Source organism: Onychostoma macrolepis, chromosome 03, assembly GCF_012432095.1.
Source record: "Onychostoma macrolepis isolate SWU-2019 chromosome 03, ASM1243209v1, whole genome shotgun sequence".
Taxonomy (NCBI): Eukaryota; Metazoa; Chordata; class Actinopteri; order Cypriniformes; family Cyprinidae; genus Onychostoma; species Onychostoma macrolepis.
The window spans coordinates 28974170-29118348 of record NC_081157.1 but is presented as its reverse complement, the minus strand read 5'-3'; the positions used below and the strand labels follow the sequence as shown (position 1 = coordinate 29118348).

Here is a 144179-nt window from a genome sequence, read left to right as displayed (position 1 = left end):
CAGGATCTGGGCACCGGTCCAGGATTTTTTTGAGTGGAAAAGCACAGCCCAGTTCCCAATTGGGCTCCGCCTCCAGCACCAGCCCTGGTGGAAAAGCGGTATATGGCACACTTGGAATTCTGGCTTGTTGTAGTTATTTATCAATGATGATCAAATTATGGAGAAGAGCGATAAGCAGCTATATATCCAGACATGCTGTGCAGACAAGTGCACTTTCTGCATGTTAAAGAAGAGCCGATTTAGGTGCTCAATGGATCGCAGTGGTGGAGTGATGCTGTAAAGTCCCAGTGAAGTATGTCAGATCGATAGTTTGCATCTTCCACAACCTACTCAGAACCAGCCCACAAGATTGGGCATCATGCAAATTGCAGCCAGCACAGATTTTGTGGATGTGTTTACATTGTTACCTCATTTACATAATTCCTTTAGTGAATAGGGAGCTAAAACAACCCAGACAGCACGTGTGCAGAGATGGCACCATCAGTAGGCACAATTCACTCATATTATTGAATTCCCTCCTTCGTCTCGCACTTTGTGAAATAAGGGCTGCTTTCACACAGATCATTAATACGTGAGACTCAAGCGGCAGAAGGCCAGCAGTTATGCATATGCCCATAATGACTTTATCAGGTTCCTTCATCTGCATACAATCATACGGTGTAGCCAGCCATTAAGAGGTGCAGGGATTAGGACAACCTGCAAGACTGATGAGGAGTCGGCACCCATCGGGACATCCAGACGGGAAATTATCCGTCAATCAGTAGAACTGAGAATGTGACACCACTGTCTACTTATCAAAGACAACCTCTCAAAGCAGATGAAATCAACTCACTACCATAATGGTTCTGTGATTTATTACAGCCAATATTTTGCCGTTTTGCATAACTTGAGCACACTCTGCTGGGATTGAATGAATGAATATCAGCCTCTGAACGTTTTGCACAAAAATGCCAACACAATAGTTCTCATTATTCAATCTGGAAACAGATGGTGTGGGGCCAATTAGTTAGTGAATTTACATTATTAGTATTTGGGATTTTGCTGCTGGCCTCAGTGCAGTTTGTACTTATGCTTCTTGTTTTGCTACTCGGCAAATGATGTTCTTACCAAGCAGGACGTCCATACATGCATCATAAGCCCTCATGTGGGGGAGGATGATATTCTCCCTGCAGCTTGTTTTTCAAAAGCCCTCATACCTTATTTTTCAAAAAGTAGAGTTGTTTTATGCAAATGACTTTAAAAACAGAAATATGACTTGCTTTTGTGGCAGAAGGTGAATCCTGTGAATTCTTGTAATTTGTAACAGTTGCTTTTGGTCGTTTGTGGTCAAGAATGTAAAAAAAAAGATTATTGTTATTATTATTTTTAAATTCAAAACAGCTGGCTTAGTGGCAGTGTCATTATTGTTGGGGGGGGGGGGGGGGTATGAATGTTGTTAGACATTTCTGGGGAAAAAAACAACATAGTGAAGACTGAAATCAAAACTGAAAAGGGAAATTAAAAGCAATGCAAAACTCATTATCATAGTGCTAGGGTAGTTGCCAATGCATTGCTATACATTGCTAAAATGTTCTGAATTCTTTGTATTGTATTGTGTTGTTATGTGATTGCTTAGGTGTTCTGGATGCTTGCTGGGTGGTTGTTAACTGGCCCAAGTCAAAAGAGCCCATTCCAAAGCATCTATATGGTCCCTGTATACCCCATATCCTTATAGGTCCACTCTATCCTGCATTTTTTTTTTTTCTTTGCCTGTTTTATCATTCATCAGGTCAAAATTGCAAGTCAGATTGCTTAGAAATGTAATAGCCACTTGATTTGCGGTATCATTCATGTCTGCAGCATAAACGGTGCAGGATAAGTGACACAGCAGTTTAATACTAAATGCTAGGAGATAGTTCAAATCTCTACCTTATGAGCAATACTTACAGTGATTCATGCTTTAGCCACTAGATCCAAAACACCTATTCTTCTTCTGAGATCCCTGGGTCACAGTAATTTGTAATATATCAGGTGGGGATTGACGTCCATGTCTGTCACATTTTACCGTCCACACTAATCCAGTGACTGAGGATTCAGAAGTAAAACCCTGCTCCTTCCTGCCCATTAAACCAGATGAGTAGACTGGACAGAAAGCTTTGATTTAATGAAAAATGACACAACCAGCAACCTGGAACATGCTCTTCCTCTGCTGCTACACATTTGTTGTGCGACAGACAATATCCCTTCAAAAATAGCTAAATAATTAGATACTCCCCAGCTCTCTTGCTATAATTGCAAAATTAAAATTCTCTGAGTGTTGGCACCTGACCTGTAGAACTGACTGGCTGCTGTTTGTCAGCTTGCCTGTCCTTGAATAAAGCCACAGAGTTGTGAAAGAAAGTTAGTGATAAAAGATTAAACTGGTTTATTGTAGTCCTCCTAAACAGAAGTATGTGTTTCAGCAGGATTAGAGGGAAACTTGGAAAGATTTGATTTTGTTTTATAGGTCTAACAAAGCAAACATTAACTGTCAAAAGATGAAAGCATATCTAGCAACATTTGGAATCAATGAAGGCATACTGGAGTCATAAGACAAAGTCTGGCAAAAACTGTTCTTTTAGTTTGACTCACAGGGGATCTTAAACACAATAAAATAAAAATATTGAAACTAACTCTATTCAGATTTCTTGATAATTTACTAACCCCCATGTCATCCAAGATGTTTGTCTTTCTTTCTTTAGTCACAAAGAAATTAATTTTTAAGTATATAAAATGTATATACTTTTTGATTATCAATTAATAAAGATTTATTTTCACCCAGTTCTTTGAAAAATATATTATGTTATGAACCTAAAATACTTTTACCACAGTGCATGATTTGAAAGCTAATACATTTTGATGTTGGCATCACATAACCAGCTATATATCTATGACTTTTCTGATGTAGTAAACTTGCTCTGTAGCTCACCCAGTACAACACTTCATTTGTGTAGCACTCAAGTTCTGTGAAACACAAGTCACAATAAAAGATCTTAAGGACTTGTAAAATCAAGCTAAGCATTGGATTGGTCCTCTTGACCAGTCAGAAGCCAGAATTAGTCAACATGTCTCCAAGATGCCTGTTAAAGAGCACTTCATCTGAAAAAATAAATAAATAAATAAAATAAATGTGCTGTGAACAAGCATCTGAAGAGCTTCTTTTTAAAAGCAGTTTTTTTCTATATCATAAACATGTTAAAGACATTATATGACAGTTAATGTCTTACAGACAAATTGCAGATAAGCAAACACTCTAAAGATAGATATTCCAGATATTAAATGTTAAATGTTTCCATGATGTACATCTGCTATCAGGGAACTGGATCTGTTTTAAAAAACTAAACAAACAGGCTACCATCTTAAAGTATATAGTCATTATGACAAATTTGAAAGTTGAATCTTTAAACACAGTGATTTCTAGAGACTAAACATAATGAATTGTTGTTGCTCAAAGCTTACAAAACAATTTTTCAGCAAGTCAGCTTCATTGTGGTTGTAATAAAATCGTTATTGCACCAACACATTTTAAAAGGACAATGTGAGGGTGTCTCAATTTGCATGCATCAAAACAATGTTACAAAAGAAAAAGGAAAGTTGCAAATAAAAAGTTCATCATTCTGTAAAAATTTCTAAGGAAGTTAAGAGTGAGAAATTAATTCAAGCTAGCATAACAATATCACTGAAGCCATTGCTGTTTACCAGTCAATACATCAAAAGTTAAAAACGTTTCCCTACAAAGATAGCGAGCTGAAGATCAATTTGATATACAAGTCTCATTATTGTGTCATTTTAGCTGAATCATCTCTTTTATCTATGACTTTGGGGTCAAATAATGTTTCATAGCTGTGGGTGAACACGTCTAGATTCTTCATCTAAGATTCATACTCAAGAGCTTCAATGAATTCAACTCTGTATTCATCTAGCAACTGACATCACCACAGATGCAGACTTATGAAATCTCCAAAAGTAAATAAATTGTGACGTTGGCTATTTTTAAGGCTGTGTTATGTGAAAGTCTAAAATGTGTTACTCAACTGGACCACACAAAAAAAAGATCAATGAAAAGAACAGTAGTTTGCTTCTTCTGATTGCTGAGGATGAAAATGAAACAGATTCTCCACAGTCAGTCATTTTCAAACAATGAACAAGCCCTTCTGGAAATACAAAAGATAAGAATTGATTCCAAAATCATTCACAAGTGTTCATGTGTCGCAAGATATTTCTCATGTGCTTTCATCAATATTATATAAATATCATCAAAATACATTTTTAATAGATTCCTGAGATGAATGATTCAGAAGTCATGAAAAGGATCATACATCTTTCATTACTAATTAATATTATTTCTAAATAAGAGCTCATGGAAGAAAACCTTGTCAATCTTGGAAGCTGACTCATGGGTTTGGGCACATTTCTCATATAAATCCCATTTGTACTTTGATTATATGTCACCATAAAGTGAGATAGCTGTATCATGACGGACCAGCAATTGATTGCTGCCATAATGGTTAAATTAAGAAAAGGACCTTCTAACCTCGCCACAAAAAGATCTTATTACTGCCACTTTAAAATTCCATGGACATTTAAGCTCTTTGAGAGGGTCATAAGGTGAATGTGTCGGTGAATATGAAGCATTCTGAATTTAAATTTTATGAGCAAAATATGGACTTGAATAAATGAAGATGATAAGCTTGTGTGCTTTTCGCATAACCAGGAAAAGTACTCAGAGTAAGTAAATTTTCCCTCCAGAAAATCATTAAAATTACCCTCAAAGAGCATATCATGAATCACCAAACAGCAAGAGGCGGATTTATAGTCATATTTATACAGTATGTCCCCACAAGTCAATTCCTTGACCGCACTGTGGCACGGCCTCAGAAAATGAACACGTAAACGGTTTGACCAATATACTTCTGAACAAGTAATGCATTTGACAAGCTCTTTTCAATGTTCCTGTCTGAAGCGAATATAAAAGGGATGAACTTAAATGAAATGCGCAAAGTCTTAGTTAGTTTTTCCCTCCACTCACACTCACACACATGAAACACATCACAGACATAATAGTGTACATTTGAAAATTAAAGACATGCAAGAGCCATTTTGGGGCTTTGATTTGGGCTTGAACACAAGTTAATTTAATTTCAACCGGTAAACATTAAATCCTCACTTTGAACCATATGCTGCTTTGAGATTAGAGCCATGCTTTCGTATTTCATGAGCAAGAGGCTGCCATAAAATAAGCTTTGAACTTTCACCTCAGATTATGTTCAATGACCATCCTTTGAAGAGTTCAGCTCGTAGTGTAGCCATTCTGAAAATTGGATTTGTGACACAACATTGTTACCACTCACGGTTCATAAACAGCAAAAATGCCCTATAAACTGATAATGCTTGAAACTTCCAATGCTGTTGCTTTGCATGCTCTTGCTTTCCGCTGCACGATTCGGTGAACCGCTCATCTGTGTAAAAGAAATCTACTGAGGAAATGCAAGATTGCCTCTCAGTAAATCTTGTCATCTCTAGTTCTTTGGCAGATCTATAATGTTCCCCTTGATTTGGTGGAGAATCAATCCCAATTAAGGGGAGACTGAGGAACATAGCACGGCTTGTAAACCGTATACATCAGTGGCAGCATCTACTGCTACGGGATCCTTCAGCGTTCTTAAGATGCATTAAGCTTTCACTTCTGTTCTTGAGAGTGTCCCATATAATGGATTCAGACTGTTCAAACTGTCAATATTTACTCAGTCGTAATGAATGAAATATTTGTTTGAGATGTAATGCATTTTCTTACAGATGCTAATTGGCGGTAATGTACAATCCTCTAGTCGAGCGGGATGTTTTACTGTTTCGGCTGTTTGTGATCATTTAAAACGTAGAGGATTTAATGTTAAATTTCATTGGAGTTACTCTCAGGCCAATTTGTGCGCTTTAAATAATTAACCAAAAACAATAGCACAAAAAAATCTTGTAGATCATTATTTAAAAGCTCACTCAATTATGGCACAATAGTAATCGAAAAGTTGGACACAGACAAAATGGTTCAGTTATATATATGATGTTTTGAGAGGCATTTTTAAGACTCATGTTCACTGTCTTGTAAAGGCAACTGCTTTAGGGCTCTATGAATTAAACTACTCATTGGCAGATGAAAAGAGCAGTGAAATGGTGGAATGATGCTGTGTACAATTAGATTCTGCTCCAGTGTAGCACAGAGAAAACAAAATGTCATCATTGTCCAAATCTGTAATTATTTGCTTACAGGCCTGTGATTAAGATCTGACTGCAAGCAATGATTATGGAATTTACAGAAGATACTATATAAGTTGATGTCCAAGTTATAAATCCTATTATACAACAGTAAGTTCCGCTGCTCGAGTTTGCCTGGCTGAGCAATACTCTAAAGAGTGCATATAAAGTATAACAGCATTGGGATATTTTCTTGTTTGTTATCTTCCAGGGCAGAATACAGTGTGTGAGATACAAGTGTGCAGAAAAGCCTTTTCCATGTATGTATCTGTTGAAATTGCAAAATGATCTCTTTATATATTCGGATGCAACTTGACATGGGTGGGGTTTAAAAAGGTTTTAAAATATACACTACCATTCAAGAGTATGTAGATTTTTTTATTTTATTTTCCCCTTCAGAAAGGATGCATCAAAATTATCAAATGTGACAGTTACATTTACATTTATACAAAAGATTTCAGTTTCACATAAATGCTGTTTATTTATTTATTTATTGAACATTCCATTCATTAATTCTGAAAAAAATAATCACGGTTTTCAACATAATAATAAAAAAATGTTGACTATATTAAAACAGTAAAAAAGTTGCTTCAAACTTTATTTTTAAACTAAAGTATATTTCACAATTTTACTGATTTTGCTTGTTTTCTGATCAAATAAATGCATGAGACTTATTTCAAAAACACTTGAAACAAACCTAAACTTTTGAACAGTATTGTAACTATTCCATTCCATGCTTTTTTTATTACAACCCAAAAATGAAAACTGAGTTCTCATTTACACAAAACACTGAACCCAGTTGACCCTTCGCAGGGAGTTTGATTAGCAGGAGATCTGACCAATCATAATGCCGAATCTGCCATTTTCGTTCGACAAACAAACCAGACAAGAAAGTAGATTAACGTCAATGGACTTGAAAACCGATGTGTTTTGACGTCTTTCCACGGTTGAAACAAGATACGTTCTGATGCTTGTTAATGTTTATTTCATGCTGTAAAGAGATGATTGGTTCAACATGCCGCTTGAACTGCGGTGCTACGTGATCTGTCATGACACATTAAAGAGCCACAAAATGGTATTTATTGTTTGAATTTCTTTTTTTTTAAAAAGACAAGTGGCATGTTAACTGATCATCTCTTCCTTTTTACTAGTTTTAGCAAGAAATAAACATGAATGAACATCAGAAGGTTTCTTATTTCAACCGCGGAAAGACATCAATACACACCATTTTTCAAGTTCAAGTCCACCGACGTTAATCTATTTGTCTGGTTTGTTTGTCGGACAAAATGGCAGATTAGGCATTATGATTGGACAGATCGCCTGTCAAAAAACTGCCTATGAATGGTCAATTGCCTTTCATTGTTTAGACAAACAAACACACAAAATTGTTTTTTTTTTCAAAATATCTCTATTTATGTTCCATGAAAGAAAGTAAGTCATACAGGTTTGAAACAACGTGAGGGTGAGTGAATGATGGCAGACTCTTCATTTTTGACTTTCAATGCTCCATACCCATTCTTGATTTATCTTCACTAACCTTACCAATCACGTAAGGTTAGAGTAGCAGAGAACAGTTTGCAAGAACGATCAAGAGCTTGGAGGATTAGTTGTTTGGTTGGTACTTCACTGAAGATGTCCAGCTCTGACATGTCCAGTTCCTCTGGGGGTACTTTCATGTTTTTTAAGTAGCCATTCTACCCGGGATCTCCCTCATGAGTACGGCCAGCTCATCTCATTCTCACAGCTAAACCAAAGAGCTGCACTTGTGACACTTTGAGTTTAGATCAGCTTGTCCTACAAGGACAATTTTCCTTAGCATCCCTCACTACCAGCGGCTGGATCACCAGGGAACCGCCTGCCGCTTCCTCAGTCACTTCAAAGGCAGAGATGCCTCAATCCAACACTGATTTGTTGAAAAGAATGTGCAGTGCATTTGCATAGATGCTGCGTTACTAGCAGGTGCGTGGGAGAAAATAATAATCATGAGGGGAGTGGGGGGAGGGGATCTATTAAAGGAAACCTCCACCACATGCCTCCTTTCAACATGAGTTTTCAACTTTTCAGCCCAGCATTTTGATAGAAAGAAATTTTGAGCAAGCCTGGATCATGAACGACAAATAACCGAAAAACAGCTCCAGTGCCAGACTTATTCTCAGGTGATGGGCAAGTTATTGTCAATGATTTAATATGTTTTGTATTTTTCACAAAAAAGCAATAAAAGATATTGAAAAGAATGTAAACCAAACACAAAAATGTGGTCTACAGGCTTCAAGGGACAAGGTCAGTTTTATGTTGGCTAAACACAGAACCAAACACTGAAAGGCATCCCGCAAAGCAATTCCCTCATTCATTGTGACATATGAAATAATAGTAAAAAATTTATTTAAAAAATAAATAGACACAATAAAAATATATTTGTTTGAAATGGAAAAGTTGAACCTTTAGACTAATATTATTTAAAAAAAAAAAAATAAATGAAATTAAGATAACTTGTAATGCTATAACAGTATAGCAAACTACTTGCATATTCAAATCACATGTATATATCATGCTACAGTGTCTTTGAAGGATATTTAAATATGTAGTTTTATGATCAAAGCTCTGTAGTTGTAATTGTGGGGCACGAAACATGTAAAGCAATACAATAATAATTGTTCGTTCTTCAACAGCCTGATGTATCACATTCGATACTCTCATATTACCTTTTTTTTTTAAATGATGTATGGAAAATCAAGTAAACCTCCTTTCAGTGTTTCAAAATGTTCATTACATTTACATTATAAAAATCATTTAATATTTGGAACAAAATGACACATGCCGCAACCTGAAGGAGGCAGAATGATCATGTTGATACTGTACATTGGTACAGCTTTATGATTAATATTACTAATTAAAATTAAGTAAATACTACTAAAATGCTTATTATTATATGCATTTATCATTTAGCAGCATTTGTATGCTAATTTTCCATTCTAAATAAAGTATATTATACATTATACTGTAGGTATGTGTTCTTGTATTGTTTCTCAGGACTCCTTTTACATTTTCAACATATCTTGTCCTCTGGGTTTTGTCAGCATTCAACTTGTATATAAAATCTATAAAATATTATTTTAAAATATATTTTATATAAAATAAAATAAGCTGAAAAAGATCAATCTAATGCCATAAATGTTTTATTAAATATCCAAAGCACGCACACATGGGTTTCAATTCTTTGGCACTGATGTTTGGAATGTGCTCTCATGTCTCAATGCGTTTTGTGTCGCTCATTATCTTGAGTACAGGAATGGGATCATTACCAAGATGCAAAAGAATGATGCTGTGAATGTTAATTTGGAATCTCTTTTTATTGTTATCAGCCATGAGGGTCAATACTGCCATTCCTAGAGCATTTTATTATGTTACAGCAGGTTTAGATAGCCTACTCATCATTTCATAACTTACTGGGTGTCAGCACAATGAGTCTACATGTCACCAACATTTTTAAAACCATCAGCACGGGGCAAAAACGAACACAGTGAAAAGATTTTTTCAAGCTCACATAAGAAATGGACACCAATAGAAAAGGTAATGACAGTTCTTTTGTGTCTTATCACTTCATGCTACACACAGGAAAGGCACTGATTGTCTGCTCATTTTAATAACACGTTGCTTCAGCTTTTCACGGAGTGAACAGTGATGTTGACAACTTAATGTGCTTCCCATAATTCTCCTAAATTGTTCTTTTGGATTACGGCCCAAGAAACTCGCCGAGACTCATTAATGTACGTATTACATTAAAACTGGGCTTTAACCCTTTGGCACTGTTAAAGGTTATGCAACAGCTAATCATTCTAAGTGCTGGGGGTGGAGGTTATGTTGGATGTTTTCTCTCCTGAAATAACCAAAGAACAAAGAACTGTCCACTAAGGGTCATGAGACAATGGAGAGGTCTAAGATGTTTCTTCTGGTGCTTTTGAAAGGAAAAGGTCAGCCAAAAATGAAAATTTGTTGAAAATATTCACCCTCGGGCCATCCAAGATGAATTTGTTTCTTCATAGAAATGGGAGCTGTCAGAATGAGAGTCCAAACAGCCGATAAAAACATCACAATAGTGAAAAAGCTGTGTGTTTGTTAGAAACAAATCCATCATTAAATTGTTTTAACTTCAAACTGTTGCTTCTGGCTATAACACAAGTCCTCTAACCATTACATTGCTTTCTCCAGTGAAAAAAAACAACAACTCATCTGAACCAGGAGATAAATATGCAAACGAAAAGAGTCCAAAACCGTTCAAATCAAATATATCTGTGCATTTTCAGCAAATATAAATTTTTAGGTGCACTCTAAAAAATCCTGGGTTATTTTTTTTTTTACCCAAATGCTGGGTTGAGCCTTTTGGGTCATTTTTTGGGGTTATTATTATTATTATTTTTTTTCAGTTTTTGGGGAGTTTTTGTGTTACCCAGCTCCTGGGTCAAATATAACAACCCAATGTTTGGGTAGTTTTTGTATTACTCAGATCCTGGGTCAGACGTAACCCAGTGGTTGAGTTATTTATCGCCGGGAATTTGCATTGTCTTCTGGAGAGAGCAGTTCTAAGCGCCATCGAATTGATGCATTTCTTCGGTAAATACAGGTTTGTGTAAATTTTATTTTATATATAAAGTCGTTAGTGTGCTGTATATTGTTCAATTTCATGCAGAATAACATACAGGCACATGGTGTGAATCACAAACGTCGGTCTTATCGCATGATGGAAAAACCTGATAAAATAAACAATTTTATTCATAAAGATACAGAATACAAATACTTTGGATGTTAAAATATTTCCTCAGAGCTGTTTACTCTTTGTTTTTGGGCAGGTCATGGAGGCAGTCGCAGTATATTTCGGCTATGAGTTAAACGCAGGGCGGCGGTCTTAGCAGTTCCCCACCGAACACGACTCCAGCTTGGGCACGGAAGCCATGCCGTTACGGTGGAAACGGAATAACAGAGACTGGTCAGCATGTGAATTACTTCTGTTTAATGTTTAATTTTTACTTTTAATGTTTGTTAAAGGAGTTTAAGTAAGCAATATGTATACAGTATACATAAAAATGATAAACAATGCTGTAATAAATAAAGGAAAATAAAGAAAGTTATCATGAAAACCAGTGGTTGTGTGAAGTATTTTACAAAAGTTAAGAGGTTTTAAGTTAATCTGTAAACATTATTTCATGTATAAAGTAAAAAAATAAGCTATATTATAATAAAAATGAATCAACCCATTATGATGGGTTAAATAAACAACCCAAGTTGCTGGGTAAAATTAACCCTAAATGTGTTACCCAGATGTGTTACCCAAATTGGGTTGTTTTTAACCCATTTTTTTTCTAGAGTGTGAACTATTGCTTTAGACTCACCACGTGTGAACATATGTCACTCATAGGTGGCCCTGGTTACTCTTGTTATCTGAAATACAAATGTCACCGAGCAAGACTGCAAAAGCATCTTAACAACATCCACAGACAATAACAATCCCATTCAATCTGTCAAACCCGGCACCCAGAAACTGACACCTCCTGTCAAAACGCACATTGATTAATGTTGTATACAGATTATAGCCCTGAATAATGCATGTTGTCTTTAGATATGTTACAAGTGCCATAGAGAGTGTTAAACAGCAGGCCTCCATTTGTGTGGGCTGATAAATCTCTGTACATATCAGAAATCTCCCTCTCCCTATGTCGCATAATTCTCTGTTTTCGACTCCATCCACATGGTTTGTGAATAAATATGCGGTTATTATAAAAATACTAATAATAATTTACAGAATAAATCATAAAGAGATGCTTTAACAGATGTCTGAAACAACAAAAACCCACCCTGCATGAGTCAGCTGTTGAGCAAAACTCCATATAACATGCTTTTCCGACACTGTATGAAATTTATTCATGAAATGGTATCTGGAAAATGTTTCCGTGGTCATAATTATCACCTTTTTGACATACAAATTAATCAAGTGATTAATAAAGCATCAAGGTAGGTTCAACCTTATGCATAATTCCCACAAAGAATCATAAATAATGCAATAAATATTTCAGATGTTTGATATCAGTTTCGTCTGAGCTGCATGACTGAAGTCTTTTCAAATAAAGCTTCAGATGATTATTGCATAACCAAAGCTCATCAGGGGAATAATTCATTCAGAAATATGCTAGTTGAAGGCGAAACGTCTGGTTTAATGCTGACTCTAAGACAGGTACCATGAGAAACCATCTTTGTTTGATTAGTAAATGGAGCTCGAGGTGCTTCCACACAGCACAATGATCATATCATGAGAGGAATTGCAATCCCTGAAAGATGTTTACATGCCTAGGCTTTTAGTGCTGCAGCACTAGGCAATTGGCTAATGGAAATGCGTTAAGTCAATCCTGACAAGTTATAAATGCAGCTATTTATTTGCCTTGCTCCTTTCAACCTGGCATTACATTTTGCATCTCATCTGATTTTGATTTACAGGATTGTGACTGTAACATGAAATCCTCTCCACAAACGAATGAAAACATTGATTTATATGATGCTTTCGGATTTGTACCCCCATGTCCCAGCATTTGGAATCTGCCATTCAGAATACAAACAGAAAAACGGAAAGATTATGGCATGCTATGATTTCTAAAAAAGCGAGGGAGGGAGCGAGATGCTTCAATGCACAGGCTCCAACTTGTCTCCTTTATTTGTAGTGACAAGTTACCTCATGCTAACACATCAGTCTCCTGAGCCCTCAGAAAGAAAGAAAGAAATTAATCCATTACCAGTGGGCAAGTTTTATTAGAAGGTGGAGAGCAGTAGGTGATGTGCAGACGTTGGGAAATATAATAAACATTACTGAGGGATTCCTCTCAGCTATGTTGTCTTTTCAGTTACAGATGAGGACTGCAGCTGAAGAATTATTCATGACGACAGCATGCTTGCTCACTAGCATTAAAAGTTACTATAGAAGAAGTTCAGACAGTGATCACAATATCAGACATTCTTTAATGAAGTGCTGAGAAAATGCTAAATGTTATCTTTAAGAGAATGCAAATTGCAAATTCTGCAATCATTTACATGTAATCATTTACGTGTATGATTTTGTTTTTCTTTTGCAGAATGTTTACACACCATTTCTCTCAAGTATGTCTCATAACCGGTCATGATGCTCCTATGGGTTTGGAAAAACATCATTTTCCATGTGGAGTGAACGATTCCTTTAATTACTCACTCAAAAAAATAATCTGTTATTTAAAATTAATTAAATTGAGGATTTAAAAAAAACAGACATCTACTAGTTAGAAATAGCATGCTAATAATAATAATAATAATAATACATATTCTTATTATATGATGATGATGATAAATGCATTTATTTATGTTTCTTTATTTATTATTATTATATGTGATTATAAAAACAACATTTATTTAGTAATAATAATAATAATAAAACATATTCATTCATTTATTATTATTATTATTATTACTACTGGCATACTAGCTGCTATTTCTAGCTAGTAGTTAACTGTTCGAATAAAATGGCTGTTACCATATTAACGTATTGCACTTTACTAACTGTCATGATATTCGAATGCATTGGATAAATACTGTAAATTAAATCTGAAAGTATTTGCTCTGAGCAGTGGCGGATCCTGGCATAGGCTGTATGTGTGCTGCCTCCGCACACATCAGAAACAAGCTCCATAATCGGGACAGTTTCACAGGATTGCGCCCGCTCTCGGTTTCACTCAGCCCTCTCATAGAAAATGAATTGTGACCTATCAAACAACTTTCTCCGAGCAGCTCCCTGTGCTTTACTTTTCCGCCCCCTCTCACTTCGGCTGCTATCTGTCTGCACCATAGAAATAGGATAAACGGTCTGCTCATGAAAAACAGTCTCTTTACCTGCTAGAAGCCAAAAATGTGGGAGGGATGATATTAGTGCTGTACAGATCAGATCAAATTTTTCAAATCCCAAAATAAAATGCGCCTCGACTTCTAATATACATCCACTAGCATGCAGCGCAAACACACATTTTCTATCTACTATATAGGTCTGTACATAAAATCTTGCATGAATAGTCAGGTTGTTTATGGGCACAATGGTGATAATGGCAGGATTTGGAGATGTTACATCTATGGGTCAAATGCAATTTTCTTGCCATATTAGTGAATTGGAATTCCATAATTATGACAATACAATTACTGGCTGAGTTTGAGGGCTCATATGAACAATGATGAACAAAACATGAGAGATGCGAGTCTGCACTATGTCATCCAATAATTTATCTTATACACACACACACACGCAAAATGAACATCAGGGATTTGTAGTTGAGGTTTACTAGATAAATGCAGAGTTAGTCATACAACAATATGTGGGAGTTTCTTCAACTGCAGGCACTTTAATGTCCCAGGGGTTGATTTTTATTCAAACTAACAGATTTCATTTTTCTCTCTCTGTTATATGAGTGTCACATTAAAAATAATCTTGGAAAGTTTAAAACCTAACTTTTTTTTCTTCTTTTTTTTCTGAAAATGTTTTATGAATAGATAGTTTTGTATAGATTGCCCTGTGCCACAAACTTAGACTTGAAATCTGGGTGTGTATATATACAAAAAAAAATAAAAAATAAAAAAATATATATATACATATATACACACACACACACACATATATAAATACATATATTTTTTAATTAATAAAAAAATATATATATATCAATACATATTTTGTGAAATTTATTTATATATGTTTTAACACAAATTCTGACTACCCTGCAGTGTGACAACATCGCTAATGGTCAACAATTTTTACAACTTCTACCAAAAGTTAGCGTGCTTCCATAAAAGATGCGTGAATTTTTTTTAAATCAACATGAATATGAACAGAATATTTGTGTATTTTCCAGTTAAGCTTTAATTTTGTCAAATTGTGCAAAAAGCGTGTAAAATGCATTTATGACACAAAATACTAGCAGTGAATTTATCACAAATTGCTATTAAACACAATTGATGCTGTCAAACGGTTAATCGCATCCAAAATAAAAGTGTTTGTTTACACACTATATGTGTGTGTACTGTGTATATTTATTTTGTATATATAAAGACACACACATACAGTATATACTTTTTAAATATTTACATTTATATTTATATTCACATAATTTATAACATATAAAAATATATTTAATATATAAATATAATTTTTTTCTTAAATATATACATGCATGTGTTTGTATTTATACATAATAAATATACACAGTACACACACATTTAATATGTTAACAAAAACTTATTTTGGATGCGATTAATCATGATTAATCATTTGACAGCACTAAACACAATGTCGTGAAAATGTAACTTGAATAATTCTTCTAGAAATATAAATGGGACAAAAACAGTTCTTAAGTCATGTATATACGTCCACTGTTGCATGCATATAAATCCACATGCTAAAAGTGCCGCTTAGTTCAAGAATCATCCATGTACATGTGCACACTGCGGGAATTATAATGCATATTATTCTTCTCTGAGAAGAAAAAAGGTAAATGCTACTAATTCTTGATAAAGATAAGGACATACTTGTCCACAGGCTAGCAAAACAAAACAAAAAAAAGACAGAGATTGAGACAGCAAGTCATACAACAGCAACACACTGACAGAATTTCAAGCTGGAAAACAACAGTCTTGCCTTTCAGTGGGTGTTGTCTGGAGCCAAACTTGATTCTTTAGCCAGAGGCCACAGGGGTTCCCAGCAGTGAGAGAATCCAGTAAACAGAAATAATGGAAGACTGATAGTGGAGGTGGAACATTTATAGTGAAACCTCTGTGGCCCGCTGAAAGGATTTATTGCATTTTAAAAAATGGCATAAAGGACACACTCGAAATTCATTCACTTTTTACATGTCTGTCTAAAGTGGCACGTAATGCTAAACTGCCGTTTGCGGGTTTCTTCATTCGAGCAACGTGACTACATTCAAGCCACCTTTGAGAGGAAGTAAATTAGAGCCTGAAAAATCGTGATGGCTCTGTGGGCCAGATAAGAACAGGTGAAGTCAAACATAATGTTCCTGCTCAGTGGGCACATTAAATTGACAGATTTATCCTCCTTCTGTCAGACATGCCTTGGACACTAAGTACACTTGAGAAAACCACAGCTCGCTGTGTTCAGCTTAGCAGAGAATCTTTCCAAAACAGACCCCTGACTAAAGCAAACACGGCACAGGTCTGCTGCACGGACCCCGGCGGCCCATCAAACACGCTCACGTACAGATGTCCCGATCCTTTTGTGCTCCACGACAAGCCTTTTCATTCCCGCTCTGAACTGATGTTGTGTTGTTAATTTACTCCAGCTGCCGGGTGGAGAGAGGCTGATTTGCTGAGTAACACAAATTTACACCGTCCCAAAGGAAAGATTGTGCTCTTTCAATGAGTTCATATATGGAAATGATGCACGGCTACATCTGGAATATGGGATTTCAGGGCACTCGGCTGTAAATAATTTACCGTTAGATAAACATGGGCCAAGCAAATCCAAAACACTGTTTAACATCCAAAAACCTGTCTCCTACATCTTCATAGATGTCGTCTGAACATGTGTGATTAGACTGTGGTGCTCAACCAGGCTTTTGGTAGAGCATGACATCTGTGAAATGTCTTTATGGAGGATGATAAATAGCGAGCCTTTACTCCGACACTCACTCTTAAGATTTCATGGATATATGTATATATGGAAGTTACTGAATCAGCAGTTGACTGAGTCAATTTGGATGAAGGAATAAATGAGAATGGAGTTGAGGCGTTCCATTAGCAGGTTCATCAACGGCGTGCGGCGTGGTCGGTGAAATTAATTTCTGTCAAGTCATTAAGGCTCACACAGAGTCGGATTTAAAGTTAGTCACAGTCTTTTGTCAGATGGTGCCCGAGGCGAAATCCCACAGTTTCCGACATCTCCAACGTTTCCGAATATTTCTCTGTAATGGTCACTAAGAACTTAGATGCACTATAGATCTTGATCTCTGGGAGCAAATGAGGACAGGTCATTCATCTCTGAAATTACATGTCCTGGGAAAACATTCCCTGCACTTTATTTCAATCAGGACCCAAGGATTGTAAACAATGGACATAAAAGCCAGCAGTGATAAATCGCTCTGTTCGGTTACATATGACTCCAGGCCCTTTTAGGGACTTACTCTATCAAATTTTCAATTGATTCTGTCATCTCTCTCCATTCTGTTGTATGAGGGTATTTCAGGTGATAGAATTTGGGAATGTATCCAGATGGGTTTTAATTAGGGCTGTTAATTGATACAAAATGATAATCAAATGATATGCAAATTCATTAACAAAATTAATTACATAAATCAATCTTTACTAAGAAAAGCCACAAAATTAATATTACATAAGGATAATAAAAGACATTATATTGTTTTATATTAAATACAACAATAAAATGAAAACACATATTTTATAAATAAAATAATCAACATTTTTAATTTTAGATAATTTAACTCTTTAATTTAATTTTAATTAATAGAATTGCATATATTTCAATTTTTCAAAAATCGAATTAAGATGACATCACATTATTTTAGAAACACAACTATAAAAATCTAAATATTTTATGAATGAATAAGAAATAATATATTGAATTTCAAAGAGAGTTTCATTTGAATTATGGTCCCACTTTACATTAGGTGTTCTTAACTACTATGTACTTACATTTAAATTAATCATTTGGTACAATGCACTTATTATGTACATACATGTTTTTACATTGTACTTATATTTTTAAAAATACCTATATGTAATTACATCTGTAATTAATTTCCGTAATTACATTTATAATTACATTGTTGACCCATCCCTTACACCTTAACCCACCCTTAAACCTACCCATACCACCAAACCTGTCCCTAACCTTACCTGTATCCCACCTCAATAGCAGCAGAAGTGTTTTGCAATACAATATGAACACAATAAATACATTGTACTTATTCTTTGATGCAAGTACATAGTAATTAAGGCCACCTAATATAAAGTGTGACCGAATTCATTTATTTTATGAATGAATAAGAAATAATATTGAATTTCAAAGAGAATTTCATTAGAATTAATTAATAGATTGTATATCAATATTTGCTTAGAAAACCAAATTAAGATGAAAGGACATGATAAATTAAATAATACAGACTTTAAAGACACTCTTTAATATTTATCAGTTAATAAAATTGCAAATATCAAAATCTGTGAAGCAAAAAAAAAAAAAAGATAATTTAAGACATTACATTATTGTAACAGATGAGCATTAAACAGACTTAAATGACTAGACATTTATATACAGACTGTCTATAAACAGGCAAATATTGATAAATCGGATTAATTATCTTAATTCAAATTAAAAAGGTGGGATTATAAGATTTTATTAATTTTATAATGAATAACACAAGCCCTAGTTTTAACATGCAAAACCAGCATTCATTCAATCCAAATTTGTTTAACAGAAAGAAACACAGGAACTAGAGAAATACTGGAGCGAATAATCTCAGATAAATCAGCTCCCATGAAGTCTCATCTCTTGCTATTAGGCTTTCGGATTTCAGGTATCAGACATTCAGGCTAATGTTACCAGTGTACAGAATAACCAGTCAGGTCAGGGCCCTCCGTGTGCCAGCATGACTGACTTGGCAATATGAAAGCCCAATAATGTGATGGAGAGGCAATTTACCGCGGCTCTCCATCTTTCTCTATGACCTTTCCTCAGATGTCTGTAATGTATGTGTGTGTGTGTCTCCCACCACGGTAAATAATGCCGTGCTGGAATCTGGGACCTTTCAGCTAACCTGTGCTCAGCATCCGCCTTGCACCTCCCATCATCAGCAGGGAGAGGGAAAGATTGATGCCCAAATTCAGCTCAGTTCGCCCACAAAAACATCACTGTTGCTGCAAAATGCAGAACCCATTATTTTTTTCCCAAAATAAACAGATATTGCAACGAATTCATCAGGTGGTATGATGAATGACAGAAGCGTTAATGCGAATGCGTTACACTGTGAGCATACGGATGAACGGCCACAGGATGGTTTAGGAAAGAAACTTTACAAGCAAATGAGCCACATTTCAAGATATGCATAAATCAATTATCATTTTAAAGGGTTTGACCCGTGTCGCACTTTGAGACTTGATCTTTTTTCTGAGCGCCATGAATTCTCCAAGAAGATGAATTTGCTTATAGAACAAATCCATCTTTTGACTCATCCCTCGGTAAAGACCAAAATCTGATGAATATTTGATGCGACCTCTGCGTGGGAACTCAAAACTCTGGAATCATAAGATGTGCTCTCAGGTGTTGAAATGATCAAATGGAATGCGCTATATTTCTGCGTTTGGACGTTTCCTCGAATTCATCTCAAATTTCTCTGTCCTTGTTCTCCAGTCACCCACTTCCTCACAATGTGCAAAAAATAAAAAAATAACCACTGAATCACACCACTTAACATGCGGAAAGGTCCATTATCTGAGGACATTTCGAAACCGTTAATTTCTTTGGCTCGTTCGGCAAGTGCCCATCCGGCCTGCTCTTTATCTTCTAAGAATAGCCGGCACAGGAGATGAGGAGCTGCAGCTGTTCTTCCTGAATCTCATTTACCTGCTGTCATGTCCCTGCTCTGAGACCATATCAGTAATTAATAGGGGCCTTTTTTCCACCGGCATCATCAGGAGAAGCTCCTCCAGCCACTTTCTCGACGGGCGGCGGGACGAGCGAGACAACAGCAGCGACTCTCTGGAGACACACTGGCGAAGCGGCAACTTTGAGGGATCACTGAAAAATTGAAAAGAGCATAGAGGCTGGTTTGGGCTAGAAATTAAAAGCAGCCAGCCACCGAGAAGCCAGCAGTGTTGTTTTAATCATTGATTGATTTAGAGCTTCACATTTATTGGCTGAGCTTACCCTGCCATTAAAATCTCTGTGCGAACTGTAGCTTCCATAATGGGATCCTGAAGAAATGCAATCCAAATGCTCATCTCCTCTTAATAGCAGCAGATTTTGGAAGGATACGCCCTATGAAGTATGCATGATGCGGTCCATACGTGTTTTGATCTCTGGTCTCGCATGAGCTGGCTGATGTGCCGCATTTGCATTAGAGAGGAAGTCAGTAACAACTTCTGTGGAATTAGGGAACCCATCCTAATTATCGTGAGAGGGGGAATGAAGGCATTTGCATAGCGCTACGTATTCCCGCTCACCTCGACCGTGGATTCTCCTGGGCCTTGTGAATGTCTCGGCATGTTCAATTAAAAATCAGAAGTCATTCAAAGTGTAGTCACCTTGAGACTGCCGAACAGCGAGTTACATTGGATTCCTCCTGCGTTTTGGATTGGTCTTCTTGGAGACAAAGATAAAGCTTTAATTGTCTCCTTGTGAAATTATCAGTCAAAAAAGTCAGCCCAGACTCAGTGGAAAAACGTGCCTGTGGTGACATTTCTGCAAAATGATATTGCAATGATTCTTGACCACATGAGTGGTGCTAAAAGCACATTTGGCTTTATCGGAAACAGATGAACATGCATCTGGCACGTTTATTGTGTTGGTTATTGTACGTATCACAGCAGTTTGGATAAAATGTTCATGAGTAGTGCTAAAAGGTTAATTGCCATACAACCAACACTTAACCCTACCTTAAACCTAACCAAAATTGTTAACAAAAGCAAATGTGAGGTAAAAGCATATTTGCTGAAGCAACGACACCAATATAGCTTGCTTTTACAAGTCTTTGATCTCTTGACTCGCGCTTCACAGGACTTGTATCTAAGCACTTTTCAGGTGAGCTCACAAGCCAGTTTATTATGTCAGAAAAGCCATACACACCATTATGTGTTGTAAGCATCACAGCGTAGTCATTAAAGGCTACTAAAGAGGTAGGGCATTTTCACATTTGGCTCCTAAACTCAGGAATAGCCTTCTCTCTGTTTAAATAGGTCTCTTCAGCCAAGCATTCACATGATGCATCTCATAACCTTGTACTTTAGTTACACCTGCACATGATTGTTCTTGGTTTGAAATGTTATGAACTGCTGCTACGCTAACTATTTTCTATTTGCTTTTCTGTTTCTAGAGATTGCACAATCACCGGTTTGTGTTCAGCCTCTTGCGAAGACTTCAGATGACACCTGTGAAGAGATGACGCCAACTCCTGCAAAGTCCTCAAATGACGCCAACTCTGAATAAATACACAAAACTGCCAAAATGTCCACACATTGTTATCATTATGATCACAACATGAACATGTAATCAGTGCCTTAATCATTTTCTTCGTTTCTGTTTGAATACATGTCATTAACTAACAGAGCTGGGTAGTAACTGACTACATGTAATCTGTATTACGTAATCAGATTCCGAAAACGGAGTACTTGAAATTAGATTAAATTACATTTTAAAATACTTGTAATGAGACTACAGTTACTTTTTTGATTACATTATTACATACTATTCACACAATAGTAATATTTTATTCACAATTTATTAATTCTCCCAAATTCCTCTTTTTCATCTTTTAAATGTTCCTTTCTAAAATAGCCTATTGCTTATACACTCAGAAAGTCTTCCAGTTTTGTGTTAAGAAAATCATTTCAGATTTAAGAACTGCTTCAACATTGCATCAACTACTGATGAACACATAAATGTTTATTTGAGTTATCACTCAGTAGGTTATGTAACCAAGGCTTTTATCTTTCAAACGCATTAAAATGCACAAATTCACATTATTTCTTATTTAGATGTAATGCAGGCATTCCCAAACTTTTTTGTCATCTGAACCTTTCACCTAATATATTTACTTGAAGTATACTGAGATTTGAATTATTAAGTATCACATTTGCATGTTTATAGTGGCAAACTCATGAACCCCCTGCAGTTTCTTTATGAAACGGGGAAAACCTTGACGTAATGTTTAATGCACTTCATGTTGTTAATAACTATGAATGGAATATATTTAATTTTTTAAATATATTTAATTTTTTATATGAATATGGTACAAGATTATCCTCTTTAAATCAATGTGATAAACGAGTTAGGTCAAAAGTAATCTAAAAGTAATCTAAAAGTAGTCTGATTATATGTGACCCTAGACCATTTTTTACATTTTTTTATTTTATTTTTTTTGTAATTGAGATTTATACATCATGTGAAAGCTGAATAAATAAGCTTTCCATTTATGTATGGTTTGTAAGGACGATATTTGGCTGAGATTTGAAAATCTGGAATCTGAGGGTTCAAAATATTGAGAAAATCACCTTTAAAGTTGTCCAAATGAAGTTCTTAGCAATTCATATTACAAATATCAAAACTGAATTTTTCATATTTATGGTAGGAAATTTACAAAATTTCTTTATTTAATATCTTAATGATTTTTGGCACAAAAGAAAAATCAATATTTTTGCCCTGTACAGTGTATTGTTGGCTATTGCTACAAATATACCCCAGCGACTTAAGACTGCTTTTGTGCTCCAGGGTCACATATTATCTAAAATATGTAATGTAATGGATTAAATTACTAACTATATTTTTTTCATGTGTTTCATTTCTCATATTTCATTTGGAATCAGTAACGGACTATAATTTGTAAGTAACCTACTCAGCACCTGCATGATTTGTATTGGAACTGTACATTTCTGTAATATGGCCTCTACTTTGTCATCTCCGATAACAAATTACTCTAAATTGTAATGTACAAACATACATCTCCTATAAAGCTGCTTTGAATTGTTTTTTTTTTTTGGAAAAACACACTGTAAAAATCAAGGTGAATTGAACTGAATATTAGTTTACAAATTATATGGTTAAAGTGTTTTGAGATCATAACATATTGCATAGACTATAACATAGTATAGTCTATGCAATCAAGCAAGGCTTAATCAATAATATGCCTTTGTAATCATAATTTGTATGAAAAGGAATCAAATTTGTAGATGTTTTACTGCTACAGGTGTTCATTTCAACTGGAAACTAAAGTTGAGGTAATTTTTTATAATGAGCCTAGGTTGAAAAAAATAGCTGCACAAGCTACACAGTGGAGAAACAAATGTAGTGGGTTAAATACTTCATGAGGTTGCTTTCTCACAACAACTGAGCACGAATAAAACAAGAAGCCCTTATCAAATAGGCATAGGCATGGCTAAACAAACTGTCCCACAATTTACTCATCATCCCACTGTCATTGTTGGAAGGCACAGCTCCAAACATTATAGCCTAATCTGCGCTCAAGTTCTCATATTCCCCAAAGCTCATCAGCACAACTCGTTTCATTTATAGCTGCTCATTTATATATGGCTAACACATAGGCGTCAGATGACAGCAGGGGTTTGATGGAGGTACGATAGACCGCATATGAAGGTTTTGTTTGAAAGAGGGGTTCACTCCACGGCTCCTGATATTTTCTCTTACACTTGATCGATTTTAATGATGTCATTTTCTGTACGAATACACCGCGTGACACCCCGTCAGCTTATAGTGTGCAGAATGTCGTCACGCTTTAGTTCCTCACTGGAAATATGCTCATAATGGTAAAGTCCCCTAACGGCACAGGTAATAATAATGAAATTAAATTGAAAAGTCTCATGTCTCTATTTTAAATTAGAGCAAAGCACTGGTCATAATGGATATGAAACGGTTCTATTAAATCATGCCACTTTCTCAGCGTCTTACAAAGCACCTGGATAAATCTTCCCATTATAAACATAAATAAATAAACGTCCTGATTAAATTACTGTCTAATTGATCAATAATAGGACAAAGCCATGGCAGGTTACTTCGGGGTCCATACGAATGGCATTAAATGTTTAATGATATTTCAATTTCATTGAAGGGATCATTTGAATTTAACGAGATGGGCAAACTGACAGCGGCTGTCACAAGTCAATCAAACTAACTCCATTCTGAACGGCGGAGAAATGATGTGACCAAATGGGATCTCTCTTTCAGTTCTCCAAACCCGTCAAAACATTATGTAACAGCTCCATCTCTGAAGTTACATCATTGTTCATAATGGAGAGTGTGTGCAAGAGTGCAAATCACTGCCTTTAGAAATAAGTCATTTTGATTTGAGTCATTATGATCTCATAATGAATCATTGGTTCCGTCCAATCGTAGAATTCTATTGATTCTGAATTCCATTACGCTTCTGAGCAATGATAGTATCTCCAAGTTATTTTCAGTCTTGCATAAGTAATGATTGTACAAATGTGCTTGATTGCGTACTCGCCTGGAAACCAAGGCTGCATAAAACACACACGCACACAAAGACGGCATTAAGTAAACAAAGAGGATGTCTAATAATAGCTTAGAGTAACCATGTAATTAGTGCCATGAGAGAAAGAGAACAGGAAAGAACATTGCAGGACAGTACACAGAATATGCCAGCAAACTCATACATGTGAAAGGGATGGAAGAAACAAGCTGTTGTTGTTATACAAAGCATCTCTCTCTATCATACAAGTGTTTTGCGATGCCATCCCCCCCATGACACTCAAAGGACCCGGGCCTCGGAGGACTAGAAAATAGTGTCACCGTTGGTGTAGCTGATTGTCAACATCCCAGTAATGAGGGGTCTATTGGCAGACAGCACACAGGGACGCAGGCTTTGATTATTCAGACCTCCACTGGTTTCCTCTCGTACTCTGACCAACAAACTAATCAGCCAAGTTATTGTGTCTGCTGTTACCATCCACACTAATACACCCGCATGCACAAATCAATATATCTATTTATATTCACCCTGAGCATTCATGCTGCGAGGACAGACTTTCCAAAAAAGAAAAAAAACCTTTTTTTGTCTAAAAGGAATAATGTATTCAAAAAACGACAATTCTGGCACGGATTACAATGAGCTGCATCTCAGGAACTGGATATGTCTGATTTGTGAACAAAATGTTCAGTATGAGTTTTGAATAGGATCAACATTACAATATGGTTTAATTTGTTAGTTAGTTAGGTGTCATGAACTAACAATGGGAAATACTTTTACAGCATTTAGTAGGCTAATCTTAATGTTCATTTTTATGTACGTATATTGATGCATGTCAACATTTCAATTTGGATTTACAAATGTATAAATTAATAAACAATATCATCCAAGTATAAACATTAAAATGGATTAATAAGTACTGTAAAAGTTGTTTTCTAGCTCATTATAGCTAATGCATCAAATAATGTTAAATGACTTAAACCTTAATTAACACTTTAAAATATGGTCTCATTTGTTAATATTAGATAATGCATTAGCTCAAGAATGTGAAAAACAGTGTTAGATAATAAAATTGCAATTGTTCATTATTAATTTGTGTTGTTTCAACAGTGCATTAAAGCAACTATGTAAGTTTTCCCTTTTTACCTTGAAAGATCAGTTTTTAAAACCATTCTGATGGTTCACTCAAGGCAAAAGGCTTTTGTTTCTTTCTCATGCCCTCCTCATCTGATTTGAGATTTGGTAAGTTTTGTGAGCGAGTACAAAATTCTGCGAAAAGGGTGGATTGCTTTGCGGTAGCAACAAATCCACTGTAATGACAGTAAAAAAAGTAGGGGGCTACAAAGTCACAAAAACACACAAATCTTCATACAGTTGCTTTAATGTTAATAGATACAACTGTACTACTTCTAATCTACAGCATTTCTTAATCTTAAGTGTTACCAAATCCAAATCTTTAAGAGCAAAACGTTTTGTTCACAAAATCAAATTGATCAAGAGTAGTTCTGGATATTATCTGTGAATAACAACTTAAATGTGGGCCTATTCCTCTAAGCTATGGGAAAAAAACTGCGTGAAGACTTTCAAAAAATAACTTTTAGAGATCTTCTAAAAAAAACAGCATATGGGTTTGTAGCAACATGAAGGTTTCTTTTTCCTTGAGGCTATAGAATCCAAACAAAAATCCGGTAATAATGATGTCACTTACAGTTCGCCCTATGGCTCAGAACATTTATGGGCTCGTGCATTAAATGCTGTGTGTGCATTTTTGTAGGTGGGGGCACTTTGTATGACAGGAAGGAAAACAGTGCTTTTAGGCATGACCCATATGGTCAGCAAGCTTTTCTTGCAGAGCGATGGCTGTGACTTGGCTTCATGGAGCTGAATTGTGCAAGGTCAGCCAGTATCATGGGAGTAGGCTGCCCTGCTCTCTCACTGCGGAGGTTCTTAATCAGCCTCTCCCCTCAGCGTGTCTACAACCACCTCCACTAGTCCTGGCCTGCGTGCCACTGAACCAGAGTTACAGTCACCTCACACCACTGAACACACTCACTGCATTAGATCTGAGGGTTAAAGAAGGAGCAGTGATGCAGTGTTTCTCCCACACTGCATTTACTGCCATGACAACAAAGTAATATAAAAAGTGATATATATAAAAAAACAAAACATATTTACATATACTGCATACAGTTTTTATATATACTGTTTTTTAAATTGCACATGCTCACCAAGGCTGCATTTATTTGATCAAAAACAAACAAACAAAAAAAAAAGCTAAAAACGGTAATATTGTGAAATATTACCATTTAAAACAAGAATACAGATGGATGGATGGATGGATGGTTATTTATGTTCTTTTTGAGTGTCAGCATACATTTTGTGATGGTCTTTGATATTTTACATTGATTTTTTTCTGTTTCTATAATTTACAGATTATTTCTAATAATACTAATTCATAAAGTGATATATAAAAAAAACTTATTTACAATACTGCATGCAGTTTTTACATTTACTGTTTTAAGTTGCACATGCTCACCAAGGCTGCATTTACTTGATCAAAATACTGTAAAAAAATATTGTGAAATATTACCATTTAAAACAAGAATATAGATTGATGGATGGATAGATGGATGGATTGGTATTTTTGTTGTTTTGGAGTACCAACATATATTATTTTGTGTCTTTCCCAAGGATTGTTTTTTTTTCTTGTTTCTGTATAATTTACAGATTATTTCTAAGAATATTAATTCAAAGCTGAACTGGCATGCTTTTAGGCAAATCTGAGGCTACTCTTTGTTTTAAATATGTTCGTTTAACACCCTAGGCTATGCTGTGACTTGCATTTTAAAAGATGGTCTGGCAGCAGTTCATCTGAACTGGTTCTCTGCTGTCTTTAATTATGAATTAAGCCATGAAGCTTATATAACAAATACAAGTTTCCTGCTTTTATGTTGATATGAATCTTAATTAGTTAATGTTTCTAGGACTGTTGGTTTGCCTACGCCATTTTTTCTATAAAGAAAACATGAGTCCTTTAAATGTTTTCAAAAATTGATTATAAAACTGATTCTTTTTAAAAATTGATTTAAAAAAAAAAATTCTGGAACAATTATTTAAAGCATGTTCATGTTTCTTTACATTATGTATCATAAAATATCACAGGAAAATCAGCTGGGGGAAAAAAAACTTCTTTAAATGTCAGGCATTATTATAAGATTGATTCACTACTTACAGGACACTATAAGCATAATGGGAAATCCATAATGTGAAGCCTGCTTTTAAAAGGCCACATTACTAATATAGTGTGTTTAAGTCTCCAAATGTTATGGGAATGCTATCTGTAATGCTGCACAGCACTCTAGTGGTCACTTGGGGAACGTATGCATTTCTTTCTAGAATGCGTGTATGTGTGTGTGTGCCTTTGTTGGTACACTTATTTCATGAATGAGCCCCTGACATAAGGCTCCAGATGGTAGAAGAGCAATTTTCATTACATGTATTGTTGACTTCCACTCACATCATGAATCTAGCCTTACAGATCAACATGAATCAGATGCTAGGCGACTGAGACGCCGATGCCGTGGATGAACTGGTGCATTCAGCCTCTCTCAAAGAGTGCTGATGATGAATTTCATGTGACGTAGATGCCCATGAATATGCATAAGGCCATTCACGATAACACTGAAAGGAAGAGGAAGGAAGTAACTCTGATAATTGTTGGATATTTAAAGTCAACACAACATCAAAATCAACTCTATTTACTTTATTAATGCTCATTCCTGGTCTCATTGTGAAAAATTTGGTGCATGTTATTCCAAAGAATATTATCATTTGTCTTTGCAATCAAAATCACTCAGTCTCTGAAAAAAACAAACAACAAAAAAAAAAAAAACATGGCTAATGGCTAACTGGCTAATGTCAGGGATGGGAATCGTATGGAATAAGAAGTGTGGCATCAAGTCTGTTTCAACTAAATGTTTCCAGTTCCTTAACAATTCTATTAACAATTTGCTTAGTACTTTTAAGGAAGCAAATATCATGCATTGGAAACAGAGTATTTTATGGCATTCCACATTCAATTTACAAAGGCGGATGAATTCAGATGTTCATGAAAAATCATGGAATAATTTGGTTTGAGTATTTTGTAAAAACTGAATAAGATTCCCGATCACTAGTCACCATCCACTCAATTCCCAGTGGATACAATCAAGCCCAACCCTACATTTTTCTTATTGTACATGCTCTCTTTAACTTAAAACAACAACAAATAACAGAAAGTATAACTGACTGTAAATGTGTTAGTTTCAACCTAATATATAGCTATATATTCGCAGTCGCACTACTGCATGTTCTATGTGTTTTTGTGGGTGTGCAGGACAGACAGAGCTGACTGTTGCCAGGGGTGGGTTGTCATATCAATGGAGCAGAAAGTATTATGTGAGGTAACCGACCCATGGCAGCTCTCATTAACCCCTGGTGAGTGCACTCTTTCAGGGCTACAGTATGTGGGTCTGCACAGTGCCCCGAGCCCTAGCCCAGACCCTTTGAATCTGACAACACTGTTCTGACAGGAAACTGTAGTCCACACATATGAAAAACAAATCAAGATGTCCAGAACATACAGATGTTCCTTCTTCATCCACATCAGTTTTCTATGATCAAATTAAAAGAACAGTTAAAAAAAAAAAAAAAAAATCTGTCATTATTTACTCTATTTACTAGTTGTTTTGAGAATAAGAACTACTTGTATGGTCCATTTATGGTTGTTTTGGTTGAAACGTGTGTCAATGTACATATGCACAACACGCACACAGTAAACAATAAAAAGTTGAGTCAACTTAAAAAATTGAGGTAACCAGCTGCAAAGCATTTTTGAGTTTACTCAACTTTAGTAGATGAAGTTGTGCAAATTCATATATAAAAGATCACTAAAACTACTGGTTTAAATTGAGTGAACTACCAGTCAAACTTTTAAAAATGAGTTGGCACAACTTAGTTCTTGAAGTTCAGTAAACTCAAAAAGCTTTGCAGCCAGTTGATTTAATATTTTAAGTTGACACAACCACTTTTTTTCAACTATTTAAATGTATAACTTTAAATCTTACATCCAGATTCTCAGCCACAATGTACGCTCCCCTCACATCATTTAAGAACACAAATGCACACAATGCAAACAATACTGTAAATACAACTTTTGAAAATTTTGTCATCATTACAGAAAGTGTTTATTGGCATTCTTCAAAATGACACCTTCAAAAGGAACACAATTTGGTATGCAGTTTTACTCCACTCAAACTAGGATAAAAAAAATAAAAAATAAAAAATTCAACTAAATTAATTATAATTGTCATGCAACAAAATTTACAACAAAAATGCTCTTAAATTATTTTTTAAGTGCCAGAAAAAAATTTAAAAAATAAAAAATAAAATTCTGCAGCAATAAGCAAAGTCTTATATCAAAAGTCACAACAAACCTTGTATATAATTTAAAGGAAGCTAAACTTTACAATCACCTTAAACTTTCCTAATTTTGGCACATGCATAATGCAACAAACATGCTGGATCAATAAGCAAAATATTTCAACTATTAACACAGCACTTAAAGGAATAATTCAACCAAAATTATTCTGAAAATTCTGTCATCATTTACTCACTCCCATGTCGTGCGTCGGAAATGTAATGCTCCTTACCATAATCACAAGCTTCAGCTTTTAAGTTTGATCAGTTCAAGTCCGAGAGGGGAACAGAGTCGTGTTGATGCTCGTATGTATTTGCACACAATACGATTTCTGACGGGCTGTACACTCCGCTATGATATGACCCTGTTCTCCTCACACACACACACACGACGCGTTATGCGCAAAACTCCGTATTTGAACAGTCAATAGTAGGGGTGGGACAATAAATCTATATGGCGATATATCGCGATCCTTCTCCATGCGATATGAGAATCGATATCTGGCGCCAAATATCGATATTTTAATTAATACAATAAGGTGCTCTAAATAGATTTCCCTGTTCACAGTGTTTAAAAATGCGTGGAAATTGTGGCCGCGCCATTTCCAGCTTTCCAAAAGCTCTCTGACTCTGAGCAAGTTCCATGAACCGCGCTCTCTATATGAAGATGGGGAACCACGAGGAACTGAAGGATAAACAGATTTCCAGCCACTGCATTAGCTTTACTGCTATATATGTTTATGGAGATGAAAACTAAAAAACTGCCCCGGGACAGCTATCAGCATGGACCATAAGCACCGATCATGTTATTATTGCAGAGCGCATATTCAGTTCATGAGTAGCCTAACCTCTCCGCTCGGATCGCTGGTGGATTTTCCTCAATATATGAGTGAGAGAGCGCCGCCGGTGCGTCCAGTTTTATGTGAACAAATGCGCTCCCTCTCTCTCAGATATTACAAGTGCGCGTTATGCTGTGTGAACAGTGGGCACCGACCGACCGGCAGAAACATAAATCTGCACATGGCATGAAGGACGAAACAAAACCTTGTCAGAGTCACAATGGAGCGCAGAAGTGTGCAGTGTGTGTGCTTGCCGCGCATCTACATTTGAAATAACGAACCTGAGCGTGCAAAAGGTGTGGGGCTCCGTTTTTATGATGAGAGGAGTAGAAAGTTTGAGAAAGCACTCCAGGTAGATTTTGAAATGTACCAGGTTTATATCTATCTATCTATCTATCTATCTATCTATCTATCTATCTCTCTCTCTCTATCTATCTATTTTTTCCCCTGTCTGATAAGCAGTTAAATGTGTTTACACACAGAGAAAACGAAAAGTGTAAGCTTTTAGTAAGTCCAAGAAAAAAATGATTAATTTAGCCTACTCAACATGTTAAATTTGATTTATAGTACTTTTTTGCCGTTTTCTAACAGTTTGGACTTGAATAAAGAAAGAAAACTTGCACTTAACCTTTTCACAGGCACTTTGTTTAGATATCGTGATGTATCATTATAGGATTTTCTAGAAATATATAGATTAATCACAGAATCGTTGTATCGTGATATTATCGTTATTGTGAGCCATGTATCATGATTATATCATATCGTGAGGTATCCTGCGATTCCCACCCCTAGTCAATAGCAAATATTTGAACTAATAACAAAACATACTTGCAGTCACTGATTCAGAAGCGCCAGATTGTCATAGCAAAGTCAGAATTGACCCTTTTTTTTTTTTTTTAAATAGCCTTCATGCACAGCCAGCCTTGTACTCTCCTAGGTTCACGAAACTGTCGTCCATAAAATGCGTTGCACAAATTCGAACATTTGGGTTGTGCTGTTGTGTTCTCTTAACCCTTAATCTTAACCAATGATTTTTAATTGCATCTACTTTGGGAAGGCCAAATAAAGTGCTTTTGCTTTCGCATAAAAATACACAGCGTCTCCCTGATATGGCTGCATCAACACTACTGTGGTAACTGAAACCACGCCTTCTTTCCTCGCGAGAACATTTAGGCGGCATTATGCAAATATTTCCACATCGTGACGTAGACATGTGGGGGTGTGTTTGAATGAGCCGTTTTAAGGGGATGTGGACGAGTCTTAACTTTTATAAAGAATATCTCTTTGGGTTTGAGACTTTAGTCTTTGCAACTTCTCATCTATGCACAAACAGCTTGTAACACTCCAAAGAGAAAAGAAAACTTGAAATCGCATCATATGACCCCTTTAAGATATTTTAATGAAATTTGAGAGATTTCTATCCCTGTACTGAAAGGCTGTTCACCCAAAACTTTGACACTTCAAAACGTTCATAAAGAGATCATAAATAATAAAATAAATATATAATAAATTAATATGAATTGAGCAGTTTAAGTCTTCTGAAGAGACGCAATTGTAGGGATGCGTGAATTAGGGTTTGGAAAATGTAATAGTTTATTCTCATTATTATTAGTATATTTATACCATTAATATTAGTATTATTTATTAATATTATTTCTATATATTATCTATTAATTTTTTTTTCTTATGTCTTATAGCCTGTATTAGGGTTGACACACTCACACAAAAAGAAAACAAAACAGCATGTAGTTTCAATTAGATACTTATATTTGTTTAATTGATGTGAACTTGTAGCAAAAAAATGATAATGCTCTAACAACAGTTATTATCTGAATACAAATAATAAATGACAGTTGACAATGAACATGAAAAAAGATGTAATGAAGACCAAGCTCCAGTGAAATACTGTATCGTCAGGATCCTCTGTGATGCCTTTAAGTCCATCATTTTGGTGTAATTGGGTGGCGGTTTCTCTGCAGATGATGAGGTTGTGAATCTGAAATACACAGTTGAGTTTAGAGTTAAAGAGTGTCCATGTGTTTATGTAAAAATAATTATGCTTATGAAGGCCATAAGCAAAAATGGACATATAAGCACTTATAAACAGTATGCCCTTCATAATATTAAAAAAGAAAAAGAGATTTAAAGTCAAAAGATAGCTTAAGTATAGCTTTAACATTTATTCATAAACCCAAGTAATAATTTTATTATAAATATCTAAAAGAAATCTAACAATGGATCATAAACTCAATATCTCTGTCACTTACTTAGTGGAGAAGAAGAGAGTATCCTTAACTGAACAGAGCTGGTCACACTAAAAAGAAACTAAAAAAGAAAAATACATTATTGATACTGAGAAACCAGTTACAATATGAAAGTTATCATTTATTGACATTGTAAGAAATAATTTTACCTGTTGACACTGTTGACAGTCTAGCTGGATGGCTGAACTCCAGAAAATCAGTAATGAGGAGCTTTGACAGTTACAGATTTTAAAAACAAAAAGGCAGGAATAAAGAACCCTAAACTCGGTTCTAAATAGAAGTGTTACTACATGTAACAAACCTTTAATGAACCATCTTTTTTAGAGTGTACTTATTATGCAATGCTAATTGACAGTTTTTAAGCTGTATAGAATACTAAAAATTAATATAATTTCTGTGTTGTTTTTTTATGAATACACGTTATATAAGACTCAAACTCATGGCACTTGCAGAGATGGAGCAGCATTTATTGTGAAATGCGTAATGTGTAATGTGATGATCACGTCTCTTCAGAAGACTTTGATTAAACTGTTTGATTCATATGGAGTCATTTTACAATCTCTTTATAAACATTTTGAAGCATCGAAATTTTAGGTGAATAGTTTTTCAGTGGATGGACAGAAATATCTCAGGTTTCATTAAAAATATCTTCATTTGTGTACTGAAGATGAACAAATGTCTTATCGACATGACGGTGAGTAAATGATGACCGAATTTTCATTTTTTGGGTGAACTAAATTAAGCCAAAAGGACAGCAACAGCAGTGGTAAGGTCATGTATATATTCCAGCACAATCTGCGTCTCTAGGACTACAGCTAGGCACCTCTGGGTTTGAGTGGATGGTGACAACATCATCTTCCAGTGATACATAAGATGCTCATCTTCATCCCCTTGGATGGACATCCTCTGGCTCAGTGTCCTGCAGTTAAAAACCAAAACAAAAAACAGCATCAATTTTAGATTTCTACTAAATATTGACATTAATGTTTAAAACATATCAAATAATAATAATGCAATTCTGTATAACTACTAATTCTACAATCTGTGTTAGTATTTTCAGCAGTGAGTGTTGTCTTAGCCTTTTATTTTTATCAGCAGGTTTAAGAGGCTAATGCACAGATCAAATTTAGTGATACACAGGCCATTTTTTTCTCAACTGTTGACTCTCACTTCAGACCTGACACAACTGACTGTTTACGTGAATTCTGACCATTATGGACATTTTGATATAACTTTGTGTGTATCTGACAACTTAAGCGAACTAAGCTGCTAAAAAGTGCTGAATTTGTGATCGCATATTTTCTGTGAGTGTGTGCGAATAAGAACTTTTATCATCTTACACATCCTGCACTTTATTTTCTCATTCATGTATGTTTCTTCGTGGCGACGTTGTTGGCCACTGAATAAATAGTCTACAACAATTGTTTTATTACCAGTATCACAGTATTAATAAAAAATAAAAACTGTACAATTTACTAGATTAACTAGCATATCGCCCAGCACTACCAACACATAATTAACCTCTATACGGTTCATTCTATACTCATTTAATCGACATAAACATTTGAACTGTACCTCTAAGCATATCTGATACATAACGTTACCTTTCAAATGCGAACTGCTCGTGCTTGAAAATAAAGCTCGCTAACTAGTTAGCCGCCAGACTTCTTTCAACACAATTAGTTCACTCCTTCTTTTAGGGACATTTACAAACCTAACTGTGTAGTTTATTTGGCTTACTTGTATTAAATCTAGGCCGAAAAGAACTTACCTTGTCAAGGAGACTCCCTTTTCCCCTTTTCTTCGTTGTTGATGTTTGAAAACCCCGTGTATAATCCAGAGACGGCGCTTTGCTCATGCGCAGTGATGTGAAGTTAACCGCTCAAACGAAGTCGTCAAAATATTGAGTTTACTCAACTTTCTTATTTATGTTCATTGAGCGAAATATAGTAAACATTCAGTTAACTTGTTTTGATGTGTAAGCTCAACATTTTGCTAAAATATATATATATATATGTTCCCCTGACTTAAATTTTTTAATTGAGTTAACAATTTGCAAGATGGAGTTTTTACAGTGCAGACAGAGGCCGGTCCCAAAAAAATTTCGGGTTTTACTATCCTTGTGGGGACATTTGGTCCCCACAATGTAGCATAAACAAGCACACACACACACACACACACACACATGCATTTTTTATGTATGTTGTGCATATTGCAATTCATTATATACTGTACATATAATACATACTTACATATACACACACATATACGTATAAATGAAAATAAAGAAAATGAACAATGAAAAAAATATGTAAATATTTAAAATGATATGCATGTTGTATGTATGTGTACAGATAGACAGATATAGATCTATTATTATTATTATTATAACTAATGAAGGTGAATATATATATATATATATATATATATAGTGAATAAATATTGACAGAATTTTTTTTTATATATGTTCGGCTGATCCATTCCTTTTAATTCTATAACTGTAGGAGTACATATTTGTGCTTAACATTTCCCATGGACTCGTTTGTGTCAAATCAATATGAATAATTACTCACGACATGAATGAAACAAAAACCTTAATTATCTGTTTTTAAGTCACGTCTCCCAACCTGAATAATGGATGTCCATCACGTCTGTATAATCCTGTCCTCATTATAAACCAGAACTAAAATGAATGGGAGTCTGAACAAAAGAGTGTAGGTATGTGGCAAACTGTGGGACTTACACCGAGGATAAAATGTACCACTAATTAAATCCTGCCAGCCAATCAGACTTATCTTCCTGCTGCGGGAACATAAAGAACCCAAACGACATGCATAATTCCAGCAGAACATTAAAGAGATATTAAAACGATAGTCCTCTTCTGTGGGAGGTGTTCATGAACAATGAATGTGCTTGTTCCTTCCTTTTATCGGCCATGATAGGCATTTCGCTTGCTCCTTCCTCTTTTCTCTCTCTGCCTCCGGAGCTCACAAAACCCATAAAGCTTCTGATTGGCGCCTCTTTATAGCACTTTGAAGAGCAAATCACTTCACAGCATGTTTATAGCATGCGTGCCCATTTTACCTAATGCTAACAGCTGAAATGATTACTTAATGGTGCTTTAGAGGAAAAATGCCACATTTGAAATTTGTTTTGGCAATGAGTTTCACTTTATATGATCGCTCAAGATCGCTTTTGTGTTATGACAGAACAACTGATGATCAACTACTTATATCCATTAGGTAAGACCATGCTGGGAAAGTCAAGTAAAATTTTGAAGGTTGTTAAAGGCCTTCTGATCGGCTTTTTGGATTGTATTTATGGCATGTTCAGTGATGGCTTATTAATTGCCTTCACATTATACTGGCCTAAGATGATGTTTGCTTTGCAATCGTGCAACAAGTTGTAAATGGGATGATAGAGATCAAAGTCTATAGGCTACAGTGTGTATTGTAGATTCTGACATAAAAGAACATTAATGTCACACAGTCTGGCTTTTACCCAAGATCTTATCGGATTTTTATTGTAGCCTACAATCTGACGAGCAACAATCGCAAACGATCACAAAATCTGTACTGTCTTACGGTCTGTTCACACCATGATTGATAAATAAGTTAATTATTACGTTGTTAGTGTCCACACCAGAGCGCAATAACATTCTGTTTATCATAGGATTGCGCTACAATTGTCATCTGCCACTTCAATTCCTTGAACTCTTTAAAGCAGGATTCTGATTGGCTTTCTATGTTTTTAGAATTATTTTTATGGAAAAATAGTTTTGAAAGTGATTCCAATGATATTGTTTCTCTGTGACGTTATTGTTAAAGTTGTGGTGTGGACTCTGCTATTCTTTACATTGTAGAATGATTTTTAAAACTATATGTTTATCATTTTCATGATCGCTATTGTCCTTGGTGTAAACGGACCTGTACTCTTAGTTCTGGTTTCAATAACAGACCTAGAACTACAATAAAAACAACTATAACTAAGGGGAAGTCGTGGCCTAATGGTTAGAGAGTCGGACTCGTAACCTAAAGGTTGCGTGTTTGAGTCTCAGGTCCTGCAGGAATTGTAGGTGGGGGGAGTGAATAACCAGCGCTCTCTCCATCTTCAATACCATGACTGAGGTGCCCTTGAGAAAGGCAATGAACCCCCAACTGCTCCCTGGGCGCCGCAGCATTAGCTGCCCACTGTGTGTGTGCACTTAGGATGGGTTAAATGCAGAGCACTAATTCCGAGTATCATGTAAACGTGTCACGTCAATTTCACTTTCACTTTAAAAATTAAACATAGGCTACCTGACACTGAAATGTACTTATAATACTAAAACAAGCAAGTGTGTGGATGTGAATCGGTGACACTTTAAATTACATTTCACAGAACAAATATTCCATTCACTTGAGAGAGAGAGAGAGAGAGAGAGAGAGAGAGCGAGCCATGGCACTTCTAGTCAACCTTATGACGAAAGTGCAAAGATGGCAACTTCTTTCAGGCAGATGTAAAGCTCAAAGGCTTCAGGATAAGTCTGCCAGAGCAGCTACAGTCTGGAACACAAAGAGCAGCCTCAGTGAACATGGCACACGCTGTCAAATGGACTAGACTCAGCAAAAGTATGACACATCCATACTAGATCCACTGACAGGGGCGAGGCAGCCAGAGGATAAAGTTATCCAGACAAACCACACGCAATCAGGCTGTTCCAGGTGGATAGAAAGGATAAAACATTTTGAAACAGATTTACTTGTCTGTTTGTTTGTTCTATAAAATTCCCTGGGCACCATTTCTTAATCAAAATATTCAGACTTATAGTCAGCAACAAGCCTGACTCCTTTGCATATTGTTTTAGTGTATAAAGATCAACTCACTTATAAATACATTGCTGTTCATTCCAATATGATAATGGAACATTACACGAACATAAACAGGATTTTTGTTTATGAAAAGTAGGCCTATCTTATGCGCACCATGACTGCATTTATTACAATGAAGTGGACAACAATAAAAACAGCAATACTGTGAAATATATTAAAACAACTAAAAACTTTTATATTTGAGTATATTTAAAATGTAATCTATTCCTGGAAGTCAAAGCTGAATTTTCAGCATCATTACGCCCGTCTTCAGTGTCACATGATCCTTCAGAAATCATTCTAATGCTGATTAGCTGCTCAAGAAATGATCATCTCACGATCAGCCTTAAAACAGTTGTGCTGCTTAATATTTTTGTGGAAACCGTGATGCATTTTTTTTCATCATTCTTTGATGGAAAGGAAAAGAAAATATTTTTAACATTATAAATGGTTTTACAGACACTTCTAAACAACTTATTGCGCCATTGCTGAGTAAAGGTAGGCTACTAATTTTCTTTAAGAAAAAAAGAAGTGTAGCCTACATTCTCCTATTTTGTCCTGACAATAATAAAAGTACAAGTTATGTCATATAACTACTATGCAATGTTTTTTTTTTTTTTTTTTAAATCTTAAATACATACAATCTTAAATAAAAGTTACATAAAATGTTATCCAAATGACTGGTGTAAACAGACCGTCTGCGCTACAGCTCGCATCTGCTAGTCGTTGCGTAACGTTAGGTGAAGCTCATCTACTGTTCGTCTCCGCTGAGGGATGTTTGCAAACGGATTCACATTCGACCTAACAGGATAATTTACGACTTTAAACTAGCGGTGAGAAATGCTTATTACTTCTATGCTATTTGTTTCAACCCTTTATAGTTGCATAGCATAAATCTGCAGCGTATAGCACGGTTGTTTTATCTGCTGCTCCGCGTGAGTCTCTGAAGCCTCGGTGTTTCCTGCGTCGATTGTCCGCTTTTGACAAGCTAGTCCTCAGCGATCTCATGCGGCCTACTGTCGCTGTAGCTTCCTGCTTCTGCCATACAACACAGCGGAATGAATGAGCTTCCTTATCGTCTTCATTGGCCTTGTACTTAAAGTGATTAATTCAATACTTCTAGCTTTTAACGGTTGCAATTGTGAGACTTTTATCACTGGCTATTATTACGCTGCATGTTTATAACTTTTATTTATTTTTCAGGTGGAAGTAAATAATGGCTCCTCAGCTCATCATCCGATCAAGACAGACGGAAAAAACAATAAACGGAAACCCAACTCAAGTTGTCTGCACGGAGTTCAGCAACTACATTTTTATAGTTTTGACACAGTATGGTAAAATTGGGACACTTGTATCCATAAATCCTGACACAAGGTCTGGTGATATCAGCCTACCCATGTTCAGTACCAGAGTACTGCTGGGAAAGGATGAGGTAATGAAGTTAGTTTTTGTTGGATAATCCATAAGGCAGATAAAATCATGTTTGTATTTCACCTTGTCCTTTTTGTCTCCTTTGCAGCCTCTTACACATGTCTACGCCAAGAATGTTGCAACGTTTGTCTCACAAGAATCAGGCAACCGACCGGTCCTGCTGGGCCTTTCACTTAAAGACAACAGCGCTGAAACTATGAAAAGTGTTAAAGATATGATCAAAGCCTGCCAGGTTTGGTAAACAGGAGGTCAAATGGCACTGTTTCTGCACGAGGACAAATGACGTATCTGCACAGTTTTTACAATGTAAATCTTGACTTGTCAGAATGATCTCAAGTGCTGTTGCTATCGCACAGTGTTTGAAAAGTTTTTCATTTCAATGTTAAAATTAAGAGTACTGTTCAAGATCACTTCTGTTTGCCTCTGTATAACAGATGTCTTTCAGATGCCCTGAGATTAAAATTATATTTTCTTTAATATTTGGTGCTTATTTAAATGTCTCACACCAATCCCAAAGTCTTTGAAGAGGCACCTGGTTCAATACATACACTGTCTGCCACACCACTGCAACAGTGTCTGCCCACTTTTTCAGCAGCCATGGTTCTGGAATTATTTTTCTGTTTATTTTTCCCGTAGGGAATTTAAAAAAGTCTTTGTTGAGGAGTTATAAGCTACGAACCAAACCATACAGTCATCTGTATTTATACTTAAAGTGATAGTTCACCCAAAAATGAAAATTCTGTCATTAATTACTCGTTCCAAACCTGTAAGACCTTTGTTCATTTTCAGAACACAAATTAAGCTTTATGACCCTCCATAGACAGCTACACAACTGAAACATTCAAGGCCCAGAAAGGGCATCGTTAAAAATAGTCAATGTGACATCAGCGGTTCAACCTTAATGTTATGAAGCTCTGAGAATACTTTTTGTGGGCAAAGAAAGCAAAAACAACAACTTCAACAATTTCTTCTCTTCCGTGTCAGTCTTCGCTGTGCGTTCAGGAGACGGCGTAATTAATGACAGTATTTTCAGTTCTTTTTCCTCTCTATTATATTTATCTTTCATTTATTCTATCTTTGTTTTATCCACATCCTACTTCTTGATATCTATATTATTTTTAGTTTTCTTAAATTATTATTTTATTGTGTGTGTGTGTATTTCTTTAATGTCGCTTCATTGGTTCTGTCTGTGGTTGAACTATGGGACAAGGAACTAAGGGAAAACAGAATAACCCTAAAAGAACCCTAAAGAAACTTTGACAAATAAAAAATCCTGAAGCAAAGACATATTTGAAAATCAGACAAAACCCCGGTTAAAAAAAAAAAAAAAGTCTACTTAACTTTAATCACATGAAGAATTGCGGGCATAACTTGTTTTAAAACAAGTGTTTTAAAAATTATTTTAAAGATATAGGGAAAATGTAATTAAAGTTTATTGTAATATGCCAAGAGCATATGGAGGCTGCTCTTTGCATATTTATTGGAAGAGTTCTTTTGGCGAACTTTGTGATTTTCTGATTGGTGGAGATTTCTTTGCAGAATTGTGGGTAATGTAATATTCTCCCAAAAAACATTTTGTTAAACATACTTATTTAAAAAAACAGTTTAAATAATGCAGGTTGGTGGCTTTAGCATATACCATGGACCTCATAGTCTGTAAAGGTTTATAAGTTATCCTTAAAAATAAATTCCTCTAGGTCTAGAACAAAATGAATGGGATTATTTACTTTCTAACCCTGACTGCTGCACCATATTACTGTTGGAGAAGAATTTTTTTTACAATGAATCCTAATATATATATATATATATTGAATTAAGGTAATCTCTTCATGGCCCTCTTATGCCTCAAAGTGACCCAGTTTACCTGAATTAATCCAATATTATGTCAGTACGCACAGTTCTGTTATAGATTTATTTTCTGAGATCTATAATCAATGTAAGTGTATTAATTGAGACTGCACGTGTGAAGCAAGAGTACTGCAGCAGTCTTGATCAACAGGTGCTCGTCCTTGCCAGTCATGTCACGTGACCAAGGACTAAAGTCGCAAGGTCACATGACCTGGGTGTGCTGTTGTGTTGCGAAGTATACACCTGCCCTAATTTGAAACGGGCCGACGAGCTTGTTGGTCTGGAATTGGGAAAAGTCTTCAGGAAAAGAATCGTGTACAGTTGTCTTCGCTTCAGGATTTTTATAACAATCAATTAGATTCTGGGCTGTTTCCACCGAGCTGACTGGCGTCCATCAGAGCTGTCTATAGTTAAACGAGGAAGTGCGCTTGACTCATCGGAGTCGTCGCTCGGGCCGTATCCACCTATGGCGACAAGTCGTATATTGATCTTTATTTAATCACTCATGTATGCAATGTATTTATTCTTTTAGTCCCAGCGCGATGTTCAGAGTAAAGTAATTCGAGTTTGATCGCACTAAACTCTCAACAGGTGTTGACATTGTATCATGGTAAGTGTTTCATAAAATATCAATGAACAGGTCTTCCCTTCTGTTTTAATAGTAGGTTTGATTCAAATGATTTCTGCGTAGCTCTTTTAGTGTAAAGGCATATTTTACTGAAAAATACTACACTAGCATATGTTATGTATAAATCGTATTCTGACGCTGCGTTTGCAAAAATTCAATATGTCAACCATAGTTTCCTGTAAAATATAGTAATCTTTGTTTTGATAACTATAAAACTATAAGTAATAAAATGTTGATAACTATAAAATCGCATGTTCAATTTATAATAAATTGACGAGATCTCCTTCAAATAATATAAAGACTGTAGATTGTACTTACAAAGGAAACACCTGTTGTATTATAATAAAAATAAATTATGGTGATGTTTTGTTAAATATAAACTATATATGTGTGTGTATGTGTATATATATATATATATATAAGTCTGTTCTGTTCATTGGAACAGAAATAGTACAATTGATCGACAAACATGGGTAAAATTAATTTTCTTTTTTCTTTAAAGTAAAATTCATTAATTGCATTAAATTGGTTAAAAGTGATGGTAAATGCATGTAATATTACAAAATATTTACATTTCAAATTAATTTAGTTCTTAGGAAATGTATCACAGTTTCCACAAAAAAATATTTTCATCATTAATAATATATATTTTTAAATTAATATATAAGTTTCTTGAGCACCATATCAGCATAGTAGAAAGATTTCTGAAGGATCATTAATTCTGTAGGATTTGAACAATAGTGAATAAATAAAGGTGTAAATGAAATATATAATAAATATTTAGGATATGATATGATTTGGTTTTAATTTGATTTTGAAAAAATTTTCAATTTGATTTATTTGTTTGTTTATTTTTCCTACAGATGAATGAGTCTGGGTCTACTACGACAAATTTCAGCACACTCTCAGTGGATTCAGATAAAAACATGGATAATTCAGTCCCTTTGTCGTCATTCTCAATGCTGTCAAACATAACCGACATGTCTAACGTGACCATGATCAGATCAAGTAATGGGACTGAAGTATTGGTGAACGACCAGCTCTTCCTCAACACCCCCACGGCCCAAGCCTTGTCAGGGATTTTCGTTTGGTCTGCGCTCATCATTACCTGTCATCAGGTAGGCTCATTTAGAGGAACTAAATGTCACTAATGTGTTTGAGGACAACTAATTCATAGTAATCCTTTTACAGCCAAGCATTCACACATCCAGCACAATTTCTAGACCACAGAGCTTCTCATTTAGCAACAGAAAAGCATCACTGCTGCTTTTAAACCAGTATGGAGTGTAGCAACTATAGGCCATGAGGTGAGAAACAAATCTCAGCATTAAATGGACTGGTACTGTGGCCTGGGGAAAGCTGGCCGCTCTAATAGCTGCAGTTCATTCAGAGCACAGGCAAATAAAAGCAAATAACCTAGGCAGAGAAAATAAGAGCTGTACCATGCTGTCTCCTCCCTCATACCTGACCACAGGCTCGTTATCATCTGCAGGTCTTGATAATACTATGTAATTTTAGAAGGTTAATAAATGCCACATAGTCATTAAAGACTCACTGCAGTAATAACTAACCCTCCGCTCTCTGCCTCCTCTGGTTATCGATCATCAGAGATCAATAAATACCTGCATGTTTGTTCTGGACCGTCATCCATGTTTTCTTTGCTCTAAATGATTCATTTAGAGTGCTGTTACCGTCCTTGACCAATCAAAGTTAGCTACAGAGCAGAGTGGTATCTGTTCCCAGAGCTGATAAGAGTGCTGTGTAAACACACAATATGGCTTTAGTGTACTCTGGTGATCTAATGAGAGGATGTGTAACCAATAATATATGTGCCCTGATGTGCCATCTGCAATGTGCACCACGGGGACGCTTTTTAAGGAAATGTGACAAAGCTTGTGTTTCATTTTTTTTCTTTGTGTGTGTAGTGTTTGGCGGTATTTGAAGTAGTTGGTGGTGTTTTATTGTTTGCCGTTGAAGTTTAAATTAATCTGTTGGCAGTGTCTCATACATTAACAGTAAAAGATTTGGATGCTTCTGAAAAAACAATGTTTTTCTTGAAATCAGTGTTAAATAAATTGGGCCAATCTACACTACCATTCAGAAGTCTGGGGTCGGTTAAATATTTTAATGTTTTGGGGGGGAAAAAGGCCACTTTCTTCAAAAAATTTAAATATACAGTTAAAAATGGTGATATTGTGAAATATTACAATTTAAAAATGTCTATCTGTGATATAGGATTATCTATTTTAATATACTTTTATCAATGATGCTGCTTAATGTTTTTGTGGAAAATATTACCGTGATGAGTTGCGTTGATCTAGATCTAGATATCTTTACTGTGACTTTTACTGACTCAACACTTTTAAACTTTTATTCCAGTAAGTATAGAGATTTTTTTATTTAATGTAAATTGGTGAGGTTCAAATTTTAAAACTGTTTAAAAAGCATCCAAGTTGGGTACCATGAAGTTGATTGAGCGAAAAAAATTAAAGAAATTAAAATGTTTTGATTGAACTTTTTGCTCACTACGTAATTTTCATACTCCCATTCATGTTTAATATTCAATTTTTTTATTTTATTTTTTTATGGCTTTACTATTAGTCTAAAATGCGGAAATAGTGTGTCCAAACTGTTGACTGGTAGTTTATGCTCACAGGTTTGAAGCAGAAAGTACAGCGTGAGCAATATTTTTGAGCCCAGCCTTTATTTATAGAGGAAGTTCTTTTGTGCTTGATGAAAGCCCATCAGCCACGAACCTTTACACCAGCTGTATCAATAAAAGAGAGAGATAAGGGCAGCTTCTTAGACACCAGACTGTTCGATAAGTCTTCTTGCAAAGGTTTGGCCATTTCTTTATAGATATAAACATGCTGAGCAGTTCTGATTTGCTGGGGTATTTCCCTGCCCTTAATATTTTGCCGTTCATTACAGCTAAAAGCGCACATCATATCTGAATATCCATTTCTGTGGCATATGAATGAGTTCACAGTGTTGCCTACAGCAAGATGAAACCGGCTGGTGGTGGATGAGTTTTGTGTAAAAGTAATTGTCAGGTGAAGTGACGGCACAGTATGAATATACCCATCTTGTGTGTCGAATTACCAATTATATTTGCCCACATTGTTCGGTTTCAGAAAAGGACGAAATCTAATTTCCCTGCTCTTGCTGGTATATTTTGAATCCCTTTTCATTGCAGCCTATATGACCCATGAAGAAATTTAATATAGAATATGTTTCTCAAGCATCTGTTATGTAATTGAACTACTGGGATCGTACTGATGGAGAGCAGAGGTCAGGAAAGGTATTTCTTCAGCTGAATTGCAGCGCCCGCAGTGTGCCCGGAGGACTATGATTTGATTGCCTCCAAAGCATCTTGAGTGCCATACAAAAGCCAATACCTCTGAGAAGCTGGCAGTTTTGAAGCAGCCAAAGGACGTCGGGATGCTGTATGGAGCCTGGAAATGAGTCCCTGTGTAGTGGTTTTCCTCTTCAAGTCATAATCAAGTCAAAACAGTCTGGTTTTTGTCCCTCAGCCTAGCAGCAGAACGACTCATCTACCGCCACATCATCCGTGGCTTCGCAAACAGCCGCCTGCGGAGGGTTGCGCGAGGCAACATATGTAAATCCCGAGGAGATTAAAGGAGCCCTCAGGATTGTTTTAGTATTTCACTGCCTTTCTCGGTTTCGCTACAAAAGATTCTCCCGGCGGAGCTTTTCTCGCACGCTGCATACTAAAGGCAGAAATTGAGATTGCGTTCCTAAAACACCCTGTTCTGAAGTTACTGATTTGCCTGCAAAACTTTCCCATCAGTACCAGGGATATCAAAGGAGTCTTTGAAGACCAGCTATTTAGAAACCTTAAGTGAATTATAGTTTTATATATATATATATATATATATATATATATATATATATATATATATATATATATATATATATATATATATATATATATATATATTGCAATGAAAAGGCGCCAACAGTGCTCTTGTGTCGGGCTTTTCTCAGCTCTCTAGTTTTTACAAGCTTTACGATCTTAAAGTTGGTGCTGCACCTTGTGATTCACCGGCCCTTGTTTTTGGGTGCCTTGCAGCTCCGCCGGCAGTTCCTCTCTGCTTCAGATAGGTTGTAATTAGCTTTGACTGCATCTCTGCAACAGCCAGCAGACAGTCAATGGCCAGAGCCATTATTGTGAGCACGGCTCTCTCTCACTGTCAGCTCCGCATTATGGAGTCTGGGAGACTATGAACTTATTTCCCCTGCAGACTAGGTGAAATGGAGGACATCAGTTCAGAGAGCAACTCCCCTTGCTTTTTTGAGAGCCCACAAATACATCAAGCCTCCACCCGTGGAATGAAGGACTCAAATAATCTGATTTCAAATGATTGAGTGTCCAAGAGTTTAAAGAACCCAACGAATATTGAGCCCCCTCAGTAATATTGTGAAGTTCAAAGGGACTGTAAGGACATGCACTGCCTCACAAACTCCATAGTATTTTTCAAAGCTATATTATAATACCGATAGTGCCAAACTTTAAAACTATAGAGCGAGGATATGTGAATTGTGAAAACACATTGGTTGCGTTCTGTGCCTGGTTACTATATAGTTTGAAAAGCCTAAATTTAGGCTCATAAACTATATTACTTGGTGGTACACTCTCAGAAAATAACTTGCAAACATTGTACCTTTTATATACATTTAAATGAGACCCAGACCCATTGCCACAGGTGAATAAAATCAAGCACCTAGCCTTGCAGTCTGCATTTACAAACATTTGTGGTTGTTCTGAGGAACTCTGTGAATTCAAACATGGTACTGTGATAGGATGCCACCTTTGCAAGTCAGTTTGTGAAATTTCATCCCTGCTATATATTCCACAATCAATTATGAGTGGTATTATTGGAATATCAGCACAAAAACTGAGAGCTTCATGGAGTGGGTTTCTTTGACCAAGCAGCTGCATGCAAGCCTTGCATTGCCAAGTACAATGCCAAGAGTGGGATGGAGTGGTGTAAGGCCGGTTTCACACTGCCACCTTGAGCAGCGCATATTTTTTTTGGCGAGCATGTTAACAAATCAGTGTGTTCACACCAGGAGCAGGAGTGTGTCGTGTGAGCATCACTGATGCGATGGTTTCGGCGTCTAATCTATTTTCTGTTTGCGCACAATTAAAGCGACAGCATGCTTTTGATGGACAAAATAAATCTGATTTCATGCATAAAATGCACAGAATAAGCATGTCTAGTGTTTTAACAAGAATTGGAGTATGTCAGAAAAGAAAATGAATCCAAAAATATGTATAGAAGATTTACCCATTTAAACTTTTTAACTGTTCAGTTTGGGTGAAAGTATGGTGCATTTATATAAAAAAATAATAATAATTATAAACAGCATGTTGTATATCGAAGTATGACTGAAACGACGTGATCAGATCTGTTTTTGTTGTGTACCATTTACATGTGAATCCCCGTCTTAAGATGCAAATCCCCATGTTAAACTAAGTTTATAAATGACCAGCTTCTAAAAACAAATTCATAGTTGTCTTTGTAAAGAATAATGCAGCTTTGGTGCCGCTGCTGTGATGTGTACAAACACTTCCAGTGTGAATGCTCTTGCAAGTCTGCAGCTGCAGTGACGATGTAGTTATGTTGACGTGAAGTTGATGCAAAGCTCAAGCTTGCGGTGTGAAACCTGCATGAAGCACGCTGCCACTGGACCCTGGAGCAGTGAAACCTGTTCTGTGGAGTGATGAATCTGGGTTTGGCCAATGCCAGGAGAATGTTACTTGCTTGACTGCATTGTGCCAACTGTATGGAGCCGCTTGGTTCCAGTGAAGGGAAATCAATGCTTCAGCAAACCAAGACATTTTGGGCAGTGCGTTGCTTCCAATGTTGTGGGAACTATTTGAGGAAGGCCCTTTTCTTTTCCAGCATGACTGCACCCCAGTGCACAAAGCAAGGTCCAAAAAGACATGGTTAGATGAGTTTAGTGTGGAAAAACTTGACTGGCCCTCACAGAGTCCTGACCTCAACTATTATCAAACATCAGGGATGAACTGGAACTGAGATTACGAGCCAGGCCTTCGTGTCCAACATCACAGCCTGACCTCACAAATGCTGTGGATAAATGGGCAAAAGTTCCCACATAAACACTCCAAAATCACATTAGGTGGTGGTATTGAGCCTGCATTTGTGTCTTAACAGCTATGTTAAAAGATATTTTAAAGTATATAGCTGTTAGTATCCTGTCAGCGTCAGTTTGGTTAAACATAGCTTTGTTTGATTTGTTCTGTTAGCTGTCCATAAACTCTTATAGACTTCTACAGTTACCTGTTTACTGTTATTCAACGTCACTGGTACTACTACATACATGCATTTGTCCACCTCACTTTTCCTCATTACTAGTTTTTGCTATGTATGTCTGACTTAATTTATTTTGTAGTCAAGCTTCTTGCTTAACGAAATCTTTGTCTTTATAGATATACCTGCACCTAAGGTCGTACACGGTGCCAAACGAACAGCGCTACATCATCCGCATCCTTTTCATCGTCCCCATCTATGCTTTCGACTCCTGGCTCAGCCTGCTGTTCATCAGTAATGACCAGTATTATGTGTATTTCGACTCCGTTCGTGACTGTTATGAAGGTACAGTAAATCTGAGCTCCTCTCTGCCCTTACATTCTCTCCTGCTCCCCCGGGCATGATATTATTCACTCCAAATATCACACTGGTGGAATGACGTGTGCTGTTGTTTGGAAGTCTGGCCTGCAGTGAGGGAGGAGAGCCTGCTTTACAGACGTGGGGTGGCAGGTTTCATAGCGGGGAAACGGATACGTGCTCATTGTAACCGAACAAACCAGTTTTGTCGTGTTGCAGCCAGAAAGGAGGATGGCCAAATGTCTCTGTTATCATCTTTTCAGGCCTATCCCACTACTCCTAGACAATGACGATTTGAAAGACAGTTTTTTTTCTGTTATTTAAGTTGCATGGGAAAATTCCAGTGTGGGGATTTGTTTTGTTTCATGGAATCCATCTTTGTACTGTATGGCATAATAATATTATTTAAATGAGTCTGTTAAGAAGTTTAGAGTGATGATGTTGTAGTCTGTAATACACTACCATTTAAAAGTTTGGGGTTGGCAAGATTTATTTGATGTTTTTGAAAGAAATCACTTATGCTTATCAAGGCTGCCTTTATTTGATTAAAAAAATAAATAAATACAGTAATGTGAAATATTATCAGTTTAAAATATCTGCTTTCTATTTGAATATAATTTTAAAATGTATTCATGTGGTGTTGAAGCTGAAATTTCAGCATCATTACTCCAGTCTTCAGTGTCACATGATCCTTCAGAAATCATTCTAATATGCTGATTTGCTGCCCAAGAAACATTTTTTATTACTGTTAAAAACAACTTTGCTGCATAATATTTTGTGAAAACATTATAATTTTTCAGTATTCTTTGATATAGAAACTTTAAAAGAATGGCATTTATTTGACATTAAAAAAAAATAATTATAGTCTTTAACAGTCTACTTTAACTTTAGATCAATTTAATACATCCTTACTGAATAAAAACTCATTCATTTCCTTCAATATAATATAGGTAATGTAATATAATTGTGATTTCAAAGTTGTTAAGTCTTAGTCATAGAGACCATCAGTAAAACCCTACCACAAGTAATAGTTGTGCACACTGAGAGACAATGAGATCTAACCATCTAATCTGTCTTTAAATAGACCTCTCAGGTTAAGATGGATTTCCTAGACACAAACAACTCCTCAATCTTGATCTGTTTTTTACACAAAGTGACAGGATATTAATTAATTTTATGTTGTTGTTTATTGGTCATGTCAAACATGTTCTGTCTGCTTATTTAAATCTCTCACTGCAAATTCAGCAAATTATTTATGTTAGGCTGTCATGTATGATAGACTTATGTTGGCTGTTTTTTTTTTTTTTTTTCATTCTAGCCTTTGTGATATACAACTTCCTGAGTCTGTCTTTTGAGTACCTTGGAGGAGAAAGTGCCATCATGTCGGAAATAAGAGGAAAGCCTATTCAGTGAGTGTCTTCACATTTTACTTTATTTTATTTTTTAAACAAGTGCTAGGTTAGTTAACCTAGTGAGCAGCATTTTAAGACATAAGTGTGCTTCCTATGTAAAGGCTGCCCCAAATTGTAGACATTTTAATAATGCTGCCAATTTAACAATTTAATATTTATGCTGCCACTCAGAATTTTGCCAAAATGAGGTACAAAGGCAGCATTACATATTTCCAGCACGGAGAATGAAGTCCTACAAAATGCATAGTGAAGAGCTTTGAGAAAAAGTAAATGCAGCATAACGCTGACAAAATGTTCATTAACACACAAGACACAATTAAACTCATGAAGCTCCTCTGGAAGTGTGATGACTGTCACCTTGATTTTAAATTTAGTTGTCATCACTCACATTACCGCCATGACTCAGTGTGTCAGGCTCTGACAACATTTTCTGTTTTTATGCAAAACAACTTTGTCTGGCTATGTTTTAAGAGATCAATTCATCTACCCTCAAGAATAGCATCACCTTCAAATGTTCAAATTTGCCTTTAACAGGTCTAGTTGCCTGTATGGGACGTGCTGTTTGGTAGGAATGAGTTACTCCATTGGCTTCCTGAGATTCTGCAAGCAGGTTTGTTCCCGTTTTTCTTTAAAATCAAAATAACTCTTCCTTCACAGCAACATTTTTCATAACATTTCTTTGTTTTAACTTAAAAAAAAAAAAAATTCCAGTGGAGTTCAAAAGACCAAATTTAAAATCTGAGATGTAAAATCTGAAAATCAGCCGAATATTTTAGTATTTATGTCTCATATCCCATTCTGATTTGAGTACAAATGGCTGTGTGTAAATGACATTAACATGTTAATAAGAGGGTCTGAATTTCTCTGACTTTGTTTCCTCAACCTTTATCTACCCTTTCTACCTGAATTGTCATGAAGTGGAAGCTGTTATCTTTGTACCATTGTCTTTCCTGAGGAGCTCCAGTGATTAAAGCAGGATTAAAAACAGTAGGAAGCAGGTGCAAGTCACTCGATAATAAACGCAAAAAATAGCTATTGCCGCCAGCCTGATGCTGTCTGCTCTGCAGCTGAGGAACCCGCTCGCACTTTGAGAATAATACTGATGGAAATTGGATTTGAGAGCCCCATCCCCAAAAAGACTGAAAGGAATGTGAATTGAACTTTTTTTTAATAGGAAGTAGAATTTCAAAACACATAAATCTGTCTGACCAGACACCTACATGTAGGATTTTTCAAAGCATCACCTTGCGTGTAGTGAGATTGGGGGAAAATTCTCCTTTGTGTCGTTCTCAATGAGTGGATTTGTCAGTCATGTCAAACTTTGTGTTGATTATGTAAGAAATAAGCACTTCCTGTCAAAAATAAGCATGCCACATTTCCATGCCTTTGAAAATGATGAGGACTGGAAGTTCTCTGTCACTCAAACTATATTACAGGCCCATGTTGACTAAATGGAACCGGCGTAAAACCTAAACCATCACAGTTACTCATCTGCTTCTGTTACATCATCTAGGCCACACTTCAGTTCTGTGTCGTGAAGCCCATCATGGCTGTCATCACCATCCTTCTGCAGGCTTTTGGCAAATATCACGATGGAGATTTTAAGTGAGCCACCCTGCGATTCATTCCATTTCATCTCATACCAACATTCCATAATAACATCAATCAACTGTGTTTTACTGCTTGTCATGTGTCTTTTCATATAGTGTAACGGGAGGTTACCTTTACATCACCATCGTCTACAACATCTCTGTCAGTTTGGCTCTCTATGCCCTCTTCCTCTTCTACTTCGCCACCAGTGACCTTCTGAGACCTTTTGAGCCTGTGCTCAAATTCCTCACCATCAAATCCGTCATCTTCCTCTCCTTCTGGCAAGGTTGGTTACACTGTGTTATATGTTCAGTATTCAACATTTTCTTTGTATATTGTTGTGGACAAGCCAGGAACTTGGGAGTCAAGTTTCTCACTGCAAATTTTCTGGTTTGTCTTTATTTAGGTATGGTATTGGCCATTCTGGAACGATGTGGTGTGATCCCAGAAGCTCTGGTCATCGATGGTCATGAAGTGGGGGCTGGTTCAGTGGCAGCTGGTTGGCAGAACTTCATAATATGCATCGAAATGTTCTTCGCCTCCATCGCCCTCCGCTACGCCTTCACCTCCAGTGTGTACCGCGAGAAGAAGAGTGACGCACCAGGTTAGATGCTCATAAATCTGACACTTCCGAAAAACAAAGCAGAACTTTTTAACTTGTTGTTTAGAGGATCTTAGAAACATGCCACAGCAAGCTTTTATGAGGCAACTGGAAGTTTTCTTCCTCAGGAGGGTTATGAGTCACAGTTCAGAGGACTGCTGGAAAGCTCCACTCGTACACACAGATCATCAAAATAACTCCTGCGTACTGAGAAACTCAGACCTGTGGCGGGTCGAATGATGCCATTTCATTTGAAAAATTAGGAAACAGAAGGAAATCTTCAGTAGGTGTTTTCTTGCCACAAAACTTTCTTTTGGGAATTTCAGTTGCAAAATAACAGTCAAATTGACGACAATTTCAAGGAATAGTTCACTTAAAAATGACAATTCTGACATTCACCCTTATGTTGTTTGTTCGCAGAAGGGGTGTCATGATATCAGATTTTCACTACACAATTATTGTGGCTTAAAGAATTCATGATATCACAATATCTGTAGCATTATTTTTTTCCCTCAATTTCTATCAGTCAAATTCCTGATTCATCTTCCTGCAAATCAGCATATTAGAATGATTTCTGAAGGATCATGTGACACTGAAGACTGGAGTAATGATGCTGAAATTTCAGCTTCAACACCACATGAATACATTTTAAAATTATATTCAAATAGAAAGCAGATATTTTAAACTGATAATATTTCACATTACTGTATTTATTTATTTTTTAATCAAATAAAGGCAGCCTTGATAAGCATAAGTGATTTCTTTCAAAAACATCTTTTTTTACCACTTAAAATCACTCAAAAGACTTGATTTTGAGAGAATCACACTCAACAGCGCTTGTAACCTCCTCTGACATGATTTTGTGTGGCAGTAATAGCTACACACTGTGTTATTAATCGCTCCTTTTTGGACTTTTAATGTTAGGTAGCAACCAGTGTTAAGGTGCAATAACACCACCTGCTGCGTTGGAGTGTCAGCCAGACAAACTGCCAGTTACTGCCACTGGAATATTTATGATATTAATGTATGTGTAACATTAACATGAAATCAATATTTCGTTTTAATATATATCACTGTTAGCATCATCGACTGCTGTATATTACAGTTCACAGAACATAAAAGGAGAAATTAAGAATGTTTTCGCAGCTCTTTGTAATGCAATGAAAGTAGCAGGGACCATTATCAGTAAAACCAAAAAAATAAAAGTGGTCCATGTGTCTAGTGCACTATATTTGAAGTCTTTCCAAACCATACAATTGCTTTGTGCAACAAAACGACTACGACTAAGTTGTCATTTGATAAAAATTGAACCAAATGATGGTTAAGACTTAAATGACGTCTCGTGTAAAAGCCCTTCTGAAGTCAATACTGGTTTAGAACAAACACGAGTCATTGCCTGTTTACACCTTTTCACTTCATGCATTTTCTCCGAATGAATAGCTATCCCATCATGAAAATAAATTTGCATAAATGCCCTCCGAAATGGTTTTGAGACAGATTTAAATCTGATCACTCAAACCACTTCAAGAAGTGATCTGAGACGCATTCCAGACAAAACGAGACAAGTGTAAATGCATAAGAGCGTGTTATAGGCTATATGACGTTATAGTCAGATATGACAGTTGTAATGCAACACTCAGATAAGTAGCTAAGTATCTCTTCAGCAAGCCGACGGGCAAACTGCCGCAAATGAAACTAAAATAAAGCGTATATCTATTGCTTTCGTTGACATGAACTTAAATTTGCGCACAATGCAGGAATTGAAGATCAGATTCATATTTGTTTTGCAGAGACCCATTTATGTGGCCAAGCGTAACTGAAACCATTTTAACAAATCAGATATCCCTAAAAACACATTAAGTAAACAGGCCCTATGACAGAATTCTCATGTTTTGATGAACTATTCCTTTAACAATACAGATCAAAACATTTAATGTTGCATATCATACACTTTTACATACTCCTTTTAATAGCAGTATGCTCTGTGCAGAAAGCAGTATGCTTGTAGTATATCATTCTGATCATATCCTCAGGGCTAAAAAAGCCTCTCCACGCTTAACGGATTAGTCATATTCTGCCACTTGTGCTTTTCAAGGTGGTGAAGAATAGTTCTGTTTCAATTTCCACCAATTTAAGCTGTAATGTCAGTTCAGCTGCTGAATGTTAAAAGCTGCATTAGATTTGGGTTCTGACTTCAAGAGGCCTCCATGAAATGTAACTCGACTGTCAGTCAGATATGCATGTTTCAAGCCTTGTGTCAGTTCAATGTTAATATTCAAAGCATGAAGTCTTCTTCTTTCACAGTAAGCGAATTGAAGCACACTGCTTAACATTTGTTGGCATGGATATGTGGGAAAACCTACAAATGTGTTAAGAACCCTTCACCTTACTGGCATATGAAGGCACAGGGTAATTTTCCATAGTTTAACACAGAGCTCAAAGGGTGAAGTCACTGCTGGTTTCATAACCTTTCACTGGGGAAAAAAGGTCATGACTGTCGTGAAGCCTGTTAGGCAGAGCAACCTTCTAGGATTGCCTTTTCTCCCGAGCGGACCGGCTGTGAAGAAGTTCAGGACAGTTTTCTGATCCCGAGTTTTCACCCTCCACCCATGAGGACAGGTCCCAAAACGTCCATCCGTTCACACACAGTACAGTTCTCAGGCCGCCAGCTGGAGACCTACAAGCACAGTTCAAGTATTTCTCGAACTGGAGGTCAGAAATTTGCACCCCTCTTGTGGCAGCCTGCCGTCACCTTTGTCCAAGCTCTCATCCATCAGCCACAAGGCAAGATGCAGTTAGCTGGAACTCATCATTTTGCAGTGTATCAGGCTGTACTCTGTAACCTCATTTAATGCATCCACAGCTGAGACAAATCTGGGAACTGTGGAATTGTGAATTTCTTTCCAGGCCTCTCCAGCCTGTAGTAGATAAATGAAGCAGAAGAGTGATTTGGCAACCACATCAGTGGAGCAGAGCACCGCATTGCTAATGTTTTCATCCCGGTTTCTATTTTGCGAACAGCTGGGTTGGACCTTGGCGGTGCCCGTGGTGATATGCTCACAAGAGTGAGGATAATGGTAAGATTGCATTGTGTGGAAATGTCACCGGCTGTAAACAGATTGTGTAATCCAGACAAACAAAATACCTCAGAAATGTGAAATATGACTGTTATGCTTTGTCACTCTGGGCATGTTGTTTATTGTTCATCAAGGTTCTCTCGAAGTCTGTTTGTCTGCATTAGGTACATTTAAGTCTTTCTGTTAAGTACTTCAGTTATTTATTGGAGGGATGGATCAGACTAGACTTGGTCTGCGTATGGTGGATTTTTTAAAATCCCGTTTCAAATTATACTTTGTCCCATTCCCACCCACACCTTTCATATTTTGTGCTGCTCCCATCCACAAAAGCTCATAGGTAGAGGTCTGTGCAGATTTTCAGTCCCTTTCCTATAAGTTTCTTTCACTCTCCCACAAAAAAAATTCTCACTCCCGCCCGCAAAAGCTTGCAGGGAGAGACCTACGTAGATTTTATTTTAGCCCCTCTCCCATAAGATCAGTCTCGTTCTGATGCCACAAGGTATTTTTCCAATTCCTTATCACACACAACAATGAAAATATCCAATAACTATTTATTTTTATTATTGATTAGATGAAAAACACAAGATTATGTACCTTAAAAATACATTTGACTAAAGCCCTATTCGGATGGGGCTAATTTTCTAAATGACATTTTGAGTTACAGATCTTATCACCTGACATCTGTGATTCTACATATCGATTCAGTTGGGACTAACATCTCCATGTTTACTACAGAGGTGGGAAGGGTCTGTTTTGTACGTCTGAGACTGGGCGTGCTCTGTATGCGTACGTTGTGTATAGTGTAAACTGTTAAGGCTACTGTAATATCTGTGTCAAGTAATATTACTCGCCTTCATTTCTGCACTCAATTACATAATGTTTTAATTATGTAAATTTATGAAAATTAATCATGGTTTTACTACAAATAAAACCAAAAAAAGTTACATTTATTAAATTGTTATAATTAAACTAAGGTAACCACAAATTAACCTGGTTTTGCTATACGAACCATATTATTGGTTTACCAAATTTAATTACCAAAACTGGTAATACTAATGGTAATCTGCATGACAATCTGGCTCTTGATTTGAGAGAGAGATTTTATTTTTTTTTCTTTCTTCGCCTGGAGGTAAACACAACCATCAAAAATACACGCGGTAAAAAGAGCGTGTACAGTAGTTCACACATGCCAAAACACAAAGAACTGTTAAAAAAAATATATAGATTGTCGAAAATGACAGACACTTGGATACAGACGGAATTAGATTTCTCAGAGGATCACGCAGTTTGCCGAAAAGCAGTAGGTAATTTGCTTTGGAATTATTACAGAGGTTGTGTGAGGAAAAACAGATTGGCAGATTCGGATGGAATTTAAGGTATAGTTCACCCAATAATTAAAATTCTGTCCTTAATCACTTACCTTCCTGTCATTCCAAAACCATAAGACCTTCGTTTGTCTTCAAACTCAAATTAAGATATTTTTTATGAAATCCGAGAGCTTTCTGACCTTCCACAGAACGCAACACATCTGACACTTTCAAGGCTCAGAAATGTAGTAACATCATTAAAATGATGTTAAAATCCATGTGACATCAGTGGTTCAACCATAATTTTATGAAGTTATGAGAATACTTCTTGTGCACAAAGAAAACAACAGTAACGACTTTATTCAACAATTCTTCTCTTCCCTGTCAGAACTCAGTGCACGTTCATGACAGTACTACAACACATGCATGTGCATTTCTCTCTTTGCAAACAAGCCACAGCACATCTGGGTTCTACGTCAGAACGCCGGCTCCTGCATCAGCAGCACCACACATGAATCGTGGTACTCTCGTGAAAGCGTGGTGAAGACTGACACAGCAGAGAAGAATTGTTGAATAAAGTTATTTTGTTTTCTTTGTGCACTAAATGTGTTCTTGTAGCTTCATAACATTACAGTTGAACTGTTGATCTGGCAAGGACCATTTTAAAATGATGTTCTTACTACGTTTCTGAGCCTTAAACGTGTCAATTGCGTTGCTGTCTATGCAGGGTAAGAATGCTCTCGGATTGTATCAAAAATATCTCAATTTGTGTGCCGAAGATGAACAAAGGTCTTACAGGTTTGGAACGACATGTGGGTAATTAATGAAAGAATTTAGATTTTTAGGTCAACTATCCCTGTGAAACACAAATTTCACCTGAAAAACTAGTCCTGTCTGATTAGGGCTTAAGTTGTTATGTGTATTTTGTGGGAGTCCCACAAGTCATTTCTTTCTCTTGCTTTCTGCTCACAGATGAATGTTTTCCATCCTGATTCAAAACTTGACCCGCACTGGCCAGGTCCCGCTGGAGTTCAGACCTTCACATTAGACAAGGGCTCAAATGTTGACCTCATTATATAGTTAATGAGGCTGTGTGTGAAACTGCCTCTTATTTCCTTTGTGTTTTGGTTACATCAATCTCAAGTTTCTTGCCTTTCCAAGTTCTGGTAGTACAAAAACATTCGTATTTGCTCATTTAAAGTCTCCGCTGTCATCAGAAATATGTCATGTGATATTTGACGCTTTAATCTGTTGTTTCATTTTTGTTTTTGTAGAGAATGTAGCACCTATGCACAGCATATCCAGTGGCCTGAAGGAGACCATTAACCCTGGAGACATGGTTCAGGATGCAATCCACAACTTCTCTCCGGCTTACCAACAGTACACACAGCAGTCCACCCAGGAAGTAGTGCAACCCAACATGAATGGCAAACCAGGGACCAGCACCTCCAAGAGTTCGAAGAAATCTGATAAAGTGATGCTGATCGACACGGATGATGAGTTCTAGTGCTCCGTCTGTCCTGATCTATCTATTTATTTAATCCTAAACAAATTTGACTCTTTAAAACTTTGAGGACCCTAATCATGTAAATCAGCTCATGATTTGTTTTTGTTTTTTAAAAAGAGAGCTCAATAAAGGGATATGAACAGTTTCCTGACAAGTAGACAACATCAAGTAGGGGTTGTTTTGTTTTCCTCGTCGTAGTCCTGGAGCTCATCCTTTCCTGATCCTCCGTAGTGGCGGATGATCCGGCATCGTAATGGAGAGTCCCCTTCTCTTCTCTGACCCGTTCTGAGGCATGGCCGATAAACATGAGGCACAGGGAACTCTTCAGATGGAATGAATCAGAGACTGACACTTTAGGGAGCCATTCTTGCATCTGGTTGTTTGAAGTATTTGCTCAGCAGCCCTCTGCTGGGTCTCAGGATGAATTGAACTGGCTCTCAGAGATGCCCTGGCTTTGGAGATCGCACTTCAAACTGTTGTCTGCTGCTCTTTGAAACCTTTGAATCAATCATGCCACTCTGAGCACTGCCCCCACTTGATTTGGAGGTTCATTAATTTTCACACCAGGCCTTCAAAGAGTGTGAGATCTGATGCAAAAACGCAAGTCTCAACCATCATGGTGTATTTTAATTGCAAATCGTTTGTATTCAACAATTATTTGGTTAAAGCTTTAACCTGTGACAAGTGTATAATGGCACAGGTGTTACCAGGGCATGTTAAATTATGTTGTTTAGTTCTCCACTGTTTGCCGTTCAAAGGTGCCGTTCTAAATGTATTTAGTTAATTATCAGACAAAGCTATTGAAATGTTTATTTACTACTACTACTACTACTACAAAGTAAGTCCTGGTCAGTACTTTCTAAACCGAGTTAAAAGGCTTTAAAGTCCTGTCTTTTGAAGTTTCTGAACACACCCTGTTTTGTCTTAATAGAGAATTGTTTTTAAAATATTTGTTGATGTATATGTTAATCTATTCCTGTAGTTCATTTGATCACGTTTTGCAAATACTATCATCAAAGATATGGACTTCAAAATTAAACTACCTATGTTTTGTGATTCAAAGTTGCTGTCTTCACTTTATAGACAAAATAAGTTTACTTGTTTTGTCTATAACGTAGCCATGTTTGTCATCTTTGTTAAATGAATGTTAAGAGGCAGCATTACGCGAGTATGACTTGTGCCAATGATTGCTGCCTTACAGCTATGGATGATGAAGTGATGTGTCTATAGTATATTGTGAGAATCAGAGTATGATCTGTAAACAGATACTGAATACTGATGTTTTAGCTATACCTGTACAGCTGGTTTGATGACAGAATCTATTCTCATAGGAAATAAATGATGAAAGGGAGTGGATTTATTTATTTTTTCTCACAACATGACTTGTGAATCAAACAAGGTTACATGAGAAAAGCTTTATTTAAAAGTACAAAACAAACACTGCAGACTTTGTACAGGAATAATTTACCACCTCAAATTTAGCCAGAATGGAAAAAATGAATGATTTCATTTGTACATGAGGGTAGTTCATTAAAAAGAAAACAGAAGAATGTAAATAAAATAATTTAGATGTTGAAAGTAAAAAACAAAAACAAAATAAATATCAAAGATCAATGTGATACAAGCAGATTAATGACGAGAATCATGAATACAATTAATCTAAGCCTATTTTTTTGCTGCCTTTCATGGTGTCCAACAATCGCGCCTACAAGACCTATCAAACAGGCAAACAGTGTGGTTGCACATGGAAATAAGATTTTACAAACAACCACACCCATTCATACAGTACTTAAATGATGACAAGCTCAATGTTAAAGGCACTATTTTAACTACAAATAACATGACTACTTCCCCCAATACCTTACAGTTTCATCTTAACATCGACAAATATAAAGTAATAATTTGGAGCAGCATACTTTATACGTCATGGAGTTTCTCTAAGATTTCTATAGGCAAGTGTGTTTTAAAGAGCATTGGTTAAAATTCCTATGTGCGTTCATGGTAAATAGCTTTTAAGGACTGACTGAGCACATATTATATACTTTGAAAAATAGATATATTCATATGTAAAATATAGAATAATTTATCCTATTCAGCCCAAAAGGCAACATACAGCATACATAGAATAATAATTAAAATAAAAGACAGAAAAAGTACCCACTTGGTTTAAAGACCATTTTCACCATCTAACGGTGTTAGGAGGAACGTTTACTGCACAAAACTGCTTCAAAATAGGGAAATGTCTACAGGCCTCAGTCACAAGATGACCTGTAATGCCTCTGTCAGTACTGATTTTGTTTTTACTCTAATTAAATCTACACAAATAACTACAACGAACTGGCCAAAAACACTGGCATCCCTGTAAAATTACAGAATAGTTCTGTGATGGCGTGTTCGGTTCTTATTAGTCTGAATTAGGGCATTACAATCTAGTTACTAGAGGGTGTAGTTTTATTTAACTCACAATAAAAATATTAATAAAAGAATAGAAATGAAGTGAACTTTAAAGAAAGCGCACAGATGGGTTATGCCTTTGGTGGCAGCTGAAATGAACACAGTAAAGCAAAACAGAAATGCCTCAATAGTCCAAGAAATGATAGCTCTTGGTGTCATCAGCATTTGATCACAGCATCTTGAAAAATAGAGAAATACAAATCACCACCAGATGTCAGTGTAAAGCACAGAAAGAGCTGTTTTGTCAAAAAAAAAAAAAAAAAAAGGATACTTGTACACTCTGTCACTGTAATTCCATAAAGAAGAAGTAACACATTGCACTTCCTACCAAGGGAAGTAAATTCTGATGAATTCTAATATTATGTAATGTATTAAGTCTTAGAGGAACAACAAAAATTGGCCACAACATGACGAATGGAAAATTCCTGGGTTTTCACTCTAAAAGGCTTTTGTGGCCTAAAGGGAAAGTATAGACAGCAATTTAAAAACCCATAAGTCCAGAAAAGAGGATCTGCCAACCAGAGCTGTGGTCACATTTAAAAGAACTGCACAGAACGCTTTCACAACAGAGGTTTGAAATGCTGACTGTAGGACCAAAAACAATGGCAAATAAATGAGGAATACTGAAATTACGTGTTCTTAAGATCTGCACTCTTAAAATAAAGATCCACAATAGCATCTGAACACTACCATTCACCAAAAAAATAATAGTGTGTTGAGTTTATGTACTGACACATAGGAATTGAGAGTGGGGCTTTCTTCTATTGGACATCTGAACTAAAATCAGTTAAATAAACCACTGTAATTAAAAAGAAGTACAACAATCACACCACTCAGAAGGCATTTCATGTCCTGGATACATATAAACAATGGGAAACATCAGATCTAGATTATTTTTGGGGATAAAGAAACATATAAAACACTTGTGGAGATATAAAAATGCTAAGAGCACAACAGGACCCCAGAGACGTGGGGCAAACAGTGGGCTTCCCAGCAGCACAACACCCCTCTAATGCTTCCTGCAGTGGTGGAAGGGCTCACACGAACAGTCATAGCCACTTAGGTAAGAGACAATCCTGATTTCAGCCAGCTTCAGTTTAAAGACAGATTAGTTTTACCAAATACAGACGGTGTGTTAATGTTTTCGGATGAACATTTGAGCTGGTTTCAGGACACCAGGATTCTCCTTACCCAAAGTGTCTGTGTCAACATATCAAATATTTGCATTTTATATAGATTTGAATCAGGGTTACCAACACCGGCAGTGGCACCTTTTGTGACTTAGCAGTAGGAATGCTTTCTGAGCGGACGGAATTTTCTATACGAAGTTGGAAGCTTAACTTTGACATTATTTTTTAAGCTTAAGGCTGTTAACTCAGTTCTGTAATATACAGGTTATAACTGAACTGTATTTTTCGTCTTTTTCTTTTTGCCAAGACAGCTCCTGTTATCACAATATCCAATATGGATTACCTACCATTTTATGGTGTCGTATAGAGACAGGTCAGGAAAAACGGTATATCTTTGAGATAACTGACAACACAGATGTGCCACTTGGATGTTATCATCAACACGTTACACTTTGAGGATAACTAATTTTATATTAGTACTAACTAACCTCTCATAAAACAAATACAACAATAAAAAAAACTCCATGAAGTGCCCTTTTCTAGAAACTCAGTTACTCTATAATTTCAGTCTTGAATATTCACATACGTCAGTCTGCTTTGCAAGTGCTTCATAGTATTATACTGTAATTCAACAGTTAAATAAGTGCTGTTTTCCCATTTGGGATTCCTATGTTTAAACTGCTGACTAAGAGAGGATTGGCTCATTTCCCATTGGATAATTTGCTCTGTTTATCAGTAATGTAACGCTTCAGGATAAGGATTTGCCCTTGATGTCGATAACATCATTCTCAACTTTGTACTGTGTCAGTCACACCTGATTTTTGACCAGGATCAGAATCGCTGGTCTTTCACAATGATCGGTAGTAATGTATTATGAGTTTATGCCAACGTATTTCATGATGTAAGATGACATCAGCACATAAACGGTTCCCTGTTCAAAAGTTTGGGGTCGGTAATAATTGTTATGCTTTTGCTCACCAAGGCTACATTTATTTGAACAAAAAACACATAGTGGAATATTGTTACAATTAAAAAATAATTTGATTCCTGTAATGCAAAGCTGAATTTTCAGCATCATTACTCCAGTCTTCAGTGTCACATGATCCTTCAGAAATCATTCTAATTTGCTGCTCAAGAAACATTTCTTAAAAATATTAATCAGCACAACTGTTTTCAACATTGATAATTATGTGGATCAAATGTGTGACCCTGGAGCACAAAAGCAGTCATATGTAGCACAGGTATATTTGTAGCAATAGCCAACAATACACTGTAACAAACCATACATCAATGGAAATATTATTTATTCAGCTTTCAGATTATCTATAAATCTCAATTTCCAAAAATTGACCTTTATGACTGGTTTTGTGGTCCAGGGTCAGAATGTAATGTGTCCTTAATGAATAAAAGTATTAATTTCTTTGAAGAAAAATGTACTGTCCCCAAACTTTTGAAAGGTAGTGTATGTTTACAATATTAATATGAATAATAATTACGTCCTATAATGATACATTATTCATTTTCATTTCTGGAGCATATGCAATAAGGCACGGGCATCATAGCTGTCGAACCAGTGCTGCCATGGCAGGTTAAGTCAAGTACTATCTCACACTTTAACAAGTGCTCAGCTCTGCTAAGTCTCAGCCTGTGGTGAAATTGAAAGAGCTGCAATGTGCCCTGCCGGTGCCGGAGGTTATAGCACAGTGCACAGACAATATAGATGTGTTTTTGTATGTATGTGTGTTTTGTGAGTGTGTAAAAGAGAGAGAAGTGAAAAAATAGATGCAGCTTGTTGTAGTCGCGCAGATTAAGGCCTCCACCCTCCCCTCAGTCTGACCACTGAGCTTCCTCTCAGTGTGGGTCAAGCGGCGGCCTGCAGGCCAGTCTAGGTTCAGAGCCGGATTGGACCAGAAGGAGCTGGGCAGGTGCTGTCAATCAGCACTACGAGGGCGCCGAAAACGGGGCGGAGTTAGAGCTGTGATTGGCAGACTTGACAATAGTGATGACGCTGGTGGCGGCCACCTTACCAGAAGGCCCGCGGGTGACAGTCCGGGCGAAGCACTGCAGGGCCTCGTATTTGGCACGAAGCGCGTCCAGCTCCAGTCGCATGCTGGCGTTTTCACGAGCCAGTTTGTCCACTTCTTGTTGCAGCTCTGTTTTTTGTCGTTCAAGCTCCTCTTTCTGTGTGACGCGCTTGATGCGGCAGCTGGCAGCGTAACCCCGGTTCTTTAGCGTGCGCCGTCGCTGCTTCAGCCGGACCACGTCTTCCTTTGTCAACCCGCGCAGATGCTGGTTGAGCTCCCGCACCGACATGGCCACCAGCTCGTCGTCACTGAGCGCCGGGGCATTCTCACCCACCTCCTTCTTGACCTGAACCACACAACAGAGAGTGTTTCGGCAAATTACCATCATTTTTCACCTTGCAATTCAACAGAGAAACAAAAAGAAGGTTTTTAATCAGATAATAAATATACTACAGTTCAATAATACATATTCATGAAGGATGCATTAAATTCATCAAAAGTGACAGTAAAGGTCACTATCATGTTACAAAAGATTTCTATTCCAAAAATAGTCTGTTCTTTAGACTTTGCTATTAATCAAGGAATCCTTAAAAAAAAAAGTTAACAAAAATATTAAGGAGCATAACTGATTTTAACACTGATAATAATCAGAAATGTTTCTCATGCAGCAAATCAGGACATTAGAATGATTTCTGAAGGATCATGTGACACTGAAGACTGGAGTAATGATGCTGAAAATTCAGCTTTAACATCACAGGAATGAATTACACTTTAAAATATATTAGAATAGAAAACTGTTGTTTTTACCATGAAAGTATTTCACAATTATACTGTTTTTACAATATATGTATATACACATAAATAATATACTAAACGATTAAAAATGATTACATTTATTAAACTGACTACTCAAAGAAATATGGTGCAAAATATGTGCAATACATAGGAGCATCCATATAAGGTGGATGAGAATACATTTTCTTATCTCTTAAAGGTTTAGATAATAAACATTCCAGATAATAATAGTTCAGATAATCAATAGGCTACTAATTATATCACATCTATGAATCACAGGGAAAAGTTCTTACCTTTAAAGCTTTGCCCGCTTTAAAATGAGTCGTCATGCCCTGCATACAAGCAGCTAGTCAGAACTCCTCAAAAATCTGTCTAAAGAAAATAAAAGAAAGGGAATTAACATATATATATATATATAAATGTAAAATATATAAACGATTTTGCTATTAAGGAACTTTTTTGTGTTTGCACGTGTCAGTCTCAGTCAGAGAGCCTATGTCAGGTACATTGCATTAAAACTGCTGAGTTAAATGAAGTTACCTATAGCAACCAGCAGAGGTCATTACAACTCTGCACAATATCAGCGAGACAAGGGTTACCCTGTTTACTTGCTGATCTCGCGTTCTCACGATGTAGCTCACCAGACCATTGCAAGAGTGCAATAATAGAAGCAGGTCAGCTCTCGGCATGAGGCTTTGTCTGATCTCTCCGTTTAGCCGTTCATGCAAAGCTATTTTGGCCACTATGCTATTTTTAAAAAGGCCACTGTGTGCGTTCGAGCTCATGCCCTCGAGACAACCGCCACAACCAAATTAGAAAAAATAAATAAATAAAAAAGACGCGCTCCGCGGGGTCCATTTCAGGAGCGTCAAAATGCGTGAGCTCTGTTCAAGATAGCTGCCATGGAGACACGGTGTGGGACTCACGTGACCAGAAAAATGGTAAACAAGCTTCATTCATAAGCTTGCCACACAGGAGGACCACTCTCAAAACTACCAAAAACTCGAACAGACCCTCTACAACATGGGTGTCAAACTCAGTTTAGATGCAACCCTAATTAAACATACCTGATCCAGCTAATCATGTCATTTAGGCTTATTTGAAAACTAGATGGTTTGTGTGTTGGAACTAAACTCTGCAGGGCTGCGGCCCTCCAGGAACTGAGTTTGACCCTGCTCTACAAGATTAGACAACTGTTGAAACAATGTAGGAAGTGAATAAACCAAAATAACACATAGGGATAATATACATTTTACTAAAGTGTTAAAAAAGTGACACCCTATAGGCATTGATATGCAAAAATAAAGATAGATAGATAGATAGATAGATAGATAGACATCTGTCTGTTTATCTATCTTATCTATCTAGCCTATCTATTGAATTGAACATGATAATTTTAAGTAGAAAGACTGAAATAGTGTTTTCATCTTCCATTGGAATAAAACATACTCCAATAATCGTTGTTTTTTTTGTTTTTTTTACATTTAATTTTTATCTAGAACTTTTTTTTTTTACAGGGTATCTATCTGTTCATCTAACTATAGCAATCAATCTACCTAACAATCTTTTTATCTGTCCGTCCATCCATCATTCTGTCTGACTTTCTGTCTACTAAGAGATCTGAATGTCCTTGCATCCATCTATTGTTTCTGTCTATCATTCTATTCAGTGATCTGTCTGTATATTTGTATCCATCAAATTATTATGACTTCTTTTAAATATAAAAAGTGGTATAGACCACACATGGAAACCTGTTTGAATGTAATGTCAAGTTTTAATGAAGTCAAATCTGTCCTTTTCTGTTCAGTAAATGGAACATTCCAGGAGGCTGTCAGTCACATGGGAATAGTTTCCCTTATACAGTCACTGTTATATTTGTGCTTTTAGACAATGTTCTTTATCAGGTTTAGAACTGTGGCTGAAAGACTGGATCCTGTTACACTAGGCTTTCCTGGCTCGTTTCATGTCCTTATTTAACTGTGCTTGTTATATTTAGCACAGCATGCTGACACAAAACTCCAGTTGCCAGTGACACAATTTTGAGTGGAAATATTATAAGCAACTCATTAAGACTCATTGTGGAATCACTACACTTTCACCTGCAACTATTTCACAAGTATGATTATTCCTTTGGGCTATTACTCTTTTATTCCATATCAAACATAGATTCCATTCTGAACGCATTTTTTGGAGCACAGAAAGACCATGTTCCAACTTCCGCAGTTTATTTCTCCGGTCCAGTCATCTGGCCTTCAACCCTCTGCATACCTCAACCATTTTAAGTGATTGCTTTGTCTTGGTGAGAATTCTTTAGTAATGGTTACATTAAGTATCTTTGACCAGTGAGCAGATTCACTGCCTTTGGCATGTTTGGTAAATTCTGAGTCATTCTTTTGATTCGGCCTTAGTAAACCACACCGGACGTGCATCAGTTTCTGGTTTAAATGTTTCAGTTATGACGGGACAAAAGAGTATATATTGGGTATGAACTGAGCAGTTGAAACCAAATACCACCATGAAAAAAATCACTTAAGGCTTGATTCGTACCATCTGGCCCCTTGATGTGAAGGCTACATTAAGGGCCCCTCAACTCATTTGGCTACAATCAAACCAGCAATCAGAAAACTATGCAATATCGCTTTATATTTGAAAAATGAGAGCATAAGTGAAACTGCAATGGCACTCATTGAAATAATTAATTGAATCACAATTAACTGAATATCAAATCTGCACTGTGCCATGCATGTTCATCTAAAGCTGTGCAACAAACAACGTAAGACAAGCTCTGACAAGAAGAGTTTTCCTAGACAGCAAGTTGGCTCAGCATGGCTGATTTTAAAATGGCTGTGACAGGGGAGACCCTGCCTTTCTTTCCAACTAGGACCATGAAATGACATTTAAAAAAAATGCTTCCCTCTCTATTCATGGGGCCTCCAGGCTTTCAGGTCTTTCTCACACACACACTTCCTTGAAATTCCTTCAGCACATGGTCCCCCTTTCCATTTGTGCTGAGAACTGGGGTGAACTGACAGGGGGCCCCTCTTTCCTGCTCAGCCCTCACAGAGAGGAAAAGCCCAAATGTCCCAAGGCCAGAGCCGGGGTTTCATAGTTTCCTGGACATAAATTATAGGACTGAACACCACCTTTGATGCTGAACATTTGATAGTCCATATGAACACTAGTCTTCTTATCATGGGTAAGGAAACAAAAAAATTAATTCATGTTACAACACAAGGCCCTGTGAAGGAAGCCACAAAGAGTGTGTAAAGTGAGGATAACGGAGACATTCCACACACAGTGACATTGAGAAGGGGCCCTACTTTCATTCAGAGAACTGCATACTTAAGACTATGCATAATAGTTTCATTACATGACTACAATCATCTAAATATATCCACATTCACTCCATGTTATATTTAGTGTCACTTGTTGCAGTGTGCTAACAGCAACAACACTTAAATAATTAAATGGAAATGGCATATAAATGCATGTGATTAGTTCACAATTTTTAAGTTGTGTACATTTTCCAAATCACTAAAATGTAATATTATTCATAATAAAATAATTTATGATTTAATTTAATAATGTACATAATCACATATTTAATGTGTAATCTATATTATAAATATTTATTTTACCATATTTAAATATTTAGCACTAATCGCTAAACCACAAGCTGTAACAATATTAAATAAACAAAACAAAATAAAAAACAACTTTTGTGAGTACTGTCCCAGCAGCAAGCCCAATTTTTTGCACATGTGCACTAAAATTGTATAAAACAAGTCTGTACATGTCGCTAAATTTCACTACTTAATACTTACTAGATCAAGTTTCTGCAAGCACCACATTTTGGTTGAGAAGACCATATTGTTAAAGTTGCTTGTTTATGCATCATTGTGGTAAAGCTACAATTACATCATCCGACAACAATAACAAAACTGCAGACCTCTCTGACAGAGACAGATTACTGTGGTAGAGTTGCCATATTATTTCACATCAACAATCATAATTGGTTTGTCCGATTAATATGGCTGTGCTTACACAACAGCATGCCTGATTTGTGTTGCTGTAATATGTGGGCGCATGCAGAACTGAAAGTATTCAGTAATCACAAGGTGAAGCTGTTCAGACATGTCACTGGCATCACATGGACGTTGGTCACGGTGTTAAGCCCGTCAACATCCTTTCTGTCACACTTCAAGGGTCAGCCTTTATTATACATTAGTGTTAACTCATGATTTGGCAGTTGTAGGTTACAATGGAAAGGATTGCCTGCGTCAACGTGCTCCGCCAAACATCGCAATTATTTTCCACGAACTACAAACCATGATGTAAACTACTTTGGCGTCACATAACTTACGTTTCAAGTAATTACTTACATGACATCTGATCCCAATAAACCCAACGAGGCGGATTATTACTGACTAAACCTCTGGCCTGCAAGGATAACGTCTGCTAAAGTATTGCATGCTTTGGCTGATACAGGGATGACGTTCTTTCTAGGCTCCCTGAGCAATATGGCTGGGTAACCGCATATTTGAGTCTTGAGATTGTGAACTTTCTCAGAAACAGCCCTCAAAGGACCTCCCCTCTTATGGAATTTGACGCCAGCGTTGCCATGTTAACACATATGAGAATGTGAGATTCTCTTGTTTTGACCACTTATGAAAGGTAGAGAATTGAGACAAGGCCTTGGGCAAAGCCAAACACCACTTCAAAGCCATGTGTGCTTGTGTTCCCATGATAAATGGAGGCCTGGCTTGTCTTTGCTGTTTGTTTTTCCTCATTTGCTCCACTAGTTAAGCAGCGAACAGATAGGCCGCTCTGCTTGGCGGCCAGCTGCTACGTTCCTGCGCGAGCGAGCCGCTCTCTGTTTTTCACAGGGAGGTGGAGAGCTCCGTCTCCTTTGGTCCTGGCCCACTCTTTTCCACAGCGGCGCATTCGCAGGGATATTATGTAAAGGAAATGGAGAGCATAGCAGAGCCGTGAGTCATGGTGTTTACTGGTAAGAGTGAGGACGATCGGCAGGGAATCACACCCTCCCGAACTGACGTTTCCTGGAAAATCCTGTTGTTTCGCAGGGGCGGAAGGAAAAGTACGTGGAACCTTGGGAACGGTTGGCGGGGCCGCCGGAACTTTCTGCGGATTGGGAGGAGAGGTATCGAGAGCAAAGCTGGGGACGCAGGGATTCAAAGGAATGTCAAGTATGTGCTAACCAAGACAAACCCGCCCAGTATGTACGACAGGGAAGCCAGTGCAACGTGGTTAATAAGTGAAGAACAACAAGCACAGTTCTGCACTGGAAAACCATGACACGACCAACTTGGTTTTAACCATCAACATTCACTCATCCTAACTCGTATCTGATGTAACATCGGTTCTCCACCCTCATGCCATTAAACGTCTACGCTTAACTGATGGTCTACAGCAAACAGGACAAGCTGGAGGATTGCGCAATGTGGCATCAACACATCATAAGCATATAAACATCCAGTTACTCAAGCTCTTGAGAAATAAGTACCAGACAGCACTTCCACAGACCTGACCACAGCGTGGTGAAGTCAGTCCTGTCCGATCCAGGAACTAGAAAAGGGCAACAAGAAAAGGGTAGGGTGTTGCTTTGTGGTCTAGACACTCCATAGGCCAATAAAGTCTGATTCTGTAATACACGGATCAATAACATGACCCTAATTTTTATTTTGTCTGGATCTGTTTGTTTATTCAACGGTACATTAAAAATGTTGTAGCCTTGTGGGCAGCCATTGTTTCCTGATTCTCCTACTACTGTCTTATGCATACAACTTTATAAAAACATTAAAAGGCAATTTATACATACAATGGCTTTAAAACAATAACCTGTTCTATAGTAAATGTTTTTAAATTTCTGAAATAAAATTCTATTAGATAATTGGTAGCACTTTATTTTAGAGTCCTGTTACTCATGTACATACTATGTATTTATTATAGTAATTACAATAACTAGGTAATAAATAGGTACTAACCCCGAACCTATCCCTATGCCATGTACTTACCTTATATTACCAGCACTTTCTCAGGTAGGTACACTGTAAATACATGTACTGTAAAATAAAGTGCAACCAGATAATTTGGGTGGTATTAAAAAGGATGAAATAATTTAAAATGTTTTAATAAATACATTTTTTCAAATAATTGAAAAGTAGTTTAGAATGATCTTTTATTATTATTTATTAGAAAATAAAATATAATGAAATATTTATGCCTAAATGATATAAAAATGATATAAAATTTTTCAAATTGTTAGAATATTTCTAATTAAATTTCTGCTAAAACATACAAGAAAAAGAACACAAGAAGTGATATCACAGAGAGGACCCCTCATGACTCATTGCCGTGTAATCAAAATGTCATATATTTTGACCTTTTGATGACACGGCAACACTACCAAAGTAAAAAAGTAATATATTTAAAATACATTTATTTCATACTAAGTATAGTTCAAATCTATTAACATATTTACTGACAGATAACTCAAGACTTACTGATATAAAAATTTTAATTAAACTTTATTTGGAGTACTACTTGTGCACTATGCACATTTCTTAATATCAAGTCTAAAATGTGTTTTAATGTCACTTTTGATGAGAATTGTATGATCTTTGAATAATATTGGTCTTTAAATGCAAGATAATTAAAGTGTACCTGAAATACACTTGCAATAGTTCCACTTTAGCACAATCAACGTATATCTTTAATTATACTTTAGCACTACTTCTGCACAATTAAAGTGTATTAAGTACAAAATTAGTTGTTCCAATTTAGCAGACTTTAAGTATACCAGTTTAATATACTAAAAGTACAATTGCAGGGTGTTTTATTAAGTACATCAATATGAAAATGTATTTGTAGTATACTTAGCATGAAATAAATGTATGTCAAATACATTTAAGTATATTTATTTTTCACTAGGGTAGTTTAAGTTAATAAAAAAAAAGTAAGTGGTACAAACACCCCCAAAACGTAATGACATTTATGAATGAATTCTATGACTTTGTAAACATCTTTTATACACACACACACACACACACACATACATACATATACATATATTAAACACACACACACACACACACACACACACAGTATGAAACCAACACTTCTAAAAATTTGGCACACGTCACATATTTCCCAATTCTGGCAATGACCAGATCAAACGCACTCAGGCTCATTATTTACCTGCAATATTTCAAGTGACAACACAGTGACCTTGCATTTCTCTCAGAAACCCATTCAAATCAATAAGACTTTGATTCATGATGACTGGTGATAACGTCGCAGCCTAGGTCAAGACATGGCGCTCAGAGAGAAAGCAATGGGTGCGCTTGACGTGAGAAGTGGGTTTGGAGTTCCCCTGTGTTTCATTTTGAGTCATTAACTCACCAACTACCGCTGTCTCATTCACTTTCAAAACCCACTGTCCTAACCACAAAGAGTACTGTAAGAGTTCCTGTTCTCTAAATGCACCATCTAAACCACAGGATTTATTTCTCCAGTGATTCTAGACTACGCTATCTTTAGAGGTGTGAGATACTCGATGCTACAACAATAATCGTGAACTAAAATCGACATCATGTGATTAACATAATACTGATGGTAAACTGTTTACTCATAGAGCATCGCTTAGTGACAAGACTTGAGTGCCTGCCCCCTTCTAGTGATCCCACGTGTGTGTCTCATGACAGTGCAGTGTGTGGAGTTCACTTCCCCTGGGTTTCTAAATGCAGCAAGTAGACAACGTACAAGATGTGGGAGGCCATCACCACAGATACCTCAGCAACTCTGAGTCAGACTACCTCTCAGACAAGGTCACACAACCCCGCATACAATATGAATATGGAGACACGACAAGGCTGCCCTCCTCCATGACTTTCCATAGAGATCAAGATGGGACAAAGGTCACGACAGAACCCAATATTTGCTCTATTCTCTGTGCCTTCTTCCGCAATATGCTCTTAAACCAAATGTAATCTGACCCCAGCAACTGTTTCGGTGTAATGACAGACACTCAATGCAGTTTCCCCTTAGCTCTGCTCTCAGAACTCTTCCTGGGCAATGCCTGGTGCTGATCTAGCAGCCTCAACAACTGATCTTCTGCTGACTCTGGAAAAACTAAGCCAAATTATCAGATTGGAACACAGCAGCCCCTCACAAGTGGATAGTGGCCTTTTTATATTCTTATATTCCCCAGGGTGAAATCAACACCCGTCACCAGCCAAATGCGGATACTGTTTTACACAGTGGTGGATATTTTTGCTCATCTACCAGTCGCTGTGGCGGAGGATGTACAGAATGTCTCCAAATACTGTTACATATAACAAGAGCGATGCACACATTCAAAGTTATTTTGAAGAACAGATGAAAGACATGCTTTCAGTGTGCTTGCCTGATTCGTCATGCATGCTGTGCGAGGGCTTTCCATATACCACACGTGAATTTCCATTCCTTACACCCGAAAGATTTTGCCTTACATGTAAACACTCTAAATTAATCATCTTAAGAGGTGCTTCTGGTACGATTCACTTGGTGTGGTTGTTACACATCAAGAAAAAAAAAAAAAAATTCATAGACTCATAATCCTCCATATCACAGCATAACAAATCATTAGCATTAACTTACAACTACTATAAGTCCATCCAATTTGATCTGCACAATACACTAGCATTATACCACAATATATAAACTATACAAACAAATATCAACTGCTTGATAGTTTATATCATCATCACATGTAAACTACACTGTCATCTAGCGCTAAACTCCTAAAAATGGAAAATTAGGTATTAACATTATGAAATTCTTTAAAGCTGTTTTGAGACAATGTGCATTATGAAAAGCACTGCAAATAAATCAACTTGACTTGATTCACTTCTATTAATGTACATTGAAGTTGACGTGAAATATTTACAAAGTTCTATACAACATAACACCTTAAAGGTGGGGTTAAAGGTGAATTACAAAAACCCTAACTAAAGTGGAATAACGTAACCTAAATGGTCCATTTATAAGGTATTTGCATATTTTTTAATATCAAATATATACAGTTATTTTATTTATTCAATGATCCACTATGAGTAATAGGCAAAAAAGTTAATTTCCCACCCTGACTGTCCTTAAATTGTCACATAACACACTGAATGTAGTTCAACACATACTACTCTGTTTGAGTATAGGACATGCATTCTTCTAATTACAACGAACGGACTTCTCTTTGATGTGGTTTTTATCACATTAATTTGATTCAGAACTGCTATTTTATCATCCATTGTGGAAATGAATCACATTATCCAGTTATGACTCATTTTTCCTGTGAGGGCGTTGCTCTAATGCTAACCTGCCAGAATAGAGTGGACACAATCATTCTTAAACAAGTGTGTTCATAGATATTTCCAATCACCTACACATCACAAACTCATATACATTCCATTCCATATGTGCCCCTCGTACAAAATTGTGAAAACATTCAATCGCTAGCGTTTTATTAAGTCATATAAAGTGTAACAGGTTTTAGTAGCCACGTTGAAGGTGGTGACACATGCTCCTTTATTATGATAGTTTATATTTTAAACTGTCACTTGTTTTTGCACTGCGCAACGAAAAATCGCTAACAAAGACATAAGGGCAAGTAAGCCTTTTCTAGAAGATACAGTGCATTCTTTTAAGTAATACTCATCACGCGGTGCGCGTGCACTCAGAATCTGACATAACGTCACCCTATTCTTGAACCCTCGTGTTGATTAAAGAGCGCGAGAAGAAAACCGAATCTTTCCGCGCGGCTCGGATGACTCGGGATCGTTAGAACAATCGTTCCATCGCTTCAAAACTTCCAATAGTGCTCCAGACACAAACATGCCCTTTGTCCCAGAATTCCTAAATGCCCACCACGTGTTATTTCCTATTGTGTCGTAATATTAATTCTTTTGAAACATGCCCGCTGTGAAAAGCGACAAAAGTTGGAGTCGTATCGCCAAATTGCTTCAAAACTTACAAGACGCAGTTGTTTACTTAGTTAAAGATGCGATTCACTCAAGTATTCCGTTTAAAATGTAGCAAACTTCCAATTTACGCAACATTAAAGAGTGTCAGTGAGAGTAGTATTGTTTATAAAAGTGATCGTTTATATAAAAAAATAAAAAATAATAATAATAATAATAAAATCCCTCAAAAAAAGCATTTGTAGGCTGAATTCCACGCTGCAACTTTCAACACGTGTCCATACCAGACCGATACATTTTTGTTTTCATAATCAAATATATCAGCTATTACACAACTACTTATGTTTCATCTTTAAAATAAATGTAATTCCTTATTGAACTTTATAATTTTAGAGAAGAATATATTACGCTACGCATCGATCGACTACACAAATATTACGGATAGGTTGAATTCTTATCCGTCATCGTGAGAACATCAGCAATTTCGAGAGGAATTTCAAAACAATCTCCCAAAAAAGCTCGCGCACTGTACCTTGTGAACGGGGAATCTGTGTCTGGGATGCGCAGAATGTCTGAGAAGTGTCCTGGAATCAACAGGTCGAGCCTCGCCTCGCGTCCTGCAACCGAAGCGAAATGTGTCCCTGAACTAAATTAACTACAAAACAACAACAATGTATCAACATTCCACTCCGTGCTTCCGCAAGCACTGGCGTCACCGACTCCTCGTGACCGCCCCCTCCATTCATGAAAATAACTTTATGCTGACGTCAGTCAGGCGGGAAACCAGTGGAGGCCAGAAATAGACGCAACTGAGTACTTTGGGAAGGTTTGTTGTATTTATCGCTGAAATTCAGAATTTGTGGGTCAAATTATGTGTACGAGAAGCGAAAAGTTATTTTAGCCCTTGATGGAATGATCTTGAGCTAGACATTGACAAAAGGTCAAGTTTGTGTGTCAGTGCCCTAAAATATAAGCCTAGCTGTGGTATGACATGACTGTTATGAGAACTCGTACACCCATTTGTATCTCTTTTTTTTTTTGGTCTTTCTGTAACGTCAGTGTTTATCAAAAAATTCTGTATCGCACATGTCAGTGAAGGGAATCCAATGCGCCCTCTGTCTGCCATGAAAGACTCTGCTTAACAGTTGTTGAAAATAAGCACGCGAAGCAGTGGCAAACGCCTTCTGTGCTCCCCCTCATTTGCTTCCACATGGAAGGGAACTGCTGTGTCAACGTGACAGAGAGATTCTAGACGATTTGAATAATTTTATGCATATCTACATAGCCAATGTTTGTTTGTTTTTTGAAGAAGAAGAAGAAACAGAACAATGTAGATCATGTATGCACAACATTGTGTTGTCTGTGGGGCAGTGTTTTAGCATAATTGATTTTTTTTATTTTTTCAATTTTATATTTTCTGTTTTCATTTTAATGTTAAAGTTTCAGTAATTTTGTTGAGTGTTTTTTGTTATTTTTATTAGCTTTTTATATATTTAAAATGTATTTCATTTCATTTTTAATTAATTTAATACATCAAGATAAAGTAATGAAAACAGGGAATGTTGCCTTGGCAACTAGCTGAAATAGAAAAGTTTAAGTTTTTATATTTTATTTTATGTTCATGAAATTTACTGTTTACAGCATTCTCTCACTTTCTCTACCAGTGAGTGACTCAACACAAACACATTCACTTTCTGAGAAAGCATATGGGTTTGATATCAGTGTTTGGGCTTCTGACGTCTTTATTTTTTCATGCCCAGAACTCTGGGTGGCATTTAATTTATTCTATGATCTGTATCATCAGTATTGGATTTTAACGTAAGACAACTGAAAACATGCTTTTTGTTCACATTAACAAATCTGGTGTGTGGTGTGTGTGCCTGTGTGTGTGTGTGTGTGTGTGCCTGTTTTTCTATTCAGGTGGGGACTTAAACCTGAATACACACAGACTCATGGGGACTCGTTTCACGGTGGGGACCTAAATTGAGGTCCCCACAGGTAAACAAGCTAATAAATCACACAGAATGAAGTTTTTTGAAAATCTAAAAATGCAGAAAGTTTCCTGTAAGGGGTAGGTTTAGGTGTAGGGTTGGTGTAGGGCAATAGAATATACGGTCTGTGCAGTAGAAAAACCATTACGCCTATGGAGAGTCCCCACAAGGATAGCAAACCAGACTGTGTGTGTGTGTGTGTGTGTGTGTGTGTATTTATTCTCTATAATTTCTAAAAATCGTTAAGAAATCTTTAATATAAAGTAAAATATCTTTAAGTAATTTAAAAAAAAATAATAATTAAAGTTTCATGAAAATCATTTTCCATTATAAATACTCATGGACAGGTGAAAAATATCACTTTACCAAAACCCCCACACCTGATCTTTGGAGCATTCTTATGGCAGCAAAGCATCTATACACACACCTCAAAAGAGAAAAAGACAAATGTAGCTCAAATAACATAAAAGAAGTGATGGACTGCCATTCTGTTTCCCGTGGGATTCCTGTGGGACTTGTGGGAAACCACCATGTGGATGTAAAAAAAAAAAAAAAAAAGAGGAGAAATCTTTTAAGTGGAAACACATCCTCAAGTTCTTAAGATCTTGCCGACTTAAGCCAAACATTAGACAGACCTGCATTAATCTTCCAAGAATAAAAATATGTTTAGTCTTTATGGCACTTTACCCATGTTGAATATCATTTATGTGACTATAAAGAATCCTGATGATTTCTTCAGTTAAAAGTGCCTGGAAAAATCCTTTTTTTTTTTTTTTAATACAGAAAATGTTATTATTTTTGCAGGTTTCAAATTTCTGTGACACTGGAATTATATTCGGAATAGTGACTAGCGTGCCAATGACATCATAAAAATATGGTTAATATGAAAAACAGTTTATATAACAAGTGGGCAGTTTGGTGTGGCAGATGGGTAAGTAATAAGTCTTGTATATTGACTTAGCCAAAACATTACTAATTAGGGAATATTCTTTTACAAGTCCATCACATCTGAAACACTCAGCAAATCTGCCTTGCAGTTTAGGGAAACATGGGATGGTTTGTTCCACTTGCAACATTTTAGAAGTGGCATGCATATTTCATATCTGGAAGGCTTTCAGAAGTAGCCATTCATTGTTCCTGTCAGAAAAGTATGTTTTCAACAATACTTACAGCAACTGTAACCAGGCACATATGCGTATTTTCTCCGCAGAGGTCGGATTACAAGCACATGTTGTTTTTGCTGAGTACCTTACAGTGTGTGTTCTCTGTGGTGTTCTTTTCTGGGTGAAAGTTCTGTTTTCTTTTGTCTGGCAGGCACAGTAATGTCTGTTTCCATGTCTGACATCATTTTCAAAGTGAAGATTCTTGGAAACATTTGTTCCTTGTAGTCCGCCTCATAGCAACAGTGCCACCCAGAGACATCTAATAACCTTGAGTAGAAGTGGTTTAAGCGAACGACAATATGATTATGTGGATGTTTAGCATAGTCAGGGATGAAAAATCTGTGATATTTCCCTAAAATGAAATAAATAAATAAATTTCATCAATAAGATTCAAGATAAGCATATATTAATGCACAGATGACAATGGTGTTATATAAAAAAAAAAATCCTGATTTTCTGTAGTTAATATTACTCTTACACGAATGTTTGTTTTTCTGATGGCTGGTTGTGTCGTTCCAGTGCTGTAGATGGCGCTGTCGCACTCTCAGGAGACTCTCCCACTGCAGCAGCAGCAGAAGAAGAAGAAGAAACACAGTACACGGCAAATCATGTAGCAGCGCCTTTGAGAAACTAAGGTAGTTTACACATATTCTCTTCATATTATGTACTTACTGTGTCAGTATATTAAATGTATTTTACTGTTAGTACTAGGTGGTATTTTTTTTAAAAGTACATTTCGGCTAATGTTCGATGTTTTATGCTGATACAGTACCTGCCAAAATGTTTATAGACTCAAAAGACCAGATACAGCTTGTAAACAGTAAAGAAGACACTGAAATAAGAGCTCTTAAAGGCAATAAATGTCGCTTTATTAACACTGCACAGCATGAGGGATTACTCAGTTTTCTTAGTATAACATTATATTAATGCTATAAGCTCCAAATAACATTAGGCCATATATCAACAAACGGCGCCTCTCGTATATTTTACCTGAATGCAGATTTAGTTTGTTCTGAATAATAGAAATAAAAGCTTGTGGTGTTTATGTCTTTTACAGTTACAGTAAGTTGGAACTTGTGGAAATTGTGTCAAAATGAATCGACCAAAGCCAACAAGCATTAGGCGACCTAGTAACACCAAACCATCAGGTAAGATTTTAGCTGTGGTTATGGCAAAGAAATAGATTATTTAACCCTGTATAATCCTCAAAATCCATCTTTATCATCCTGTGACGTCCCTCAGGTCACCCACCTCCTGGAGATTTCATTGCTCTTGGAGCAAAGAGTCAGAGCAGTGAGCCGAAAGCAAACCCAGCTCTCTTGAAGCCAGCGTCCACCGGTTTGCCCCCAGACCGCAAGAGAGAGGCGTCTTCATCTCTTCCCTCTTCCTCCAGCCTGTCCAGTCTTTCCAAACGGCCCAAGCACTCTTCTACTCCACCCAGTGCCCTCTCACGCCTCGCTGAGGTGGCTGCTGTTGACAAAAGATCAATATCCCCCTCCATCAAAGAGCCATCTGTAGTTCCTATTGAAGGTGAGATTAGTAAGCATTTTTAATCACAGAAAACTTTCATCCAATTTAGGGATTTATAATTCCTGTATTTTAATAGTTGATACCAATGGCAGTGAAATTCATAATTACTGATACCAACTTTGATTCCACAGCAAAAACTAAATATAGAAAGTAACAAACAAACTTTAAAAATATAAATAAATAAAAGAGTGACATGTAGCCTTAAATTATTTTTCAGTTAAATACATTTTGCTTTTTCATTATTGTTTATATTTAAAGAACAATGAAAAGTTTCAAAATATTACATTTATAAAACAACAGTATCAAGTATTCTCTTTTGCAAAAAAGTGTGCTTAATTGTATTTTTTGTCTGCATCAAAAGAAGTGCAAGCTCACGTTCCCAATCTAATCAACAATCCAATGCATAGAACAAAGTCCCAACTTACATTTTCTTAGTTTTCCAATAAACTTTTATACTTGGGTGTATTTCACAATGTGGAAGAAATTATCTGTCGCTACTTCTGTTTCATTGCCACTTTAATGTGCTTCTTATTACACTTAATTGCACTTTTTAATGTCAAATTTAAGTTTTACTTTTTTAAAAAGTTCATTGTTTAATAATCTTCTGTTATGCTTTGAAGTACACTTATTTTAATGTGCTGGCTAACATACTAAAGCACATGTAAATGACTTGTTTACAATTTTAAATGCAGAGTTATTCAACATTACTTTTAAAGTATATATTTTTATGTACTAAATTTCAACTTCATTATGAATGTGTAATTAGAAATATATTTAAAAACATGACTTACAGGTTTTAGTAGAAATTATGTTAATGTATATTTTTTGCTATATTTTAAACTAAAAATATAGACATACATGCTTGTCAGTACATCAGCAGTATCCTTTAACCAGGTTTAAAAAACAATAGAAGTTATGATCACACTTTATTTTAAAGTCCAATTCTCACTACTAACAAACCATTAACTACAACTGTTGCCTCAATAAACTCCTAATTTGCTGCTTATTAATAGTTAGTAAGGTAGTTGTTAAATTTAGGTAATTAAGGATGTATAATATGGTCCTGTAGAATATGTTCTTTATAAATACTAATACAAATAAATTAAAATGTATTATATATTAATATTAATATAATGTAATATAATTAATATAATAAGCCAATATGTTAATAATAGGCATGCTAAAAAGCAACAAGTTAATAGTGAGAATTGGTCCCTATACTGAAGTGTTTCACCATGGTGAAAATTTCATAGAAATTAAGTAGGTCAGAAAAGCTCTTTTAAGTTCAACTAATTGCATGCAATATATAATACATTTTAATTTATTTGCAAATAACATGCAGTTAAATTGCATTTAACTATATTCTTTTAGAGTATATTATTTCTACAATAAGTACTCTTTTTTTTTTTTTTAAATGATTCTAAAGTGTTCTTTTTCATAAGAGTTCAAGTAAAAATCAATATATTGAACTCTATTACACATATCCAGACTATTACATACTATCCGAATTTTTTAGTTCTGTCTGTTTAGATATACTTCAGACAATTTAACTGTATTTACGTTAATGTTTCCAAGACAGGCATTTTGACCCATTTGAAGTGCACATTTAAGACTATTTAACAGCAAATATTGTAGTACTTACTTGTTACTTTAGTGTTACTTTAGACATTCGTAGTCCAATCCAATGTTCATACGTTCATAGACCTCGTTTGTACACACAGTGTACATTCATACAAGATGTGATTGACTTTTTTTTCAGTGTCACCTGCTGTGCTTCTGGATGAGATTGAGGCATCTGAGGCAGAGGGTAATGATGACCGCATTGAGGGTGTGCTCTGCGGGGCTGTCAAACAACTGAAGATGAACCGAGCCAAGCCTGACATGACGCTCTACCTCAGCCTCATGTTTCTCGCCAAAATCAAGCCCAACGTCTTTGCCACAGAGGGTGTGATAGAGGTAGACAGAAACACCTGTGCTGTAATACTGGAATTTACTGGTGACGTAGCTTATTAGGTTAAATGTCTTTGTTCAGGCTCTCTGCAGTTTGCTCCGCCGTGATGCCTCAATAAACTTTAAGGCCAAGGGGAACAACCTGGTGTCTGTGCTCGCCTGTAACCTATTAATGGCTGCCTATGAGGAGGATGAAAACTGGCCTGAGATATTTGTCAAAGTAAGTGGTCAAACTGTCCAGCTTTCTGATCTCACAGTAATCATGATACTGATACACAGTCATTGTGGTGTTTCTCAGGTCTACATTGAGGACTCTCTCGGTGAGCGTATCTGGGTGGACAGCTCGCACTGTAAAACTTTTGTTGATAACATCCAGACTGCCTTCACAACCAAGATGCCTCCCAAGAGTATGCTGCTCCAGACGGAAACGGGGCGATCAGGAGGAGACCTCAGTGCAGGTTGGTGGTTCAAGACTATTCTCAGTCATGGACAGAAATGTATGTGTTAGTAAAATATATTAGAATTGACACAAAATACTGTATTTTAGGGAACAGCCCTCATCCTTCCACTCCAGATGAGGATGAAGGTCAGACAGAGCTTTTAATTGCTGAGGAGAAATTGAGTCCAGAGGATGATGGACAGGTCATGCCCAGGTAGGGAAGTACATATATTCCAGATGATATGCCAGTTTTTAATTATATGAAATAAAGAAATTAATTACATGCAATTAATTATTACATTTTAACTTGAAATAATATTTCTAAAAATTAGAAATGCTTGCATGCTTTATTTAATTGTTTTTACTTCATGTGTTATTCAAATTTTTGATAATAATTCATGATTTTTTTTTTTTGTGAAATGAAAAAATAATAATACTTTAATTTAGGAGTGATGTTTTACATGTTAAAATATCAACAGTAAATACTTTTACATTGTTTGCAAAAGTTTTCTATTTCAAATCAATGCTTTTCTTTTAAACTTTCTATTCATCAAAGAATGCTGAAAAACAATGTGTCTTGGTTTCCACAAACATATTAAGCACATCTTTTTACAACATTGATAATAATAAGAATAGTTTCTTGAGCAGCAAATCAGCATATTAGAATGATTCTGTGAAATGAAAGACTGGAGTAATGGCTTCTGAAAATTCAACTTTGCCATCACATTAATAAATTACATTTAAAAAAATATTAGCGTTATTATTTAAAAAAAAAACAAAAAAAAACAATTACAGATCCCAAACATTTAAACAGTGTTGTATATGTAACAATAATGTGTATTATTTAGAAATTGTATGTATGTATATTAGTGCTGTCAAATGATTAAGATCGCATTCAAAATAAAAGTTTTTGTTTACATATGTATGTGTACTATGTATATTTATTATGTATATATATATAAAAACACACACATTCATGTATATATTTAAGAAAATTGTTATATTTGTATATATACTGTATGTGTGTGTATTTATATATACATAATAAATAAACACAGTACACACACACATATTACATAAACAAAAACTTTTATTTTGGATGCGATTAATCGTTTGACAGCACTAATATATAAATAAATGTCTTAAGTAGTCTATTAGATTTTGCTGTGGTATTGAAATTGATGTTGAGAATAGTAAAATGTCTCCGGCTTCAGGTACGACGAGCTGGCTGAAAGTGTGGAGGAGTATGTCTTGGACGTTTTAAGGGACCAGCTGAACCGTCGCCAGCCCATGGATAACGTGTCCAGGAACCTTCTGCGCCTTCTCACAGCCACCTGTGGTTTTAAAGAGGTCCGACTGATGGCAGTGCAGAGACTCGAGATGTGGTTACAGAATCCTAAGGTACAAAAATGTTGACAAAAGAGCGTCATTGTCTGAAAGTATGAAACCACATACGTAAAGGTTTGTTTTTGTTTGGTGATTTTCCAGCTAACTCGGCCAGCACAGGATCTTTTGATGTCTTTGTGCATGAACTGTAATACACACGGCTCAGACGACATGGAGGTCATCTCGAACCTCATCAAGATCCGCCTCAAACCTAAAGTTCTCCTCAACCACTACATGCTTTGTGTCAGGTCAGCATTGAACCTTCAGACCTGATGTCTCAGTTTATACTCTGCATAATTGTAAGTCAGTACTGTAAAGCCTAAATGCTTTTTTAAATGTATTTTTTTCATGTTCTGCAGGGAGCTTTTGAATGCTCACCGAGATAATTTGGGCACTATGGTGAAGTTTGTGATCTTTAACGAGCTGTCAAATGCCAGAAATCCTAATAATATGCAAGTGCTCCATACAGTTCTGCAACATAGCCCAGAGCAGGCACCCAAGGTGACTTTTCAACCAACCTTAATGGCTTCATGCACATTTGCAAATGACTGTTTTTCTGTCTCATGTACAAATCACTGTCAGTATTGCTGATACTTCTTTCCAAAAGCCCTTACCCTAAGTTTCAAACGTTGCCGTCTACCATATGTATTATTTACATGAAGTAGAGACCCGAGAAGTTGAATAACATTTCTTTTGTTTCTGTTTCAGTTTCTGGCCATGGTGTTCCAGGACCTGCTGACCAATAAGGATGACTACCTGCGGGCCTCACGCGCCTTGCTCAGGGAAATCATTAAACAGACCAAACATGAGATCAACTTCCAGTCTTTCTGTTTAGGCCTCATGCAGGAGAGGAAAGAGGCCAGTTATGTGGACATGGAGTTTAAAGTAAGGGCTATATAGCTGTATTTATTATCTGTAGAAAATGTGATTTGATGTTTTGCCTGTACATAATTTTCTTTGTTTCCATCTCAGGAGCGTTTTGTCATCCAAGTGACGGATCTCTTGACAGTGTCCATGATGCTGGGGATCACTGCTCAGGTCAAAGAGGCCGGCATTGCCTGGGACAAAGGAGAGAAGAAGAGTAAGAGGTTTTTTTTTCTTTTCTCTCAGTGCATCATATATCCAAAATTCAAAACTCTGTTTATGGTAATGACGATGCATATGTATTTCAGATCTGGAGGCGCTGAGGTCCTTTCAAAACCAGATTGCTGCCATCCAGAGAGATGCTGTGTGGTGGCTGCACTCCGTGGTTCCCACCATCAGTAAAGTGGGACCTAAAGACTATGTGCACTGGTATGAATCAGCTGGATGTTATTATTGTTAACTAAAATTATTAAAAATGGTCAGTAAATATTCTAAAGTGAAAAACATGTATATGAAACATATATACCAAAATAGATGGAAAACATAAATTAACACTATAGGACTAATTTAAAGAGAACTATGTATCATAGTTTATCATTTAAAGTGATATATTGCACCAAAAACATAATTTATTTGATATTTCCTGACAATTTAACACTCTTGTTGGACCCTTAAAATTAATCTAGCACTTTCTGGCTGCTTGTAAGACTGTGTAAATGCCTTTATATACGTATAGCGGATTGTAATTTTACTGATATTTTCATTGTGTTTCAACAGTCTACACAAAGTGCTTTTTACAGAGCAGCCTGAGACATATTACAAATGGGACAACTGGCCGCCTGAGAGTGACAGAAAGTAAGTTACCAATCTCTGCTTAAACATCTTACAGAGAATTTTTTTTTAGTACATTTATTTAATAGATGCTAAAGCATCTCTCTTGTTTGCTAGTTTCTTTCTTCGGCTGTGCTCAGAGGTTCCTCTACTGGAGGACACGCTGATGCGCATCTTGGTGATCGGTCTCTCTCGTGATCTGCCCCTGGGCCCAGCTGACGCCATGGAGCTGGCCGATCACCTGGTGAAGAGAGCTGCAGGAGTTCAGTCTGATGGTAAGACAGCGCTCCTGGTTAGACACATATTTTAATGATTAACATTTTTCAGAAGTGGTCTGTTTTTAAAGCTGGTTGTGTGGTGATGTTTGTCTTCTCACATTATGAACTGTAGACTTGGAAGTGTTGCGAGTCGAGAGGATCCAACTCATTGATGCTGTGCTGAACCTGTGCACTTACCATCACCCAGAGAACATCCAGCTGCCTGCAGGGTACGGCCTTTACCTTTCACCGAGTTTATTCCCTGCTGTTTCACTTTATATTACCAAATAATTACTGGGTGTCATGGACTATTTGCATTGAAGGTTTAAGCTACATTGTGGTCTGTCCACTCCTGGCATCCGGTACTCTATTTGTGGGCTGTTTATTCCTCAGAGAGGTGAACTTCTTTATTAAATGTTCCATTTCAGCTATCAACCTCCAAATCTGGCCATATCAACTCTTTACTGGAAGGCCTGGCTGCTGCTGCTTGTGGTCGCAGCGTTCAACCCACAGAAAATTGGTGAGGCCAGATATGATGCAATACTTGCATTTCATAATAACATCTCATTAGAATGCCATTATATCGCTGTCGCTGATGTTTTCAGGTTTGGCAGCGTGGGATGGTTACCCCACTCTGAAAATGCTCATGGAGATGGTTATGACAAAGTAAGTGTTCTGCGTATCGTGTTGAAATGTGGTTTATGGTTATATCAGCACGTGACACTTTCTTTTGCTCTCTTCTCAGTAACTACTCCTACCCTCCATGTACGGTGGCCGATGAGGAGACCAAAACTGAGATGATCAACCGAGAACTGCAGATCTCTCAGAAGGAGAGGCAGGAGATCCTGGCCTTTGAGAGCCACCTGGCAGCCGCCTCCACCAAACAGACCATAACAGAGAACAACAGCCTCCTGCTGTCCCAGCTCACCAGCCTGGACCCCAAGTATGACTTCCTGTTTGTGACTGTAGTGAAAATCCAGCATTTACATCTATACAATGTGACTTGTAATAGAGGAGCAAAGCAATCTGTCAAAGAACCAACAAAATTTGTCATATTCAATGGCAGGTTTATTAGACAACTACACAACTAAATTAGGATGTTTATAAAGATATACTGACCCAGTCTTTTATTCTGTGCTCAGGGGCCCCCCTCGTAGGCCACCACCTCTTGTCCTGGATCAAGTAAAAAGTCTGAACCAGTCTCTGCGTCTGGGCCATCTTCTCTGCCGCAGCCGCAACCCTGACTTCCTACTCAATATTATCCAGAGACAAGTACACGCTCTCATATACTAGCAGAGCTGTTCTTTATGAAGAGCCATGTTTAAGGGACTTTCTAAATGTCTAATTGTTCCCCCATCCAGGCCTCTTCTCAGTCTATGCCGTGGCTGGCTGATCTCGTCCAGTCCAGTGAAGGGTCCTTGGATGTGCTGCCCGTTCAGTGCCTCTGTGAATTCCTCCTCCACGATGCAGCTGATGACTCCTCCTCTGTTGATGATGATGAGGAAGGAGAGAGCAAAGAGCAGCGAGTGAAGAAAAGACAGGTAAAGCTCAGCATTGACTGCACATTTTTGTTGTCTTTTTTTCTCCTGAAGTCATCTTGTAATGTTAGTCAAGGAATATTAAACCAAAGTTTAGTTTTACATGACCATTTTTTCCAGTCCTTATTGTAGTAATTTGCACATTGATTTGTTAGGGTGGTCCAAAATGCTAAATATATATATACAAATAAATAAATAAATATGATAAATAAAAATACAGGTATCATTATAAAATAAAGATAAATAATAGTTCCAAAGTTTGGGTTCAGTAATATTAGAGAAATACTTTTATTGCAGCAAGGACACATTAAATTGATCAAAAGTGTTAGTAAAGACATTTATAATATTACAAAACCAATATTACAAGCTTTCTGTTTATCAAAGAATCCTGAAAAAATGTATTACAGTTTTCAACATTGATAATAATAAGAAATGTTTCTTAAGCAGCAAATCAGCATATTAGAATGATTTGTGAAGGATCATGTGACACTGAAGACTGGAGTAATGATGATGAAAATTCAGCTTTAACATCACAGGAATAAACTACATTTTTAAATATAAAAAATAAACAGTGATTTTTAATTGTAACAATATTTCACAATATTGCTGTTTTTTTTTCTCCTTCTCCTCGTCTTTCCCTGTCAGAGGCAGCAGAAACAGCGGCAGCTTCTTGGGAGGCTCCAGGACCTACTTCTAGGTTCTAAGGCTGATGAACAGACCACATGTGAAGTCTTGGACTACTTCCTCCGGCGTCTCAGTTCTTCTCAGGTGGCCTCTAGAGTACTGGCCATGAAGGTGCGCAGTTAATTAACCATCTACCAGTGCTTGATTCATTTAGACAGTTTAATAAAATGCTTGTTGTGATGTGTGTATCAGGGTTTGTCTCTGGTGCTGACTGAGGGAGCATTAAAAGATGGAGAGGAGAGGGATCAGCTCATGGAGGAGGACTCCAGAGATGCAGAGTTACTGCCTGGCTACCAGTGGCTCCTTCAGGACCTCCCCAAACTACCTCTGTTTGATAGTGTAAGAGGCTTGACGTCCAGCGCCTTACAGCAGGTCAGTCCACCAACAAAAGTACAAGATTATCAATATCTGTTACTTGCTCAGCTTATTGTGTTTGTGTGGTTTTCCATTTCAGGCCATTCACATGGAGACTGATCCTCAGACCATCAGCGCATACTTGATTTACCTTTCCCAGCATGCACCAGTGGAGGAGCAGTCACTCCACAATGACCTGGCCTTGGTTAGTCTAAATCTACAGCTTTTTATTTGTCTGAAATAAGCTAGAGTCTAACCTTTTTTCTCTCCTGCCTTGTGTTTCCTGTCTTCCCAGGACGTGGCTCGTCTGATAGTGGAACGCTCCACTATAATGAACTGCCTCTTTTCCAAGCACTCCTGCAGGCCCGAATCTGATGCTGTTCTCTCTGCTCTTATCTCCATCTTCTCCACTTATATCCGTCGTATGAGGAAGACAAAAGAGGGAGAGGACCTCTATAGCTGGGTACTAAGGAACATACAACTGAACTGGAAATTCAAATTTTGTAATTAGTGCTTGTGCACATGAATAAAGACCAAATTTTAAATCTCACAGTCGGAGTCTCAGGATCAAGTGTTCCTGCGGTGGACAACAGGAGAAACGGCCACCATGCACATCTTAGTGGTCCATGCAATGGTCATCCTGCTCACACTGGGACCTCCCAAAGGTGAGTTTTTCCTCTGTTGTTGTGTTGGGTGGTTAATTCTACACTTGCCTGTAATAACAGCCACTGTGTTTGTTACTTTTTTAGGGGAAGGTGAGTTCTACACACTGCTGGATATCTGGTTTCCTGATAAAAAGCCCCTTCCCACTGCATTCCTGGTTGACACATCTGAGGAAGCCCTTCTATTGCCCGATTGGCTGAAGTTAAGAATGATCCGATCTGAAGTCTCCCGATTGGTCGATGCAGGTATTAAAAACTTGCATTTAGAAATAAGGATTTTAGAAATCAATACCAGAATTGACTGTGGTTTCGATTGTTTAAATTTTCACTACTTTTGGCACTGACTCGCATTTAACAGATTTTGGAGCAACTGTTTAGAAGTTTGGTGTCTTTAAGAAGTGTCACCAAATCTGCATTTATTTGACTTAAAAATACAGTAAAAGCTCATTTGTAATTTTTCAGCATCTTCACTCCAGTCTTCAGTGTCACATGATCCTTCGGAAATCATTCTGATATGCTGATTTGCTGCTCAAAAAACATTTCTCATTGTTATCAATGTTGAAAGCAGTTGTACTTTTTTTTTTTTAAGAAAAAAGTATTTATTTGAAATCTTTTGTAACATTATAAATGTCTTTACTGCCATTTTTTATTATTTGAATGCGTCCTTGCTGAATAAAACTATTAATTTCTTCAAAAAAAAAAAGCTTTCAAACTTGTAACTGTAGTGTAGTTGAGCTGTGTTTTTTTTTGTTTTGTTTTTCTTTGGTCATTCACAGCCCTACAGGATCTGGAGTCCCAGCAACTGCTGTTGTTCGTCCAGTCCTTCGGGATCCCTGTCTCCAGCATGAGCAAACTGCTACAGTATCTGGACCAGGCCGTGTCCCATGATCCTCAAACACTGGAGCAGAACATCATGGACAAGAGTGAGGATCTTTCATTTGTTATACTCTGTTCTCACATGATTCAGTGTGTGTAAAGTAACACTAATATCATGGATGTTTCTACCCATTAGACTACATGGCTCATCTAGTGGAGGTCCAGCATGAGAGAGGAGCCACAGGTGGACACACGTTTCACGGTTTACTCAGTGCTTCACTTCCTACGCGCAGAGGTCAGGATCTAATGCCCTACACCGGGGGTTCTGTCAGCACTGATTAATGGTGCCATTTTACTCAGTTTGAGTTGCATAAGGTGATTAAATTCTGTACTAATGAGTCCTTTGCTGATCTGATGTGTTACAGACAGCTCAGAGGTGAGCAGGGCTATGGTTACCGTTGAAACGCCCCATGGCTCTGTGAAGATGAGAGCAGTAAGTCAGGTGCCCGTGATCGGCCCAGAGGATGATCTCGCTGGGATTCTACTACAGGTGCAACATCTCACTTTGATATGCTTATGCTGCTTTATTAGAGGGGTTCTTTGGTTTTATTAATAATATAACATCTTGTCAGAGCTGTAGCACAGCACTGTGCTTCTGACATGGTAAGTCTCTGTTTGCTATAAAGTTTGCCCTGATCACTCTACTAAACCTGGGTAATGTCGTAATTTAATACACCGTAATGCATCACTATATGCATAATTTTGGATTGTGATTAAAACTGTGTGTGAAATGAGTAAGAAACACTAAATCAAATTTAAAGGAATAGTTCACCCAAAAATGAAAATTCTGTCATTTGCTAACTCTTGTGTCATTCCAAACCCATAAAACTTTCCTTCATCATTGAAACACACATGAAGACATTATAATGAAACCTGAGAGATTTTTATCCCTCCATTGAAAGTCCATTCCAGTAAAAATTTTATGCTTCAAAAAGGTCATAAATACACTGTAAAAGTAATTCATATGAACAGAGTGGAATAATCCATTATTTATATGTAATCCATTTATTCATATACAAACATTGATTAGTGCACATACATAGAAGAACACAGTAAAGCTTAAATGTGGTACATTTAAGCTCAACCATCCTTGATGTGCAAGAACAAATATCATTGGTTTGTCATGTTCCAGGAATATTTTACACTGATAAGCTGTTTTAAACCACTAAAACTCCAAAACACCTTTGTTTTGGCAAGATTTTGTTCCAAATGGTCACACCCCTTCATTTTTTGATTTTCCTTGAAGTATTTTGGGCCGATTAATCTGTTTTTTTTTTTGGCACAACCCTTCAAAGCATCACTGACCGTTTCAGAGTTTGCAATTATGCAGACAATCCTCTTCGCTAATTAAACTCTAGTGATGAATGAGTTAATGTACATAAAATAATACATTAAAAACGATTCAAAATATAACTAATAACAATGTAAAACAAATCAAATAATTAATTAAAATCAATAATAAAAACATTGATAGAATATTTCAAATTATCAATATTATATAATAAAATACATCCAATAATATTAACTGAATTGGTACAGCCTTAGTGTTGGAAAATGATTTTCAAGAATATCCATTTAGCTATTTATGGCTTGATGGTGATTGTGACCATTTTGTTTTTGCTCTTTTGTTTAGCTCTTCCCTCTGAAAGTGGATCCTCGCTGGCCTCCGCCTCCGATCCGGCCATTGTCATTAGCTCTGCAGCAGACTCTGGCCCAGGAGGTGCTGCGGGCGCGACAGGGTCACATCCAGCAGGCTGGTGCCGCCGGGCGACTCCTACAAGCCTTAGCAGCCCTTCTAAACTCTGCCCATGCTGGAGCCCTGGTCATGGCAATGCACCACAGCCATACGATCTCCTGCCCTCTACTGCGCCAACTCCATCTTTACCAGGCACTTAACCTACTCATACCTGCTTACTCACTATCGACACTGGTGCTTCCTTTTGCTTGCTCACTCTCTCTAATTCCCCTTTTCTCCTCTAGCGGTTGGTGTCTCAAGATGTTAGCTTCTCATCACTGTTCTTCAACGCCGTTGTGCAGATGTTGACGTGGTTGGAAAACTCAGCGGTAGAGACAGGACCACTCCACAGCCTCCTGAAATCTCTGGCAGCTCAGTACTCTCACAAACATCGCATCACAGATGGTGAGTGTCTCCTAATCTGGAATATTCAAGTTTACAGCACAGAACTAGCAGAATCAGCAGTTAGTTGAACAGTTGTTTTGACCGTGTCCTGTGTCATCAGTTCGAACTGGATTTCTGCACTTGGCTGAAGCTCTGGCGTACAGACGGGACTCTGAAGTGGCAGTGAGGGGCATTATTGCCTCTCTGAGAGCTGGAGAAAAATGCAACGCTGAACCTGAACTCATACGAAAAGGTATTTTGAAAACATACTATACATTTTGGAAAAACTTCCTCCCTAGTCCAAAAAGAGCATTTATTAAATGAACAAACTTAAATGTCACATTAATGCATGAACCCATGACTGCCCACATTCATACGTCAAAGATGCATATTCTCTTAAACTGAGCCTTTTCAGTCATGAGATAATGTAGAGGAAATTATATCAAGATTATTTTTCTAAATATACAAAGAACTAGTGAGAAGACTTAATGAAAGAGAGTTTAACAAACCTTGTGCTGTTTCTGGCTTTGTGTAGCACCTGCTGCTCTGCACCTAAAATATACACTCAAAATGAAGTCGAGATGAAACAGAAGTAGCAACAGATCTTTTCTTACGTATTGTGATATACACGATTGAGAAGTCTGATGTTTCATTAGAAGATTGAGTTATGATGTTTTGATAGACAAGCCTAGGTCACAAAAAAGTAAAAATACAACATGTATGTTTTTTTTCACAATAAGATCAATAACAGACAATAGATAAGGTGAATTTTCATTTAATGTTGACTTTAAGCATTAACAAAGCTTTTTTTTCTAACCGCAAAAATTACTTCTTTGAAATTACATATCAAATATGTTTATTCAGTGGAAGTAGGATAGAATAGATTAGATTCCTAAATTTAAAAAAAAATAGCAATAAGACTAAATGTGGGAAAGTTCAACAAACCTTGTGCTGTTTTTGTCTGTGTGTAGCACCTGCAACTCTGCATTTAAAATATACTCTGTCCCTTAAGCAGTCACACAATGCCAGCATTTATCATCTTTATCATAAGTTCCAAAACTGCCAGTCAGCTGTCCAGTTACATTGCTTACACAGGATGTATGAAATAGGTCTAAAGAACTAGTTATAGAACTGGTTATAAGAAACTAAATCATGACCGTTTGTGGCTCAGAAAAACTTTACTAACATTTCATTTGAACGTCGGGGGGAAAAAATCAAATAAAATAGTATGATATAACACCTTGGATGTTTTGTGTGGCCTACATTACACAGCACTTATCTGTGTGTGATGTTATTAACTTTAATTACAGCTCCTCTAGGAACCATGTGGGGTGTACTCTTAGAACAATGTATGCATTGGAAAAATATTTTTGAACTGGTGAGATGTTTGTGGCAAACGTAAGGCCAACAGGCGAGGAGGGAAGTGTAAGTTAGCTCTGCAGAGGCAGTTAAGGTCTGTGTGTTGGTGTTGCAGTGGTTGCCAGCATTAGTCAGTCTCTCCGGAGGGCAGCGTTTGACTCATGCACCAGCATCACCGCCGCTGTCCTTAATGTGTTTCTCTTTATGATTTTAACATTCCGCTCTGAACCTCACCAAAACAAAAAACAACCTTACACACACACAGGGCCACACATTCACTCCAGGGCTTGTTTACATCCAGCGACGGCTTCAACGACAAGGGTTGACTTGCATCTTTATGAACGTTAGTGTGGTGGGACTGGAGGCCTAGCAGACAGGATTTCTGATTTTTGCGATGTGGCATTGGCTTCGATGGTTTGTTTTTCATTTTTTGGACCTGTGTGTGTTTCACAAGAGTGAAGGCATTATAAAACAAAAACCCTGTGTGCCTTAGTGTTGCAGGGTCTCATGGAGGTGAAGTCTCCGTATCTAGAGGAGCTGTTGTCCCTGCTTATGACCATCGGTACAGAGACCGGAACCACAGGAAACACAGCGGGTCCAGTTGCCATGGTGATCTCTCTGCTGCTTCAGGAAACAGAGGAGCGAGGGGTGAAAATAGAGGTGGATTCCAAAATGTAAGAGCGCAATGAGTCACTCGTTTGTCATCACAGATTTCCTTACTGTGTGCTGGTGATACTGTTTCTAGGTGGGGAAGGAACACACAGTAAAATTGGTTTACACTTGTTTGATCGTTGTCCTATGGCTAAAGTTACCATAGTAAGACAGATTAAATGCACATCGTACATAGTGTGACTCTATGAAAAACTTTTGTGACTCAAATCAACTCATCAACAGCAAACCAGAATTTATTTATTTATTTAACCTGTAATAATACTGCAGAGTCACAGTCTTGTCTATTTTAATCAAATATCAAGTACATAACATTTGTGTGGATATGGATATGCACACACAACTGTTAAGTCTGGAAAAATTAATAAGGAATTAATACTTTTATTCAGCATGGATGCATTAAATTAATCAAAAGTAACAGTAAAAACATTTTATAATGTTACAAAAGATTTCTCTTTAAATAAACAGCGTTCTTTCTGTTCAACAGAGAATCCCAAAAAACACAAAAATATTAAGCAGCACAGCTATTTTTAATTTCGGTAATAATATGTCTTGAGCAGCAAATCAGCCTATTAGAATGTTTACAGGAATAAATGACATTCAGAAATGTATTCAAATAGAAAACTCTTTAATAACTTTTTAAATTGTAATAATATTTCATAATATTACCGTTTTTACTGAATTTTGTGAAATAAATGAAGCCTTGGTGAGCATAAGAGACGTCTTTCAAAAAAATCTTACCGACTCCAACCATTTGAACAGTGGTGTTCAGCACATGCCACTGGTTGGGAGTCATTGTTTTAATTAGTGTATTATTTATTTGCTGGAAACCATGTGTATTTTCTTGGTTGATGATGGATGTGTGTGTTCTTCTTGGCAGCACTGAGTCAAAGAAGCCTGGCTCGTGTTCAGGGCTGTTGGTTGACTGGCTGGAGTTGCTTGACCCTGAGGTGACCTCTGTTTGCTCGGATCTTCAGCAGAAGCTGCTTTTTGCTCAAAACAAGGTAAAATAGTTTGTCCTAACTGATCATCATGAAGGTGTGGCTCCGGGTTTTAACTGATATATAAAATGTGTGAGGGTGCTAGAGCACATAAAAGAAATCAGAAAATAAGAAGCGTACAATTAATATTCCCCATTTTTGACGGTTTATGTTTGTTTTCTTAAACATAAAATACAGGCTAATTCAACTGCATTGAACATTTCATTGTTATATGGCACAAGTAGTTTATTCATTCACTCCTAAGTACATACATTTAACTCTTGTCACTTTTCCAACATTCAAGCTTCAAAACAAATGTTGTGAAAATGGGAGAAATACTTCTGGAAGGATTTAACTGAAAGGATTTAATTGCATTTTTATGCAATTACTTTGTTGTTGTCTGTCTCAGGCTAAAAGTGGTGTGAGTGTGGCCCCCTCCTACAGGCCGTACCTGTTGGCCCTTCTCACGCACCAGTCCAACTGGAGCACCTTACATCAGTGCATCAGCTCTCTGCTCAACAAACACAGAGACCAGAGGTCACTGGCTCCTCTCTTCATTAAACACATTCATCTCTTTCTGTTCTCACATCTCCAGTGTGTGTAACTCTATTTCATCTGATCTCCAGACTGGACCCAACCTCAGCACTAGACTTCCTGTGGGCCTGCAGTCACATCCCTCGCATTTGGCAGGGGCGAGATCAGAAAACCCCTCAGGTTTGATCACAATTAATATAACATCACTATTTTGTAATGCATTTACATAACAACACCTATTCAGCATCTTGGCTAGATTGTATTTTCTTATTTAACATGCAAATAATTTAGGTTCCCACAGTCTTGAATATAGTTTATCCTTATGATATTTTATCGGCTAGAAGTTGCACTTGCGAATGCAGTTTTTAGAAACAGGCATAAACGACTTATGTCATGGAAAAAGTTGTAGAAATTAATTAGAGTTTAAGGTGTGAGAACCCTGCAGATGTACTTTACATGTAGAAGTCTTAAAGGTGCAGTAGCCTAAACAGTCTGGTTTTATTTTAAGGACCAACAAGAAAGTAGATAATAGTCATTTCAAGCTAAGTTGACTGCTGTAAGAATAAAGTAATTTTGTTATAGAATAGGCCCCTTTATAACTAGTTATATTGTTAACGAGACGCAAGCGCAATTTGTAGTGGTCCAAAACTCTAAAACTCCAATGTTTAGCCACAAATTGTATGTTTTTGTAAGTGTATATTGGCCGTAAGTGTAGAAGATGGGGTTTTGTGTGTCTCTGCAGAAGCGCACTGAGCAATTTGTGTTGAAGCTGTCTTCTGAGGAGCTCATAAGCCTGGTGGACCTCATCCTGTCTGAGTCAGAGCTGAGCTGCCATGACTCAGCCACCTCCAAGAGCGCTTTGGACCAGGTCTCCTGTTCTCTTCTACAGTCACGCTTGCCCCTCCTGCACAGCTGTCTCCACTCAGACCTGGACAATGTCAAGAAAGTCTCAGAGTACCTCATCAGCTGTGTTAAGAAGTGGGGAGACAGGTACATTCTTTGAGTCTGAAAAAAAAAAATTCTAAATTACATAATTTTAAGAAAATCTCTCAAAGAACTCTATGCACAGGATTTATTTTCACAACATGGCTAGTGAGCTGTCACTTTCGTTAAAACTGTTTAATAGCCAGAATCATGGTCTAGCGGTTAGTGCAGATGCTTTAGACACATTGCATCATTGTGCTCATAGGGGAAATAAAGTTCTAAGTCTTGTTGGTGTTGTTTCTTGACACCCACTATCTTTCTCTTGTTTTTGTTCTACTCCATAGTTTTCAACTCAAACTGCTTTACATGTAGACTTTGATTTGTAGATGATTTTAGCCTTAAGTGTTTAAGCTTAAGTGTAACAGTTTATTAGAACACATGAGAAAGTTGGCACATTTACACTTATGACTAAAACAATTATAATGAATGTAATTAAATACGATTTAACTTCAGTATGACATCCACACAAAGTTTGGGATCAGTAAGATTTTTATGTTTCATCAAGCCTCATCAAGGCTGCATTTATTTGATCAAAAAACAGTAAAATTGTGGAAAACTAATACAATTGAAGATAGTAGGTTTCTGTTTTAATTTAATTTGTAAATTTACATATACTGTAATTTATTCCTGTGATGGCAAAGCTGAATTTTCAGCATCATTACTCCAGTGTTCAGTGTCACATGATCCTTCAGAAATCATTCTAATATGCTGATTTATTATCAACGTTGAAACAGTTGTGCTGCCTAATATTTTTTGGAACCTGTGATCATTTTTTTCAGGATTCCTAGGTGGCATTTCAGTTTGAATCAGAATTTAAGCCTAAAACTTTTAACTTGCCTAAAACTACCAGTATTCTCTTGCTGCCTTGAAAGCTCTGCTGTTTCCTTCATGAAGTACAAATTCTGTACTGTTCTAAAAGTGGATGCAAAAGCCCCCATAAAACAGCAAGGACAACAGTGTCAGACAGAGGTCAGGGTTTGTACCATGTTGCAAACACTCTCCACCATTACAAAGCAAAAGCACTGAACTTCCTTCTTAAAGGCCCCCTTAAAGAGGCTGATAAATGTACGTGATACCCTGCCATTCCTTTGCTTACAGCAGAAATGCTCTACATCAGGCACAATAGCAGGAGGAGCTGTAATTAGTTCTTGTGGTGTGAAATGAGAAGCGGCTGAAGTCGTTGAGCGCTGTGATCTTCTTCGAGAGCTCAGTGTAGTATAATGAATGCACGAGGATTAAGGCTCTGGCTCTTCCTTTGGCTTCTGTTGTGAGTCGCAGCTCAGACTGGGGCTGTCAGAGAGATCAGACCGAGGCTCTTTGTGGTGGCAGCCCCCCTTCCTTTCATGAATTTGCCTTTGGTTATTAAACCCCCTTAATGAGGGGGAAAAAACTTTGGACAAGGTCAGACAAAAAAATTACTCCCAGAAATACGATATTTATAAGTCGAGCTAAGCTGTCTTATGGTCGAGAATGGGCTCGGGTAATGCTGGCATGTAAAGCGCGTGTTTGGTGGGATAAACGGTCGTGTGTTTGTTTGGCATTCTCTCCGTATCTGTTGCTTGTGAGCACAACAGCGGATTAGCCAGCATAAACCACAATTAAGCAACAAAGTTGTTGGTAAGAAGGCATTCGCTTGATTGGACAAGTAGACAAGACCGTGTGTTCTTCTGTTCGTAATATAGTCTGTTATTGATACTGGCTGGTTTTTATAGTTGGACCATCTTAATCTCTCTCGCTTTAATCTTCATAGTCTTTCTGGGTAGTTGACAAAATACTTTTGGAGAGTTGACTTTTAATAAAATGATTTGACACAATATTTTGCTTTTTCTTTAATTAAAGCTCCAGTACGTAACTTTTTTGCTTAAAAATGACCCGGAATCAATATTTGAGCAAGTACATAACCAGCCAGTGTTTAAAACTATCGCCTTACTTTAGCCCGATTCACAACGGTTAGCTTATAATACTGTTTTCTAATTTGAGTGTTTTCGTGGGAAATTTGAGCATGGCACTGCGTTATTACGTCACGTCTGTTAACCTAAAGAAATTGTCCCGGCTACTAGGCTATCGCATGTGAGGATCCTGCAGGTGGCCGATCATTTATAGCCTTTTCTCACAGCAGCTAGAATAATTAAATATATAATTTTGATGGCGGATTGTAATCCAGAAAGGATTATGTGTTTATGAAACAAATGTGAATGAAATTAAATTATATTCCAGTTTTAAATGTGCTTCTGATTACAGATAGCCTGGGATTACACAAGATTTGTATTTTAAAGAAAACCAGTTCGAAGGGAGCATAGTTTGCTTTTTGAGTTAAAAGAATTTCTTAATATGAAATTCGAATGGCATGACAATTAGAGATTAGACTGTACATAAATTGAAATCTACACGCTAATACACACTATACTCATAGTCACGCAATGCTGATGTTGTTAACATTAATAATTTGAGAATAAAGTATAACAATAATAATAATTTGCACGGTTAGATGTGAACTAACCGATCGTTTAATCACCGTTGGTAGCGCGATTTATTGTAATGGCTTTTTTCCTCAGTTGGTCAGAACAAACGTGGCAGACTTGTTACTTGTTCAGATGGCAATATACAGTAAAAATTCTTATTTGGGTCATATATTCCAAGACGTAGGCTAGAATCTGTAATTGCGAAGTCCAGTATCCACACCGGTGCGGTGATTGACAGACTGACACACATACTCTTCAAAACATTCGATTCATGCGCGCTGGAGCCGTGCCAGAGTACAACCCACTCAAGGAAGATAATTCTGCACACAGCTGCAATTCCAGCTTTTCAAACAGAGATGGCTACAAAGAGGCAAAACTTACAGACTGCAGCTTTATGGCTCAAAATATGTAAAATTCATTATTATTTAAATTGATCAAAATATGTCATATTGTCTTTCCGTTACATGCTATTTATTCTGAGTCTAAAAGTTTTATTATACACCGCGTTTTGTGTATTTCTAAAATAAAATAGTTGCTAATAAGTAAAAAAGAGGAAAAATATATAAATAAATAAATATTATTGCTATTTCTTTAATAAATAATTACAATAATCGTTAAAATGACCAAAAATGCAATATTCATTATTCTTATGTATTTAATGTTTAGTCCAATAATAATTATTATTAATATACAATATAAAAAAAGTATAATGTGAAAGTTTCCTGCTACATGACATTCTTTTCTCAGTCTAAGAGTATTTTAAAAGCATTTTGCAGATTTAAGAAATATTATTATATTAATTAAAAGTTATTTTCAAATAATGTTAAGATATTTCAATGTAAAGTCAAAAATTTATAATATTATATTTTTAACTAAAAATAAAATAATAGCAATTAATAATGTAATAATATTTTTGTAATATATTATAATATAATATTTATTCTAATTATTGTATTGCTTAATAGTGTTTTTACTTAATAGTATAACAGTATAGTGTTGCATACAGATTTACAATTTTATGTCTTCATGTTAATTGAGTTTTAAACATTAATTCGTCATGCCACAGGACCATTTAAACTAGTGAGGGCAAAATGGATTAAAAATGGTGAAAAACAGAAAAGAAATAACCGGTCAACAAGACCTTACACATTCGTGCAAATTTGAGCCTCATGCAGCCTCTCCTGAAACCATCTGCAATATAACTTAGTCACAGCTGTTGTGTGCGAGTGCTTTTTGGCCTGTTTAAGTGCCTCTTATTTATTGTGTTCATGTGTGTGGTATGTCCAGTATAATGAGTAAGAGGTGTCAGACGCTGCTGCTGCAGATCTACCTGCACTTCCCAGAGGTCATGCAACATATCCGCCTACCAGAGGCCTCCCTGAGCGGTGAGGGGGCAGCAGACGGCAGCACCTGCAAGGTAACCGCTGCAGTTTACACGACACGTCAGGCCATGAGCTTCCCGTTAACATCACCTGAAAGATTAATGCTGTTTGTTGTCTGTGGGTATATGTGCATGTTCAGCTGGATGTTCTCGTGCATCGTCTCATCACTCTGCTAGCTGACACAGGAGACTCCAAATCAGCTGAGAACCGTGCGTCTGATGCCAGTCTGGCCTGCAGGAAACTGGCCGTATCACACCCTGTGCTTCTACTCAGGTTTATCACAAAAACATTTTCTATTCAGTTTAAGAATAAGCTATGCTCTGGTCCAGCTGCAGGTGCTTTGTGAGTTGATAAAAAAGCGAATAATTAATTAAATTATAAAATTACAATAAATAAATCCAAATAATCAATGTGTTTAAACGTATTCCCTATTACCATTTTTATATTTACTTTATTCTTTTATTGTGTTAATAATTTTTAAAACATTAAATATTTTAACAGTAATAAAATAATAATTTAATAATTAGGTTTGTCAAGAGATTAATATTTTTACTCTTAATTATACGATGTGCCAATTATCAGTTTGGGGTTGAGAAATTACCCCCTGAAAGATCATTTAATGTCATTATCGTGATGAGAAAAGCATTAGTAGCTTTAGAAAGAAATATTTTGATTCAACATAGAATTTATTACACTGAACTTTAAAGGCTGCAGTGTGGCCATAACGTTTTCAGAAGTTGCATCTGAAATGGCATGACGTTAAATATGTTAAGAATTATATTAAATGTGCATTAAGTAATATATTAATAAATAAAAATGTTAATGAACTTTTAATTTCATAATTATGCCATTACGACATGTATTAAGAAAGTAAATAGGGCCCTTTTAATTTTCATGTTGTCTTGAGAGTTTGTGTGCTGAATGCATAATAGAGCTGTTTTTTGTGTGTTTTTCCAGACACCTGCCCATGATCGCTGCACTACTGCACGGTCGCATCCATCTGAACCTGCAGGAGATCAGGCAGCAGAACCATCTGACCTTCTTCAGTGATGTCCTGGTTGTCCTGGAGCTGCTGCAGCCGCTGGTTTTCCACTCTGACCACCAGAGGGCACTGCAGGACTGTCTGCTGTCCTTCATCAAAGTACTGCAGGTAGAAAGAGTAGACCAAATCTAGTAATGTACACTGCTTACATGTTTTTTAACACAAGGTTTAGTACGTAGTGACATTAATAATTTTTGATGATAAAGATGTTCTTAGCGCGATTCCAGACCTCTCACACTTGCTTATCTGCTAAATTAATATTTGTGTTTGATATGATGTAACTGTACTGATGGGAACATTTTTTTCAGCATTTTCATGTAATGTTCTTACAGAACTTCAAGAGATCATCCCGTATGCCCATCATAAACAAATTTGTGCAGTTCATCCAAAAGTACATAACCCATGATGCAGCATCTGCTGTGCCTTTCCTTCAGAAACACTCAGATGTGCTACAGTAAGACCTTGTTTTGCTTGCATCACTCAATTCAGCATTATCAAATACCCTCAGTGCTACATTCAGTTTCTTTTTGCAAGTTATTTCTTTTTGTGTAAATCGTTTCCCTGTGTTTTCTCAATCTCAGGGGACTATCCACTGAGAATCCGGACCTGGTGCAGCTCAAGTCTTTGCTCGCTGGACTGACTCTGCCTGTGAAGTCTGGTTCCTCTGAGAGCTCTGCTGAGGACGGAGACGGTAGGAGCTCCAACACCTCACCTCACAAGAGACAGAGTTACATGTGAGATTATCGTCACCAGAGCTTGTCTCTCACTCTTTGTATTTCAGCTGAGGATTCATCCTCCGGCTCCCTCCCTCTGGTCAACATCTCAGCTTCCATGCCGCTAACTGCGGCTGACATGACTAAATGCCTGAAGAAGATCTCCAAAGGAGAAGCAATTGAGGGTGAGAGAAATAAGAATGTTTTTAGACTGCTTCCTAATATACTGTTCTTGATATAGGCCCACATTAAATCATGCATGTTCTTCATATTTTCTAAAGAATTCTTGGATAAGAAGGCGTAAAATAAATGTAAAAAATGTTTTTGATCAAATTGAGCTGATAGCACTACAGTAATGTAAATAATAAACAATAATAAACCCAAAGTGTAGGGGATTGTAAATTGTGCAGTTGAATTGTGCAAGTTATGCAATTACTTGTTGCTCTTATTAGTAGTAGTATTTATTATAAAATAAATAATAATATAAAATAAATACATTTCATTAGTATTGATATTAATTTTATTATTATGGTTTTAGTATATTGGAATATTTTATTATCATTAGTATTATTGTTGTTATTATTACTATATCAATATGTGTTAAAAATATATAGTGTATTTTATACAAAGTTTAAATTTAACATTCAAATAGCATTGGATATCAAATATTAATTATTTTAATATTTATATCATTCAATTATATGCATTTATATATTCAATTATACACATTATTAAAATATGTATTCTTTTTATTAATTATTATAATTATAACTTTTTCATTACATGCTATTATTATTATTATTATTATTATTATTATTAGGATTTATTATACCTAAACACAATTAATGTTATTGATTTTATATTCATTCTCACTTAAACGTTATTTTAAGGTGTCCTTGTTACAGTGTAATTATATGTAAGGACGGATTCATATTCAGTATCTACATACTTACTATAGGAATAGGAATAGGGTTAGTTGTGTTTAATTATACATAATACACTGTAATTACTACATGTAACAAGGACACTAAAATAATTTACTTTATTTATATCGTGATGGTGTACTTTTTTTCTAGATGTGTTTGAGGGGTTGACTGAAGTGGATGAGAAATCCAAAAGAAATCCAGAAATCATTCAGTATTTTGTTGTAAGTACATTGCACAATGCACACAAAATTGCACAATACACCGAAATTAGCAAGATTTAACAAGTACAACCAACTTGTCATGTATTATCAGAATGATCTTCAGAGGTTGATGAGTTCCCCTGAAGAAGTGTGCCGCAACATGGCGTTCAGTCTGGCCCTGCGGTGCATCCAGAACATCCCCAGGTGAGGTGCCTGCAGCCAAGTATGTAGTGTGTATTAAATCGAAATGTCATGTACAGATACACTCACCATTATCTTTGCTAACTCTAGTATGGCTGCTGAATTCCTGCCAACCTTCATGTACTGTCTGGGCAGCGGGAACTTTGATGTAGTGCAGACGGCCTTGAGAAACTTGCCTGAATATGTGCTGCTCTGTCAAGGTATACAAACAGATGATGACCTTATTATAAGAAACCATGATAATTGTTTTTGCTTGCTGCTGGTGTATACATTATTATTTTTTTGCATTTGTTAAATTAATTTTGCAATTTCAAAACAGTTTAAAGTGATAGTTCACCCAAAAATGAAAATTCTGTCATTAATTACTCACCCTCATGTCGTTCCAAACCCGTAAAAACCTTCGTTCATCTTTACAACACAAATGAAGATATTTTTGCTGAAATCCGAGAGCTTTCTGACCCTGCACAGACAGCAACGCAACTGACACGTTCAAGACCCAGAAAGGTAGTAAGGAGTAAGGACATTAAAATAGTCTTATTTTCCCACTGTGCACATCTGAAAGCACTGGAAACGCTCACTTTTGCTATTTATTACACTGCATTTTCTTAATTTTGGACAATAAGTTAATCAGCTCATTAATTCCCATTCATGTCCGCTCACACAAGAGCCAGATAAATGGCAAATTATCTGTCACGAGACATGTTTTTTAATGTTTGCTTTAAAAAATGTGTATCTCAATAGCTTGAGGAAGGGAAGGTTGATTATTCTGGAAAAAAAAAAAGTGTTGACATGACAAAATTGTAATTAATGCAGGCATATGCCAGCTGTTTTATTCAGATATCTAACCATCATCTGAATAATGGCTTGATCTGCTTATGGCAACCACGGTAATGCATTGACAAGACACTTGCACAATCAGAAAATTACCAAATTCTGATTAATATTGGAATTTTCTTTTGCAAGTAAATGCTATCATTGATCATCAGTGGTTCAACCTTAATGTTATGAAGCTACAAGAATACTTTGTGCTTACTTTACTTTTACTTTTACTTTTAGAAGAAATTGTTGAATAAAGTTTTTTTTTTTTTTTTTCTTTGCACACTAAAAGTATTCTGGTAGCTTCATAACATTAAGGTTGAACCACTGATGTCACATGGACTATTTTAACAATGTCCTTACTACCTTTCTGGGCCTTGAATGTGTCAGTTGTGTTGGTGTCTATGCAGGGTAAGAAAGCTCTCGGATTTCATCAAAAATATCTTAGTTTGTGTTCCGAAGATGAACGAAGGTCTTTAGGAATGACATGAGATCTGTTAGTGCGAGTAATTAATGACAGAAATTTTGGGTGAATTAATCCTTTAATCTAATCTGAAAGCATCTATAAAATGCTGCTGATTACCACATAATTTTGACTCATCCCTCAGTAGGAAGTGGAAATTCTGGAAATCTAAGAGGCATTTTGAAAGGTTTTAAGAAGAAACGTGCAGCTTGTATTTTCTTATTTTCTTTATTTTTCCCCCACAAAGTGTGTGTGTGTGTGTGTGTGTGTGTGTGTGTGTGTGTGTGTTTTCTGTGGTAATGGAGAGCATGCCACAGATTCTGTTAATGGTGCTTAAAGATAGCATTTGTCTTTATTTCTTTTTAAGGAATTATCTCTGTTTTGTTTTTCCCAGAACATGCTGATATTCTTCTCTATAAGGCGTTTTTAGTGGGCATCTACGGTCAGATTGACACCAGCTCCATGATCGCAGAATCCATGAAGGTCTTGCGCATGGAGGCAACGACATAAACGTCCGTTTCCAACATGTTGGTACACAGAGTTTCGCTTTGACTCAGAAGTGTCATGCACTGTTGATCCTGTTCAGATCTGTATTCAGATACAGACGTTTCAATTTCTAGACGTTATTACTCAAATACTGAATAGCATTTTATGTTTCCAGTGATTCTTGTGTCTGCTGGGAGTGAAACCTGTCATGAGTCTGTTTGTCTACTGCTTTGAATAATAAAACAATGAATTGTAGAAATGCTCCTAACGTGTGTTTTTTAGTTTGGTTTTACTTAATTTCCCTCTCTCTCTCTCTCTCTTTTCACACTTCAAGATTGGTATTGTTTGTAAAATAACTCTTTCCGTAGGAGGATAGGGGAAGGCTGTGATCTTTTACCTTCGCGTGATTGCAAATGAGTGAGCATGAGCTTTTCGGCCCCCTTTTCTTCACGTTATATCCCTAACAGATCTCAGCTATGCTGTGAATGCTGTGATGGAAGTCTATTTGCCATGAAAGTGCAAGTTGTTCTTGTCCAGTGTCACTGATTTCATCTGTATGGAGACGAGAAGGGAGAACAGCACGCCAGCATGCCGGTGAGCCACGGCTAAATTAACCGTAGCGGTAATTGTTCAATCACATACACCAAAGATCCCTGTGTGAAGAGTGCATGAGGGCTGAGAGTGAGTGTGCGGGTGTCTGGTTACACTGGGGTCTGAGGAAGCGGGTTATCTGTGTTTTGTAGAGGGCGATCGGTGGACATGCCCGCACTGGCGGCTGGAGGACTGACAGCCTCTCAGCGAGCGCGGCGAAGTCCGCCTGATGAAAGGATCTTCTTCCTGTGTTCAGTTTCATGCTCTGTGCTCTGCTTTTAACATGTCATAAGTGGAATTTGTGAATCTTCATCTCTTGTGTTTTGAACTCTACCAGACATCTTTCACAAATAGGGAGCAGGAAGGTGTGTTCATTTACTGATAAATTATTGACTCATGAGTATAGCACGTACAGGATGATTATTGTTATTATTATGGGAAATAATTATAAACCTTTGATGTAGCACAAGTGAAAATCTGTAAAATAGAGAAAAGGTGGATGCACTTTATGCAAAGTACTAAAATAGTACATTAATGCATTTTAAAAATTCAAAGATGACAGGCAAGATATAGAAATGCAGTCAAATTGGTACTTCTGATACAGTAGATTCATCTGAATTATATATTGGCTTATTTTTCTAATTGAAGGGATATCTTAATAATAACAGACTATGAATTCAGATTTAATGATTCGTGTCAATTGCGCAAAAATTGGTTATGGAAAAAAGTACACTACTGTTCAAATATTTTGGCTCAATGAGATTTAGAAAAAAAGTTTTTGTAAGAGTTTTTGTTCCTGTGGTCACCGATGCTGCATTTATTTAATCAAAAATAGTAAAAACAGTAATATTGTGAAATATCATTACATTTTAAAATAAGTGTTTTCTATATATTATATATTTTATATATATTCTATATAATATATTTTAGAATATAATTTTTAAATGTAATCAACAGAATGTATTTAAAATCTTATAAACATTATAAATGTCACTTTTGATCAATTTAATGTGTCCTTGCTGAATAACAGTATTCATTTCTTAAAGAAAAAAAAAAAGGAAAATCTTACTGACACTAATCTTGTCATCATTAGTGTATCTTTCATGACATTATTAAATAATTAAAATATTAAATGAAATAATAAAAACGCCAGTAATGTTTCGGTGGACACTTTCTGCCACTTTCAAATTTTGTTTTAATTTTTGTTACAGATCTAAATTAAATAGTGACCAAAAAATCTGATGACAAAATATTTTTTGATCAACCTCAAAAAAACACTTTTATGGGCTATATAATGTTATCTATCTGGCACCATCTCATTTTACAAAGTAAAAGCTTATTTTAAGCTACATTTCGTTTGTTAATTGTAAACCTTATTGAAAATAAATAGAAAAGAAGTTGACGGTCTGCATTTTATATAGGATAAGCACCTCCTTTCACTGATGCTTAAAAAAAAAAAAAGGGTTTAAAAGGTTTTTTTTTTTTTTTTTTTTTACCCCAATCATACGAAATATATGATTAGCCTCCTTTGAGTTGTGCCAAAGAAAATTGTTGCCATCCATCTTAACCTCCACATACTATTATAAATTAGACAAGAAAACACCCTGCTGTCAGTTCATTTGTTCAAATTTGTGCAGAAACTTTTTTGATAACAGTGATTTGTGCATAAAGGGTAGATGTCATAATTGCCTTTTCAAGTGTTATGACTACTTAACGTTTGGCTAATTTCCTTGGAGATGCTGTAGTCAATTTTCACCATCATTTGTCTTGTGTCGGATGTGCTTGATCAGTCTTAATTGCAGCAGTAAGGTGTCACGTAACACAGGTTTCTTTAGTGGAATTTCATCGGCTCAGACGCTTTAACTGCCTGTGCTTTTTGTCAGATTCCCAGGCAGGTTCTCATAGGCTGGCTCGCGCTGGGGCGGAACGGAGATGAGTGACAGCATGGGTGGAGTGTGAGTGAGGAGTGAGTGAGATGAGCCACTGACACATCGATAACCGCTCACCTTTTCATGAGGCATGCCCTTGCTGCTCCGTGAAACAGCTGCACTGCTGTATGTTGTCTTTAACTTTTTTATAGTTTTTGTTAGGTAGATGGTTCTCTGTTCCTGTAGCGGTTAGGCATGAATGGGGCAAGCAATGCCAAACACTTGGGTTTGGATGACACATTGTGGAAAAATCTCAGAAATTGAATGCAAATTAAATTATTTACAAAGATATGGCAAGTAACATTTAATTAAATGAGAAATTCGAAAGTAGAAAGTACTCCAATAATCTTTATTTACAATTTTTATTTGTATTTATTTATTTATTTTTACAGTGTATACATACACTGCCCGTCCAAAAAAAAAAAGTCTCACACACTAATATTTCGTTGGACCGCCTTTAGCTTTGATTGCGGCACGCATTCACCGTGGCATCATTTCGATAAGCTTCTGCAATGTCACAACATTTATTCCCGTCCAGAGTTGCATTAATTTTTCGCCAAGATCTTGTATTGATGATGGGAGAGTTAGATTCTCAATGGGGTTAAGGTCTGACTCTGGACTCTGTGGTGGCCAATCCATGTGTGAAAATGATGTCTCATGCTCCCTGAACCACTCTTTTTTGAGCCCGATGAATCCTGGCATTGTCATCTTGGAATATGCCCGTGCCATCAGGGAAGAAAAAAAGCATTGATGGAATAACCTGGTCATTCAGTATATTCAGGTAGTCAGCTGACCTCATTCTTTGGGCACTTAAAATAATCATCCATGCAGTAATTATCCAATGGGAGGGTCTTACCTATTTGCTTAGTTAAATCCAGGTGGTGACTTTTTTTTTGGACGGGCAGTGTAGAATGCACTATAAGCAATTTTAATGAAGGATATTTCTGGAGACTTTCATACAATGAAAATCCAATTGGTCTGATTTGTGAGGCTTGGTCTGAAGCCGATTTTTGTGAAGATTGCGTGCATTTTAGTAGCAGTGAAAAAGCATAAAAAATAATAATTGACATTATTCAACAAAAAATCAGGAATATTTGGAGACATGAAGCCTGAGTTTAAACCAATGTTTTTTTATAAATTGTAGCCGTTTTTAGGATTAAACACTTAGGTTATTGGAAAACGCATTAATTAACAATGAATGTTTATCATACAGTTTTCTATATTTAATTGTGCTAATTCAGCGATTATCTTTCACATTATCTAACACTGAATGTTAATCTGTGCGTTATAATGTTGATGCCTCACATGTAGCATTGGTGATTGTTTTTAGTGATTTTTATTTATTTATTTTTTTCATTTTTTTTTAATGCAAAATAGTATGGTTTAAAATTTTATTTGAATAGTTGTAATTGTTTTAGTATTTAATATATCGGTTATCGGCCATGACATGAAAATGTTTATCAGTATATTGCATGAAGCAAAATTTTTATATTGCCCATCCAATATTTAATTGCTCTTGTACATTTAATACATAGTTGCAAAAGACAAAGATACACTCCTCAGATCGTTGCATAATTTTGACAAGAAGAACTTCTCTCCCAAATGTGATTCAAATCTGTTGAAGTATTGCATAATGATAATAAGAAAACCAAGAGCTTTGGCCTTTGATGAATATGAAACAAAATGCGTTTGGACACTGAACTGCACTTGAAAATGTGTCATGTGTCAAACCCACTTCACTTTTCTTCACTTTCTAACTTCACCCAGTTTAGTGTCCAAATACGTTTTAGGGCAACTGCACCAAATTCCCAAACTTTTATTGTTAACTGTTTTTAACTGTGATTAATTACCCTGATAATTTCCGGAAGGGTAGCAAATATCCACAAGTACCAGCAGGTGACCACAGATAAATGGAAAGAGCCACAGTGAAGCACTGCTTATGTCTCACCTTTGGGAGGGACAGAGATGTGCCGCTACCTGCCTGCGCACACCTGTCGGCTCTGTGTTCCTCAACAGCTCCTTCGCTTAGATCATCTCCTCTTCCTCCACGCATGAGTTGCGCCTGGCTAGCGTGGAAAAAATGTGGACCGGCTCTCGCCTCCCTTTTCCCTTGCGCTTTGAAGTGTAAAGTGTGATTGCTTTTGGATCGCAGCCGCTCTCCTTGAAGGTTTTGACATGAAAAGCAGCCTGGGCTCTCAGGTTTATCCCATCGCCAGTGATCCAGGACTAAAGCAATCAGCTCTCTGCCTGAGAGATACAATTACCAGAGAGATACTAAAGATGACTGAAATATTCTCTGTATCACGTTTGTTGAGAACTGCAGGATTTTTGTTTGAATAGGAACGATTACATTTTGGTTGGCATAATAACCAGACCATGAAGCCATGTAATGACCATTGACCAGAAGCCTGACTATTATCTGTAAATGATTTTTTAATGAAAGGAAATGGAGATAATCCTGTTGTAACCTTAGTGACTCAAATAATGGATCTTCATTTTCACTTGCACTTGTAAGAGTGCAACAACTGTTTTGTCTGAAAATTAAGGCATTTTCCCATGACTCATGGACAGTCATCCATCATGTTTAGTGTTTCAGGTGTTGTGTATTCTTAAGTGTCACTCCGGTGTGTATTAATGTTATTATTCATTGTTCCAAGAGCCTGTGCTGGCATATCCTCAGGAGAATTTGATCGCTTCAGAGCTGATATCAGAGACTGTGGAATGATTTGAGGATGTTTTATATTTTTTTAAGTACATGTATGTATTTTTTTACGACTGCATGCTTAGTTTATCTCAAAATACTCTCAAAAACAGTAATATTGTGAAATATTTAAACTTTGACGTTTTTAAATACAATTTAAATTTTAAAGAAAGTTAGTTTTCGTGTTATTATATTTTAAAATGTAATTTATTCCTGTAATGCAAAGCTGAATTTTCAGCATCATTACTCCAGTCTTCAGTGTTACATGATCCTTCAGAAAATATTCTAATATACTGATTTGCTGCTCAAGAAAAACTTCAATTAGTTCAAAGTTGAAAATAGATGGTAATGAATTGTGTAACTGCAGTATAGTGTTTCTTTTGAACAGAAAGATTAAATTTTAAATAAATGTAATGCATCCTTCTCAAATGTATCAATTTCAAAAAATAAATAAATAAAAAGAGAGAAAACAGTATGTACATATTAATTGTTAGTTGGTTATTAACTTATAATAATTTTTTTTACAATATAAAATTCTGGTAACATGGCTGCCACATTCAAAGTAAAATCTGGGTCCTGAAGGTAAACCAGTTGAAAGCCATGTTTATATCCATTTCATTTTAGGGATAATGTTGCTGATAAAAGAATGTGGCTAGTTTTGATGTTTTCTTTAGTGAGTAAACTTTTTTTCTCTGCATTGAATGCAAGCGTGCATTCTACAGCCACATATTAATGCAAGAATCATTTCCTGGTGCTGCAGAGGCAATTAACCCCTCAAAATTATGATCCAGCATCAGAAATATCTCAATCAAGAGAACTTATGCCACACTAAGAACATTTGAAATGGGAAATTGCATTGTGAATTAAGCTTATCAAATAGTATTCTGTTTATTGTTTGATGATGTTGGATGACCCATTTAGGTAGTCTATTTCCCATTTTATATTTCATTGATTTACTTTAATTAGGATTCTGTATTAAAACCACTGATATTAGCGACTTCACCCCCAATGGAGTTTTCACGCTCTTGTCTTGATTCCTCTCTCTGATTCAAAGAAAATTCACTCTTGTATGTCTTCACTGAAGCCCAGAAGCACTTTGAGCTGTTCTTGATGCTGTAAGTTGTTGTTAAGCCCCTGTGTATTCAAATGACGGCACACAGTCTCAGACAAGTGTGAGCCTAAAAGATCAATACAGGCCTGCAAAATCTGCTGCCATTGTTGCCCTAATGCCTCCTTCAGTTAACTGGAAAAGGCTCTGAAATCTCTCTTTTTGTCTTCACATACACTTTTTATGTAGGCCTAGATCTGGCCTGACAATTGGAAAGTTCTAGGTTCAAAGCCTGTGATGGGTGATTCATGAACTTTCACCATTGCGCCCTTAGGAAGGTAACCCCAGGATGCCCCAAGCTTTGGATAAAAGTGGCATTTCTATATCTCAAGGTGTATTTGAGCCCTGCCAGATTGTTGGTTGAAAAGTATATACAAGCATACTCCAATAATTACCATTCTGAAAGTATGAGGAAAGCAGGTAGGACTTAGATCCCTCAATGTTTTGACAGCTGCCTGAACAGTTTTTGTCCTTCACTGCTGTTGTGGCCTTACAGTCAGTGACTCACTCAGCCAAGATCGGCCCAGCTGTGTACCGTGGATGTCTGGATCTGATCAAAGTTAGCTCGGGATTAGCGGTTAGCGCTGATGCTGGTGACAGCTCTTGAGTCTCTCTGCAGTTTGATCTGATTAGCGGATAGAGGGTGGATGAAGATGATTGTGAGGTGAAATGTTCCTGGGAATTAATTCCCACACCTGTGTTTTGTTCTCAGAGAGGTCATGACAACTCTTCGCTTATCCATCAACAACAGGGATGCAGATGTTCGGAGCATGATGCTGTCTGCTTTCAGATGTCTAAAACAGGAAGAATTTCTGTTATTTCAAGTTATCAATCATCCACTAGCCTCTTTTTTTGTGTGTTATTGTGTTACGACCAGTGATTTTGTCTGAGTTCACCCAAATATGACAATTCTGTCATCTTTTACTCCCCCTCATAGTTCTGCACTTTTGTTCTTCTGTAGGACATTGTAGAGTAATTTGCTGATCAGTCTGGAGCTTTCAAGATTCCAAAAAGACTAGGAAAGTATCATAAAAGAAGTCCATTTGACTCGTCCACCAAATTTTGATTGCTGTGTGTTATGAACAGATCAACAATTTAGCAATATTTCACTGATCATTTTTCTTTCCAGTGAACTGTTAACTACTACAGTACAACTGTATCATTGTGTCAATGAGTTGAACTTAAAGGGATAGTTCACCCAAAAATGAAAATGACCCCATGATTTACTCACCCTTAAGCCATCCTAAGTGTATTTGACTTTCTTCTTTCAGATGAATGCAATTGACCTATTGGTAAGCCCCCCCCCCCCCTAGTTACTGTTGCTCACTCGGACAAACAAACAGAGTTGCTAACTGTCTTACAATGACAGCTGTCAGTGTGAAAACCTTGTCCCAAGATGTTTTTGATAAATTTTGGACACAGAAGGACCATCATTCAAGTGGGACTATGCCATGAGGGGATATTTTAAAAGACTAAAATAAGGCCTAGTTTTAATTTGTGCTGCCCTTGGTATACAGTAATCAACATTTGAAGTGGATCAAAAAATGTTTATCAAAGTTGTCCTAAGACAAAAACGCATTTTGGATTTAGGACAACTTTGATGAAAGGTTTTGATCCACTTCAAATGTTGACTACTATATTATGATGTTGTGTCCGAGTTCTTTAATTTGCGTGTTGTTAGTAAATCAACCACAGAAATTTCCACGCCCATCGGCACTGTTTTGGAATTGCACTAATTTGCCCTGTTTGGAAAAACTCGTCCAATATTTGTAAAAAATACAGATCACAATGCAAACAGGAGTATTAAGGCTCATGTTACAGTCGCCACGATCACGTTGCCAACATCCCAGATCAACACTGTTCATGTAATGTACCACAGTGTAAAATTAAATTACATTTAACTAGAAATGAATACCTTCGTTTATGTGTTTTTGACCTACATTGTACGTGACATGAAAACAGCTCACTATTTAGATTTGTTCATTTGCATGGACTCACTAACTTAAACGTTAGCTATGTTCTAGCCACAAGTTGAAGCACAAGATGATATTAACCTACCTATTTGCTGATATTAACGTTTTGCTTGAGCAGATGAAAATTGTAACTTAATGAGAGTATGACAACCAGAAAATGAACGTTTTCGTCTTCATTGGTGCTGGGGTTGAATGCTTTTGGTTGTGTTTAGGAAATGGAGTAAAATAAATTCCTTTGCCCATCCTCTCATGATACCTGGATTCAGTGTTACAAATACCCCAGGCACACTGTTTTTCCATTTTTGTAGCATAACCACCATCAAACCGAAGAAAGCTTCGGATCTTCCAATGTTTCTCTATGGCACTGAAACCTAATGTTCCAGTTTGCATGTAACTGATACTCAACTGCCATTGGCTCCTCTGCGTTCGAAGGGAGGGGCTTAACGATAGGTCAATTGGAGTTATATTAAAATCTGTCCTGGCTCTTCCAAGCTTTATAATGGCAGTGAATGGCTGTCGATATTCAATAGTCCAACAGAAGTCCAATAAAGTGCATCCATCCATCATAAAAAGTGTTCCACATGACTCCGGGGGTTAATAAAGGTCTTCTGAAGTGAATCAATGTGTTTTTTGAAGAAAAATATCCATATTTAAAACTTTATAAACCATAGGGCCCTATTTTAACAATCTAAGCGCATGGTCTAAAGCGCACGGCGGAGGTGCACTTAGGGCGTTTCCAAATCCACTTTAGCTAGTATAACGTCGGCGTTATGGTCTAAAAGGGTTGTCCCTATTCTCTTAATTAGTAATGGGTGTGTTTTGGGGCATAGCGTGCAATAAACCAATCAGAGTCTCATATCCCATTCCCTTTAAGAGCGAGTTGCGCTCGCGCCATGGCAGATTCGCTATTTAAACGGCGGAATTTTAAGGCGCACAGACTGAACGCGTCTCCAGAGAGCAAACGGATCTGCTCATGTTCGAGCAAATAGGTAGGCTAATTCTGATACAAGCAATGACTATCCATTATGACATGTATGACATTTTTATATTTATGTAGCCTACACAGTAATACTCTTTTACACTGTAAAAGAATAGTTGGCATGTTTGTGTGCACCCTGTGTGTAAAAGCAAAGTTAAGGCGTGTTGTGGACTCGCCCAGAGGCGCATTTTCTACTAACGCGCTCTTAAAATAACAAAAAAAAATATTGCGCCATTGACTTTAGACTTTACACCAGGTTTGAGTTGGTCTATGGCGCAGTCTATTTTCAGTTCCTCAAAATAGCAACGCACCAACAATGCGCTTGAACACACCTCTTTTTTAGACCAGCATGGGCGCAAATGCATTTGTTATTTAAACAACATGGCGCAGGACGGGAAAATGAGAACTGCGTTGGGCTGAAACTAGCAAAAAACACTTGCGCCCGGTGTATGATGGGGCCCATAATCTCTAGGTTCCCTTAACTGTCATATGCACATTCATGAGAGAGTGGTGTTCCAGCGGATGACGTAGGACGTCGGCGTACTGTGAGAAGTGATGAATGCAGAAGTGCAGAGGAGAGAGTAAAACAACACACTGGTTGTGAATTAGAAGTACAAAAGGAGGATTTATAAAGAAAAATATAGGAGGATTTCTATATAAGCAACACTTTGTTCTCATGAGACTAGCATATATTCTCACCGCATACGTCATCCATTGGAACGCCTCTCTCTCATGTGTACGACAGTTAAGGTTAAGATTACGGTTTACAAAGTTTTAAATATGGGTATTTTTCTTACAAAAATGCATCTATTCACTTCAGAAGGCCTTTATTAACCCCCAGAGCTGTGTGGAGCAATTTGTATGATGGATGGACGCACTTTTTGGGGCTTCAAAATCTTGACCATCATTCACTGCCATTACAAAGCTTGGACGAGCCAGGGCATTTTTTAAAATAACTCCGATTGTTCTTGTCTGAAAGAAGAAAGTCTTATACACCTAGGGTGTCTTGAGGGTGAGTAAATCATTGGGTAATTTTCATTTTTAGGTGAACTATCCCTTTAAGGCTGGAATACACTACTTGACTTTTGCCCTGATTTACAGTCTGCAGAGGTCAATGCTAGTTTCCAAAAGTCAGAGCCAGACAGCAGATTTTGGGCAGTCAGAGTTGACAGATTTCACAGAAAAGTGTGTAATGTATGATGGGCAGAGACTCTGAATTTTTATCTTCATGCTATGAATCCATCAAGTCAGAGGATATCAAACATGTTTGATATTTTGAGCCAATTTTAGAACACATTACTTTTGGAACACTCATTTCTCTTGAGTTTCTTAGTAACAATGCTTGTTTCTGTGTGAGTTTGTGAGTTCAAAACAACTTAAAAGTCTGGTAGTGTGTGATCCTCAATCATTTAGTTTTTTAATCTGTAACCATTTCCAAAGTCGGCAAGTGTATGATGCATAGTGCTTTAAAATATGTTCAGATTTGAAAAAGCCGTGTAGCGTATTCCAGCCTTTAATTCCTAGGTTATTTAGATCAACCTGATATGCGAATGAATGAATTAGATGGTCGATTAATTGGGAAATATGATTCATTCATGACATCTCTGTTTCTCTCATGAACACTTAAGTCAAATGAACCACTTTCATTATGCTTTATCAATTTTGGAACTCGACACTCTTAATTCTCATCAACTATTATTATACAGAAAAGTTGATATTCTTCACAACTTTTCTTTTGTGCTCCACAGAAAAGAAGTCATGAAAAAACATGAGGGTGCGTAAAAGACAGAATCAATTTTATCAACTATTTATTTAACAATGCTCTAGTATCTTCATGAAAAGTGCATAATTCTCACTCAGACGTTTCTCAACCTGTTTTATGTGAATAGTGTGGCATTCCTCTCTAAGTACAATTTGGTCTTAGTTGGGAAAGTGATCTGTTTTCAAAGACCAGAGATCCATGACCCAAAACCATTGTTAGTGAACTCTGTCCTTAGCTCAGGACTGAACAATACACCTTGTTTGGACAGGTGATCTTATTCCTAATGTGAAGAAGGCTTTGAGTGAGATAACAGGCTTAGACGTCTTTTGGAACAAAGGCGTGGGGTTTTAATCTGACAGCAGAATTCCCAGTTGATGCCACACATTCTCCATTTCAGACGCTTTCGCCCAAAGAGAAGCATGTTGATTATGAAAACTCATCAAAGCCTTTCCTGAAGGATTTTTTCATTTAGTCATGTTGTATCGCAAATGGATGTCATACAAACAACCAAATGCTGCAAATGGGCTTGTAAATGAATGTCAATTATGTGGGCCAATTAGTGTGATGTGTTTACTGTGTAAACAGAGGCTGTTTGTTTGCGCTCTCTGCAGGTTTCAACTAAAGCTCTGTATTGGGTTTTCTTACTGAACGTTTCTCAGCTGTGAACCTTTTGATTCTCCCTTAATGATTTAATATCCATCTGTTACATCGCCATGTTTTAAGATCTAACCCTTGTACCCCAGCAGCAGAGTGAGAGCGACAAACAGGTCTCTTTGACAGTTGTACGTGTCTTTGAAAGCGTTTGCAGATCAGGAATGGTGCTTTTCCCCATTTTCTCGCCACACTCCAATTCCAAATGTCTGCTTTGTCATATTAATAAGTGAACACAGAAGCTGAAGAGTGCCTGAACTTGTCTATGGAATACTTCAGAATGACAGGCCTGTCCATATACAGTACTCCTCCCCGAATAGAAGTGGTGGGATATTACTCATTTACTCTTTCAGAGTAGCCGAGGTGTGGATTAGGAGGCATTAGGTGTCACCGTTGGATGTCTGCTGAAGAGTGATGCTGTAAGAAGCCTCTCTTAAATGAAGCATGGAATCAACGGTCCCCCTATGATTGGGTGATTTCCTTCAAGCCCGGCCCTGTTTTACTAGGATTAGTGGTCATAGGTGAGTCATGTGACTCAGGGAGAGGGTGGAACTCACACCTGACTCAGGTGAGAAAAGTTGTAGTGACTCTGGATCTACTAAGAAGTTCTCTTGGAGCTGGATCTCTAGTTTGTTCTTCTGTAACACTTCAGCGCCTGAAGACACTGTTCATCACGTACATACGTCTGTTTCTGGAGCTCTTTCTGGACCTTGCTGAACTTGGGCCATGTTTGGCACTGGGCATTTGGTGTCTCCTCTGTCTTCTGCAGTCTTCCACTCTTCGGCTGCGCACTTGTTCCCGGGGTTTCCCAGCAGGTTGACCTCACCGCAGATCTTCATCCCCGGGCCTCTGCTCAGCTACGAGCTCCTGCGCAGTTACCTGCAGCCCGAGCCCTGCAAACAGGCTCTGCTATTGGCCGCTCAGTCCACAGGACAACATGCTGAAAATATCGGTGAGCCAATCTTACATATGACATCTTAAATGCCAACTTCCATTTATTTATTTTGGTTTAAATTCAATTTCTATTTTCATGTAAAAAACATTTTGTCCAAAGTGACTTACAAATGAGGGCAACAGAAGCAATTAAACCAACAAATGAACATGTAAGTGCTGTGACAAGTCCCGCTTAGTCTAATCTAATGCAGTACATGTAGAAAGTTATTTATTTATTTATTTGGTAACACTTTATTTTAGGGTCTCTTAACTAGTTTCTTATTAGCATGCATATTACTAGAGTATTAGCCATTTATTAGTAGTAATTAAGCACATATTAATGCCTTATTCTACATGACCTTATTCTACATCCCTAATCCTACCCAATACCTAAACTTAACAACTACCGCACTAACTATTAATAAGCAGCAAATTAGGAATTTATTGAGGGAAAAGTCGTAGTTAATAGTGAATAAGTGTTCCCTATTCTAAAGTGTTATCCTTTATTTTTGTTTGTTTGTTTGTTTTTGATTGGCTAACAACTCATAACTAACAATCAGTTATCAATTAGAGGGCTTAATGAATGCTGCGTTAATTATTATTATTTAAAGTAGATAGAATAGAGATAAAGAGAGTCAGTGTTAGAGACTCAAGTAATTATTTTTTAATAATAAATAAAAATAAACAAGTAGATAGAAAAGACTTTAGAGAGTGTTCGTGTTAGAGGCTCAATATATAGTTTTTAAATAAAAGTAAACAAGTAGATAAAATAGAAATAGAATATAGATAGTGTGTTAGAGGGTCAAGTTTTTTAATAATGAATTAGAAAAGCAAGTAGATAGAATATAAAAAGAATAGAAGGTGCTAGTGTTAGAGGGTCTAGTTTTTAATATAATAAATAAATAAAAGAAAATAATTAGATAGAATAGAGAGTGCTAGTGTTAGAGGTTCAACTTTTTTAATAAATAAAAAGAAAACAAGTAGATAGAATAGAGTTAGTGTTAGCGGGTCAAGTTATTATTTTTTTTAAATAAATGAGTAGAAAGAATAGACTTAAGAGAGTGTTAGTGTTAGAGGCTCAAGTTATTTCTTTAAATCAATTAAAGTAAACAACTAGATATAATAGAGATTGTTAGTGTTAGAGGGTCATTTTTTTATAATGAATAAAAAAGCAAGTAGATAGAATAGAGTTAGTGTTAGATTGTCAAGTTATTATTTTTTAAATAAATAAGTAAATAGAATAGAAATATAATAGAGATTGGAGGTGTTAGAGGGTCATTTTTTTATAATGAATAAAAAAGCAAGTAGATAGAATAGAAATAGAATAGAGAGTGGTAGTGTTAGAGGGTCAAGTGATGGAAGATGGAAGAGATGTGTCCTTAGCAGTTTCTTGAAGATGGCTTAAGACTCAGCTGCTCTGATCTTTTATCACCGTGATATTGATTATTTATTATATTATTTATTGTCACTTATTATAAGACTACTTACTGAAAAACGTAATATATGGACATGAAATCACTTTATTATGTGTGAAGAAAGAGGCCACATAGTGATATGAGAGACATTTAAGAAACTGATTGCCTATGACAACAATCACTTACACTTATAACTGGCTAATAAGAATCATGTATTCAATAAAGCTGTGTAAATAAAACCTTTGAGATAAGATTGCTATCTTATATAATGTGTTGTATGGCAAAAAGTTTGACTGGTGAGATAGCTCTGGGTGTTGTATATTTATTTAGGTCATTTGCTCTTAATAATACATATGTGTAGCGTTCATTAAGAGAGGCCATTTGTGAATCATATTCTCTCATAATTGTCCATCCTCATTTTACAGTATTTAATAGGATTCAAAATGTTTACAAAGGATTGGCTAACAACTCGTAACTAACAATCAATTATCCGGCTCTGCTGAAGAGGGCTTAATGAACGCTGCGCTAATTATCCAATCTAGAGCCATTAGTTCCTTGTCAGCCTCTGGCAATTGTCTAATTGGTGGCTGCAATGTGGCTTCCAGATGAACCCCGGCCAGTGAAGCAGCGGCGAGCTCGGGCCAACTACAGCAGCTGGCAGCTGGAGGAATTGGAGAAGGCCTTCGAGAGCACCCACTACCCAGACGTCTTCATGAGAGAAGCCCTGGCCCTCAGACTGGACCTGATAGAGGCCAGAGTGCAGGTTGCCATTGCTCCGCTCTTTTTGACTGTTTTGATGCATGGAATAATATGAATATTTACTAAATATTTCTCTGAACCATTGCTAAGATTATTATTATTTGCAGCATTGTTCTTCTTTAAGGTGCTATTTTGTCCCTAACATTTTCAGTGAGGAAATGCTGTCTTGACTTATTAACATCTACAAATTTCTAAATAAAAATAAATTATTATTATTATTGAGTTTTAGACTTTTATGTTTTTTAACTAAAAAAAATTATTTGAGTTTTTTTTTTTTTTTTTTAAATGAGCATTTTCTTAAACTCTGGGTCTCTTAATGAGTCATTTATGTGTATATTTTGTGAAATACTACTAAAATACTAAACAAGAGAACTGTACTTGAGAAGCAAAACTGGAAAAAGAACAAAACTATTGAGATTTTTCTAATGAGTTTTTACTAAGTCTTTTTTTTTCCTGCCAGAAATTCTTAAAATAAGAAAAATGTACTTGAGAGGCAAACTGTAAAAATAAATAAATATTTTTTCAATGAATTTAAATTTGTTTAATGATTTTCTTAGGTTTTTATATATATATATATATATATATATATACATACATGCATACATTTTCTTTCTATTGAAAAATATTAAAATAAGAGAAATCTACTTGAGAAGCAAAACTGGGAAAATAACAAAAAAACGGTAACACTTTACAATAAGGTAATGTATTAACTAACATGAACAAACAATGAACAATACATGTATTACACTATTTATTAATCTTTATTAATGTTAGTTAATAAAAATAGAGTTGTTCATGTTAGTAACTCGTGATTTTAATAATGCATTAGTAAATGCTGAAATTAACATTAACTAAGATTAATAAATGTTGTAGAAGTATTGTTCATTCTTAGTTCATGTTAACTAATGTAGTTAACTAATGTTAACTAATGAACCTTATTGTAGTGTTACCAAAAGAACCTGTTTTGATTTTCCTAATGATTTTCTTTTATATTTTTTTCTCAAAAAGTTTAATCTAACACACAAGTAAAAAAATTATTTATTTTTATTTTTATCCCAGGTGTGGTTCCAAAACCGCAGGGCTAAAATGCGCAGACAGATGAAGCTCCAGAGTCAGGCAGGAGAGCAGTGCGGCCGGCGCGACAGTGACGACAGACAGGTAGATTCGTCCAGCAGAAGCACAGCTCCAGAGCTCCACAGCAGCAGCAGCCCTGGCTGGGACAGGAAACACGAGAGAGGAAGCCCCACTTGGTCCAAACCGTACTCATCAGCTACCCACAGCCCCGTAAGCGACATGCATCAACGGCCAAGAGATCAGGAGGGGTCAGAGGAGCCCAGTCCAGAGGACTTCCGCTGCTGTAGCATTGCCAAACTAAGGGCGAAGGCCAGGGACTATGAGGCAGAGATCCACAGCACTGTGGCCAAGGCCAGCAGAGAGAGGCAGATGAAGACACAGGTATCTGCCGCAGGCCTGGACAGAGACTGAAACAGATGCAGCCATTATACATTACCTCAGAATCACACAGGACACATTAGAAAGCCCAATCAATTTATTATTTATTATTATGCACAATTACACAAGCAATGAGGTTAAACAATGTGACTGAAAGCAGCGAAACACACTTTTCTTCATTCTTAGATTGTCACAATGTCATGTATTATCTGTGAAATCAATGGACCCTTTTCAAATTTCCGTGATTCTCAGAAGCAGAAGTCATAGTAGTTAGGTAAACTTCTATAGGGGATGAACAAAAACTACAGCAAATGTTTGGTTTTGTGTGTGTGTGTGTGTGTGTGTGTGTGCGCGTGCGCGTGCGTGTGCTCCCATTTACCCTAATAGCAAAAGAAAAATGCATGATAGTGTTTCTGTGGCTTAACAAACAAGAAAAAAACGAGATTGATTACATTGGTCAGAAGAGAGAAAGATGTCAAATTTGCCCTCATTCCCTCAGCAGTTGTGTTAAAAACACCCAGCAGTGTTCATGTTTATGTCATTTAATGCCAGTGTAATACAACACAACCTATAGTGTAATAAATGTTTTAAAAATGAAAATATAAAAAATATCTGTGGAAACACGTCATCTCAGTCTTTGAAAAGGGTCCATATCAACTCGTAAAAATACTTCTTTTTTTTTTTTACTATACAGACAAATGTGAAGTTATATGTATCTTCTCTTTTCTTAATTAGAATTTTTTTTCTTTAATTATTATAAGCAGAAATGTATATACAGCCTTTAAAACAAATTTTACAACTTTTCTGAGGTTGCTTGCTTCACTTTATGCCTACAGTGGACATTTACAAAGGTAGTTTTCTCAAGTGTTATTGGACTGACAGCTAGTGAACAAGAGGAGCTAAAAGAGGAAGCTCATGGTGATCTCATCGATGGCCAGCTCCTCTATCAGCTATCCTGTTACCCTGCGTGAAAACACAGGATGTCTGCAAGCTGCCACAAGCCCTCCATAAACACAATAGGGACGGCTGAAAAATGACTGCCTTTTCTGACAAATGTGCTTTTTATAGATTGCAATAAACTTTACATATATCATTTTTACCACGATAGATGCTATTTGTGCTGAACATTTGTTCATATGCTGTAATTATTGCATGCTTTTGGAAATCACTTTTTAATTTCATGTTTCATGCTTAACATTTACATGTTTTTCAAGAACATTTTCTACCTAAAGGGATCATTCAACCATAAAATTGAATATTCTGTCATCCTTTACCCTCATGCTGTTCCAAACCTGTATGACTTGCTTATTTTTTCTTTTTTCTTTTTTTTTTTTTTTTTCAGTAGAATACAGAAGGTGGTATTTTGAAGAATGCTGGTAGCCAAACAGGGTTTGAGTCCCATTGACTTCCATTGTATGGACATAAAATATGGGACCTGAAACTGATGCAGAATTTATGTTTTTGAGTGTACTGTCTGTTTAAATCCACTTCAGATGATCCTGGGAAATGTTTGTTCTGAACTGCAACCCTTGAGAACTTCTGAAATGCAGGACGCCGCTGGTATATCTGAAAATATGGACAGAGTACCTGCTTCATGTCAAATGAATTTAAAAGTTCTCAGTTAGGGAACTTCCTGTGGGATCAGCAGAAAAGTCAGCTTCGTGCAACGTTTGTGTGACCAAAGCTGGTGTTAAAGAGCCTGAAATTGCATTAGTCTTTAGTTCTCTGAGCCAGTGTGGAGTAAGAGTGCCCTCCTCTGGGCAACAAGGTCCTCTTGAGTTTAAGGGCATCTTGTTTTGAGATTAAGCAGGTCTGTTTGATCAGAACAGTCTTTGAGAATATCATGCATGTGAAATCTGGAAGAGGATTTGATGTGTAACGAGTAGCTCAGATTGTCACAACTTCATCATACTCAGGTTTCCGTCTTTCTGAAGTTCTGTGTCAAACTATAAATAATCCCATTGATTGTGCACCCATCCACAACTTGAGCTGCTCACCGTAGGTTACCTAAGTCAAATTTAAAACCATCAGTGGAGGTAGATCATCTGAAATTACACTGAAAACAATCTCTCTCTGCTTTAGGACAGCTGAACGGTGGTGGTATTTCTGTCTACACTAGGACTATATTCAGGACAGCAACACGAGGCTTTAATTGGGTAAATGAAAGAAACTGTGCTGTTAATTGCAGACATTATGTTTAAGTAAAGTTTAGACCATTTAAAGGAATATATATTCGCTTTATTATTGTTAAAGTAAAACAGGCTGAATGTTAAAGGGTTATTATTTTATTTTATTTTTTTGTTTATTTCCCAGGGTTTGTATTCACCTATGCAAATGAGGTGGACAGTCTGACCTTGTTGAGAGGCCATTGTAAACATTCATATTCATGCAACAATAATTTGAACTGATTTATGCGGGTGGTTGTAAACAACCTCTGCAGCCCCCTGTGGTTTCATCACGTTTACACTGCCTGTGTCATAAAAATATGGGTCATTCTTGTTATGAACTACCTTACGAACAATGTACTTGAACAAATGAATGTACTTTTGTTGCAGTTCAAGGAAGTATTTTTATAAAGCATACACAGGGCTTTCAGATATATAGTCTGGTCAAGCTGAGGCATTGAAACTTTACTTACAGCTTCGTTATTTACTAACAGGACAGAATAAAGAGTTAAAATCATTGCTCAGTGAGCGATAGTAAATTTGTTAACCTTAAATTCATTTAAATACTTTTATTTAACCTTTTGAATTTTTTGATAATATATTATTTTCTAAAGAATATCTAAAAGGATGGAATGCTTGTGGTAAAATAATGTAAACATTTGGAAAATGATTTCACTGAGGAAAAAAAACCCTTCATTATCATTGTTAAACACAAACACAATAGTTCCAAGCATCAAGTAAGATTATCTATCTGTCTATCTATCTAATAAATATGCATACCAAGATAATGCAAATTCTCACAAATTAAAATGTTGATCGATATAGCCAATATTGCAAGTAATATAGAGTTTAAGTGCCTTTTTTTCAGCTGCTTTAACCTAATTCTGATTTTATGACAAAATAACAATCTTTTATCCTTACAAATTTGAATTTAATATTTTAACCAGAAAGTTGATAGGAACTTGACAATGAACTGCAAAACAGGAACGTTTTTCTAAAGTAGGCCTTAATTTCGTCACATTCCACAAGTTCCTTTTTAAAGCACATGTTTGCTATACAACACAGATATAATAACGGACGAAACGGACTCCTTAAAAATAAAGAAAAAAAGCAATTAGCGTTTAATTATTGATGATTTGAGGCTCCGCCCCCTTCATTTCCTCTGTTCCACAGGTGCCGTGTTGCGCTTCTGAAGTGAACAGCTCTGAGGAGACGCCAGTTACAGCTCATATATCCGCTTCAAGTCTTGTCAGTGTTTCATTGGGACTTCCCGCCGTGTTTCCCCACTTATTTTCTTCCAAGCTCCGTTATTTCGTCGAACAAACGACTTTTTTTTTTTCTCTCTCTCTTTCTCTTTCTGTTATTTAATAGACTCTCTCTGCCGTGCGTTTTAGCAGTAAGTGAGGGCTTTTGGAGAGGATGGCGGCTATCAAGGCGCTTCAGCAGTGGTGCAAGAATCAGTGCGAGGGATACAGAGATGTGACCGTCAGCAACATGAGCGCTTCTTTCAGAGATGGACTGGCCTTCTGCGCTCTCATCCACAAGTTCAGACCGGACCTCATGTAAGAGTCGTTTATTTCTTAATTGTCTCTGATTAGGATACAGAAATTGTCCACGACTTTTTATTATTTCTTATTTTATTTTTATAGATTTGTGTAAGGTAGCCTACCAAACAAGTCTTGATGAGAATAACATTGTGTAGCTCAGATGTTAGTCACATATTTGTCAAGTTTTGAATGGGATATTAAGTTTTTATACGTTTATTTATATGGTACTGTACTATACCCAGACATTTGTTTGAGTTGATTGTGACCCCAAAATAAATAAATATATATATATATATATATATATATATATATATATATATATATATTAAATACATCCATTGAATCACAATCCCTTAGAAACCAGTTGCAACTGGGCTTTAGAACGATTTGTTTACAGATGAGTGAGTAAAATTAAGTGTGAATGTTAGTTTTTAAATTTAGCTGTATTGTTTCTAAAGCCACTGTAATTCATTATACTGCGACGGAATTAGGATAGCATGGGGTAGTTTACATCCTACTCTTCTGTGATATACTACTTCCATCTAACAATATTCAAGTCATTTTATGTGCGCAGCTTTTTTACTTTATAGAGACTACATGGCATATTTGAATGCCTCATTACAGGACTGTTTTGAATGAACTAGTAAACACAAGAATAATTTATTAATACCCAAGATTTAAACTTTCCTTTATTAATTCAAGTGACACTACATTAACATTTAACCCAAAATCTCGACCTCAATTTATGGGTATGTTGGGTCCCCTGCCCATACTGTATACACACTATATTCATTTTCAGCCTTTTTTTTTTTTTTTTTTTTTTTTCTTTAGGTCTACTGCTTATGTAAAACTTTAATATTGTAGGTTTTGTGACCTTTAAAAACTAATTATATTATATATATATTTTTTTTCTTCACTTACATCAGCTTACTTTAGCATCAGCATTGTATTGTAGCACTTCTCAAGGTTTCTCTCTGTCTGGTGACTCATGTTCTTGTTTTCTTGCAGAAACTTTGAGTCTCTCTCCAAAGACAATGTGTATTACAACAACCACTTGGTAAGTTATTCTGTTTGGCCTGGGTGACCCATAGCTTGCGTGTTTTGCAGTTAGTTTTAGCTGTATCCTGTGCAGATGTGTGTTTGCTACAGTCCCGTGATAATGCACAATTGCCTTTTTTTTTTTTTTTTTTTGTTTGTTTGTTTTTTGACAAGTTGGCTGGGTGTTTGTTTGTAACCCAGTCTTAAGTATGCGTTGTTTCTCACATATTGACATTAATAAAAGCACTTAAGACTCTCTTCACACAGCTTGTGAAATGCATGTGATCTAATGTTTGCAGAGTTCTTAAATGGATGAGACTTGTTGCTCAGTAAAAGAGCCTATTTATGGGTCAAGTCTTCCAGCCATAGCTTTGGCACAAAGGTATCTTTTAGTTTCTGCAAACATTTCCTTGCAGTGAAACGTCTAAAGTTTCAAGCTTGTACTCTGTGAACTTGGGTAAGAGGGAAGAATATTGTCCTAAACCATCCAATTTTATTTTTCAGGACTCAGTTTATTTTTTTCCAGTAAGTAATTACTACACAATCTAGATCGATTTGAATCTATTTACTCATTTTATAGATTCCACACTTATGCTTTGATCTGTTGTTTACAGGCAACTTGTAATTTTCAGTTTGTGTCATGAACTTTTCTACAGTGGTAGATTTCAGATTGCAGAGAGAATATTTGGTACATTGCATGTATAATTGTTAACTTAATTTTAATAGCTTGAACCAACAATTTTCATTCTGATGGTGTAAGCGTTACATGTGAGATTTAATTTGCCTTTGAGGGTAGGGATGCTGTCCGACCAGGACCAGTGACCTAATTATTTTTTGTCCCTGTCAGGAAGTGCTTCTATGAGAATGCTGTGGTGAGACGCGCCACAATTGGGAATATTTTTTTTTTTTTTTTTTTTTTTTTTCTCTAATGATGAGCTCTTCCTCACGTTGCTTCCACGGACACTGTAGATTACAAGTCACACACTCAGATCTATTACCCTCACCACTTCTATAGACACCACTCAGCTGTAGTTTGAACCCGAGCCGTGTGGATTCTGTCCAGTTAATGCATTATACAGAAGGGGTGACAGTCATCCACAGGGCACCTGATCCTCTCCGGCTAGATTAATTTACCTCTGTTCTACTACTGTCTTTACAAATGTTAGTTCATCTGTGCATTTAAACATCATAGAATATGTTGCATTTAAATGCCAATTCTTCCACCAGTGTGCTGTTGAAACCCAGCCAGTATTTACTTGAAATGTTTATTTCATACCATCAACCCCTCAGTGCTGTAACACAAAAGAGAAACAGGAAGTTGCAGCTGCATCATGGAGGATATGGCGCCCCTCCTCAGCTGTCCTGTAAAATTTAATGAGTGTGTCCAGGTCAGGCCTAAACAATGCCCTGGTATCCCCCTCTCCTGTCCCCGTTCCCAGGCTGCAGCGCGCACAGGAAATGTGCTATTCATTATGTGCTCCCTGCCTGGGCCGTCTTGATGTGGTGCCAGATTGTGCTGCTTACTGGCCTATTCTATTTCGGACGTCTTCTTTTTTTGTGCCTTGTCTGTGTTTACAGTTAATTGGCCAAGTGCCTTTCCCTAGAAAACCATTTCCACAGCGTGATATTGGCGGCCTGAAACAATCATATGAGGTCATGTTGAATGAGCATGTTCCATGGTTGTTATAAACACAGGTTGCTTGTCTTTTGTCGTTGTGGTCGTCAGATTGTTGTTTTCTGTATGGATTCATCCTCCTTTTATGTGGTGTTGTAGCTGTGAACTTAATGGCTGATTTGTGTCATGTGATGTGCTCCAGGCATTCCGTGTGGCTGAAGATCATCTGGGAATCCCAGCTCTTCTGGATGCAGAGGACATGGTGGCTTTGCCTGTCCCAGATAGACTCAGCATCCTCACATATGTCTCCCAATACTATAATTACTTCCACGGCCGCTCGTCAAGTAAGACTGTGTTTATCCACCATGACAGCGTTTAAGAAAAAGGCATTTTTTGCAAGGACATTGTCTTATTTGAATACTGTACTATGTTCAGAATGTAAAAGCACTAGAACACATATTTAAAAGTATAGTGTAGTATGCAGAATGTGAAGCAAAGCCACAAACATTTCTAACAGAAGTATGCAACGGTCACAAGACCTCGTTACATTGCATGTTTAACTCTGCTAGTGGCACCCAATTATCCCTGAATATTTTTTTTTACTTTGTGGAAAAAATCCTGTTTTTACCAGGGGGGAAAAAACTAGCAGCTATTGTTGCTAGAATAATTATTTTGAAAATATAGAAACAATGTTTACATTTGCAAAATCTGTGTGTTTTACGAGTTAAAGCTCTAATTTTAACTGTAAATTTAAAAATATTTTAATCCGGTAAATCCAACAGTCCCTTTTTGTGGAGTTGGTTTGCTACTAAAATCTGTTTTTGTAACTTTACTGGATAGTTCAACCAAAAAATAACATCTGTCATTTACTTGTCCTCATGTTGTTCCAAACCCGTTAGAGTTGGTTCCTCTGAGCACAAAAGATATTTTGAAAAATGTTGGTAACCAAACAGTTGATGGTAGGCATTGACTTCCATAGTATTTTTTTCTGTACTATCGAAGTCAATGGCTACCGTCAACTTTGCATAGTGTGCACATGCTGTATACTGCAGAAATAATGTTGGTGTGTGACTGCTTTATCTAATGTATTAGTATATCTTAGTCTTTCTTCTCAATGGCTTCTTTTTTTTTTTTTTTCTCAGTTGGGGGAGTAGGAGGTATCAAGCGGCACGCTGAGGACTCAAAGGAGGTGCCATCAGAGAAGAAGAATCTGCCTGTGGTTGCCAAAAACCACAATCTTAAAACAAATACAGAGAATCGTCCTCCTCAAACTGAAATGCCAAAAAATATCAGAGACGACCTTCCTCCATCTCTTAACATCCAGAAAAGCGCTCCAGAGAAGCACGTTGTAGCTACTCCAGCTCGGCAGACTGGCACGGACTGGCAGAAATCTCCAGGGCAGAAATGTGTGCCGGCGCCCATCACGCCACTCGGAGCGAGATCTCCACAACCACACAGAGATGCTGAGAAGGTGTCAATTCAGCTTTCCCTTGATTATTCAGCTTCAGAGTGATTTGGTCTAATCCTAGTTATAAAAATGAATGATTCGGTTATGATTTTGAGACTTTTTTTTTTATATATATATATATATATATATATATTTTTTTTTTAGCTTGCAGAGAGATTTGTCTTTGCTTATAATTTAAAAATTGTTTTATAACTTTAATTTGTCTAGAACTAATTTACAATTAAATTCTTATTTTATATTTTTTCATATATAATTTGTATTTATTTTTTCTTTAGAAAAGTGTTTTGGTGGAGAGTTCAAATAAAACCGGCACATTGAAAGGTGACTGTGTTGTATGTGGAAATCATGTACATCTGGTCCAGAGACACCTGGTGGATGGAAAACTCTACCACCGGAGCTGCTTTAAGTGAGTATTCATTGGTGGTGCTTGGGAGCACTATTATTAATCATAACTATTGATAAGTATTCAACTCTGGCATGTAACTGCACAGTTTAGTCCTTTTATTGCCTTGTCACAACTTCTATAATGCAACGCTAACTTTTTTTTTTTTTTTTTTTTTTTAATCCCTTTTTTAAACAGGTGTAGTGTATGCTATGGCACGCTGAAATCCGGGGCATATAAACTAGGAGCAGATGCTGGCTCACTGGTCTGCACTATTCACCAACATGGCCAAAATGGCTTCAAGCCTACAATGAAGCCTTTTAAGAGTAGCGGCTTTACGCTTGCTGATTTGGTGGCCAAATCTGACAGTGGAGATCAGACATCTTCACAGCGCTACACCTCTGTATTATCTGCCCCCATCAAAGCTGCGCCCAAACCAGTGAAGCTCAGTCCTGCTCTGCAGTCGTGGACCGCATCTGCTCAGAGGACTCAGGAAGCCAGACAGAAGTTCTTTCAGTCCAGTGGTCCAGCAGCAGAGCATCAGCCCACCACAAGACAGCAGTCAGGCCCCTCAGAGTCCAGCACCAATCAGAACACAAGACTGAAGATGGAGGAGAAAGATCGCACCAGTTCCCTGACAAATGGAAAACTACTTGAAGGAAACACAAATAACAACAATGCGCTTAATTCTGACCCAGCAGCACAGAGGCAGTGAGTGTCTAACCAGTGACTACTGTCATGGTTTACAGCAGGGGTAGCCAGTATCGGTCCTTAGGTTAGGATTAGGCTTTAGCTGGGTTTAAAGACATTAAGAATATTATATAAAGCTTTAATGAATGCTTGGGGAGAAATGTTCATGAAGCAAATGTCATTCTATAGTTCACTGCTATTCAAAAGTGTTTTTGAACTCTCTCTACAAATATAGTATAAAAAGTGTAAACGAATATTATATTGTCCAAATAGTATTATAGAAAATAACTTTTCTTTTGGAATATATTTTAAAAATGTAGTTTATTCCTGTGACGGTAAAGCTGAATTTTCAGCATCATTACTCCAGTCTTCAGTGTCACATGATCCTTCAGAAATCATTCTAATATCCTGATTTGCTGCTCAAGAAACATTTCCTATTATCAATATTAAAACAGTTGTGCCGCTTCGTTTTTTTTTTGTTTGTTTGTTTGTTTTCTTCCCAGCAGTCTTTCAATAGAACATTCAGAAGTACAGTATTTAAGTGTATTACTGTCTCATTTGATTTGAATGTGTCTTTGCTGGAAAAAAGTACAGAAGTCTTAGTGACCCCAAACTTTTAAACCGTAGTGTACAGCTGGTGCATCTATTGTACGTATGATCATAATGTGAATGCTGAATGTAAGTGACGCTTGTTACCATCTCTCCCAGGCTAAAGTCTTCTGCTGAAGTCTCTAGCTGGAGGCATGCGTTACATGGACGAGATGCAACAGGAAGGAGCTCATATCAGGCCGCTTCAACCAGCTCTGCTATCGGCAGTAGCGGCATGAACTCCAAAGAATCCCTCTACCTCAGTGCCATCAGCAAGGAGCGCAGCAGACCTCCATCCCAGCTGCTGTCTACTGCCAAAGGTGGTGTTCACTCACAGATGACCTTTGCTTATATGGATTGTGTTCTTTTTTTTAAATGCTTTCTAAAGGTCGCATGATAAAAATTACCATAATCATACACAATAAGTAGGAGACGAGAATATAGGCAGGAAAGAGGTTAAATTAAGCCATGGGCCAGCATCCATTGTTTTTCATGTAGCCCACAAGAATAAGATTGAATCTTATTCCTGACTGATAAGACTGATTTCCACCCTGTAGTATTTTTGTCTCTTCAGTTTGACAGCATGGCTTCAAATGGCATAATTTGATATTGTGCGGCTTGTGCTTTTTGTTTGCTGTAATTTTCTTCTCTTCTCTCGGCTTCAGCCAAAGATGTTCAGAGCTGCGAAGCCCCAACTGACTGGAGATCAAAGCCAAAGGCAGCTCCAAATGGACCAAGACTCAAGTAAGTTCGATCAGCCTAGTTATCCCTAATGCTTTCTAATCCACACGAGGGGAAGCAGGCAGAGTCACTCGGGTGTGAGCTGCAATGACACTTCAGAGCTGGAGTACTGACAGTGGGGCCTTTCATGTATCCATCCTCTAGCCGGCGGATGCCTCCTGCCTCCCTCATAGTGTTTGACTGCCTCAGAGTGCATCCACTCACTCTATCCCCAGTCCTCTCCAGTCCCAAGGAGTGCTGCGCCTAAACCAACCTCCCCTGAAATGCTATGCTCTTACTTTGAGTTCCTCAGATGATGGTTCTTTTAGCTTTGTTTGCACCTACTGTATATAAGGTGAGGGCCTGCTTACTGTATGTTGGTTTTAAATTATGTTTTTGCGTCTTTTGAAGGTTGTAACCTAGATTATACTGTTTTACAAAAAAATGCAGCGTTTCTACTTCAAAATGTAATGTTTAATTCAATGTTATTTGCCATAACTGTTATTTGTAAGTTTACTAGGAATTTCTGAGTGACAACTGTTTCACCACAAATTTTCAGTGTAGTAAGGTTAGTTTGCTTTTGATAGATCTCCAGATGATGCCAAGAATATCCCGTTGACTTCTGGAAAAAACGAAAGTGACCATTGTCTGACAGCCCAAAGTGCTCCAGCCTCCTCCAAATTGAACAACTCTTGTTGCTCCATCAATGTTGCCCCGAAGCCCAGAAGGGAACAGCAGCAGGGTACCTGTGGTAAGCTGGTCTCATCACTATTAAGAGCAAACTTGTTTCTCAAATACTGATTGAAGTTTACCCCTTTTTCACCCGTTTAGGTAAAAACGGACCATGTACATCACAAGGTTCCTCTGCCCCTCTCCAGCCATTCAGTCCTGTTGTCCTATGTTTGGGAGAGACCTGTGGTGTTCAGGGTAAGTCCAGGTCACATCAACAGTTGTAGCATGCTAAGATTTGCATTTATGATGATCTTATTCTTCTGTCCTTAGGTTCTAAACCTGAGTGTTCCTTGTCCTCATGTATCTTGCCCTCTCAGTCCTGTCATAAACCTTCATCTCCAAAACAACCTCGCCGCGGGTCGGCGACGTCAAGTAAGCATGTTCTAAAATTATGCAAACATTTATTTCTTTGTTTAAATAAATTGTTCAGCTGATACTAAGTGTTTTTTTTTTTTTTTTTTAAATGTGTGTGTATATGTATGTGAAATATTGCTTGTGTATTTTAATGTTACTTTAATGCTATTATTATTATTTATTAATATTTTATTTATTTTTTAAATTTATTATAGTCAGTTTTTATCATATATATATTCATATATACACATCAAATTCAATAAAGGGCTTAGGCGGATTGACCAAGCCTCTGTTTTCCATTAAAGTAAAGTGATTAATTTTTGTGGACTCTTTATTTCAACCCTCTTTTGCGTGTTTGTTCATATTTAGCCTTCAGCTTTTCATATACACTAAAAAGCAATATTTATCACTTTAGGTTACGACAGTGGAAATATTTCATCTACAAATGGCTTGCTGCATGAAACAAGGTTGCCTACTGTAAGTTATTGCAGAATTTGTAAGCTAACCTCAGGAATATCTTTTCTAAATGAAAGATGTCCTACCCATGGTTTTCATCGTTACATTATTTATCTTTTCAGATGAAGCCTTGCTACATCACACCAGATCAGATCTCAAAAGAGTTGCAGGACATTGAGAACAAGCTGTACGATCTGGAGAATGAAGGGGTGGAGTTGGAGAGGAGGCTTCGCATTTATGAAGAAGGTTTGAGATTAGATGTTACAATAGTTAATGTAATAGCAGCATTCCGTATTACTCCAAGTCGAAGTCTGAATTTAATTTTAAAGGTCCAAAAAATGTTCAAGGTTGTTTAGGACAAAAGCTTGTTAGGACATCAGATGTTCCTTTAGTTGCATTTCAAGATCCATTTGGAGTGTTTTAGACCGCATGTAGCTGCCTCGTGTGTGTGTGTGTGTGTGTGTGTGTATATGTATGTGTGTGTGGTTCATTGAGTTCTGTGAGTCGCGCACTCATTCCAAACCTGTTAGCTGAGCCCGTCCACCTGGGAGTCGGAATTCGGATGTAGCCTTTAGGGGAAGGCTGTGGCCAATAAAGGGCTCTCGATTCCAGCTGCCAGGGCCAAATGAGGCGAGGCGCAGGGGAAGCTCCCTCTCCTCCTGAGGGATGCTGGGATGGAAATGGAGAAGCGGCGGTGGGCTGCAATGAGAGGCTGCTAGCTGAATGGGGCAAGGGCACTTGATTGGCTCTTTTCAAGGTCACCATGGCACAGTAATATCATCTCCAGACTCGCTGCTCCAGTCACCTGTCCTGCTGCTAGTAGCCGGTGGGATTTCATAGAACCTGACGGCCTCTCGGTCCCACCAAAGCTGAAACCACCACTTGATCAAATTAAGTTTGCGCGCGTGTGTGATTGTACTTGTTTTTTTTTTGTACCACCTCAAGGCAATGTCAATGGAAAACATGCTTTTTAGACCGCGTTACAGTGCTCTATTAGGAGACAAATAGAATTCAACCGTAGCTCAAATAGAAGTTGAAAGTGAGTATTTGGCGATGCCCGTCTCCAGAGCACTTTAAATTGTGGCTCGAGGTGGTGTGTCTCTTATGGATGGGGCAGTTAGGACCTTGGTGTCCTTGGTGACATTGGACTGTTTTACAGAGGGTCATGGGGACCTGCTGATGGATCCCTTGATGGTGGACTGGTTTAACCTGATTCGGAAAAAACAAAGCTACATACGGAGGGAGTCAGAGTTGATGTACATGTAAGTGATCCCCGTACTCCGCAACTACTGTTTCTCTCTTTTGTCTAGCTGCTATTTCTTGATGCAAACACTTTCAGAATGCTTAAAAGAATAGTTTCCCCAAAAATCATGTCGTTCCAAACCCATAAGTCCTCCATTCGTCTTCGGAACACAAATTAAGATATTTTTAATGAAATCCAAGAGCTTTCTAACCCTCCCATAGACAGCAATGTAATTACAACAATCAAAGTCTAGAAGTGTAGTAAGGACATTGTTAAAATAGAGTAATTAATGACATTTTTGGGTGAACTACCCCTTTTAATATTCAAACAAAATACGCAATGGAGAAAAGTAGCCATTGTGCCTAGATGTTCGCTCTTAAACCGGTCCTTACAGCAGTCTCCATCTTTTTCAGAGCAAGAACACAAGATCTGGAGGAGCAGCAGCCTGGAGTCGAAGGAGAGCTCAGGAGATTGATCAATAAACCAGGTGACAATTAGTCAGGGTAACTAGTGTAATCAATATCGCTCACCTTTTTTCCCCATTTGAAATGGACAGATCGTTTTAGAGGAAGTGTTCAATAGCTATGTTTCCTGTTTTTATGCGCATTTTGAAGTACTGCATAAGAAACGAGTGATGGAAATGCCAGATTTCTAATGAAAATCCCTTAATTCACAAAAGTTTTTACGCTCCCTTGAGGTGGTTTTTGACTTGAAAAGTTAATGCGAAGAATGGGACATTGAAATACATTTGCCAAATAAATGTGACTTTAGGAGGGCATAACCTGACTAACCAGTGGAACGATCTCGCTGCACAGCATCTGAAGTGTTATGGTCATTCTGAAATGCCTTAGCAAAGTCTGTCGTCAAAGTACTTCTTTATAATTGCCTCCCTCTGAAAGCAAAGATCGCATTTTTCGTCTGCTCACTCCGGGGCCCAATTTATTGTAGCCTATATGAAAATGATTATATTCAGTGGCTTCTCCTACTTTTCTTATTGATATTTATTGCTGGTTTATCAGGAAGTGACTTTTGTTTGTTTTGACTCGTCTGACGAAAATTGTGCTTATTCGCAAATGTTTTATGCGAAATTCCAGTTATGCATAAGTTAAATTTGCATCTTTGGATGGAAACCCAGCTAATGTCTATAAAATGAATTTGTTCAAGAAGAATCTTCTAGTGCTCATGTTGGATTAATTTCCAGCCGGAAACGTTGCTTTTTCTAAATGGAAAAAAAGTTTCTAAAGTGAAATTGTAGGGCATGATTTAAAAAAAAAAAAAAAAAAAAATTATATATATATTCTACAAATTGCAATAAGAAGCCTTTTATTTTTGCCTTGTGGGATATATCTTTACTCTTTTGGTTGCTATGGTAAGTCTGCATTTAGAAATTGGCACCAATTATAAATGAGGCTTATTCTTAGATCTCTTATGACACATGGAAGCACTTCTCAGACATGTCTGTGCTTCAAATTATCAGTAATGATTTTAATAGTTCTGCATTGTGATTTAACAGGATGTGAAAAGTGAAATTGAAAAATGTCAACTATTAATCCTATTCTATAATAAAGGGTAAATGTAATAGTGGTATTAGTTCATTTTGCACTTGTACTCTTTATAACAGCTGAGGAGAAGCCATAAAATGTGTGTTTGCATAATAGAACATGTCAAGACTTTGGATGAGAAGAAGAGGGAAACCGAGCTGTTGAACAGACTGATGAAGATAGTGAATGACAGGAACGCCATTGTTGAAGGGCTGGAGGAGGACAGGATAAGGTAAGTCCTGAGGAAACCTCACCACATTTCACTCTCCATGTCAAATGCCATACTTTTAAATGTGGTCAATTTTACACTTGCATACAAAAGTTGTGAAAGCACATTTGTGAATGTAATATGTCACATTTTAAGGGAGGAGGAAGAAGATCAACAGTTGAATGAGATGATGCAAAGACTGGGTGAGAACTTGTTCCTCTTGTCGTTTTTCTTGTTCTCTGCTGTTTCAAGCTGAGAGTAGACTTGACATTTTTAACTTTAACCTTTGAACTTTCTTTTTTTCTTGATGCAGGTCTTCAGAAGTTAAAAAACAAACGCAAGTCGTCCTTCTCAAGGTTGTTTAGACGGAGAAGTAAAAAAGCTTCAATGGGATAGTGAACTTGAGAGCTGCTTTAGTGATCCAGAAGTTCTGCTGTAGCCTGTCGAAGTCCAGATTTTTCCAGGTGACATTAGATGGTTTAATACAAAGTGGGATTAGTATAACAATTGTCAGGTGATTCAGTGAGTTAGTTGGAGTTCTTGGAGCAAAATAATGTTCTGTTTAAACACTTTTCTTTTATTGTTATTTTCACTACTTTTGATTTAAGCTAATACAGTTCTATTCATTTGCTTTAAGTTTTCAACATATTGGTCCTATATGCTTTTGCATTTACTTTAAATGCGTGGGCTAGTTTGAATAATTGTTCAAAAACATTTCTTTTATTATTTTCCGGTCTTCCACCCCCTCACTTGTTCAGACATAAATTGTAACTTATATTAGCAGATAAACAAACAGATGCCCAAGGCTGGCTGAAACATGCAACTTGACTGTGATCCAAAAATCTGTGTAGAATCTTAATTTAACCCTAACCCCCTAAAAAAAAATAATAATAATAATAATTGAACCGCTAAATCTAGAGGTCTTGAAGACGCAGTGCTTGCAGTGACCTGAAGGGGGCACTATGAGCTCACATGCATTTGCACAGGCAGAGTTTTCCAGTTTCTTATTTTATATTCCTGAGAATGCTAAATCAAGCTGGAGATTAGACGGCAGAGGATCTTGTGTGCTGGAAAGGCATGGATTATTGGTTTTATTCTTTCTTTAAGTCCTCTAACCTAGTTCAATTAAAAGTGTACCTCATTTAACTTATCTAAGAAATATAGTCTGTCCAAAGATGTCTTTTACACGGTGTTTAAATATGACTTAACTGTTTGAAAAACCTACAGAATGAATGTTTTAAGAAGTTTTAAAAGTTCTCTTTAGAGATGCGTGCAAATGGATGTGCTTATTTATTGTATATTTGACCTTTTTTAAACTGGTTCTTTAATAAATCTTAATTAAGTTTGTTATATGTACCCTAAACTACTCCAGAGCCTTATTTTAGTTTTATTTACTTCAACTGTCTTCATGCTCGATTCTCTCAGATGCCTGCGTGTGAATTGTAAAGCCCCAAACGTTAAATGGAAAAGCCCATCCATGCCGAAATGGTCACAATAACCGAAATGCCTGGTTTATCCCAAACTTCCAGTCGGTTTCTGAATTAAAACGACTCCACGCTCATCGCAGCGACTGTAATTGTTGTCACTATCATCGCTCGTGCTGTAAAACGGCCGGTTATACAGCCATCATTTAATATGGGTTTTAGTAAAATGCATTAAGATAATTTACTCACATTTAATATCACGCCACTGCTTACAGGCCATCCATCCCCAATTTAAGATGCATGAAATTGTGATCATGAACTTGGAACACCATCTCTCTCTAGCTGAGGAGGATATTGGTGCAGAACGCCACGCGTGATGCGGGTGACAGTCGAGACTGAATACGTGTGATATTAGAGTTAATTAAAGCTTTGCGCCCCATCTCCTGCAAATGCTCACACTCCTGCAATTAAGAATCAAAGGCGAGGGCTTAGTGTCAGGGGGGTGTCTAATACATGGTTTTAACAGGAATGGGACCTGATTTGCCAAGCTCCTAGCGACAAGCATTAACAACAGCCTCAAATTAGGCGGACATTAATATTCATAAGTAAAACAATTCGTCCTGTGAATGGCTGATGAAATGAAATTCTCTGGCGTCCACGCCACCCGTGTCCATCAAAAGATGCCATTACTGATCAAGTGCTTAATGTATATGAGCCATCTGATGAAATTGAAGGGATAAAGGATGCCGGGGTTCGACTTGTTTGGTATTTCAAAACCGGTCCGCCAGCTCAAATGCACCCTCGCTAACCTCACGCATGCGCACGCTTGTCTCTCTTTCGGTACATAACTGAATGGCATTTACATATTTGCTTGATCAAGGCCAGCTAAGCACGGGTCACTAACACAAAATGGATTTGAAAATGGAGTGTACTTAAGCCTTTTTTTGTGTGTTTTCGTTGGAAAGTGCGTTAATGCGACGCACACGGGTGGCATCGCAAGCTTTCAGTGTAATGCAACGCGGTTTAATTGTTTAATTAAAAGCATACATTACACACTTATCTGACGTGTGGTTTATTATAAAGGTCAAACTCTGCTTGTCCAGCGGCGGCCAGTGCGCTGAGCTGTTTGTTCTTTTCCTGTAGGTGTGTGTGTGCGCGCGCGAGTGTTGCAGATATGGTGCTAGTGCTTCTGCCACTAGCCTGTAATTATGATCCTCAAGGTAATTTTATCAGCCTCATTAGCTCTGATGAGTAAACGAGAAGCGTGCTTCTAATTTATTAGCCATCCAGACTGGAGCCCAGGCTCTCATCAGACGGATCATAATATTTGTATAGGGGAGCTGATATATTCAGTGTATCATCCGGCCTCAGGAAAGATTCAGAATTAGTAATTGCATTCTAAATGCTGGCCCTGCTTGGATGGCTTAGTTTGGTCTAGAGCAGTGATTCTCAACCTTTTTGACTCAAAGGCCCCCTGTAAGGGTTTTTTTTTTCTTTTTCTTTTTTTAGTACTGCTTCTGTATTGGCAAGGCTGCTTTTCATCAAACTTTTTTTAAACGTAGTAGGAGTGGCCATATTAAGTTTATAAAATTATTTTAATATAAGTCCAGAGGTTATAATGCTCTTCATAGTTTACAATGATTTTTCTAGTACTTTGGGGAAATTTCTATTTGTGAGTTAAATCATTTTAAACAATTGCAATCAAATTATTTTAGAGCTTGACATAACTAGAAGAACTGCTAACACTTTACAATAAGGTTCCATTTCTTAACATTATAAGCACTTTAAATATATATATATATATAAAGCATTAGCTAAATGAACAATTAAAGGTTTTATTGATCTTAATGTTGACTTCAGCATTTAATAATGTTATTGAAATCAAGTTGTATCTGTTAATATTTAATAGACCTGAGCTGACATGAACAAAGATGAATACTGTAACAAATGTTGATTTAATTAAATTAATTTAATTCATTGAATTTAGTTAACTAAAATGAAATTGAACCTAATTGTAAAGAGTTACTGAAAAATATTCATTAAAAAAAAAAAAGAACGTAACTTCGAGGTTTATTTATTTTCATGATTTTCCAGGTCTAAAAAGCATACTACTTAAAATTCCTCTTATGTCCCAGTTTTCTAAGACCATGGGACTCCTGGTTCATAAATTAGCAATGACAGTTAAGTGAATTAATTAAAATAAGAAATACATGAGCTTAAGTGTTGATTTATAGCTTATTTCAAATCTTTTGTAGCCTTTTAAGCGGTTTTGTGGTGTGCGGAGGCCCCCTAGTGGGTCCCGGACCCTCATTGAAAACTAAACTGATTTCCACTGATGTACTTGTGCCCTACCCAACCCTCCCTATTTGAGGTGTACTGTTAGAAAATGTGTATATAAAAAGCCACTCTTCTGATCACACAGTAAACTCCAATTACCCACCCTGAAATTATTTTTTGCAGGGAAAAATTCATTTAGTCGCTGTGTTATTTGGTGTGTTTAAAGAGAGGGGATAATGTGCTCACAATTTCACTCTGCGAACATTTGCATTGAGGGGAAAATAAGCACGCTGGCTACCGGGAATGAGATGGAAAGTGCATGACTAGGAGACTTGACAAGTGCAGCTTTTCATCCATCTCAAATGAATAATTTTCCCTTCCCTTAAACATCCCTAATCCAAGCATGTTATCAGCGCCAATGCAGGATTCTGCCCGACTCTGCTCAGCGGCAAGGCAACTTTTCCTCCTTTACACGTTCGCAAGAGCTCCTGCTCCTTACACTGGCACAGAGACTCGCCGCTTTATCCTTGCGGCTGGTTTTGTGGATCAGTGGAACGGGCCCCACAACAGAAGTGATACATATGGAAACTCTTCACAAATGCCAAAGTCTCTTTTCACCCACAATCTGAGCTGGCTCACTAGATGTCCTGCATTGGCACACAACTCCTGACAGAGATATCACAGTGCTGCGCTGAACAGAAAAAGTGTCATTTCATCTTGTATCACATGTTCGGCAAATGCAAGAACATGTTCAGTGTCTACATTTTGATGTGGGCCTGTTAAGGCCCTGATGCTTTTTTTTTTTTTTTTTTTTTAGCTGTCCAATAAGCAGCTGCAATCCGTTGAAATGCATTAAGTTGAAGTTCTCAGCATGGGTGCTCTTTCCTGTGACGCTTTGCGGTGAACAAATGCTTTGATGCTATACAATTGAATTGCTGTTGAGATCTCGTGGCAAGATCTGTGATGGGTAATGAGACGGTTGATGTTTTTAATAACCACAACGCTCACTGCACGTTAACCTCATTTCCAGGTAACTTTCGGATGCCACAACATCTAGTCTTAAAACGCTAGAGGAAGCTTCTAATTTGTCATTTAGTGACATTTTAAGCCTTTTAACTGAACCCAGACAGGGATTTACAGTTCCCTCCCAAGAAAAAATAATTTTGTCCTCTTCGTAGGAAAATGAGGGAAGAGATTAATGGTGAACATGCTGTGTTGGAAGTAAGAGAATTTTATGCACACTTCAATGCTTTAGGTGTATAATTTTAAGCACAAACTAAAAGTCTGGTGTCTAGTTGCACTGGGTAACATTGCATTATGCTACCAAATGGCTTTTCATTACTGCAAAAATGGTCTTATTTTAACTGTTTATTTTACAAACACTTTTTTTTTTTTTTTTTTTTTTAGCAACCTGCAATTTTATTATTGTACTATATTACAGAAATATAAAAAATGAAGTGCAGTGGAAGTCTTATTGGGACAAGTGTATGAGAATTCCTCAGTTAAATTGTATATGTATTCTGCAGATGTTCAAATTGAACTCAAATTTGACTCTTGCGGGTGTTTTTTTTTTTTTTTTTTTTTTAACTCTGCATCGTTTATAATAATTAAAAGGAGTACTAATAAATAGTACTGCTGCTCTGATGTCACTCCCTGGACTTCACGAGGTGACTCTTTAAACAGTTTTCATATGTCCTTTCTCTTTCTCTTTCATTGACAGTTTATTTGTCTATAAGTAATTTAACCATTAGCTTTTAGATGAAATGGTCTTTTGAATCATGAAAAATATTCATTCAGTCAGGTATGTCCAGATGTTTCACTGGTGCCATATTAAAATGATCTATTAAGTGATAATCACAAATTCGTTACAGATGTATAATAAGACGCATCAGTTCAGGGGAGAAATCTGCATGAAATGAATCACTTCACATATTATGAAAATTAATGGTTGGCATGGATGTAGTCACAGATTTGTTAGTGGAGGTCGTGGGATTGGTGAATTTGATTTGTGCAAAAAAAATAAAACTGGTTTTTGTAATAAGTTTGTGTGTACAGTATATATTTGTATGTAAATACACATGCGTGTATGATTTATTATATGTAAATATTACGTATATTAAATGTATAACTGTATTTATATACGTTTAAACATATACAGTACACACCTTATGTAAAGAGACTTTTCTTTGGTTGTGACTGATCACGATTAATCAATTTGACAGCCCTTAAATTAAGAAATTAACCGCTTTACCAAGAAATTAATTTTAGTGGTGTTGGTTCACAAATTGAGTGGTCTATGGAGTGTGTGTGCACTTTTATACACATTTATTTTGGTGGTCAATGCCAAAGGATCTCACACAGTAGAAGCTGTATGCATATTTTATCAATAAAATTCTTTGAATATTTTACTATTGTATTTGAAGAATCAAACCCTATTCACAATGTATTCTAGGGGTTAACATTTCACTGAGAGGTGTGTGTGTGTGTGTTTGTGTCTGTCTTCTGGTGCTAATAATGATGGGCTCGCAAGCAGCCCTGATATGCTAAAGAGAGCCTATTGAGTGTTTTGCCTGGGATACTGTGTGTGTGGTCATGCTTATGTCTGTTTGATGGCTGCTGTGCGGTGGAGACTGTGCTGTCTTTTCTCTCTGTTGGCTGGCTGCTTTTGATGCTCTACCTCTCTTATCTTGAGCCTGGCAAGGTTAATGAAGTGCTAGCACTCATGGAGGAAGTAAAAATGAACTGACTAGCAGAGACCAGAGGAAGCTTGGAGATGAAACGCACATCTTGGAGCGGCTCTAAGTGGCAATTTTGGTGAATTACTGAGACAATGAGAGGAGGAACGTCATCTTCTTAGACACAACGACACTGGGTATCAGGAATGGTCGATTGGATCTCTTTAAACCTGGCTCATGTGGAATTACATTAGCATTTTAGCCTTGCTTGTAATATGATCTGTCACACCTCTCCAGCAGCCAGTGGTGGCGGGGCGAATGCTGTTTTTCTGGCATAGACAACCCACTCCTTCATTTTCTGGATTTTAGGCTGTGTATGTTGCCTAATTGATTGTGTAGGCTGAAATGTTCTGGAATAAACACGTTGTGGCATTCTTGTGTTTTGACTGATCAACTTTAAGGATGAAGTGTTATCAATGTTATTAACTAAAATGGTAGCACTTTTCAAAATGTTTTATTTGTTAACATGAACTAAGAATGAACAATACTTCTACAGCTTTTATTCATCTTAATGGTAATTTCAACATTTACTAATATATTAAGTATTTAGTTAATGCACTGTAAACTAAACTGATTAAACAATGATTAATTAGCATATTAACAGACTAAATGTAAAAATATTGCTTGGGTAACACATTAATGTTAACAAATGAGTTCTTGTAAAGTGTTACCTCTGAACTATTAAAAAATGTTCGTTAACTGTATATTCGTTTTATTGAAATAAAATCTATGAAGTATTAAAATGAAATTAAATTGAAAAAATTGAAAAAAATTGAAATTAAAGCTAAATAATACGTTAAGAAAACCGATAACGGTTACAAAAATGATGCGCATAAAAGTATTAAATTAAACAAAAACAAACTATAAAAATAAAAGCTAATTCAAAATATATATATATAATGCCATATGGCTAAAGAAACACTATACAAAAAAATAAGATGCCAATGTAATACACTATCTATTTTTATTTATTTTATTTTTACTTTTTGTAAAACTGTTCCAGACCAGCTAAAATAGTATTTAGCTAGTCATGTGATTTCAACATGGCAGCCCCCATTTGATGATCCACTCCATGTAAAGCTAAACTTTTGAACTACAGCTTGCTTTAGGTGTTTGTTTGTTTTTGAGAAAAATGAGTGCACCTTTTAAACTATATAAAGCATTTGTGTTTTTTTAGGCTGCTGTGTCTTGTTCGCTGTGCACATTTTTGACTTTGCCCCCATGTGTTCCTCAAAGTCACTTCAGGAAAACGGTCATTTGCCGCATGCCTCCGAGCTCGGCTCTTGGGTGCTGCTTAAATAAAACAGAAATGTCTCATAATATGAGATTAATAGAAGGAAACAGTGTGCTAATACTTTGTTGCCCACAGCTCCCCCCTCCCTGTCCTTTCCATTTCCAATATTCTAATGTCCCTCCGCATCTATATGCACTAATAGGTAAACATGAATCTGGAAGGTCTACATTCCAATGAATTAGCATATAAATGACTTCATCTTATACAAATAGAGCTCTTTTGCCCATAAGTCCCAGTGCTAAGCAAAAGATTGTGTATGTAAAATATGTCAGGGGAAAATGTAAATTAATCTGTCCCACTCATCGTTCAGTCTAATGAGAAAATGGTTTTACCTTTAACCCGACTTTTCTATTTCCAACAGCTCGCTGACATCACTTTCACCGATACGCTCCGTAATTGTTTCAAGCAAGCTGTCAATAATAAGCAGGTACAAAGGCTGAATAGAAGAAACAAACAAGAGCTTTAGCATCGCCTTTCCATTTCATACTTTCGGAGCCAATAAGTCTGTCACAGTCGTGCCATTCTTCTGCTTATAAATATATGGATGTTAATAGTCTCCGACACAATAACATTCATACCGCGCCGGCCGTCTCATTTAGCTTTTCACACTCACGGTTGTAATTAAACCCGCACTTTTTACATGAATTCGAGCTATTTGTTACATAGCTAGAGTTAATATGTTAGAAGAGGCTTATCGAATTGGGTCAGCTAATTAAGCAATTAGCTTATTTCAGCTCAGTACTGACACTTTGCTAATCTAGGCCATTGTGTTCAGTGATATGCCAACACCGAGGCAGTGTTGGTCTCTACCACAGCAGGGCTCTCTCTACCCTCTCGCTGGGAAGGGCTTTTGAAAGCCTTCCCTCTGCCATCAGCTCGCACTTTGAATGACTACACACATCCTTCCACGTTAATACTCCCATTTCTCATGCAAATCCCTGGAATTGAATAGGTTGTTTATTGTGCGGTTAATATATTGAGACATTCACGCGGTGTTGTTGGAGTGTTTGCTTTCTACATTTTTAGCTGTGTTAACACACGTGGAATCCCAGACAGATTACAGTGTGATAGTGTTAAAGCCCTGATGAACGTCTGCTTGCGTTTGTGCCCTTTCGCGTGGCGTTCGAGGCGACCGCCGGCTTCGTCGCGCACTGAAGTGTCGAGCTTTTAATGATAAAAACCTCTAATTAGAAAAGCATCTCACTGTAAGTCACTTTTCCACTTGGCCTGCTCTGA

The 144179-nt window shown here is 36.9% G+C and overlaps 6 protein-coding genes and 1 long non-coding RNA gene across 14 annotated transcripts; 5 read left to right on the top strand and 2 right to left on the bottom strand.

The window, feature by feature from the left end:
- Window positions 1-32696: 32696 nt before the first annotated feature.
- LOC131537136 (uncharacterized) lies at window positions 32697-39540 on the bottom strand. 3 transcript variants are annotated; one of them, XR_009270181.1, is made up of 3 exons: window positions 39414-39540; window positions 33073-33988; window positions 32697-32801 (listed from the first exon to the last, which is right to left on the bottom strand). It is a non-coding gene; the product is annotated as an uncharacterized LOC131537136 (long non-coding RNA). The 3 variants fall into 3 exon arrangements; XR_009270180.1 differs by lacking the exon at window positions 39414-39540 and adding an exon at window positions 38615-38737; XR_009270179.1 differs by lacking the exon at window positions 39414-39540 and adding an exon at window positions 34841-35086.
- On the top strand, window positions 38256-39827 carry psmg3 (proteasome (prosome, macropain) assembly chaperone 3). Of its 3 annotated transcripts, none has more exons than XM_058770405.1 (3): window positions 38256-38417; window positions 39123-39351; window positions 39439-39827. In XM_058770405.1, exons 2-3 carry the CDS (start codon window positions 39136-39138, stop codon window positions 39589-39591), a joined length of 369 nt encoding a protein of 122 aa, XP_058626388.1. In that variant the 5' UTR covers window positions 38256-38417; window positions 39123-39135; the 3' UTR covers window positions 39592-39827. The 3 variants fall into 3 exon arrangements, with proteins under 3 accessions (XP_058626388.1, XP_058626386.1, XP_058626387.1); XM_058770403.1 differs by lacking the exon at window positions 38256-38417 and adding an exon at window positions 38618-38752; XM_058770404.1 differs by lacking the exon at window positions 38256-38417 and adding an exon at window positions 38804-39020.
- Window positions 39828-41364: 1537 nt separating this feature from the next.
- tmem184a (transmembrane protein 184a) lies at window positions 41365-59328 on the top strand. Its single transcript, XM_058768389.1, has 9 exons — window positions 41365-41808; window positions 42690-42944; window positions 48305-48470; window positions 49801-49891; window positions 50429-50504; window positions 51408-51499; window positions 51601-51770; window positions 51891-52088; window positions 57744-59328. The coding sequence occupies exons 1-9, from the start codon at window positions 41806-41808 to the stop codon at window positions 57974-57976; spliced, it is 1284 nt and encodes a 427-aa protein (XP_058624372.1). The 5' UTR covers window positions 41365-41805; the 3' UTR covers window positions 57977-59328.
- A 48-nt stretch (window positions 59329-59376) lies between these two features.
- On the bottom strand, window positions 59377-75028 carry mafk (v-maf avian musculoaponeurotic fibrosarcoma oncogene homolog K). 2 transcript variants are annotated; one of them, XM_058768390.1, is made up of 3 exons: window positions 74886-75028; window positions 64673-64751; window positions 59377-63930 (listed from the first exon to the last, which is right to left on the bottom strand). In XM_058768390.1, exons 2-3 carry the CDS (start codon window positions 64715-64717, stop codon window positions 63502-63504), a joined length of 474 nt encoding a protein of 157 aa, XP_058624373.1. In that variant the 5' UTR covers window positions 64718-64751; window positions 74886-75028; the 3' UTR covers window positions 59377-63501. The 2 variants fall into 2 exon arrangements, with proteins under 2 accessions (XP_058624373.1, XP_058624374.1); XM_058768391.1 differs by having other exon boundaries at window positions 64673-64747; window positions 74886-74988.
- Window positions 75029-75044: 16 nt separating this feature from the next.
- Window positions 75045-104471, top strand: ints1 (integrator complex subunit 1). The gene is made up of 49 exons (XM_058768388.1): window positions 75045-75179; window positions 78027-78142; window positions 78565-78655; window positions 78750-79037; window positions 80797-80993; window positions 81070-81207; window positions 81286-81445; window positions 81535-81640; window positions 82641-82827; window positions 82915-83060; window positions 83172-83313; window positions 83521-83697; window positions 83785-83893; window positions 83985-84105; window positions 84454-84531; window positions 84625-84782; window positions 84898-84994; window positions 85193-85284; window positions 85370-85430; window positions 85510-85707; window positions 85907-86036; window positions 86126-86305; window positions 86948-87097; window positions 87179-87358; window positions 87441-87545; window positions 87636-87803; window positions 87894-88005; window positions 88090-88248; window positions 88779-88925; window positions 89015-89113; window positions 89244-89368; window positions 90512-90766; window positions 90859-91018; window positions 91119-91250; window positions 92850-93030; window positions 93906-94029; window positions 94415-94542; window positions 94632-94719; window positions 95282-95529; window positions 99273-99402; window positions 99507-99640; window positions 100325-100517; window positions 100742-100863; window positions 100991-101100; window positions 101191-101307; window positions 102199-102269; window positions 102361-102452; window positions 102540-102649; window positions 104123-104471. Exons 3-49 carry the CDS (start codon window positions 78601-78603, stop codon window positions 104236-104238), a joined length of 6576 nt encoding a protein of 2191 aa, XP_058624371.1. The 5' UTR covers window positions 75045-75179; window positions 78027-78142; window positions 78565-78600; the 3' UTR covers window positions 104239-104471.
- A 124-nt stretch (window positions 104472-104595) lies between these two features.
- On the top strand, window positions 104596-121736 carry si:dkey-43p13.5 (visual system homeobox 2). 2 transcript variants are annotated; one of them, XM_058770646.1, is made up of 6 exons: window positions 104596-104808; window positions 115243-115268; window positions 116677-116859; window positions 118861-119018; window positions 120074-120469; window positions 121303-121736. In XM_058770646.1, the coding sequence occupies exons 1-6, from the start codon at window positions 104771-104773 to the stop codon at window positions 121435-121437; spliced, it is 936 nt and encodes a 311-aa protein (XP_058626629.1). In that variant the 5' UTR covers window positions 104596-104770; the 3' UTR covers window positions 121438-121736. The 2 variants fall into 2 exon arrangements, with proteins under 2 accessions (XP_058626629.1, XP_058626628.1); XM_058770645.1 differs by lacking the exon at window positions 104596-104808 and having other exon boundaries at window positions 114863-115268.
- A 2046-nt stretch (window positions 121737-123782) lies between these two features.
- Window positions 123783-137696, top strand: micall2a (mical-like 2a). Of its 2 annotated transcripts, XM_058771860.1 has the most exons (19): window positions 123783-123879; window positions 124003-124193; window positions 125187-125235; window positions 127034-127175; window positions 127974-128302; window positions 128575-128705; window positions 128880-129392; window positions 130080-130279; window positions 130625-130703; window positions 131267-131430; window positions 131511-131606; window positions 131682-131783; window positions 132181-132242; window positions 132344-132467; window positions 133381-133483; window positions 133878-133951; window positions 135123-135237; window positions 135370-135416; window positions 135527-137696. In XM_058771860.1, the coding sequence occupies exons 2-19, from the start codon at window positions 124051-124053 to the stop codon at window positions 135607-135609; spliced, it is 2556 nt and encodes an 851-aa protein (XP_058627843.1). In that variant the 5' UTR covers window positions 123783-123879; window positions 124003-124050; the 3' UTR covers window positions 135610-137696. The 2 variants fall into 2 exon arrangements, with proteins under 2 accessions (XP_058627843.1, XP_058627842.1); XM_058771859.1 differs by having other exon boundaries at window positions 123823-124193.
- The last annotated feature ends 6483 nt before the right edge of the window (window positions 137697-144179 follow it).

Excerpts from the sequence above, each read along its gene's own strand:
- psmg3 (XM_058770405.1), top strand. The coding sequence starts at position 39,136 with ATGGCTCCTCAGCTCATCATCCGATCAAGACAGACGGAAAAAACAATA. Across the intron at positions 39,352-39,438 it reads TACTGCTGGGAAAGGATGAG|CCTCTTACACATGTCTACGC; the intron begins GTAATGAAGTTA and ends TCTCCTTTGCAG.
- tmem184a (XM_058768389.1), top strand. Across the intron at positions 48,471-49,800 it reads CGTTCGTGACTGTTATGAAG|CCTTTGTGATATACAACTTC; the intron begins GTACAGTAAATC and ends TTTTCATTCTAG. Across the intron at positions 51,771-51,890 it reads CTTCCTCTCCTTCTGGCAAG|GTATGGTATTGGCCATTCTG; the intron begins GTTGGTTACACT and ends GTCTTTATTTAG.
- mafk (XM_058768390.1), bottom strand. The coding sequence starts at position 64,717 with ATGCAGGGCATGACGACTCATTTTAAAGCGGGCAAAGCTTTAAAG. Across the intron at positions 63,931-64,672 it reads AAGCGGGCAAAGCTTTAAAG|GTCAAGAAGGAGGTGGGTGA; the intron begins GTAAGAACTTTT and ends TGTGTGGTTCAG.
- ints1 (XM_058768388.1), top strand. The coding sequence starts at position 78,601 with ATGAATCGACCAAAGCCAACAAGCATTAGGCGACCTAGTAACACCAAA. Across the intron at positions 99,403-99,506 it reads CAGACGGCAGCACCTGCAAG|CTGGATGTTCTCGTGCATCG; the intron begins GTAACCGCTGCA and ends GTGCATGTTCAG. Across the intron at positions 101,308-102,198 it reads CAAAGGAGAAGCAATTGAGG|ATGTGTTTGAGGGGTTGACT; the intron begins GTGAGAGAAATA and ends CTTTTTTTCTAG.
- si:dkey-43p13.5 (XM_058770645.1), top strand. The coding sequence starts at position 115,127 with ATGAACCACTTTCATTATGCTTTATCAATTTTGGAACTCGACACTCTT. Across the intron at positions 115,269-116,676 it reads AGTCATGAAAAAACATGAGG|TCTTCCACTCTTCGGCTGCG; the intron begins GTGCGTAAAAGA and ends TGTCTTCTGCAG. Across the intron at positions 120,470-121,302 it reads AGAGGCAGATGAAGACACAG|TGGACATTTACAAAGGTAGT; the intron begins GTATCTGCCGCA and ends TTATGCCTACAG.
- micall2a (XM_058771860.1), top strand. The coding sequence starts at position 124,051 with ATGGCGGCTATCAAGGCGCTTCAGCAGTGGTGCAAGAATCAGTGCGAG. Across the intron at positions 128,706-128,879 it reads TACCACCGGAGCTGCTTTAA|GTGTAGTGTATGCTATGGCA; the intron begins GTGAGTATTCAT and ends TTTTTTAAACAG. Across the intron at positions 129,393-130,079 it reads GACCCAGCAGCACAGAGGCA|GCTAAAGTCTTCTGCTGAAG; the intron begins GTGAGTGTCTAA and ends CATCTCTCCCAG.